The sequence below is a fragment of the Chrysemys picta genome, chromosome 3 (genome assembly GCF_011386835.1).
Source record: "Chrysemys picta bellii isolate R12L10 chromosome 3, ASM1138683v2, whole genome shotgun sequence".
Taxonomy (NCBI): Eukaryota; Metazoa; Chordata; order Testudines; family Emydidae; genus Chrysemys; species Chrysemys picta.
This window is the reverse complement of record NC_088793.1, coordinates 126,201,583-126,328,369: the sequence shown is the minus strand read 5'-3', so window position 1 is coordinate 126,328,369 and position 126,787 is coordinate 126,201,583. Positions and strand designations below refer to the sequence as shown.

At 44.3% G+C, this 126,787-nt stretch overlaps 4 protein-coding genes across 5 annotated transcripts; 3 read left to right on the top strand and 1 right to left on the bottom strand.

The window, feature by feature from the left end:
- The first annotated feature begins 1,075 nt into the window (after positions 1-1,075).
- UNC93A (unc-93 homolog A) lies at positions 1,076-34,574 on the top strand. Its single transcript, XM_024112108.3, has 9 exons — positions 1,076-3,479; positions 9,213-9,418; positions 11,830-12,011; positions 15,011-15,240; positions 19,979-20,110; positions 24,288-24,505; positions 27,026-27,161; positions 28,966-29,097; positions 34,009-34,574. The coding sequence occupies exons 2-9, from the start codon at positions 9,332-9,334 to the stop codon at positions 34,272-34,274; spliced, it is 1,383 nt and encodes a 460-aa protein (XP_023967876.2). The 5' UTR covers positions 1,076-3,479; positions 9,213-9,331; the 3' UTR covers positions 34,275-34,574.
- Positions 34,575-38,824: 4,250 nt separating this feature from the next.
- Positions 38,825-47,282, top strand: TTLL2 (tubulin tyrosine ligase like 2). Its single transcript, XM_024114542.3, has 2 exons — positions 38,825-39,077; positions 45,266-47,282. Exon 2 carries the CDS (start codon positions 45,283-45,285, stop codon positions 46,948-46,950), a length of 1,668 nt encoding a protein of 555 aa, XP_023970310.2. The 5' UTR covers positions 38,825-39,077; positions 45,266-45,282; the 3' UTR covers positions 46,951-47,282.
- Positions 47,283-50,388: 3,106 nt separating this feature from the next.
- On the bottom strand, positions 50,389-119,723 carry LOC101949683 (centromere protein J-like). 2 transcript variants are annotated; one of them, XM_065588921.1, is made up of 22 exons: positions 118,966-119,722; positions 117,359-117,430; positions 116,364-116,436; positions 110,241-110,697; positions 106,348-106,444; positions 95,345-95,590; positions 94,200-94,295; positions 92,747-92,888; positions 87,086-87,185; positions 80,070-81,525; positions 75,749-75,875; positions 70,604-70,769; positions 63,942-64,157; positions 62,674-62,820; positions 60,357-60,503; positions 59,919-60,033; positions 59,518-59,624; positions 58,248-58,403; positions 55,890-55,994; positions 54,177-54,261; positions 53,725-53,845; positions 50,389-52,098 (listed from the first exon to the last, which is right to left on the bottom strand). In XM_065588921.1, exons 2-22 carry the CDS (start codon positions 117,360-117,362, stop codon positions 51,909-51,911), a joined length of 4,353 nt encoding a protein of 1,450 aa, XP_065444993.1. In that variant the 5' UTR covers positions 117,363-117,430; positions 118,966-119,722; the 3' UTR covers positions 50,389-51,908. The 2 variants fall into 2 exon arrangements, with proteins under 2 accessions (XP_065444993.1, XP_065444994.1); XM_065588922.1 differs by lacking the exons at positions 50,389-52,098; positions 53,725-53,845; positions 54,177-54,261 and having other exon boundaries at positions 55,887-55,994; positions 58,231-58,403; positions 63,921-64,157; positions 118,966-119,723.
- GPR31 (G protein-coupled receptor 31) lies at positions 101,281-102,830 on the top strand. Its single transcript, XM_005303971.3, has one exon. It carries the CDS (start codon positions 101,309-101,311, stop codon positions 102,326-102,328), a length of 1,020 nt encoding a protein of 339 aa, XP_005304028.2. The 5' UTR covers positions 101,281-101,308; the 3' UTR covers positions 102,329-102,830.
- Positions 119,724-126,787: the final 7,064 nt, after the last annotated feature.

Here is a 126,787-nt window from a genome sequence, read left to right as displayed (position 1 = left end):
CTAACACGGCTACCCCTCTGAAACTTAATACAGTAAGCTCTCCCAAAGAGATCACACAAAATTGCCATATCTGTCACACCCTGAGCTTCCAGAAACATGATACAGTGTTAAAACGTGTATACATGGGGTATTTCAGAGGTGTCATTGAATGACTGAGGGACTGGGAATGGAATGTAGAGTGTTTCACCTTTTAAAACCTCAGTTTATTAGGCTGAGGATTACTGAAAATCATTACAATCCTGAAATTATTTGGTGATTTATGTGAGATGCATTGTAGGCCTTTCTGACTGGACAAGTGACTATGTCACACATACACAAAACACCACCAGAGTTGACACTAATTACTTACCACTATTTCCTGACATTGCAGTGCAATGGTCTAGGTAAAGTGAGCTAAAGTCTTGTTTGGGTTTTCTACTGACAAACTCACCATTACAACTGGCAGCCTCAGCAGACACCAAGAAAAGAACGGGCCTGGAGAACTAATTACCTACTAACCCCCGAGTTGGATCATCCAGAGTCAGTGGACATGCTTTTCTACTTGGGCATGAAAATTGGGATGTACTTGTAATGTCCCCAGGGACCATTACTTGACTTTAAGCCCTTAGAACGCTTTCTAATCGCCAAATGTATACCATCTGGAAACAGTATTCTGAGCGCTGGAAAGAAGACTGCAATGGGCACTTGCCCAACAGCTAGGCTGACCAGACAGCAAATGTGAAAAATCGGGACAGGGGTGGGGGGTAATAGGAGCCTATATAAGAAAAAGACCCAAAAATCGGGACTGTCCCTATAAAATCGGGACATCTGGTCACCCTACCAACAGCAGCAGGAAAGCTCAGCAGCTGAGAAACTGGTCTCCAATCACCCAGTACTGTTTCCTGTGGCTGGGTAAACTGCATTGCAGTGTTTTGACCATTCAAAACTAGATATGCAAGAAAGAATCAATTTAAAAATTGATCTCAAGATTCTGCTTTCTTTGGGAAATATGGATTGCTATTATTTTTCATGATCAGCAAGGGATGAGGTTATGTGGGGGTGGCTTCATAAATATTATTTTGTTTTACTAACTCAGGGCATACACCAGGAGCTGACATGACTACGGGAAGGTTTCAAACAGAGAAGGAAGAGGAAACAGTTTTGCAATTCTAATGAGCACACTGGGACTGTTTGCTTTTAGATCTGGGTGAGATTAGAACTACACAGGAATGTTTGCCAGCCTCACAGCACAGAGGGGGAAATCAGGACTGATTCAGATGAACAGGCTGTAAATTGCTGCCATTGCAGTGACAGACTCCAGTGACTCCTTTTGAGAGGTCTGTCATCAATATTGAAATTGCAATTCACAGCAAGCCTCCTGAAAGGTAATTCAATTGAACAAATGGCTAAGGGCTAGAGTCTGACTAGCTTGTGAACATAGCATGTGTGTGTTGGGATGAGCAAGGAGCTTCCTCCCATTATGCAGCATATGTAAGGCCAGCCACCACTACAGTCCCTGCACTTAGGTGCTTTGCACCTTGCAGTTACTTACGCCTCTGCAAGGTGGGTATAATGATTTTGTTGAACTCTTCCATGGGGGAAAAAAACAAAAATGAAACATTTTTTGACCAGCTCTAATCATAACTCTTTTTTTTCTGCAATGTACAATTTACCCTACAGGAGCCCTTTTATTGCACCTCAGGCATATACCACTTTTTTTTTCTTTCTGTTTTTGTTTCACTAGTTTGCATTCTAAGAGTCCGATTCTGCAACCCTCTCTCACATTCAGTAGCACCTGCTCCCACTGACCTCAGTGGGCCTGCTCACATGAGCAAGTGCTAGCTACAGAGCATAAACTAGGCTTGTAGCAGGAGGGTCAGAGTCTCTACTGCCTCGCACTTTGCATGGTCATTTGCACCCGTCAAAGCGGGTATGAAATGCTTCCCGAATAGCACTCCCCTTGCACTGGTGTAAATGACCACACTGGGGACAAGGCAGTGGCGAATCAGAACCTCAAGCTCTTAACAGGCACTCATCACCAAGAACACTGGGAGACCGAGAGGTTTCTGTACATTACAACAGTGGTTCTTGGCCTTTTCCATCCCATGATCCTAATAAAAACATGTTTCAGGCTCCCCCCTCTCCTATTTAGCTATAAAGACAGGTGGGGGGAGAGTTGTGACCCCTTGAGGCTTGTTTGTGGCTCTTCTGGGGATCACAAAACCCAGCTTGAGAATCTGTGTGTTATAGCATCTTTTGTGTTAGTTTGGTAATGGGCATTGCTGACATGGGTATGTGCCTGGCAAACTATCTATGGCGTTTATATGATTCACCCATCACTGTTGTGTCTGAGTGCCTCACAATTTTTAATCCCTGTGAAGTAGAGAAATTCGATTATTCCCATTTTACAGATAGGGAACTCAGTCACGGATAGGGAAAGCGGCTTGCCCACAGGTGCACTGGAATTCTGAGATGTAGTAGTGAATTGAACTCAGAGGTGCTAAACTAGGACATTAACTGCTGGACCATACTTACTGTCCAATTGGAATAGGCAAGATGTTGCAAGCTTAGGGACCGCATGGAAGGGGGCTTAGAGATGAGTGCAGGAGGAGTAGTGAAGCTGGTTTCAATAGCACAGAGAGGGGAGGAGTAGTAAGAAGTGATGGCAGAGATGTAGGCATGGTGGAGTCGTACATGGCTCTGCAGATAAGAGAAGAAAATTAAACTTCAAAGCAAAGATGCCCGGATACCACTAGAGGGATCCAAGAGGAGAGTGAGTCATGAGTGCACCAGTAATTTTGAGGCGTGATCATATGAGATGTTAACAAGCAGTTGAGTGAATTTCCTGAGTTGCCAACAAGTGGCGACTGAGTTTTGCAGAGCAGCCGTGGTACAAGCCTCTGTTGTTCACAAACAGGAACTGCCTGCTCCTTTCATTAGAAAAGGTCCATATCACAACAGCGGCATGTACTTTTTCTTAGCAGTGCTCGGTCCTGCTGAGTCAGAGTCACCTTGTATGCAGCCAAGCAAAAGCCAGTAAAACGGGCATTAATAAAGTTGTTCTGAGCCACGCAAAAGAGCAGAGGTAATGCAGATGTGAACTGCTCAGAGGCAGGATATTTTTAGAAGATAAGACATGGATGGGCTGAAGGCTTAGCAGAAGAGAGCTACTGCAGGTAGAGAAGTGAATGCAATACGCATACTAGAGAAACAGACTACTTCATATTTGGGGAGCTCCCCGCTGAGTTTAATGTCCTACTGGATCTGTGACACAAAGATTAAGTCTGGCACCCTGACTGAGCAAGCAGGAAATGCTTCTTTGTCCTGGCTCTTTGGGATTCAGGGGAGGAGCCCTACTGTGTGAGAGCACCCTGCCCCAAGCCAGTCCCAGCCTCTACTACAGGACCAGCACAGGTTAACTGAACAACTGGACTCAGCAGAGGTGGCAGCTGCTGTGAGCCTCGTGCAAGTAAGGACCACACAGCCCCATGGACGTGCAGGTAAGAAACCATAGCTGAGACTCCCGTCTGCAGTCACTCTGCTCTGTTTCTAGCTAGGCACCTCTCCCCATCCCAGCTCACTCTGAGTGCAGAGCAGGGGAAGTTTCTCCTCTTCCCACCTTCGGGGATAGGTAAAGGGAGCAGAGTGGTGTGGACATGGACAGTGTGGGAGGGAAGGCAGAGGGGGACCTTGGTGAGGGCAAGGCAGAACATCAAGGAATGAAGAAAGAGGAGCGTGGCAGGATGTGCAAGGGAATTGCAGGAGGGGAGCCTGAGAGGCAGAAACTGGGCTGGGGACTTGGGGAAGAGGAGCTGTGGAGGAGAAAGCAGAGAGATGAAGGATAAAGACAAGGGGGGCTGGAGAGATGGGACTGGGGAGAGGCAGAGCAAGGCGGGATGATAGGATACATCAAGGGGCAAAGAGGGGGAATGAAAAGCAAGTGGGTGTCATAGAAGGAAGATAGAGAGGGGGACACCACAGGATAAGATTTAGACAGACCTAAGGGTAGAGGGATACTGGATGTGGCAAAGGGGTTATAGACACCTTGGAAGAGTGAACAGAAGTGGGATAGCTATTGGTAGGTTGTGGAGAGGAGAATGGATGGTGTTTGACGGGACAGGAAGTAGAGACTGGATTTGTGGGTAGAGGAGAAGCTACATACCTGCTAGGAAATGGGCAGGTTCAACCTACCATATTTCACCACACTTGACTGAGCTTAGAAAACAGTGAAGCACCACAGCAGGCATGTGAGACAGAACCAGGTGACCAGGCTTTCACAATGATACAAGAACATATTTTGTAAACAGCCTGGACTGAGCAACCTGGATTTTAACTGGACGCTTATTCTACTGAGCAGATTAATTGGATATTGGATTGGGGGCTGTATGATTCCAGAAATTTCAGGGTGAAGACCACAATATATTATACTGGAGATGTAGACTCCTTCCCATCGGGGTGCGGAGTGGGGAAGATGTTTAAGGTAGAGAGAGTGGTTGCTTTAAGACAGTACTGGCTTGGGAACCCTTTTATTTTGGTTACAGGCCATGCTGCCCTGTATTGGTTACATACCGTGAAAGAGTCTAATCTCCAGATCATCCATCACTACTTGAGGCTCCGGCCTTATGTTTTCCATGTACGACACCGACCTGGGAGGCAGCATGGGAAGGGTTAACTTCCTTTCTCAGGACACTAATACTGCTGCAATCTTTAGAGAGTGAATCACAGGTCACATTCGGAGAGGATGAGTGTGTGAGGTGTTTCTGGCCTTTCACAGAGAAGAACTTTTTCTGGTCTGACAGCACCCTACCCCCAGGTTGGTCACTGGAAAGAAACCCCAGCATCCATCCCTCTAATATAATGAGGCTAGCATGGGTTATATAGGGTTACCATATTTAGTGCCTCCGAAAGGAGGACACTCCACAGGGCCCTGGCCCCGCCCCCAGCCCCGCCCACGCCCACGCCCCAACTCCGCCCCCTCCCCAAAGTCTCCGCCCCCTCCCCTGCTTCCCGCGAACATTTGAGTCGCGGGAAGCCTGAAGCAGGTAAGGGTGTGTGTAGGGGGAGGAGGCGCGGCCCAGGCTGGCCCCCCCGGCGTTTCCAGCTTGGGTCGGGGCCCCGGGCCCGGCCGAGCACCCCCGGCCCGCCCAGCACTGCCGGTCCCCGGCCCGGCCCCCGGGCCCCCGGCCGAGCACTCCCGGCCCCCCACCGCCGGTCCCCAGCCCGGCCCCCGGCACCGCCGGCCCGTCCCCCGAGCCCCCGGCCCGTCCCGGCACCGCCAGCCCGTCCCCCGAGCCCCCGGCCCGTCCCGGCCTGGCACCGCCGGCCTGTCCCCCGAGCCCCCGGCCCCGCCCGGCCTGGCACCGCCGGCCCGGCCCCCGAGCCCCCGGCCCCGCTCCGGCCCCGCTCCGATTTTCCCGGACATGTCCGGCTTTTTGGGATTTCCCCCCAGACGGGGATTTGGAGCCCAAAAAGCCGGACATGTCCGGGAAAATCCGGACGTATGGTAACCCTAGGTTATACAAGGGGAGTTTGTTAGACAAGTGGGCCTCGTTAACTTGCCAATTTGGGGCATGCAACTTCCTGACTTTGTCTGTGGGGGAAGCTCAGAGAACAGTCAGCCCACAAGAAAGGGCGGCTCTAAACCAAGTAACTGGGAAGGGGGTCTCCCTCCACAGTGACCTATAAGTTTCTTTTTTTTTTAAATTGCTGCTGTTAAAGACAATCCTGGGCCTGCATTCTAGTCCATGTGTGACACTCCAGCTGTGGAAAGGGGCTGGTAGGGTTACCATACATCCTCTTTTTCCCGGACATGTCCGGCTTTTCGGCACTCAAACCCCCGTCTGGGGGGAATTGCCAAAAAGCCGAACATGTCCGGGAAAATGGCCGCTCTGCTCTTCCCCTGACTCTTCGGCTCTGTTCAAGAGCCGAGCTGCCCGAGTGCTATGGGCTTCAGGCAGCCCCCTTGCCTCCGGACCCCAGCTGCCGGCCGGGCACTTCCCCTACCGGGCTCCGGCGGCGCAGGGTCCGGAGGCATGGGGGCTGCCCGAAGCCGGTAGTGCTGGGGCAGCTCGGCTCTTAAACAGAGCCAAAGAGTCAGGGGAGGAGCAGAGCCTCCAGCCGCGGTGGCTCTGCTCCTCCCCGACTCTTCAGCTCTGTTTAAGAGCCGAGCGCTACGGGCTTTGGGCAGCCCCCATACCTCCGGACCCTGCACCGCCGGAGCCTGGGAGGGGAAGTGCCCAGCCGGGGGCGCAGGGTCCGGAGGCATGGGGGCTGCCCGAAGCCGGTAGCACTCGGGCAGCTCGGCTCTTAAACAGAGTCGAAGAGTCAGGGGAGGAGCAGAGCCTCCGGCCCCGGCGGCTCTGCTCCTCCGCGACTCTTCGGCTCTGTTTAAGAGCCAAGTGCTACAGGCTTTGGGCAGCCCCCATACCTCCGGACCCTGCGCCGCCGGAGCCCAGGAGGGGAAGTGCCCGGCTGGGGGCGCAAGGTCCGGAGGCAAGGGGGCTGCCCGAAGCCCAAGCGCTACCGGCTTCACGGTTTGCCGGGCAGCCTCCAGACCCTGCGCCCCCGGCTGGGCGCTTCCCCTCCCGGGCTCCAGCTGTGCTGGGGAAGCGCCGGCCGGGGGCGCAGGGTCTGGGGGCTGCCCGGCAAACCGTGAAGCCAGTAGCGCTCGGGCAGCCCTTTCTGCGTGGCTGGGAGTAGGAGGGGGCGGAGTTAGGGCGGGGAAGGGCCGGAGTTGGGGCAGGGCTGGGGGTGGGGAAATGGGCGGGGCCAGGGCCCGTGGAGGGTCCTCTTTTTTTATTTATTAGATATGGTGACCCTAGGGGCTGGAAAACAGCCAGATGTCTCCAGCTGGCGTGTAAAGTTGGCATCGCTATCTTCTGTCATCCCCTCTCCCCCCATAGCCTGATTCCAGCGTGGGGAACAATCTGGGGGGAAAGCATGGCCAGATGTCAGTGTGCTCTGGCAACCCCCAGTAAGTGATCAGCACCTTGGGGGCCAGCAGCAGCCAGGGATAGTTTCGAGCAGCTCTTGGGCTGCTGTAAACTATGCTGGTGCCAGAAGCAGGGAGTGGATGACGGGATGGATCACTCAGTGACTGCCTGTTCTGCTCATTCCCTCTGAAGTGCTTGGTATTGGTCACTGTTGGAAACCAGGCTAGATAGCTGGACCATTGGTCTGACCCAGTATGGCTGTTCTTATGACCCAGGATCAGGGAGCCACAAAATGCTATTCATCCCTCCCTCAGCTGCATCCATTGGCTAGTGGGCATAGCCAGAGATCAAAGCGAATAAAGTAACAGCCAGCCTGTGGCCTGAGGTAGAGGGGTCTAGGGTGGATCTTCTGTTTTTGTTGGGTTTATTCAACGAAAGCCTAAAATGAACAGCTACCCTAGTAAAAGGTGGATGGCTAGAGGGAGGGGTGAACACTTGGGGAAAAAAATCAGCCAGAAGGTCTGTTGTGATTTAAGAGACGCCAGGGCTCAGTGATAGTCACCTCAGAGAACAGACATTCCTTACTGTGGGATGGAGTCATTCATTTAATAGGTCCATTCCATCTCCAGTTTCAGTGAGCCCTCCATGTGAGAGCTTTTAGCTAGGAGTGTGTCGATCCCCTGCTTGAGAACTGAGATTGCACACACGTTGGGCTCAGATCTCAAGACTCACTTAATCTTAGATAAACTGACAGAAGGAATGAAAGGGGTGTCAGGCTGATACACAGCAGGCCCACTGGAGACGCTCACAGCTTGGTACAAAATGAAGAGCATCTCAACCTTATCAGATTTCATCGGTAAAGAGTCTGCACATTCCTTTGGAGAGACTCATTAGAAGGCAGATAATCCAAAGGTCTGGACAGGGACATCGAGCAGGCCAAAATGTCTCTCAGATCAATCAAAAAAACAAAGGGCCCAAAAATGCTTTCCCGGAACAGGTGTTGCTGGCGGGAAAGATTGTGTGTTGGCTCTCAACTGACAATCTCTCCAATTGTGCTTTTAAAAAAGAGTGGCATGTTAAAAACTATTTTAAAAAAGCTTCCCTATCTGAGTGACTACCAACACGGTGAAGTATTACAAAACAAAGGATTTTGAAAATTTAACGTGCCTCTCACTGTTGCATGTGTGCTCTGTTTATTCTTGCATCAGAGTGGGCTGTGAAGCATTTCATTTTTGTTTAAAGTCAGTATCACTGTCATGTTCTTATGCACCAGTTTCAGTTCAGCACTGGTTTGGGTTACAAACACTACAGGAGAAGGCTAGGTATGTAACTACCAATATTTGCACCTCCAAAACAAAGGCTGGGTTGAGGCTCAGCTGAAAATTAGACTCCATGTATGTGTGCCAAGTCTGATAGTCCTTAACATGAAGAGACAGTATTTCACTGTCTATTTAGAAAGTCTTGCATTTATTTATAAACATGCTATTCACAAAGGGATATTAAGAACTTCTTCACTCTTACTTGGGGTTGGAAGAATATTTTTCTTCTGCATTTACTTGAATTATAAAACAAGAACTAAAAATATCAGAAACTGGACAGACGTTCCTCAAAAACAGGAGCTAGCTTTGACTTCTTGGTATGTTACAATATATTCAGCCTTTTTCGTGTTTTCTTTGTTTTGGTCTTGAATGAGTGTGTGTATGGGAAGCAACACTGTGCCATCTAGTAGCTGGTAGAATGATTCCCAGCTGTGTATTCCCAAATTCCACTGGGTTTGCTGGGGGTAGGGTATCTTCCATTAGACAAACAGGCAACAAACTTGTTTTTGTGTGCTATATCTTTGTAAAGATTGTGAAACCCTCTAAGTAATAGTCTCACATTACCTAGTCACATAAACAGCCTAGTCACATAAACAGTCTGGTTTGTTTGTCTGGTTTGCAACCTTAGTTAAGGAACAGACCTGATATAGATTTCCAAGCAACCTTTTAATCTTTGCCCTTTAAGATTGAGCTGTAATTGTATTCCAGCTATGCATTTAACTATCTGCATTCTTCTGTGCCAGGAACAGAAAGAAGCCACATATTATGCAAATGAAATATGAAATTTTGCCTCATTCTTACAAGTGATTTGTAAACTTGAATATAAAGTACAGAGATCTAATGGAAGCTGATAAGTCCTAATTATTATTGCTTCACAGCAACTGAATGAGTAACAGGTTCATATGGAGTTTTCAGTATCAGAGAAAGTAAAGTTCACTGGCTGACACACACCACAACTGTCTAACAATTCTTTCTACTACAGATGCAGTGAGAAGTTGATCCTTACCAACAAGCAGACCTTGTTTTTCTCTCCCTAAGCACCAGCTGGGCCACTTGGATCACCACCTTTAACTGTCAAGCCTTTATCTTCTATGAACCAACATGGAAAGCAATCTTAAGAATGTTCTTGTCATTTCTTTTGGATTTTTACTTCTATTTACTGCTTATGGAGGGCTGCAGAGTCTGCAGGTAAATGTAGCTAGTTTCATTAGTTGCTATGATATCCATTCCTATAGTTGTATCAGTCCAGTCAAGGGGTGTGAAACATAATCTTTTCTTGGTATCTTTGAAGAACACGTGCTTTTCTGGTGTGGGTTGAGATATCAGTCTGGCAAAAGATGATGTGTTTTACCCAAGTTCCAGAGCTTCTGTTAAGAATTTTATCTGTGTAATGCAATGGAAGGGCTCAGAAAGAGAAGGGATTTTTAAGAGCAGAAATAGTTCTAGAAATGCCTAGACGTAAGTTGGCCAGGAAAAGGTGACATGCTATCTTGTTTGCAGACTTGTGCAATGCCAAAAGCAGGATGTACCCTTCCTGCCATACGATCTTAAACTGTGATCTTGTCAGATCTCAAATCAAATTTTGGAATAAAAGGCTGTCTCGAAAAACCCAGAATGCTGCAAGTAGGGATGTTGGTAATTCAGGATGTGGTTCTCTTCTTTCTGTGGCCCCCTCTTGATGAAGAAAAAGGGTGCATTTTTCAATCATGTAAACTTAATATGATTGCAAAGTCCTGTTAATACGCAGTCGAATACATTTGAAGCCTGGTTGACTGGTTGCATTGTAGCCTAGCAGGAACCTTTAAAGAATTTCTTTTTCATCTCATGATGTTTAAACCGATCTCATGATTTTTTGTGTTCTGACTAATAATATTTAAATGCTTGGAGCTGGCAATACTTTAAATAAGAATCCCCCTCTGATTTGCAAGCCAATCTGCATGTCTATTGAACAATGAGTTCCTTACATCTGCACAATGGCAGCCATGGAAGGGAAGTGGCAGAAGCTAATATTGCTTCAGGCAGCATTACTCCCACTGGGATTTCCGAACTGCTCTCAGAACCAGCCAGGGATTATGGGCAGCTGGTCTTCAGCTCCAACTTTGAGGTCCAAACCCTGCAGAGCCAGTTCCTCCACTGGTGGAGAAGCTGCTGGAGGCTCAGATGAAGGATGAGACGAGGCCATGGAGATGGTACCCTGCACCCACTCTGAAAGATCTTAACTAGAATGGGTCAAAAAAATGGCAACGCTCTAGTTTTATGTCAAAATTCAGTTTCATCTAAATTAAAACTTTTTGCAGAAAAATGTTGCTTTCAACAATGTTTTTCAGTGGGAAAAAGCTGAAACCAATCATTTTGACTTTCTCATTTCAACTTTGTATTATAGTTTAATATTAAAAATATAAAAGTCAAAACAAATCAAAACGAGAAACTAGAAACAACATATTTTTACCTTATTGAAATGACACATTTCGATGCTCCCAAATCAAACCTTTTTGGAATTGTTGTTTTGTGGGAAACTTCAAAATTTTGATTCTTTTCATTCGGATTGGGAACTTTTTTTGTGTGGGTGTGTGAAATGTCAGAATTTCCCATGGAATGGAAATTCCAGTTTCTGACCATCTCTAATTTTAACTCCTTGTGCTCATGGAAGTAGAGAGCATGATCTGACCAAGGTTCTTATTTATTAATATGACTGTAGCACCTAGGAGCCCTAGTCATCGACCAGAACCCCAAAGGTTTAGGTGCTGTGTTTAGCTACTAAACAGGAAGCACATTTTTGCACTTTACTAATTACTCTATATACATCCAAGAGCTGTAGCCAGCCACTGAAAAGCACCCATCTCTAGAGTGGAGAGCAGCGGACAACCAGTTACCCACCATGCAACATGTCATAATAGTGATGGGTAGGGAGGAGACAATTTTGGTCAAGGTGACCGCATTCTACAAAAAAATGCCCCGGGACTTACATGGGCACACACAACTTCAATTTTTAAGGTATCCTTTGAAATAACCTTCCACAGGGTAAATTGTCTGGAACTCAGATCTACCTAGGAAGGGCCAACTAGACCATGCTGGAATTTGAACCTTTGGGTCTAAGAAGTTTTCAAACCTTGTGCTTAAAGTACTAAGGCATTGCCTCAGGCAAAAATCCCCTTGGGATTATGAATCAAGAGACTTTCTTTTCAAAGTAAACAAGAAAGAGAGAGAGAAAGAAAACAGATTTTCCTTAAATCTCATTGCTCTAAAAATCAAAATGCGTTGGTTGCAAACCAAAATCCTGGATCTGAACCCCACTCTGCATCCCAAATGTTTAGCCAATTCACAATCCAAACCTGAATCGGATCAAAATTTTGAAAGTGGTCCCTATCTTTGATGGCTTAAACCAAAATCCTGGAACTTGGATGGGTAGGGGACGTTAAAATACAGATCCAACTTCTGGCTTCATCCTATCTCTGGCCAAAGCCAGTTTTGAGTATTCCCTTCCCCACTCTCCATTTTCCATCCTTACCCTTGTGGCTTTGGAAGCACTGATATTTCAGCTACCATATCTCCCCTTCTCACATGGTAAATTCTGGGTCAACTTGTTTTTGTCTCCACAGAGCAGTCTCCACTCTGAAGAAGGTCTTGGCGTTGCCTCACTAAGTGTTATCTATGCAGCTCTCATCCTATCTTCCATGTTTCTCCCTCCAATCCTCATTAAGAAGCTGGGCTGCAAATGGACCATTGCAGGCTCCATGTGCTGCTACATCGCATACTCCTTGGGCAACTTCTATGCCAGCTGGTACTAATGGCCTTTTATACTGTTCTGCCAGAGTTTAACTAGTGAAACCCCATTCATTACATCTGGGTTAGATATGCAGAGGGGAATTTTTCCTCCTCAGAGGGTTATCAGTGTTTGGAATTTCCTGCCCCCACTGGAACTGCCAGGACCAACCAAATGGACAACTACTTGGGCAGAGTCGTCCCTTGGGTAGGGCGAATCAAGGCGACCACCCCGGGTCCCGCACTTTAGGGGGCCCTGCGCTTCGATAAAATCATGAGGAGGCAGGTGGGGAGGTGAGGTCGTCGGGCGGGTGAGCGGGGTGAGGAGGTGAATGGGGAGGCAAGCAGCAGTCAGGCAGGGGAGTGAGGAGGAGCCCCCCTACCAAAACCTTCCCCTCCTCCCCAATGCCTCCTGTCTGCCAGTGGGCCCTGCTGATCAGCACCTCCCCCTCCCTCTCAGCGCCTACCGCCTGCCATGGATCAGATGTTTCGGAGCATCAGGAGGCATTGCGGGGGGTAGGGGAGAGGAGCGAGGCCACAGCATGCTCAGGGGAGGGGGCGAAACTGGGCAGGGAAGAGGCAGGGCAGGGGTGGAGGGGGGGTGGGAAGAAGCAGGATGGGGGTGGGGCCTCAGGGGAAGAGGAAGAGTGAGGGCGGGGCCTAGGAGGAAGCGGGGAGGAGCACCCCCCAGCAGATTAGAAACTCGGGGCCTATGTCCCGGGCCCCTCAGCCCCCTAGGGATGGCCCTGTACTTGGGCACCAATGGTATCTTGGGGTATAAACAGAATTAGAAGTTTAACAATGGTGAGATTCTTGCTCACATATAGAGGTTTAACTAATGGGGGTCAGGAAAGAATTTCTCCCCTGAACCTGTTGTCAAGGCTGTAGGGTAGGGAAGATTTGCCTTATTTTGAAGCAGTCAGCAGCAAACATCCTTTAGGCTCAGGTGGGTACATGCCACATGATTAATTTACTGTCACTGCAGCAGTAGGAATGGCAAGGCATTGGTGAACACTAGTCTAGCCAATCGTCTTCTATGCTTCATTTAGAGATGGGCTGAAGCTGCAAAGTTTGGATGTGGATCCAAACTTTCCCATAGTTTGGGGGTGTTCAAATCTGGGGTTTGACTCATTTTAGAGCTAGTCATGAAGTTCAGATCCAAACCAAACTTCCCTAGATCAGTTTTTTTGGTTCTTGTCCATTTCTATATTTCAGTCAATAGCTTCTCATTAGAACAAAACAGCTAAACACATACAGCTTTTTGGACCAGTGTAAGAGAAGAAAAGCCATAGCAGAGTAAATAGATAGCCTACAACATACCATTTAAGCTGTACTTGTATATGTCCATCACTCTTGTAGCCTAGGTGATCATAAGGTTCTCCTCCATCAGTAAACACTGTTCTGTGCCAACTAAAACCAAGCTGAGGCCAGAAAATGGGGCTTCTAAGGACAGAATTTTGGATATTTGTAGCACTAAAGATGTGGGGAGAAACCAGCTGACCTAGTGGTCTGATATGCAGTATTTATTTCCGCCAGAGTCCATCTTAGACATTACATTAACAAAATCCCCAGGAATTTCCCCAAATGTGAGTCCTCAAAACTGTTAACCCATCTGCAGAAAAAGAAATAGTGCCCCAACTCCATCCACTTTATGCTTTAACATTTCAGTTGTCTGCATAAATCACCATTTGTTTCAATTGAGGATGGACACCCTTGTTTTGCCTCATTCCTATCCTGCCTTAGTACTATGGATTAGAAAGTACACCACTCCCCTGAACTTTACTGGTTCATGTTCTTCCTAAGGGAGGTTGCAAGAGGCTATCCCAGAGAAGAAAGGACTATGTCTAGCCCAGAATGAAAAAAGGATTAAAAACAAATAGAATATGAGAAAAGAGCAGACTGTGAGACTGTAAAATTCTAACTAAAAAATAGAACTGAATGCAGACCATCCATTTGAGCCACTTTACTTTTGGGGTTTTTCTTCTATCCAAATGCATAGCACAGACTTCCCTTTAGCTACAAAAATGTTTCCTTTAAGTTGATTTTCCCTTTAACATTTTTTTCAAAAAATATTTAGGACAAGACTGCAGCTTTAATCCAATGCTTCGGGGGGGGGGGGGGGGGGGGGCTGGGGTATTGTGGAACTGGGCAGCCCCTGCTAGACCCTTTTTCAAGCTGTAGCACCTTTCATGCCAAACCCAGTTCCACTTGTCATTGGGTAGGGGACGTGAAGCTGGAGGGGAAGGCTACTTGTTTTGTACCCCTCCAGTCCACTTTACATCCATCCAGGGTAGGCACAAGCTAGTCCTTAGACTTACAGAAGGAAAGGGTTCATGAACTAAGACCACTTGTATGAACTGCACAAGTCCCCCCAATCCCAAAATATAGTTGGCATCGTTCTCAGATTTCACGAGGTTCAGTCATTCCTAGTTTAAATTCATTGGAGCAGATTTGTCCCTGCAGTAACTCCACTGATTTACACAAAAGTTGAATATGTTTGGGTCATGGGTAATGGAGTCTGGGGGAGGCTAAACCTCCCCAAACCTACAATTAATGCTCCCTGCCACTGGCCCAGGGCCAGGGTGTGGCAGAGCTCAGAGCTTCTCTGGGTGGCTCAGGCTCAGGGCTCGGCCCCAGCTGGCTGGCTGGGGCTCAGGGCTTCTCCAGACTGCTCTGGGCAGAAGCAAGCCGGTGGGAGTGGGGTAGCAGGCTAGCCAGGGTTCAGGGCTGCTCCAAGCACTAGCCAGGGTTCAAGTCTGTGCTGGTGGGCCAGCTGGGGCAAAAGAATAGGAGTGGTATCAGGGCCTCAGGCACAAGAGGCAGGGCAGGGAGCTAGCCTCCCCAAACAGGGGATGCACACACTGCCCATGGTTTAGGTGTATTGTGATATCTGAGGCTCTGGGAATAATTTGGCTTATGTATTTTATTTATGGAATGCAGTGTTCAGTGATCTGCCTTGGAGGGCAGATAGATGGACAAACAGATAAAATATATGCTAAATAAAGTATTCTTTGGCAGGTACACGCTAATCCCTACCTCCATAATCCTGGGACTTGGGGGAGCCCCTCTCTGGTCTGCTAAATGCACCTATCTCACAATAGCTGGCAATTTGTATGCCCAAAAGGCAGGGAAAATTGGAAGAGATGTCATCAATCAGTATTTTGGGCTCTTCTTTCTCATATTCCAGTCTTCTGGAGTCTGGGGAAATCTTATTTCATCTTTGATATTTGGCCAGACTACCACCACAGGTAATATATATATATATATATATGTATATTTAAAGACCTAAAGTATAATATTTATTTCTTGTACCCTTCCATCATGCCCGGTTTCTTAAAGAAAAGATTTATTGCTTTAAAGTTTATTTTTTTAAAACTTGGTTAAAAAAGTCAGGCAGAATAATGCAGAAGCAAGTTCATGGATGATTTGGGGTGAAAAGTCAAATGTGTTTTACATTTTTAAAAATGCAAGTTTAATTACTGATAATAATTGAACTGATTTTGAGGTTACTTAGATTTAATGCTTAAACTAAGTGCCAGAGAGAGGCAGAACTGTCTACTGTCTAGAACATGGGACTGGGAGCCAGGACTCCTGTGTTCTAATCCACACTCGGACAGTGAATTACCATATAGTTTGGACAAGTCACTTAACTTCTCTGCCTCAGTTTCCCATTTTTAAAATGGGGATAACAAGAGTTAACAAGAATGTTGTATTTGGTCAACATCTTGAAGATGGGAAGTATTATAATGTATCATTATCACATTAATCTTGCTGCTTCATTCAAAGGTCGGTATATAATGGAAATGGGAGATTATTGAGTGGAAAGAAGTTACAGACATCACTGGATCAAGCAGGAAAAATTGCTTCTTTTAAAGGAGGTTTTTGTCTCCAAGAGTTCAGAGTTCAACTAGAAATTGGGTTTAACCTTATATATTCAGGAAGCTCACATCAGGTTTTATTAACAGTATAAGGCCTGGTCCCCACTTAGTCCGGACTTCGGACTAAGGTACGCAAATTCAGCTACGTTAATAACGTAGCTGAATTCGAAGTACCTTAGTCCGAACTTACCGCGGTCCAGACGCGACTGGAAGTCTCCCCCCGTCAACGCCGCGTACTCCTCTCGGCGAGCTGGAGTACCGGCGCCGACTGTGAGCACTTCCGGGATCGATCCCAGAACATCGATGGCGTGCCGCCGGACCAGCCGGTAAGTGAAGACTAGGCCCTAGTCTAAAAATATTGTCCAATCTGTTGCACCTGTTTTATGCCAGCGCAGCTCTTGAAGTCAGTGAAGTTACCCTGGCTCAGACTTGTATAACAGAGTGGAGAATTTGGTCCCCTGGGTATGAATCTCTACTCCAGTCCTTTGCCCCTGAGCAAGGTGGATATAACACACCACCATATCAGAATAGTGAGTGGCAACACAAGGTGCAAGGCAAGGGAGAATCAGGTGCAGTCTCACTAGTCTTGAACTGTATTGTGGCTCACGGAGATACAGCAGATCCACGTTGAGGAGGTTCCTTCACTCTTACATGTAGGTTTGCATGTCTCCCTTAAAATGCTGAGGCCATCTCTGTGGGCCTCCGCTTGTATTTCAGTGATTGGCTCCTTTGGATTTTAGTGAATGCTCTACTTGTGAAGGGGGCTAACTTAGCAGCTCTCACGTATGAAGCTTTGTTTATCTAAACAGTGACAACATGGGCAGAACCAGTATAAGCTTCCCCCCACTGCATCACCAATGAGCCTCAGCCTTGAAGTGGAGGGACCTTCTATACAGCGGAGATTGAACTCCAGTCTCCAGCTAATTCAGTTCTTAGCCTCTCTTTGGACACTACCAACAAGGGCGTACTTGTACTTTTCAGCACCAACATTTGTTTTTGTTGTAGCAAGATGGAAAAAAACGTAAAATGTGCTCATTTGGAATAAAACCTTTACAAAATGCAGACCTCCTTCCCACACACACACACTTATAAACTGGGCCAAACCCATCACAATAGCTAGCCATCCCCATGAAGGCAGGACACCCCTGATTTTAATGGGAGACCTTGTAAGAATGAGATGCTCCCGAAATATCGAGGGGCTGGCAGGACATGCTGCTTGGCTGCATCACGAGGGAACGACACAGGAGATAAAATTGTAAAGGCAATAGCCACATATAAAATGCAACATTCATTTTCCTCTCCCCTTCCTACTAGCACCACTTTGGGCTTGATTTTCAGAGGTGCTGAGCACCTATTGACCTCAGTTAGAGCTGTGGGTCCTCAGCATTGCTGGAAACCAGGCCTCATACTACTTAAGTGCCCTGTGTCACCACGAGGATATTGCACGTGAGAAGAAAGAGCACCAGGTTTTGCTTTACATAGTTGAAAACTTAATCACGTTCTTGATTTATTTTTCACTCCTGAGCCTCAGGACTGCTGTACATTATACTTTGCTCCCAGGGGCCTTTGCAGAAGCTGAGAATAGCCAGAGTGCAGTGTCAGGCGGTGATGTAAAACTGCTGAGGCAGGTCTCTGTCATCTGGAGAATCCCTTTATACCAGGGTTATTCCCCAGGGGCCATTTACACTCTGTTTAAGCTTCCAGTATGACATAAAGACTCTGGGACAAAATGAAGTGTTCACCCTTGTTTATTTAACACACTTCTGGAATACAATTGTTTTCCTGAAGTTCCACTGGTCCAAAGCTATGCAAATGTGGCCACTGGCCACGGCAAGGTGATCACTTTATCCACCTTGTTAATTTTTACCTCGGGGCATGTCTACATTACTGCCTACGTCGATATAAATTATGACTCTCAGGGATGTGAAAAAGTTTCCCCAGTCCCAAGCAACACAAGTTTTGCACTGTCCACACCATTGCTATGTCGGCCAGAAACACTCTCCCACTGACATAGCTTCTGCATCTCGCATCGGTGCAGCTGCGCCAATGCAGTGCTGTAGTGTAGACTTGCCCTCAGGATAAGATGACCAGACAGCAACTGTGAAAAAACAGGACGGGGGTGGGGAGTATAGGCACCTATATAAGAAAAAGTCCCCCAAAACGGGACTGCCCCTTTAAAAAAAGGACATCTGGTCACCCTACCTCAGAGTAAACTTGATTTGTGTATGTGGTCAATAAACAGCTTGTGCACGTGGTTGTTTAGACTAAAAGCTGTGATGAAAACAAACCAACTGCAATTAATGTTTAAAATAACCATACAATAGACCTAATTAAGTAAGGAATCAACCTAGATAAACTTTATTCCCACTTATTCATGAACGGACACACTTTGCAATGAAAGCTGTTGAATTCATTTTAAGGTTCTCTCTTTTCCTCCTAGCATGCCCCGGCCTATTCAGGTTCACAATTCTGATGACTATTTTGCATTCATACAATGAGTAACGAGTGGAATGAGTAATGAGTAACAGGAGGGAATTAGCATGGTGTGACCATGCTACAGAGGGATTGGGGGGGGGGGGGGGAAGAGGGGTACTGTCATATGCTCGGCATAGGATTTAGACGATTAAACAAAGCAAAGCCATGTGGAGTTGCTTTCGTTTCAAATATATTCGCAAATAACAATAAAACCAGGAAGAACTGGTTCTTTGCAGGGATGGATTATGGATAAATGTCACCTAGATCAATCAAAAATGAGTGTCTCAGAACTGTCCTCCCAGACAGAGTGCTACTGGAATGTGAAATTCTATTAGGGAGCAGAGTAAAGAAGGATGCTGCTCAGAAAAACACAACAACCAGGGCCTGTGTTTCCTCTTCAGAAGCGTTAAGAGCAACCAGAAATGTTAGATCATTCTTTAATATTATTTCTTCAGTGCCATTCATCCAGAAAGATCCCAACATTATTTTTTTACAAACTAATTATTAAATACTTTGATCTTTTTCATCCATAGATGTCAAAGTACTCTGTAATGAATGGTAAACATCATTAGCTCCATTTTACCAACTGGAAAACTAAGAAAAGTGACTAATTAAAGTTACATAGCTAGCGAGCTTCACTGGTGGGACCAGAACTCAAGTTGCTTGGGCTCTAGTTTGGTAACTTTGTCTACTGTCCTCCTTACTACAACAAACATGTATAGAAACTAACCTGCAATGGATCCCAACTGAAGAATTCAGATCTAGAACTGGATTTTGTACACCCCCAAGTTAGGGCTATTCCAAACAAGGGGTTTTGGTTTGACCTAGGATAACAAATTGGGCCCATTTGAAAAATCTGAGATCCAGATACTTATTTGAACTTCAAACACTCACAAAGTGAGGATGACCTCAGATCTGTGATTACTGATTTAGGACCATTTCTACAGATAACCACTTATTCAGTACTCTAACTGGCGCTACTGTTGCACTGGAAATACACACTATGAGGTGGGAGGACCAGTTTGGACAAACTAAGAACCTTACCTATCCAACCTTTACCCAGAACTTGCACTGATTTTTTTTTTTTTTTTTTGGTGGTTCAGAAAAGCTCATTTAACTTGCATTTCATTTTCATGGATGTGCTAAAGTGCAATATCTCAAGGAAAGCAATTCCTGTGGTTTCTGTGACCCAGATGGAAATCTGCTAGGGAAGCGTTTTCTTCAGATTTCCAGCCCAGCTTTGCAGACCCAAGTAATTCAAACAAGGCTTCAATAAAAAGTAAAAAAAAACCTTTTGAGTGCTGAACTGAACCATCAACCTTTTTGAAGTTTACTCTGGGTGACTTCAGGCCTTGGAAGCATGCCCCTCCCGCACAGGGCTTATTGATAAAGAGTGGCATGAACCAAAACCCCAGCTAAGAACAGTCCCAAACTTTGGAGCAGCACAACTCAGGATTCAAACTCTGTAGCTGGTCCTTTCTTTATAAATGGGTAAACTAGAATATTGCTGAATTTTGGGGAAGTTTGGATCTATGATCAGCCTGTGTTACTTGGCTTCATTTCTACTTACTGCCTTGAACTGTGCTTATCTGACCTCCCTCATGTTCTGCCTTTGTTTTCATTGTTACTGAAGTAGCGGAAGTCTCAGCAGAAGACCTGATGTGCTGTGGAGCATATGACTGCATGACAAATGCTACAACTAACACCACTGCATCGAGTGGGCCAACCAAGACCTTAATCTATATCCTGTTGGGTGTCTACACTGGTATGTGCTTCTAGCGGTCTCAACCAAACATCACTTACAGGGAAACTAGATGCAAATGAAATAAAAAATGAGCTTGCAGAGTATGTTTCCAGCTTCCTCCTCCAATCTGAGCTGACAAAAAGGAAAGCCCCTTTCTCCTGAGCTGCAACCAGTTTCCTTCTGAGAAGCCCAAGCTGCTTTGTGCAACTCTGTGTTCCTTTAGTCCTTAAAGGAGCAGGACATCCTTTATATTTACATTTGTACTTAGAATGAAAATTACAATTAAGGTAGAGTTTAGAGATTTAGGCACACACAATCCTCTCCTGCTTGGACCAGTCTTTACTTTGGCTAAGGAAAGCCCCATAGAATATGGCTTTCTTCAACCAATGTCCAAAAGAAAGGTTTAAAATGTGGCTCACTTCAGACAACCCCCACAGAGGAACCCCCAGCCTCTTCCTAGAGAGCCTGTCAGAAACTGAGTAGTGGATGGTCTGGGGTAGAGGTTGGAGCAGCAGCAGTCAAGCCTAGTGGTTGCCAGAATCAAGAACGGGGTTGAAACAAGACTAAAGCAGAAGTGGGGACAAGGACAGGCTGGGGCTGGGACTGTAACAGAACAGGAGCAAGCAGAGACTGGGGCAGGAGCAGAGTGTCAGTGCCACCAAGCGGCAGGTGATACTCCCAGTGGGGTAGCAATGTTGAACAAACTGAAGTAGCTGCTCTCAGTGGGTCCCTGGATTTGGGGTCACCTGGTGAGATCTGCACCTGTGGATTGGCTGAGCCCTGGTTGATGACATGGAGGCTCTGAGAGCACTCATCAGGTTCAAAAATGACTCATTACAGTTCCTACCTCCCTGAATCTTACGCCAGATTCAGCTTCAACCCCAAACAGAACGTCTGTCTTCTCGGATGTGCCTAAACTAGGATAAAAGGAGTTTTCTTAAGTGTTCACTCACTTATTTTAAAACCTAGGGATGTGGTAGACTCTTCATCACTTGAAGTCTTTAAATTAAGACTGGATGTCTTCCTAAAAGACAAGCTGTAGCTCGGACACAAGCTATGGGCTTGATGCAGAAGTTATTGCATGGAGTTCATTGGCCTGTCTTCTGCAGGAGGTCAGAGTAAGTCAATAATACAAATAAATCATAGTAAATAATAGTGGTTCCTTTTGGAAAAATCTATTAAAACCCTAGTGTAGACAGAGCAAGTTGTATCTTGAAGTGAATCCTAGGAGAGAACCTATAAAATACAATTTGTCCTGTCTACACTAGGGTTTTGAAATAGTTAAAACAGGTTAGCTAACATTAAATAAATCCTTTTAACATAGTCTAGATACACCCCAGCTGTGCTTAGAGGACATAATTCCTTATAGCTGGTCCAGCCCCACAACACTCAGGGATAGGCATAAATTATTCTTCCTCTAGGCAGAGGGAGAGAATTAACAGCTTCCATTCTACCCTCTGGAATAGACCCTATTGCAGCACCACTATGATACCAGTACATTGGTATTGTATGCACTACCCCCTCTCCCACCCCCACACTGGATGGAGTATGTGAAAGCTGCTCATAGGTTCCTTCCACTGGCCAAGCTAGTGGAGTAGAGTTGGGCCCAGAGCTGGTACAGTTGTCAAGTGACTATTTTGTCTGTCTACATGTGGCCAAAAGCCCATTATAAGGAATAAAGAGTGCACTACAGCCTGCCCACCTTAGTGTGGCTGCATTTTGCCAATGTAGTGTTTTCCTAGATCTGAAGTCAGGATCTAGCTGTTGACAAGGGGAAAAGGATAAGGCAGCACAACATCCTCTGCTCTGAGGAAACACATGAACAGAGTTAGGTATCTCTTTTCATACCCTCTTTTCCCCTCAGTGTGCACTTGTAAATTAGGACTAATGCAGCCAATGAAACAACTTTAATTGGAATCCAGTCCTCAAGACAAAGAACGCTCATGTCACTCAGAGACATTTTACAGCAGTGAGTAAAGCTTATAATGCAGCTGACTCCAAACTGGGTAGATAAAAATCTTCCCCTCTGGTTAAAGGGGAGAGGTTTTTGACAGCCACATATGTCACCTTTCACCTTTTGACATGGTTTTATGTTTTCTACCGATATATGCAATTTCTGTGTGGAGATATAACACTAAATGTGTAATACACCAATGGAAGGGAGTGTGTCATCTGGCAAAACTCCTCAAATCTGCCATGCTTAATTAATGGGAAAAAGGAGGAAGTAAAAAGGAACCCCCCCACACACACACACCCTCCACCTCATCTGGAGTATGTTGGAGCTGCTACCTTTCTGCAGAGTGTGAGTTTGGGTTGTGAGTTTGAACTCTAAATCTGATTACTAATGTGTGCTCCCCTAAGCTTTGCTCATACAAAATGAATGTAATCCTGCCTTCCACTGACCTCACTCCAACAGTCTCAATTTCTCTTTCACTCTTAATAAGAGATATTATTTTCCTACCTTGAGGGAAACCAAATATCTGAATATTTCATTCATAGACATATTTTAAATGTCTCTTCAGTTTAGTAGATGACTATATACACCTCTACCTCGATATAACACTGTCCTCAGGAGCCAAAAAAATCTTAACGCGTTATAGGTGAAACCGCGTTATATCGAACTTGCTTTGATCCACCTGAGTGTGCAGCCCTGCCCACCCCCCTCTCCCCCCGGAGCACTGTTTTACCACATTATATCTGAATTTGTGTTATATCGGGTCGCGTTATATCGGGGTAGAGGTGTACTTGGCAGTTCTTGGCTGGAGAGAAGGATAAATAGCTAGGCTATCTTGTAGAGTTTTGGGGGTTATTTTGAAAACCAGAGTGTGGACTTCTCTGTTTATATTTATAAGCCTCACAACTGCTAATCTCTTGCAATTGCTCTCAGTTCACTATAGGAATTTATAGACTATTTATCCTGCAAATGTCCCTTGATTTTTCATGCACTCCTCACTTCCCTGCAATAAGTCCATAACACTGCTATAAACCCTAACTGAATTAAAAATAACTCACATCACTAATGGCTACACTCCAGCGGTCACAGAACACCTGTAATCGCTTCATGAGAACATTAATATTAACACTGTCTTAAGGGGATGTACCTAAGAAGCAAGTTTAGTGGTTTTGTGCAATTTATGGTAAGCCTGCCCCTGCATTGGGAGGAGATATGAAAAGCACAAAGCATCTGGCTCTGAGTTAATGGATAGGCAGATGCACACATACAACTACAGTGTTACAGTGATGCATGGATGCGCAGCATGTTAAACATGCAGTGGGCCTGATTCTCCTCTCACTTTATAACTCCATTTACTTCAATGGAGTGATGCCTGCTTTACACCAGTGTAGTAAAAAAGATAGTCAGGCCCTGAGTTTTTAATCAAGGAAACGATCACCTGCTGCTGCTTCAGACATCCTGGGCCAAAATTCTGTTCTAATTTATACTAATGCAGTCCTGTTGACTTCAGTGGAATGACACTATAGTGACAGGATAATTTGGCCCTATATATATATGATCATCTGCGCTGACTGTCAATGTGCTCCGTTACTTGTAGTTTTTATATTAGTGTACAGCCACATAATTGATCTATCAAGCTATATGCAGTTGCCTCCGATCATTGTTCATGTCCCATACATTCACTACTGTTATAGGCAAGTCAGCTCCCACCACTGTTTTGAGATGACAATCAAAAAGGAATCTGTAGCAGGATCCAGGAAAATAAAAGTTAAAATTCTACCTGTGGCCTGATATTTATTTGTTTCAAGTATTTTGGGGAAGACTGTTACTCACCATGAATATCTTGGCATTGGACGTGGATGTAACCTAGTTGAGCTAGGAGCTGCTGATAGATGCAAAGGGAACTCTTTCATGCTAGCCTCCCTACGACCTCCGATATGACTTGGAAGAGTGAGAGATTGTTCTGATGTAATGGTGCAGCTGACTTTGCGGCTGTCATAACATGTATGTCACACCTCAGCTGAGGGAATTTTGTGAAGTGCACAGTGGCATATTGCGGACTGGACCTTAGATCAGGCATTTTTAATTAGATAGTAATGGCCACAAGGCTGTATTTAAATCAGTCTTTCAGCCACCAAAACATGTGACCCAGAACTAAGCACTAAGTCTGAATAATAATAAACCAACTGGCTGTCATTCTCTTGGCTTCCCTCCTGGTTTCATGCATTTGTTTTGTTTTTGCAGGTAGTGGTGTGATAGCTGTGCTGCTGATTGCTCTATTTCTGGATCAAATCAAAGCCAACCAAGCAGAGAGTGAGACAGAAAAGATGCAGACACAGTCCTTTTGGTCCACATTCCTAGCAACTTTCCAGCATCTTAAAGATAAGCGACAGTGTCTCCTAATCCCTCTGACAATGTACAGTGGGTTTGAACAGGCATTCCTTGCTGGTGACTATACAAAGGTGGGACTGAATGTTCCTAGTTATACCCGATCTCTTTATAATTTACCTCTGCTTAATACTATTTCATCTACCAGATAATTACTCAGAGTAAAATGATATATATTCAGTGGCAGGGGACATTCTTGGCAAGGCTAAATTACTGCCTAATACTATTTGAATTAACTCTGACTGAGCTCTTCAAATACAAGTGGCTGGCAGTAACCAAATCAAAGCAAAAAAAAAAAAAATCTGGAAAGAAATTATTTTGAGTTTACAGCAAAAGTTTTTTTAAAAATTTCCTTAGAATTAGGTATAATATTGGTATTTGTTCAGTAATGAATACATTATTGATCATTAAAATGTTATTGACTTTTTAAGTATTGCATAGACATTTTGGTTCCATTTTTGTTTAAGACTATTAAACTATTAGTTCTATTAAGTTGTCTAAAATTATATTGCACATTTCTTTTCCAGGTCTATAAATCAATGGCAGTTTTAAAAAGGCAGAAGTCAGTGCTATTACAGGAGTCAGCATAAAATTGGAAGAAAAATTAGAAACTTCTAAAATAAGATTTGCAAATACAGGACACTGAGCAATTGCTGATTAGCTCATCCTGAGTTCTGGAACAGGTCCAAAAATATCGCTAGTTCAAATACAAGTTTTTTCTTCTTTAACACTATCATGCCACCTTGTCATTCTTCAGGCTTCCTTTTGTCTTGGCTCATGCTTTTCACATTTTTGTCATAGTCACTAGTACAATAAGTTTCAGAAAACTCCAGACCTTCTCAGGGGATGCCATGCCACCCTTACTTCTGAGCTGCTGCTGGCATCAGCACTGCCTTCAGAGCTGGGCTCCTAGCCAGCAGCTACCGCTCTCTAGCCGCCCAGCTCTGAAGGCAGAGTGTAGAGTGGCGGCTGCTGGCCAGGCACCCAGCTCTGAAGGCAGTGTTGCCATCAGCAGCAGAGCAGAAATAAGGGTGGCATGGCTTGGTATTTCCTATATACTTAAATGGCTCTGTTTGAATCAATGCCTTACTGTTTTTAATATTTAGTGAGCGTTGCATGTTGATTTTTTTATTGGTATATGTACTTGTGTAGCAGGCGGGGGGCATAAACTACTAGACAAAGAAGGAGGGCATGAGCAAATACATTTGAGAACCACTGGTATAGGGAGACTAAGTTAGGGATGTGAAGTTAAATCCCCCTGTTGAATCCTACTGAATGGCTTGATGGCTGATCTGTAAGCTGGCTGGCTACAAAACATTATCTAGCTACTTGTTCAAAACCAGACAGCCTGAAGTGATAAGGAAGAGTCAGAACCACCCCTCCTCACATGCATTCTCAAAAAATCAGCACAAAACAGACTTACTCCTCAGCTGTATATTCCGAAAGTCTCCCAGGAATCCGAAATAGGGAAGGAGATGAACATCTTTTTAGACTGCTCAACTGAAACTGTAGTGTTCAAGCACCATGCACAACCAGGGAGGGAGGATGTACCCATTACTAATCCATTCCCTTTCTGGGGGTGCTCTTTTATGGAGATTAGAGTTCAAATCCCAATCCCAGCCAAGGAAGGGTAGAGAGTTATTGTGCCACTATGTAGCAAGAAGGTGTAGTGACCAGATGGCCTAGTGGTCAGCTCATGGTCTTACAGTTTCTACTGGTCTAGTCATCCTGGCTGTGGCCTCAATCACCCCCTCATGCTCCAATTGCTCCCCCCAAAGCTCAGTCACTACAAAGGACGGGGGAGCAAGGTAGGGGGACCTGGGCCCACCTATTCCACCAGATACCAACACAGAGCACTAGCAGTTCTCTCAAAGTGTCCAGCCCAGTTACTGAGCTACCCCAAATTATATTACCCCCAGGTCACTTCCTACCAGTCTGGAGCTCCTCAGTTTGGAACAGGGTCACTGGCTTAGCAGACTCTCCTCAGTCTCTCAGTGTCCTGTTCAGTCAGTCAATCTCTCTCCCTTATGGCTTTCAACTCCCAAAGAGGGAGGGGGGAGCCCAAGTCCCTGCTGCTAGCGCAGCCTTCACAAAGCTGTTGTCATTCCTTGAACAGCTCTCAGCATCAACCTTGCTTCCTGGTGCCAGCTCATTCTCACCTTCTCCTGGGCTACCAGTGTCCCTTTAAACTGTTCCTCCACTGGGAACATGCCTTGCACCTGTTGAGGGGCAGGACCAGTATTGTCTACTCCCTGCCCTGGTTCAGCATGGGGCCTGTAGACCCCATCACACACTACCATGGGGGCTGATCTGAAGGGGAAATAGGGCTCCAAATGCAGCCCCTGTTCCTTTAAAAGAAATGCTGCTACTGTGGTGCAGGTCTCACTGGGAACTGGGATGGGAATGTTGCTGGAGGCCAGATACAGCAGCATTCCAGAGACTTGACAGTGGAGATACATAACTGTGCTTTATTGATCATGTCTACACTGTATGAATATTCACCAGCTCTGAGAATAAGACCCTCTGACTTTGGCCACAAAGGCGAGTAGTTGTCTGTGAATAATAATGCCGTGTGTCTGTTCTCTTTTCTTTAGGCATATGTGACCTGTGCCCTGGGGATACATTTTGTTGGTTATGTGATGATCTCCTTTTCAGCTGCAAATTCGTTCTGCTCTCTGTTCTTTGGAAAGATTTCCCAGTTTACTGGCAGAAAAGCCCTATTTGCATTAGGTATGTAAAGACTGCTTGGAGGACCAATTATCTCATCGGGTAAGACAAATCCTGTGCTCCCTTCCCAGAGCATGGGGCAGGGGGCATCATGCTATAGGTTACCAGTTAGAAGGAGATATACCTGGAGGCAAACTCTTCATTCATTAGAGGAGCTGGGGAAGAGAGGAGCTGCAATTAAGCGGCATATTCAAGTCATTCCATTGACTCATTTCAGCATGTCTCCATTGTTGACAGGCTCAGCTCACCCTGCTTTTGGTGATACTATGTACTCAGGCTGAGCTGTTAGTTCTTTGGAGCTAATGTGACTGATGCCAGATGGCCCAATAAGGAGAGACAAAATCCTGATCCTGTTGAATTCCATTGCAATATTGCTATTTGCTTCAACGAGATCTGAATTTACCAATAGCTCTGTCAGGACCAAACTCCTTGCCTACTTTTGGTTAAAAAACACAGTGAGTAATGAGCTAACATATTAGCTTGGTCCTTGGGGAGGAAATGTGAACTTGGGGCTACTGGCAGTAGCTGCAGGATATGTTTTGAACATTAGTCCTGTGTCCTAATTGCCACCCATTTTGTAGGACAGAAAAAAATGAAAATAAAAGCAAGAGAGAGAACTATCTCAGTGTGCCAGTTTAGAATGAATGACGTGCTGCATATGGACAAGAAGTGTGTTGGGTACTATGAGGAGAAGAGACTTATGTGATGGATATATTTAAGGGCTCCTTTCAGTGGACATTGAAAAAAGGTGGTTCCAATAAATAATTTACCAGGGCAGAAAAATATCAAGGCAAGTGTTTCATTTTCAGCTGAGTATCTGAAAATGAGATTTCTGTGCCATTTGAAGAAAGTTTATTACAATGAATTGTCCTGAATTCCATAGCATGGTTCCCTTTATTAATAGAAACCACATTGCTTGATTCCACATGCATTGCCCTAGAAATTTTCCCTAAGGTAGCTTTAAAGCTAGAGACAAGAGATTTAGAGTTCTTAATATAGAACCTCAGAACTTTGCAGGTTCTAGTTCAGTTTTTGCCATACATATTTTTGCTCTTTGTGTATTCCTCCCTCTTGGTGACTCATTTTATTTTAAGGAAAACAAAGAAGTTACAGTCTTTATAAACATGTGATTCAAAGCCACCGCCCACCCACCCCTCTTTCCACTGATTTCAGTGGGTTTTGAATCAGGACCTTGGAGCATGAGATCAAAATGCAGTGACTCACTAACATTCTCCATCTAAGCAGAAAAATAAAATGGCAGCCACCCCTTCAACAGGCAACCTAGATGATCTTAATGGTTCCTTAAAAAAACAAAAATCTATATTTAAAGACAGAATATGGAAAACAGAATGAAACATCCTTTCAGTTATCTACCAGTAGACACATACATCACATTAGGATTCAAAGTCTTCTGGGGTCCCCTATGCCTACTCAGTGGTACATTGGCTTGACTATTCCCATTGGTAGGTCTTAACCTGTGGGTTAATATCTACATTAGCTCAGAATTCCTCTCTATTTAGGACATGGCCTGGGATGACTATGTGAACACTCTCTTGGTCATCAGTTAATATTGTACCAACTGTTTTATTGTACAATATTAACTGATGACCAAGAGAGTATTGCAGTGTCTTCATGTAACTTTAAACTGATGAGTACAAATGTTGGAACCTTCCTGGTTCACTGACCTTATTTTACTCAATAGAGTTTGAAGAAGTCTTGCAATAGACGCTGAAACACTGTATATCTAATATGAAATTTCCAGTTTATAACAGTAATTATGTTTTCTCCTCCTCTCCTAAACATACAGCTACAATTACAAACCTTGCCTGTATAATAGCACTATTGCTGTGGAAACCTCACCCAAACCAACTTGCTGTATTCTTCATATTCCCTGCTCTTTGGGGCCTAGCTGATGCCATCTGGCAGACGCAAACCAATGGTAAGTCCCAGCGACAGCTAACCGAGCCTCACTGAGATATAGTATTCTGTATGTTTTTTATTTACATGCAGTCTGTTTTACTGTACATGGGCATAAAACATGGTGATGGGTTTAAGACGGGCTTCAGAAAATATGCTTACCCTCCTTTCAGTCAGAAAAACACTCAGGAATGAGAAACTAATTAAAATGCTTATCAGCCTGGCCAAAATGGAGGAAGGGGACATCCTTGAACAAGGTAATGGATGATCAAACTATATCTTTGAAATGCTCATTAAATTCCAGAAAGAAAATCAAAATTCAGAGGTAATTAAGTTAATAACCAGGTTGTGATATAGAGCTATCATTGTAGACATGGCCTGTATATACTGACATCTGAGATAAACAGTTGATGCAAATGTTCTCAAAACTCCAAATATTAATATATTTCAATACCTCACTTTGCTGAGAATAAAGGAAGTTCTTCTTTTTAAAGACGGGGGCACACACAACCTAAAGATTAAAAACAGGACAAATCAAGAAAGAGTCATGCACTATGGTGGCCTGAGGGACTGCCTTTGAACACATAAAGTCTAACAACCACCAACCTTAGTCTTCCTAACTGAATATCCCAACCTGTGCTGGCAAGATTTTCCATAGCCTGCCACAAGCAAGACACAGTTTAAGTGCTGTAACGAGGCACACCCACCTCTCGTGAGCACCCCCTTGGCTGAGTGCATGTGCCAGAGCCTGCACTCTCTCTCTCAGGGCTAGTCTACAGCGCTTTAACGTGGCTTGTGTGATCACTGCAGAGCGCTGGGAGAGAGCTCTCCCAGCACTCTAAAAAAAACACCTCCACGAGGGGCATAGCTACCGGTGCAGTGTCTACACTGGCGCTTTACAGTGCTGAAACTTGCTGCGCCCAGGGGTGTGTTTTTCACACTCCTGAGCGAGGAAGTTGCAGCACTGTAGAGTGCCAGTGTAGACAAGCCCTTAGTTTGTCCTTGCTCTGGGATAGTGCCCCAAGGTTCCCTCCCTGGTGACAATGTCTTCACCCTCTTCTTGGGCCTTCTGGCTGCAGCTGTCCAACTGGGACTCTATAGTTCAGTTGCCTCTCTAGGGTGCCTCAATGTCCAGGCTACTTCCCCCCAGAGGCTAATGGGTTGTGCGGGGGACCCGTGCCCACTCACTACTCCAGGTCACAGCCTAGGAACCCTGTAGATAGCAGCCGTCTGCTATATCCCTTTATCTATGTCGCATGGCTTCTCTAATTCCCTGGGCCACTTCCCTGCAGCCCCCCCATCTTCACCCTTACCTCAGGGCCTTGTCCTAATGGAGTCCCAGCAACCAGCTCAGAGCGCCTTCTTGCTTTGCCTGGCTTCTGGCCGCAGTGCCCTGTCTAGGATTCTGTAGGTCAGTCGGTCAGCCAGCCACACTACTACAGCTCCAGCAAGGAACTCAATTCTCTCTGGCCCTGCAGCTCTTCTTATACTAGGCTGCTGGCCCTGATTGGTGGTGTCCCACATAGCCGCTCTAGGCAGTTTGGAGGACCCTCTCCACTGCCCTTTTCTGGGGCGGGGTGTGGCAGGGCCTCAGAGGGTCTGGTATACCCCATCACAAGTGCTCTCCTATCTTATCATGTGTTTCTTTTCTCTCCATTTCTTAATCTTTTTTAACTGCAACTATAATTCAGATCTGGTTATTAACATAGCATTACAGGTGCTGGCTGACTCTCTCGAGGGTGAGATGGGGGGAGTATGACATGGCCAGCCTACCAGGTTCTATGTCAGATTGTATAGCTGGGCGTCCCTTCCCCTGTAATGCTTCAGCTTCCCTCTGGTTGGTTGGGTAGTTTGGATCAATTTACCTTCTGGCTAAATCAAAATGCTCTACCCTTTCATGGTCCCAAATAGGCCAAAGGAAACAAAACACAGTCCCTTTGCCCTGCTCAGGCTATAATCCTCTTCCCAAGATCCATGGTCTTCCCCTTAGATAGAGGGGAGTGAAAGGTGAGGCTTCCTCTAACCACTCTGGAAGAACCCCCTCTCCCTGTGGACCCCTAAATGAGAGCAGGTGCACACACCAGGCTACAAGCCCACACCTCTTCTCTCATGCCAGGCCACATCCTTCTCCTGCATCCAGCACAAGCCTAATCACCCCACCTCTCATATCCAGGTTCACTTGCTGAGGTAAGGCTGATATCAATAGTTATTTGTCCTCCCTGGATTAAACAGTTCATTCATCTCCTGCCTGGAACAATATACTGATCCATGGGGGTCCTGCCTATTGGGCTCACCTTTCCCAGGCTTCTTCCCCAGCTCTCTTAACCATGCAGCAGTTCTTGTTTCATCCCCAGGCTCTCTTCTTCCTGAGGAACAGGCCCTGTCTTTTATCCTTCTTCCCTCTTTCCCAGCAAGCCTTGCGCTCCGCAACTTGCTCCTTCTGGATAGCACATCCTTCAGAATGCCTGGCCTTAAAGGGACCATGGCCCACTAACAGGAGGCTTGGGCTGTATCTCCCTTAAAAGTGGCGGCACATCCTTACAGCGGAGAGAAAGAAAAAAACAGGGGGGAAGTGCCCAAGGTCATAGAAGGAGGTTGAGGAGGGATGGCAGTTCCTAACCATAGAGTAGTCACTGACAACGGATGGTTTTTCATATTGGTGTAGAGTGAGTGATTGTGGCTAATGTGTCTTGTGGTGCAGCAGCATGGTTACCCACTGTTATGAACTGTTCCCTAGTACAGGTGTCACCTTTTTTTAGGGTGACCAGATGTCCCGATTTTATAGGGGCAATCCCGATTTTGGGGTCTTTTTCTTATATAGGCTCCTATTACCCCCACCCCCACCCCCCTGTCCCGATTTTTCACATGTGCTGTCTGGTCACCCTACCTTCTTTCCTAAGTTCCTGGAAGGTCATTCAACCAAGTTCACATTTAGTGTTTGACCAGGAAGCACAATAAGTGTTCTTCATACATGTACAACCCCCCTATATCTTTTCTTCTTATCTTTAGCTGTGCTGCAGGACAAAATAATATCACTACAGCACAATACTTTGCATCTTTACACAGTCACATAGCATCACTGATGATAACATTACCCCTTTGTGGAGAGATGCAATGTTATTACATCATAATGCTGCATCACACCATGGGATCTCCAGTATTATATGAGTCTGTTCAGGAGTCCTATATGGGTCTGATTCTCCTCTCACCTACATCAGTTTTGCACAGGTATGACACCACTACCTTCACTGGAATTACTCCTGATTTACAGCAGTGTGAGTCAAGATTCATGCCTTTTACAATAAAAGTTTAAAGGACAAATCTTGCATTTCTTACTCTGGCAAACCCCCATTGAAGTCCATTGGGATCTTAGATTAAAGGTTGAGAAAAACTGAGTAAGACCACTAGGTTGTGGTGCACAATTAGGACTTATGAGATCATCAGAGAAGATTTACTTTGATCTGGTATGGATATGTACCCTAATACTGATCAAGGGTTCCCCCTAGAGGATATTAATTAGAACTGAATGAATCCTTTCACCTATTTCCTTATATATATATATATTCTAATGTTTTTGAGTGGCTGGGTGGTTATGTGTGTCCCTAGTTATTTTGAATGGAATCTGTTCCATTTTAGTGTGAGCAGTACCCACTCTTATCTAAACTGAACACAGCTGCCACAGGCCTTCCTGCTAATAATTGCAGTTCTTCAATAACAATTGTGTACAGGACAACCAAGTAGAGGGTAGCAAAATAAAATTCTTTCCAGCCTTGCGTGCCTGCTTAGAAATGATATGAATCAGTCTGGAAAGGTGATAGAACTGGAGCTCACATTATTTTCAGCAGCCCTGGTTTGTGCCCATTCCTAATCGTAATTAGGGGGAAAGGAGTTAAGGGAAACGCTTGAAAAATGAGGTTGGGGCTTATGCTTCTAAAAGCAAGGGGCTGTTTCTGGCAGCTGGAATCAGGCATCGCACCAAGGAAGCACAGCGCTGCTGGGGCATTTCAGACCTGACCTACCAATTTGTGCCAAAAGTTTTATGCTATGGACAAACGTTTGGTTAGGGCCTGGGATGAGACACCAGACTCATGTTCCTGTGTGACTTATGCTCAGCTATTAGCACATGTTCAACCCAGAAGTTAGAGTTACAGGTCCAGATTTACAAAGGGACATAGTCCCAGACCCTCAGAGCTATTCAGGCAGCTCACGTCCATTAATCTATCAATTAGGTGCCTAATTACCTTTAAGGATCTGGCCTTAGGCATTGCCATGCTGAGTGTTGCAACACTTAACTTTTAGGTGCCTAGAAAATCATTGGAATCCACAAATTTTGGGTTAGGCATCTAGGCTCCCTATACAATGAATAGGGAGATATAGGCACCTGAGAATGGGATCCACAAAAGCCAGCATGCTAGGAGGGGCCTACACTAGTCAATGGAAGATGCCAGAAAGAGGAGTGTGTCCTAAGCCCACCTCATTGATCTTACACTGAAACACTACGGGACAGATAAATACCTAGATCAAGCTTCTCATTCTACTCCTCATCCTACTTCCTCACTGCATCTAGCACTGTCCTCATCTCCCTTCTTCTGTTCTCATCACTTTATGTAAGAGCCTTTTGCTTCATGGCTCTTGGTGTCTAGAATAAACTTCCTGCCATCTCATTTCAATCTTCAACAGAAAACATCCTTTCTTCCTTGCCTATAGCTGTCTCCCCCACCTTCCCAACTAGGATATATTCACCAAGTTATATGTATTATTTAACTTCTTATAACACTATGGGATACAGTTTGCATGACAGAGAAGAATAAAATACAAGCTTGTATTTTCCTGTGATTTGACCTTTACAGGGAAGGAAATATAGCTGCTGTTGTAGGAAATATAGAATGTGTTCAGACTTACCATCACAAAGATCATCTCTCTTTCTTTGCAGCACTCTATGGAGTTTTATTTGAGAAGCACAAAGAGGCAGCCTTTGCTAATTATCGACTCTGGGAGTCATTGGGATTTGTCATCGCCTTTGGATACAGCACCTTCTTACATGTTTATGTCAAACTGTACATCGTAATGGCTGTGCTGGTGGTGGCTATAGTGATGTATGGGGCACTTGAATACCTGGAAGCAAAGGACTTGCCTGGAACACCTACCACTGTGAAGGAGGAAATAACAGGATCTGTAGTCCAGCAAACACGCCTTTAAACCCAACAGGATCAGAGCGGTGGAAACAAAGAATGCTGGGCAGCTCAGCACAATGATTTCTTTAAGGGAGATTCAAAGTGTTCAGTCAGATTTTAGAAGAATATAAAGGAACTGTTTTCCCGGTCAGGCTAATATAAAGAAATAGGAATAAATCTCCTTTCATACCTCTGGTTTTTAAAAGATTATCTGACTTTGTCATTTCACTCAAACTCTTACTAATAATGACCAACTATTTTTTTAAAAATTGTATTGGATTTTTGTTTACAAATAAAATTTTATTAAACAAGATAAAAAACCTTTTATTAATGTAGGATAGTTTTTGTACCTAAGTATTAGATAAATAGATAGGATACAAAAGGGTCTGATCCAGTGGTGCAAAAGTCAATGGGCATAGAGCGTGCTCAGCCTTTTTCAGGGGGCACTCCTCACCTCATGCGAGTGGACCCCCTATTTATAACTACCTCATCATAACATCTACTCCCATGAACACAAACCCAAATTACTGCAGTTCCTTCCCACCTAGTTTTAATGCAAGGCTGCTCCATTGCTTGTAGCTTGTGCAGAATGCCGCACTGTGTGCCTAAGAGTATCTGTCATCATATTATTGCCATCCTCCATTAGAATTTCTTTTGTTTTACACTTGCTCTCTGTAACTACAGAGAACGTGTGGTTGGCCTGGTTCGTGTTTAAAACCTTAATGGTGTAGGCCCTGGTTCTACAATATTTAAGAATTCTATCTGAGCTGTCTTCATGTGTATTTGCACTCTGCAAAATCCACTCCACCATGTCTTAGGAGAGCAGACAATTGTGTCTGTGCCACTGTGGTTCTTGCATCCTGGTACTCATGCCTTCCTATTGTTCCTTTCTTCACCTCCTCCCTCACCACTTTAAAACACCCCCCACTCAAAATGTCGGTCATCAACATTTCTAAAAAATCATAACCATAGTCACCTTGTCCCTCCGCTATGTACCAGGCAGGGTTTTCCCAACCCCACTTCCTTTTTGTTTGGAATTTTATTACATTGTTGGGGTTATTTTGTGCATCATGAAATTATTGAACAGTGTCCCCAGCACCTTGGCGGCTGGGTACTGTCCAAAATCAATTATTATTAGTAGTAGTAGTAACAGCAGCAGGACAGAAATAATCCTGTTTGTAAAGCTAACAAAATGTAAGAGAAGAAAAGTCGAAGACAATGACTGCCAATCGTCAGGATTAGCACCACACCTGGAAACAAATGACATGTAAGATAAATTATGTCATACCATAAAAGCTAACATTTAAGACTAATAGGTTCAATTATTAACTGCACCATGAGAGTGAGGCATTAATGAAATAAAAACAAATGTGGATGTAACAAGAAGATAGAAAGATATAATCAGATTAATGTGGGAACCTGCCCCCCCAAAGTATTCCTTTTTACAATTTTGTTCTCACACCACTTTCCTTCCTCAAATAGTATTTTCTAGTACCAGGATTCCTGTCCAAATTTCATCCATGTTGTGTCTAGCGTTTCATATTATACCTTTCTTTAACTTCTAGTTTATAATTAAGTATAATTCATTATGTCTAGAAAAAACAACAACAAACAAAAACAGGCGAGCTCCTTTACAGCTCTGCCTCCCTGATGGCTCTGTCAATTCTGAAAAAAGGCTTGTCATTAATCACTCTGTTTGTTATATGTGTGACTAAACTATTATAGCAGTGGAATCCTCAGGAATGTTCACCATACATTCAGTGATTACAGATGGACTTTCAATAACATCTAGTTTACCTCCTGACTCCTTTACCGTTCTGTTGCATATTCTTAACACGTGTTCATAGAATCATAGAATATTAGGGTTGGAAGGGACCTCAGGAGGTCATCTAGTCTAACCCCCTGCTCAAAGCAGGACCAATCCCCAACTAAATCATCCCAGCCAGGGCTTTGTCAAGCCTGATCTTAAAAACCTCCAAGGAAGGAGATTCCACCACCTCCCTAGGTAATCCATTCCAGTGCTTCACCACAAATCCTAGTGAAAAAGTTTTTTCTAATATCCAACCTAAACCTCCCCCGCTGCAACTTGAGACCATTACTCCTTGTTCTGTCATCTGGTACCACTGAGAACAGTCTAGATCAGGGATCAGCAACCTTTGGCATGCAGCTCGCCAGGGTTAGCACCCTGGCGGGCCAGGCTGGTTTGTTTACTTGCCACATCTGCAGGTTCGGCCGATTGCGGCTCCCACTGGCCGCAGTTCGCCGCTCCAGGCCAATGGGGGCTACGGGAAGCAGCTCTGGCCGAGGGATGTGCTGGCCGCCGCTTCCCACCGAGCACTCTCCCGTTGACTCCTGTACTCCAGCACCACGAGAGGTACAGGCAGAATTGACGGGGGAGCAGCAACAGTCGACTTACCAGGGTGAAGACACCACGGTAAGTCGATCTAAGTATGTCGACTTCAGCTACATTATTCACGTAGCTGAAGTTGCGTAACTTAGATCAATTCCCCCCTCCTCCCCCCCAGTGTAGACTAGGGCTTAGTGTCCTTCAGCCCAATGTCCATTTGTGTGCATGCAACTTTGCATCTGTTGATACAGCAGGTTTTTTCTATCACCATACTATCAAAATACTTTCAGTTACCTCCTCTCCTTCCTTCCAAAACTATTTGGCTATTTTTCATGCTGTGGACATGTCAAGCAATGACACCACAATGGCTTGCCACAGACACCATAGATTCCAACTGAAGGTACAACGGATGAAGCAGGCAGTATGCAACAAAATGCTGCTGGTATCGGGGAATCTCAGCACACAGGCTAGGCAGAGTCAGAACTGGAAGGATGGTCTTGTGGGTCAGGCACTGGACTGGAGATTTGTGTTAGTGGCTCTGTCACAGACTTCCAATGTGACGTGGGCAAGTCACATAATATCTCAGTGCCTCAGCTCCACCTCTGTAAAATGGGGATAATTACATCTCTGCCCCACAGGTGTATTGTGAGGGTAAGTTCAGATAGTATGGCAATGGGAGCCATAAAAATACCCAGCTAGCCAGTTAACTTGAGATGCCTTAGTCAGGGCAGAGTGAGGTGAAGCATACGATAGCCTCATATGCGAATAACACGGCTGAGCTGTCTGGCAGAGACAACTATCAAACTTGATCTATTCAGCCTGAACTTTTCAATTAGGCCGTGGATGAGCAGGCCCCATAAGTGAGTTAGAACTGTGGTGATTTAATATAAAGTTAATAAACCAAGCCTGTGCTATAGAACGACTCACAACATCAAAATATTGGTAGGGAGTTGAGCCAGGGAGGCCTCTGTGCTCCAGAGGGAAAACAAAGTGACGGTTGGTGTCACTGTGGCATGAAGCTTCTGGCCTTCCAGAGGAACATTACACAAGCCTTGCTTTGGTTGACTGGGTAGTAAGCAGGCAAATCATGTTTGGATGGAATGAACTGAACCAGAGGCAGGACTCACTTGGAATCGCCATCCCCTCTCACCTCACGCTTGGCTGTGGCCAATCTATTATAATGCCACCAGCAACAACTGTGTTCACCCCAGTAGCTTCTATCACTGACTCCACCTGTATGAGGTTAATGAGTGCCCATTCTGGTAGCATGCTGAGCAATCCCAATATGTACACACTGCAGGCTTGAAGGTACTGGAAAGATAACCACCAATCACTTGGACAGCAAACAGTTTATAAGCAGACTGCCACTAAATGCTGTGCATGATAGATGTTTATACCAGACAAATATTATACAGGGTCACAGCTTTGCAAGGTGCTGAGCACCCCCTGCAAGCTGCTGAGTACCTCCTGTCAGATGCCGAGTTCCCTCAGTTCCCAGGCCCTGGCTGAGAAGACACTGAAATGCGGAGCGAGGGAGTGGAACTGAATTAGTTGGAGGAGGGAAGCAGAGAATAGATGATGGAGACGAGGGAAGTTACCAGTTTTTCTCCCTCTGGGACCTGGTCTCACACTTTGTGATCCTGTTTTCCTAGTTTGGTGCAGCTGAGATAAAAGTTTGATATGGAAGTTGGGAGCACTGATGAGAGCCCTGGCCCAAGCAGCAGCCACTGGGGCGTGGGGGGGGGGGGGGAGGAGAGGAGAGGAGGCAGAAGGTGGGGCATCCTACTTTACCACCTGATTTTCTAAATTAAACTGAATATCATTAATATTAATCATTGTCTACATACATCCAGTGACTGCAGTAAGAGTCCTACCCATAAAAACAAAAGCCCATTGCTGCGCCACATGAAACCACAAAAGAGAATAAATTAAAACCACCATAAGCTAAAGTTTGATATTACTAAACCAAGGCTTTCAATGACTCCTATGGGAGTTTTGCCTGAGCAAGGCCAGCTGGGCTCAGTTTTGACACTGCAAGGCTGGCTGGCTTTGGCTCATGGAGATTAAAGAAGAGAAAGAGGAACTATAGGCTGGTGACAGAAGTTGAAAGGACTCAATAAAACACTTTGCCTACTTCCATGATGCTGTCACTCTTTGCCTTTGTATACAGGATTGCTGCTTTGTGTTGCTAGGCAACAATACTTCAACCCTCTTGGCCTGCCCTTGGAGACATCCAGGCAAGAAAAACCAATCAGACAGCTGTAGCTGCTGAATCAGGCAGCCTGCAAATCCCCCTTTGGCGTTTGTGAGCATAAAGAAGGGGTTTCCTTATGTTCGTATTTGAAAATTCAAGTGCATGTTGATGTTTGCTGATTCTCTACCTAGAGCCTGGAGTGTCCTGGCCAGCATGCATTGTTGATTAGGACAATTACCATACAGAGAATGCACCTGTCCAGAAGTGTAGATGTACCAGCGGGAGAGGTACGTGCACATTTTGAATTGATGAGTACAGTCATGTGTGTGTTAAGCACTTTCTAGTCCTTGGCCTTTCTTGTGAAAGAAGGAATTTATACAGGAAAAAAAATATCCTGTGAAAAGGATTTCATTCCCAGCTGATGATGGAGGACACACAACAGGGGTTGAGAGCATAAGGGTTAGCAGCCTTCTTTGTTTCATACCAGATTCACAGAGATGTAATGATTTGTAAGATGCTGAATTCAACTGCATTTCAACTGGCAGAGTAAGAAAAGGGAAGTTTTTTTGTAAGTCTCTCTCGACTATCCTCAATAGTAGCGTTTTTAAATAAGAACAAGGTGCCAATAAATAAATATTTAGTATGCACCTGTCCAATACATCTTTTGTCCATTGTACAATGGCTTTTACAATATTAATTCCAACATAATGCAGCTATGGCTAGATTTGATGCCACGAAAACTCTTTTGTGCAAAGAAAATCAGTTATCTGAGCTAGCTTGTATGCCTCCTTGGAAGATATGCTTTAGTCAAACACAAGTTATTGGTACCAATATGGGGTAACAGGGTCAAATTTGATAGCCTGTGATATACAGGATGTCAGACTACTAGATGATCTGATGATCCCTTCTGGTCTTGAAATCTACGAGCCAGGAGAGCAGGGTGAATAATGGATTTTTTGATTCATTGGCAATTTCAAAAAGTTGAAAAAATTCATTTTGGGTCACCCCAAAATAAAATAATTAAAAAAAAACGGGCAAATTGAGAAGTAAAAAGAAAAACATTGTTTGAGTCAAATGAAACATTTCATTTTGACCAAGCCAAAACAAGTTATTTCGATTTTGACCATTTTAAAATGTTTTAGAATTTTAAAAATAAAATTAAAGAAAATTTTGAAACAAAATCATTTCAAATTCAAATGTTCAATTTCAAAAGTGAACTTTTAAAACTGGACACCTGTACAGTAGTGGTCATTGCAATATCATCAGCATACAGTTATTTGTTACGGAGACACTGTAGCACAAGTATTTTTTATTTAAAATACAAGGAAATACATTAGCCTCTCAGGTTTCAGAGTAACAGCCGTGTTAGTCTGTATCCGCAAAAAGAAGAACAGGAGTACTTGTGGCACCTTAGAGACTAACAAATTTATTAGAGCATAAGCTTTCGTGGACTACAGCCCACTTCTTCGGATGCATATAGAATATATGTTCCATTCTATATGCATCCGAAGAAGTGGGCTGTAGTCCACGAAAGCTTATGCTCTAATAAATTTGTTAGTCTCTAAGGTGCCACAAGTACTCCTGTTCTTCTTTTTATTAGCCTCTCAGATACCACTGTGTGAGAACTGTGGGCAGATGTTAACTTTTAATGGAAACTACTGCAAGTGCACTGTGCAACAATGATTGCAAATAGGTGGAGCTTAAAATTATTATATTTTCATAATTTGCAAAAGAAAATTGAGCAACTCAGGCAAATTCATCTGAATGAAAGGATATTTGTACAGTGATTCACACATTTATAGGGAAAAAAGTAGTCAAATCTGTGTTCATGCATTTAGCTGATCACTAGATGATAGTTCTCCTCCGGTGGTGCTTAAATTGTGTTCCTTATATCTGAAATCTTTTTACTGTCTTTGCACTCCATATACCCTAGATACTGAGTTTCCAAGGAATTTGGTGTTGATATTTGTTATGTCTATGCTTGCAAAACACTTGTCTTTCCAGTCAACTTCCCTCTGAGTGTAAATGGCAAGAAAGGTTTTCCATTGACACAACCTGACATGAGTAAACCACTGTCAACAGCTTTATTGTTTAGGTATTGTTAGCAGCCAATAATGAGTAATTTACAATGTGTTAGTTAAGACTCCTTGGTGGCAGCATTTACTGTGCTCAGTAGTCATATAATATGGTGCCTTTCAATGAAGGGTTGCTAATAGCACTACTGATCAGTGCATAACACACACACACAACTAACTGCAACATTTAAACTATGACTCAGAGCTGTCAAGCTTGGTCAATTCAGTTAAATGTTATTTGGAATTTAGTATTCCTTGTCAGGGGAGCTGAGTCAGAGCCTAGAAAATTTGCAGCACGAATGTTTCTTTGCAGGGCTTTTTAAATGGATGATTAATATGTATCTACAAAGGCGATTTTATAAGAGAGAGTGGAACTTTAGGGAAGAAGATGGAGGCAAGGACAATAACTAACATGTACTTACATCACTGGGGGCTGCCATGGCAATTTGTGTTCTACCCCAGCAGTGTCCACCACACTCCTGGGACCTTAAAAAGAATAGAAAATAGACATTGGTGGGCTGCTTTCCCATATACCCAAGTAAATCTACTGGGTGCTTTAGTACCCACATGGTTCCCCTCAATCCTATCTCCCAAGAGTGGTACATCCCCTGTGGACTCTGCCTTATGTGTAGGAGAGAGATAGGGAGGAGGAATTCCTGAGTCACCTGAAGAGGCTCAGAGGGGTGTCCTCAATCCAAACCTGGGCCTGGCTGACTTCCATCTCTGGCTCAAACACAAGAGAGAAGGAAGTTATAAATTCAGCTGCAAAACAACAGAAAAATATTCATTTATTTATTAACTACTTTGTTTTACTATAAATAGTGTTGAGTAACAGATTAGAAATCATGAAATGAAGAAATTCAGCCCCAGTTCATGGGTCCTCAATAGTTTCTGCTCCCACTGGACAGAGATTCTCCTTGTCCTCTTTCAACAGGGATCACACTATTCTTCACCTTCCCGCCACTTCCCACCCAGTCCTTCCCGCTTGTACACAGCCATTTCTCTACCACCTACAGGTGGTGCCATAGGAGAAACCAGGCCTTCCCTCTATGCAGGGTCCAGCCTTTGGGTCCTCCCATGACACAGCTGTCTGACTCAAACACTAACTGTGCTGCTTCACTGCTTCCCGGGGCCACTTCCTATGATGTCTGTCTCTTGTTAGGCCCTTCTCCTCAGCCTCTTGCCATCAATCCTCTGCTGAAACCCTCCTGGGTTTTGGTCCTAGTTCCCTGTCAGGGGCACCACCTCCAGTCTCGGTTCAGATGCCTGGTCACTGGAGGGCACCACTGCTATCTCCAGATCTCTCCCAGCCACTGCCCTGCCTGTCAGCTTTCTCCCTTGACTGAACAGCACAATCTGCCTTTGAACCTGGCTCCTTCTTCCCAGCAGGCCTGGCTCCAGTCCCACAGTCTGGGTGGCAAGTCAAACCTAGATGGGAGCTGGTCCTGAGTTCTTCCTAAAGTCCTAACTTGTCCTGTGCACATGGCACCACTGAAGATAGCACCAGACCATTCATACCTGTTTCAAGTTGCAACAATGAAATTCTCTAAGGTAGACAAGGGTTAAAGCTCACAAAAGAAAGATACTTAATGTGATGAGCCGACAGCGCCAGTTGACAACAGCACAAGGCTCAGGTAACCAATACATATACACCGGATAAGAGTGTCACTGAATACTGGAAGAGGGTGGGAAATGGTTTTCCCATCCTGCAAGAAATTTTTGAGGTTTTGAAATTTTTTCACATCCTGAATCGGGAAAAAAAGTCAAAATCTTGAATATTTTGGTGGACTGAAAAATCTGAAAAAAAATTCAAATCAGGTCAATTGAAACATTTCATTTCAACTGTGCCTTTTCTTTTCAATTGAAAAACAGAACTTTTCAACAATTTAGATTTTTTTTTTCAAAAATATTTCAAAGCAGGAAATTTGTCAAACCAACCACTTTTGGCGAAAAGTTTCAGTTTTGACAAAGTGCCATTTCCCCATAAATACTCTATCACAGGAAAGGAGGAGCGAGGGAATGCTGTGAGGTGTGACATGCATCCTAGGTTTCTATGGCGATTTAGAATGTATGGAATTTACATTCTGGGGATCGTTTCAAAAGTTGGGAGTTTAAACCTCAGGAGAAAAGATTCTCAACCTTAAAAAATACACCAAGATGTCGGTCTGAAAACAGGTTGAGCAGAGGATTGACCACTGTATAGCTGATGTGCATGTCTTGGGAAATGTCAGACCTGTGCAGACACTAAGGCTTTGTCTACACTGGCAAGTGAACGACAAAACTTTTGTCGTTCAGAGGTGTTAAAAAAACACCGCCCCGAAAGACAAAAGTTTTGTCGAGGAAAAGCGCCGGTGTGAACAGTGCTTTGTCAGCAGGAGGGCTCACCTGCCGACAAAGCTACCGCCACTCATTGGGGGTGGAAGTTTTTTGTCAGCAGGAGAGAGATCTCCCGCCAACAAACAGTGGCTACACTGTGCACCTTTTTAGTGGCACGGCTGTAGTGGCATGGCTGTGTCGCTAAAAGCGGCATAGTGTAGACAAAGCCTCAGAGTTGTGATTAGGAAAATTCCTTTCTTCTTTTATTTTCTAATGTTGTTACATTCCAAGAGTAAAATTTAATGTCCGTCTCTGGAGGCCCCATCCTGGGGGATTTCAGAGTGTGGAGTGGTAAAATAAGTAAATTCATGCTGATCTTAAGGGCATGGATTTCAATGGCAGACATGATGCCTTGTAGAATTGCTCTCCCCCTAACTGCAGTCTCTCCTCCTTTCTAGATGTAGAGGAGCTTCTGCAGCAGGTTTGGGGGAAGGGCAGAGCACTGCCCCAGAAGCAGCAATACCCCCTAAGGCATATATCGACTGGGATTTTGTGCCCTCCACAGACAACAGGGGCAACAGAGCCTTCAAGTTGTACCCCATTTCTTTATATTTAGAATTAATTGGGGGTGTGTGGTGTGGTGGGAGGGTGGGAAGGGAGTGTCTTATTTAAAAGTTAATAGTTCTGTGTTAAAGCTGCTAATTTCCCCAGGAAACTAGAAGAATTAAAATGCATTTCCAACTCAAAGGAGCTGGCATGCACCATCTGCTGTGCATATTCTGAAATGGTGCATCATTTAGAGTTTACATTAATTCCTATAGGAGATTATTTACAAACCCCAGGGAGTATTAACTCCTCTGCAGTTGGGCAATGGGGAGAAGGAACACTATATGGAGCTCTTCAGGAAGGAGGAAAAGCTTCACTGGTAACAGCAAAGTATTAGGTAGACCAGCCAGATGATACCAGGACTTTAGGCTGAGATCCAAAGCCCACTGAAGCCAATAGAGTCTTTCCATTAACTTCACTGGGCTTTGGATCAGGTCCTAAGATCTTGTCTACAGTGGGGTTTTCCTCAGAAAAGGGTTTGATAACATGGTGGTAAAATGTCTGATCCTTGTCTACAAGGCAACTGTTGGGAATTATGGGTCCTAAATTACTAGTGTAGACCACTAGCGTAGCTAGTGGGGTGCAGGGGAAGCAGCCGCTTCCCCCGCCTTTCCAAAAGCGGCTGGAGGAGCGAAGGGGGACGCAGGCTGGCGGCCTGGCAGCCGCGGCCGGGCCGGAGAGGAGCAAGGGGGGACCCAGGCTGGCGGCCCGCAGCGCGGCCCGGCAGCCGCAGCCGTGGCCGGGCCGGAGGAGTGAGGGGGGATGCAGGCTGGCGGCCCGGCAGCCGCGGCCAGGCCGGAGGAGCGAGGGGGGGCCCAGGCTTGAGGCCTGCAGCGTGGCCGGCAGCCATGGAGGGGCAGCAGGCGCGGCATGGCGGCCGGAGGAGCGAGAGGGGGGGCTATGGGGGTAGCACGGGAGGGCCAGAGGAGCCATGGAGGGGGAGGGTCAGTGCGGCCGGAGGAGCCGCCAAGGGGGCGTGGCCAGAGGAAGAGCCAAGGGGGACGCCTTTTTTGTCTTTGCTCCCCCTCCTCTTAAAAGCTGGCTATGCCACTGGTGTAGACAAGGTCTAATAGGGGAAGTTATGATCATTGGACTGAACAATGACATTGTAAAATAATAGATATCTGTGAATTACAAAAGCGCAAGCCCAATACTGCTAAGATTGGCCACTTTAAATTAAAAAGCAAAGCAAACGGAAATATATGGACATTCAGTTTGATAGAGACAGCCATGTTTCATGCTGCCTTAAAGTTTTCTGAAACCAGTATTGTACATGAGGCTCGTACAATTGCTCCTTCAGCAGTAAATAAAGCTTTGGACTCCATTTTTCATTTGCAATTTGCACATTCATGGCAGAAAGAACCATGGGAGAGAGAGGCTTGGGGTGTGCCGAGATGTATATGATGTGTTTCAGCTCAATTCGTGACAATCATTTATTTATTTATTTGTTTATTTCCCTCCTGATAATTCTTTTTCAGAAAATAAGGCCCACACAATGGCATATGACCATGATGCAGAAGACATCCTGAAGCCTCTGGTCTTCCGTCTCCACGAGAGCGTTCCTGAAGCAGTCCGTGAGGTCTTACTGGAACGTGGTTGGAGTGAATTTGATGAACAAGAGCAAGATGAAGCAGACTGGAATCTGTACTGGCAGAACTCCCCTTTCCGTATGACTGACCACCGAAGCATTAAACCATGGCAGAGGCTCAACCACTATCCAGAAACAGTGAGGATCACAAGGAAAGACTATCTGGCAAGGCATCTGAAACGCATGAAGGGAATTTATGGACCATCTCTTTATGAGTTTAGTCCAGTGGCATTCATCATGCCTAATGACTATGTCAAGTTTATAGCAGAATACACCAAGGAGAGACAGTCACAGGGCAAAAAGCCAAGCTATTGGATTTGCAAGCCTGTGGATTTGTCTCGTGGAAGGGGCATACTCATTTTCCAGGACATTAAAGACTTTGTATATGATTGCATGGTCATTGTGCAGAAGTACATTAGTAACCCTTTGCTTATTTCTGGGTACAAATGGGATCTCCGCCTCTATGTCTGTGTCACCAGTTTTTGCCCCCTTACCATTTACACTTACGAAGAAGGGCTGGTGAGGTTTGCCACTGAAAAGTTTGACCTCGGTTCTCTGGACAATGTCTATGCCCATCTGACAAACACCAGCATCAATAAATTTGGCGCCTCGTACAAAAAAAATAAAGAAGGGATCGGCCGTGGCTGCAAATGGACGTTCAGCAAATTCCGATCTTACCTACGCAACCATGAGGTGGACGACCTGCTTCTGTGGCGGAGAATAAACAACATCGTAATGCTGACCCTGCTTGCTATAACCCCTTCTGTTCCATTGACGTCCAATTGCTTTGAGCTCTTTGGGTTCGACATTCTGATCGATGACACATTCAAACCATGGCTTTTAGAGGTAAACTACAGCCCAGCCTTGCGCCTAGACTGTTCCATTGACACAACAGTGAAAAAAAGACTTCTTCATGATATCATTGAATTGCTAAATTATAAGCAAACTGACACCTTGAGAGAAAACAACGGGCCTGGCACTAAAGCTTCATATGCTGGTAGGACACATATCCCCTTGACGACACAGGGTGAAAATGCAACAGATGACGCTCCCAATTTCCTTGCTTCTAGGCAAGAGAGTGAATGCACTGCCACTTCTGCAGTGCAGTCTCTCTTGGAGGTTGCAGGAGGTTCGTTTAAGAAGGAGGCCATAGTGATGGGGAAAATGGCCAGAACATATCCAAGGAAAACACTAACCTCACAGCTCCGGGAAAGGATGAACAGGCCGAAAACATCTTCGCAATCAAAGGCGGCATCTAAAAGCAAACAGCTGCCAGGAGCTAGACACCCTGCACATGCATCTGTCCAAGTCACCCATTGGTTGCCTACCACTGAGTTATGTAACTACAAATTAACTATTCCTCCATATTTTCTCTCCACTAAAGACAGAAGGCCCTTCCCTCGAGTAGGTGATTTTGTCCTTATATTTCCTTTCAACGATGCTGCGCTTGAAGCCTCCAGAAATGGAATAGATGTAAAAAGCATCATACAAGAAATACACAAGTTAATGAACAAACAGTTGCCCCCAGGACAGCAGAAAGTAAAGAAGAGAAAAGATTATTTAACTTTTAGATAACTCAGTGAATGTTAGGATATAAGCTGCCACACAATGAAAGAGGAAGACAATAACCAGATCTGAATGGTGCTATTGACACATCTTAGCTGGTGGTTTAGTTTGAAGATGGTGGGTATGTGCAGAAATCATCTCTGAAATAAGGATCTTGCAAAACCACACACAATTTGAAAATGTCTCTTGTAATTTAACAATGACACTAGGAAATTATTTTTTTAAATAAAAGGATGAATTGCATAATTAATTTATACAGTATTCTTCTGCCTGTGAAATAGTCCCAAAATGAAAATATAAAGTTGTATATTCTTTCAAAAGTTTTAAAAATCTCAATCTTTGCTTTTGTTTATGAGTCATTTATTAAGTCCTACCCTTCGTTGCCAATAGCTTTTCTTTTCCTGCCTGGGAGGCTTTATAACTATAAAATGTTGGTTAGTTTACCCCCTGAAGCGTGCAACTTGGATATCCATGTCCCATAGTTTACAGTGTTATTAATGGTCATAAAACTATCAAGTCTCTTTAAGAATTCAGTACACAATCTCATACACTGAGCTTTTGGGCAGTCACAGCTGCAAACTGACTACATGTTGTGTGAAGAAATACCATCCAAATAGAATTAGGTTCATTTTATTGAAAAATGGGTTTCTGCAGAAATTCTTATAAAATGTAATTTCAGAAATATCCTACATGCTGTTCCAGACTGGTTTTCAAACCCACTTCTCAAATACTAAACAAAGAATCCCCAACAGTCTTTGTGAGGTAGAAAATATTATAATTAAGTCTCCCACGGCAATAGAGGAATTTAATATTGGAGCTGCGATGAGATCGCCAAGTGCCATTTTTGGATCACCAGATAAAATCTCTCTCCCAGACACAATACATTATATATCTGCTGGGGCCTTACTAATGTTAAACAGTTACTCAGTTTTGTTATGCCATAATTATGCAGCCTTACATCAGACTGCTGGTTTAACACTTTTTGTGCAATAAACTGAGTAGGGAGAACCCCCCCCCCCCCAACAATGAATTGAAACATTTGAGCTCCTTGTGCATCTCTACTGCCACCAACTGTCCATCTGGCAGTAACTGCATCTGCTTGATCTACAGAAGTACATTCTCATTTTGTTCCAAACATTAGGCAAAATTCGAACTGCTGTGGCATCTAAGTCTGATGCCAGAAAATCTGTGGGTAACAAAGAATTGAGGTGTTGCAACTGTATTCTATCTCCCTACAAAGTCACCCCTTACAGCTTCTATAAGAAGAATCACAGAGGGATGTTTTGGGGCTGGATTGTTCTGTGTGTTTAGGGTTGGTAAGACTCTGATCCTGCAAATGGAGTATGCAGCCACACTGATACAGGTTATCTGTGCTCTTAGAAGGAATCATCTGTGGCAGGGAAAGGCCATTGTCAGTCGGAATACAGGGCAGAGGGGTTTTGCAGCATGAAGGATTAGAGAAGAGAGGGGTGTGAGGAAGAGGTAGGGAGCTGTCTTTTTGTATTAAGAATAACCAAATCAGGGGTCATTTTTACTATGTTTTGATTTCCATTGAAGGTGTTCTGGTTACGGCATGAGCTACATAGCTCTTGTTATTTATGCCATCACCTTCTCCCTCTCTCTGAGAGAAAACTAGTCTTGTGCTATTTATTTTGATGGTTCCTTTGCTTTTATACTATTCAGCATCTCCTGAAGCTTGCTTTCTAGCACCCCAGGTCAGACAAAACAACAAAATTACCATTAAATATTCGTTCCTACTCTCACCCCAAATGGTTATACTATGGGCAATTGCAGCTGTAAAGGGTTCTACTAGCTAGGCTCTGGTTTGCCACTACCCCAGGCAGTATGGTGCCAGGCTCCTGGGAGAGCTAGCAAAATGATTTGGGGTGTGGTATCATTAACATGCACGGGACATGCAGCTCTAAATCCATCAGACCCAGATGGTGCAGTGTCCACTTTCCTAGTGGCTGGCCAGGACAGGGACTTAGAGCGAGTTGCCTGAGACTCAGTCTAGACAAGACATAGGTGATATTAGTGGGTTGGAACCTGGGGATACAACAGAAGTAGTTCCTGCCCTGTGCCTGAAAGAGATTTTGCTTATCTTTTCTTCAAGATGTTTGCAATTTGGGGGTGCTACTGGTGCAGCTTTTGGCCCAGAGAACCTTTTTTACCTGCATATGGTAAGTAGTGCTCAAATTATGGGGAAAAAATAGGGGGTGGCTTTAATGTAAACAGTAGTGAGAAGTAAGGGGGAGTCATAAGACAGAAGTGAGGTAACCACTAAAAGTAGTATGGGGGCCTGCCCCTCCCTCCCCAGCCCCACCATAATTCAAGCACAGCTGGTAAGACATTTGTGACATTTTATTTTGGATCAAGAGCCTGCCAAGGAAATACCATACTTTTGTGACTTTTATTGGGATTACTACAATGTATTTTTCATCTACATGAGCCTATACATGAAGGCCATGTGGAAGTTTTGGTAGTGGACAAGGCAACTATATAACTATTAGATGGATATTACTCAGAGGAAATATTTTACACCAGTTTTTTATTGACTTTACTGTTCTCACTTTTACTTCTGGGTCCAATTCAAGGTGCTGACTTCGATCTGTAAAGCCCTACAGTACATAGTTTAGATTAGAACCTGGTTACTTGAGAAGTTGCCTCTCCTCGTGTACCACAGTGTAAATGTCTTTATGTCACTTACAGAGTATACTATTACCCATGGCACATTTAAATAAGAACAATCATATAACAGTACAATGCCTCCAGCATCTAATAGGAGCCAACACAAACGACACCCTCAGAGAAAGCCTAGGTAAACAAACCTTACAATGTGCCCTTAAAGGCAACTGATTCAGGCTGTCAGATCTCTCCACTGTGAATGCTCTGCAGCCCTTCTTATATGGGCCTGCCCAGCCCTGATTGACTGCTTCTCGCAGCCCTTCTCTGATTGGCTGCTTCCCACACAGGCTAACCCCCTTAGAGCCCAGTGTGGGGCAGGCACCCCATAACAGGATTATAATTAATGGTGCAAACAAGCAGATTTCTAGATACTTAATCATGATTTAAGGATAAAAATGACAAGCAAAAACCACCAAACATTTCCTCAATACCCGTAAATAAGCACAAATCAGCTGCTTCATTGATGATCAGTAAACTTTTTAAAAAACAGTATTCTTAGGAATAAGCTTGATGTTTCTCATTTGCAGATGCAAACGCCATGTCTATTTTCCTAACCTGACTGAATGCAATTTTCAATGACAGCTTTGCTGTGATGGCTATTTGGGACAAACCACTTAGCCTCATTTCAGCCTTTATGTAGCAGCAAGATGTATTACCCTGTAACAAAGGACATGGAATAGAGATCTTTTTGGATTTCTTAAATAAGCTGCCTTTCGCAAGCTATGTAGAAATGAATTAAAGATTATGATAGTGAAAAGCACACAATTCTAAATAGTTTATTTTACACATAGGGAGTAAAAGGAATAAAACTACAACTATGTTATCACACCTGAATCACATTAAAAAGTATTCATTATCAAATGCTTAGAAAAGAGTAATTACATTTATACACACTGTCATCTGTGATCAATATTAATGGGAAATAACTTGTTTCATACACTTTCTGTCTAGTCAGACTACATTTTCCAGACTGCACAGTAATTTGAATGCAAATTTGTTTGTATTCTGAGCTGCAAGAAACAAAACAGAAAAATGAACAATTGCATAATCTTGCAATTATTTTACACTTGCATGTGAGGAAAGAATAAAGGTAGATTGCTAGGAGTCTGCAGGACTTTACACATGTATTTTGGGTGCTGGAGTCAAAAGAAATTAAATAATGCTAGAGAGAGAGAGACAGAGACAATCAACAAGAAATATTTTTAAAATTAAAGACTTCGGTCCAGATCTTCATGGAGTGTAAATCAACATGGCTCTATTGAAGTCTGAGGAGCTGGACCGTGGTCTTTAGATTTTTACTTAATAAACTGCGTTCACATTAATGATTTTGTTTAATGCAGCATGTCTGGGTGGATCTATCATGCTGAATAATAAAAACAATATTTTTTACATTTATATGGTGTCTTTCCAAAGGATCTCAAAGTGCCTTACAGCTATGGGGTATACATACAACACCATTGAAATGCAGGCACTTCTGGGGTAGACAGAGGAGCCAACTAGCACCCGAGTAAGGGGAAGGGAAATTTTGGGCAAGGTCATCAGGCAAACACCTGGTGGAAAGGAAAGTACTATGGGTTGGTTATAGGGTGACCAAATGTCCCATTTTTAAAGGGACAGTCCCGATTTTTGGGACTTTTTCTTATATAGGCACCTATTACCCTCCACCCCCTGTCCCGTTTTTTCACAGTTGCTATCTGGTCACCCTAGTTGGTTAATGTCTATTCAGGGCAGACGTGAGTGCAGTTTTAGAAGCCTCATTCAAGAAACACCCACCCAGAAAGCTGTAGTTTAACTAAAATTCAGTGAATGCAAGTAAAATTCAATCCTACATATCTACTTGGAATGTGAACTTATGGTCCACGTGACAAAGTGGACCATATCATATCATATGCTTATCATATCTAGGCATATCATATGCTTAGTCTCCTAGTCCATCCCCTTCTTCCTTACACCCAGTGGGAAGAAGTGAAATGTTCTTCACACTGCAATTTCTGGTTTTCCTTGAGACACGTGGCATTCATTTATGATTTTAGAGAACACAACTTGTTATGAGCCTGATCCTTAATTGACTTTGAGAGGAGTTGTGGGTGCTCAGCGCCACTCACAGTCAGGCCCTAATTCTTTCAAGGAACAGAAAGGCAGGCAAAGGGAAAAGGAACAAAACACATCAGACTTGTGCACTTCCAGGGGATACAGATATCTACACTATAAAATAATAACCAATCTCAACCAGAAACTGGCTTGAACAACCTACATACAACACTGCGCCTAGAGCGGATGAATCACTTCTTATTGAGGATGATGTTGCCCTCTTCGTCTTTGATTCGAACCCGTCCAGAGGAATACTTTGTTTCCTGTTGGCCACTGGAGTACACAGTCTTTATAGTGCCATCGGGGTACTCCCTCCTCTTGAACTGTGACGTGTGAATCTCCTTCTGCCCATTACTGAACATCACCATTTTATCGCCGTTCCTGAAAAAAATGACAATCGATAAAGTATTCAGCCATGTACAAAAACCCAGATTCCCCATGGGTGTATAGTACATCCTGACCAGGAGTGGTGAAAGCTCCCTAAAATGGGGGGGGGGAGGCGGGACTGGCATCCGAACCGTGGCCCTGCCCCTCCATGCCACCCTTCCCCCCTTGAGGCCATGCCCCCATGCCACCCCTTCTCCCTGAGCCTCCACCCTCACACCACTCCTTCCCCTGAGGCCCTGCTCCTGCACCGCCTCTTCCCACCAAGACACCCCCCCGCACTCACTCCTCTCCATCTCCTCCCCCTGTTGCTTGGTCTTATGGTTGGTAAAAAGTGATGGGGCCATGACCCCCTGGTCACCCCTGTTCTGGCTCCCCTGATCCTGACAGACTCCAGCAGTGGAAAATACACTGTGGGGAGGCTGCTACAGTATAATAGATAGCTGCAGAAACCAATGCTGAGGGCCAGGGCTGCCTCCAAAATGGCCAGCACTGAACAGAGAAGGGGTGTGGATATACTGAATCAACACATTCCAAGAGCTGCTTCCAACAGTGGGGCTTTGATGGAGTCCCATCCATAACTTAAAACTGCTCCCTGCAGGTGAAAGCAACAAGGGAGGTGAAGCTGCAATTATGCTGCGTGAAATGAATCCTCCCTATGGCGGATAGGCCCAGGCTGGTGCAAGGACACACGATTGACATCTCCTTGTGTTCACATGGGTGAAAGAAGCCCTAATGTTATATATGCTGCTGCAGGAGACGGACAGGGTGCACAGGAATGCATCACTGAGACTGAATGTTCTTATGAATATATCTTATGAATATATATAACACCTCAGATGGAAGCTTTCCCCTCCAAGTTTCAGCACAGCTCTGATCTTCAACCACCCAAACGTAACAGTGTTTACAGAAGAACTGCGGTTCTCAGCAGTTCTCACAATGTGGTCTTCATCACAGAGATGTGTCAGTATGTAAACTTAACTCAAATAATAATGAACAACATAATCTGCACTTACAGAGCACTCTTCATCCAAGAATCTTAAAGCACTTTACAAACACTGGTTCTCACAATGCCCCTGTGATGTATGTGGTAGTAAGTATTATTATTACTCATTTTTCGCTGAGGCACAGGGAGGTGTCACTTGCAATGACTTGCCCAAGGAGAGAGAGTCAGCCACAGAGGTAAGTATAGAGGCCAGGAGTCCAGATCTTCAGTCCCCTGCTCTATGCACTAACCCAGTGCACATGACCCTCTGGTGCCTTGCCCCTTGCGTAACAAGTCATTACAGCTGAACAAAGTGAGTGTAAAGTGCTACTAAATCAAATCACACCCACTATATCCAGCTGCAAATGACTATACAAGATGCAAGGCCGTGAAGAATCATCCCCAATGCTTCGCTCTGGTAAAAGCTTTCCTCCAGTCGTACTCCAAATCCTGTCACTTTTTAATTCTTCTGAAACCTCCGAACAAATCGGTATGTACTGAAAACAAAACAACCCTCTCGTTTGTAAAAATGAACCTTGTAAGACACAAACTAAAGCTGTAACCTTCAGCCCTCCCACCAGGAGAGCCGGTATACATCTGCTCAGTACCCCAGTCACGTCACCTCACAGGATACTTACTTTTCTATTTTTACTACTGTACCATCTGGAAAAACCGTTTCCTCAAGCCCACCATCATAGAAGCGTTTCACTGTCTGATCTGGGAACACAATTTCTTTGGTGCCATCTGGGTGGTGTTTTTCTGTAGAAAACAATATTTTTAAAGTCTATTTAGAAACTCCATCATGTTGGTTTATATGAAACTACAGCATGTTCTTTCACAAGACATAGGGATGAGGAATGAACTTTATAGACGATAACCTATTAAAAATGGTAAAGAATAAATAATGATAAGCATCGAAACGGTGCTTTTACATCTGTAGATCTCAAAGCAAATATCGATTATCCACGTTTTATAGATGGGGAATCCAAGGGACAGAGTGGTGACGTGAAAAGTCCCAGTCTCCCAGAGTTAGAGTCAGGCAATTTTTTATAAGAAGATACTCCTGCACAAATTATGAGCTACCACATACCTATCTGATTGTTAGGGAACTGCAGCACCTCCAAGCCATTTGGATAAGTGGTATGGGTTGTCTGTGCATCTGCATAATAATAAATCTGCAAGGACAGTGAAGAGTTTGTATTTTGTTTCTAATATTTTAATAATGGGATAAAGTTATAACAACGTTTTTAAAAATCTCTCACTGGTCATCAGGTTGCATTGATTTACATAACACAATCCATTCAGTGAAATCCCAGTGGAGGAGGCGCTCAGAAGAGCTGTGCCTTAACTCTACCATATGGCGCCAGTGTCATAAGCCATTCCTCATGGGAAAGGAAAGTCATGAACAGGAGAGAGGAGGAATACAAAAAGGAAGGGAGGAGGAAGAGAGGAAACTAGGGCTTCCCAAAACAGGCATTGTAATGAATACTTGGGACAATATTTTTATTTAAATGCAATTGTATTCAAAGATGCCTGGATAATAACTGAAAATTGTTATGAAGAACACTTTAGCAAGAAGTATTGCTACTAAGAGGTCCACGTGTGTTAGGGTGGGTGTTAATGTCTCGCTCCACCTTTAATGCCATAACACCTCTCTATCCCATTTCTCTAGCCCCCGCAAACAAGCCCAGAACAACTCTTGATTTTACCCTGTTTCCCCGAAAATAAGACAGTGTCTTATATTAATTTTTGCTCCCAAAGATGCGCTAGGTCTTATTTTCAGGGGATGTCTTATTTTTCAATGAAGAAGAATACGGTACACATCGGTGGATGCCTTATTATCGGGGAGGTCTTATTATCGGGGGGATGCCTTATATTACAACGAGAGGCAAAACTGTAAGTAGGCCTTATTTTCGGAGGATGTCTTATTTTCGGGGAAACAGGGTATGAGCTGAAAGAAGTGGTGAAAATGCCTAATCTTTTCATGATTGTTTTCCTTTCCAGATGCAGAACTACAGGTCCTGCATTTGCTACTTCTGTGAGAAGGAAGTATGAGAGGTAGAGGCTGTCAGAGCCCATCTCAATAACAACCGTGAAGAGTTGGTGGTCTCTGGCCAGTCCCCACCAGCCAGACAGTATCTACATCACATAAACTCCCATTAAAACAACCGTCATTAATTGACACCCTCATTGGTAGCATTTGCAGAGAGGTCTAGAACTGAATGGACATGAGGAATGAACTAATGTCTCATGCCTTAAGCCCTGGTCGATGCCAGAAAACTGACCCATAGCTGACAATGGGTCCCCCCTAAATTAGTGCTGAAAACAGTTTAATGGGACAAGACAGTTTGTAGCAATGTTACACAAGAGTTGGCGGAAGCCTGGGTGCAAGTCTCAACCGCACTTCCTATAATGGTATTGGAAAGAGGGCTGCCCAATCCATGCAAGCAGATAAACACCACACCTAGGTAGCACTTTTTCATCTGTAGATGGTAGGTGTCATTATCTCCAGTTTACAAATGGGGTAACTGAAGCACACAGGATAAGTGACTTGCCAAAGGTCACACGGTGAATCAGTGGTGGAGCTGGGAATAGAATCCAGGTGTCTGGATTCCAAGCTCGTTAGTTGAATCAAATTTCCCATAACATATGGTGTGATCTTTACATTTTTGCTTTCCTGTGGAGAAGGGAAACTTCACTTACAAAACGTTCTCTAGAGCCTGTGTAACGGTAATTCATAGCCATATCAGGGATCCTATTGATCCCCCTTTTTCTACCCTTACATCTGCGTAAGGTCCCTTACCTTGCCATCTGCATACTCTATTTTTTCTCGGACCTCCTCATCACTCTTTTTGCTTTCTTCATATAGTGAAGATCTTCTGGATAATGTTGATTTTGGAGGAGAAGTCTGTGGAAACATTATAGTCCCTGTTATATTGTTACATGAACATAGAGTTTTGCTAATATTTTTGCTAATCTTAATCAACTCTGCCAAAAATATGGTAATTAGAAGAGCATTACTATGGGAGACAAGCACTGCACAGAAGGGTGAGACACAGGGCCCTCTTCTCATTTACATGGAGGCCCCTTCAAGCTGCTCTGGCTTAAAATGGGCTCAAGTTATATTTACACCCACAGTGTAAAGGGCCCTCAATGTAAGTGAGAATCAGGCCCACAGTGTCCAGACCCATCCTGAACCAATATTAGCTACAGTCAGGGAGTGTGTGTGTTTTGTTTTGGAGGCAGAAATCCAGTGGAACACAAAGTCTTTCTCCTGGCAGGATAGTAACCCATTCAGGTGAGCAACACAAGAGGGAAACAGTAAGCTGCAGACAGTTTAGGGTGTGAGAGTGAGCCAGCACCCCAAATCACCAGCCCTATCTGGGACCCTGGGCCTCTCAGTTTCAGCTGGCAAGGGGGTTACAAGAATATCCTGATCTGATGTGTTCTGGTTCACCAAAGAATATCATATGAGGTCTTAAATGAAAGCCAGGGTCACACTGGTCATTGATACCACTGTGAAATGTATGTACAGATACTACAAAGGAGTTACATATCTATGCTAAAAATATGTTCTTAAATTCTGTATTACAGCAGAGGTGGAGAAACAGGTTTCCTGTCAGAAAAAAAGGTATTTATTCACCTGTTTCTCTGTTGCATGTAAATTAAGCATCATAAGCTAACACAATGGAGGCATATTTACATATGAAGTCAACAGGGAGACGTGAAATCAACAGGAAAGAGCACACAGGAAAAGCAAGCGATGGTTATCCCATCTCAGAGTACAGACAATGAACTTTGGGGATATAGGTAGAAGGCAAAAGTTAGTAACCTGCACCTAGGAAGCAAACAGGTAGTGCGTTTACATTCATGAAAACGGGATCTTAATCAGCCTTGGTTGAAATCACTGCAAAAGGCTTTGGGCGAGATAAACTAGACAGGAGGTTAACCTAATAGTTAAGTTTAGTCTCTAGGAAGCAAGTCAAGATTTTGTTTTATATATCACCCTTTTGTTCCGTTATCCTTACTCACTATCTCTTGAACCTTTGATAATAAACTTATTGTTGTTCTCACTATACATAAAACTCAGTGCTGGGGTATTAAACAAGGTGCTGATCCTGAGCTGAATCATACAAGCTGGTAAGTATGCTGTTCCCCTGGGGACTGCAGCCCTGGTATTTCTGTGAGTGTTCAGTGGAGAAGGGGCCAGATGCTACAGGGCAAATGCTTCAAAGGGGTTCAGGGACTGGGGTGCACCTATTGTTAAGCTGCAAGGCAAAGGAAGGGCGGGCACAGCCCAGAGGAGAGGGTTTGGGTGGCTAACAGGCTGGAGGTATCAGGTTGCTGACAGCCAGTTAAGCACAAGGAAGTCTCCCTCTCACTAGAGACAGGGTGGGGGGGGGTAACAAGGTGACCCACAATCCTGGGGACCCCGAACACTGTCACAGCATTCCAGAAGCTGTCCACCCTCTCTGAAGTTCCTTAGCAATGCCTCTTCCCTCCCTGCCAAGATAAGGGCCTCCCTGACCTTTTGCATTATTCATGCTTCCTCAGTGGTATTTTCACCAGTGGTTCCCCTTCTCTCTGAATTTAACTGTCTTCCATTCCCCATTTCTTCCAAATCCAGATTTCCTAACAGTGGCCCAAAACACTTTCGGGTTTTCTCTGCTGCCTGCCGATGTATGCCAAGATATCTCCAAAGGGTCAGAGTGCTGCTTTTGCAGCAAAGCCTTCTGGGGCACATTAGCAATGTCAGGCAGTGACAGAAAACACACACTCTGAGGAGCTCTGAAGACAACTGTGGCAACTAAACTGTAGTTAAAAAATATTTAGTTTTGCTTAAGCTTTGCACTGGAGCTAAGAGCAGCCCCAAGTCTTGCAGAGAAAATAATCCCTCTTCCTACCCCCACAAGGTCATATGCATTTTCATCAGGCAACAGAAGGCAAGGCCTTTCAGGAGCTTGAACTAATATTAACCCATGAAAGAAATGTGATATAGTCTAGTGATTAGGAAAGAAGGCTGAAATGGAGGGTTCTGTTTTCCCTGGCGTATTTTATTTTGCTTGGATTCACGAAACAACATTTCAGCACATGGTTGCATGGCTGGAGCTACGGGTGTTGAAGATCAATACGTGAGCCAGTACCTATAATTAGCTCAAACCTTTGCTTCAGCATCCAGTAATGCATAAAAACTTTCTGCTGGTGTTTTTCTGCCACTTGGGATTATGCTGTTTCTCCTGGAGAGTGTCACAGAGGCTGTTTGATCCCAAGGTTTAAGTGATTTTTGAGTCCTTTTAAGGCACAGACTCTCTTTCTCCTGTGTCAAGATGAAAATATTAAGTTGCAACATAAACCTCCTTAAAACAAATCGTTATAAAGGACTCTTTTCACAGAGAAACATACCATAGGATTTGTAATAGGGTTACCATATTTAAAAAATAAAAAAAGAGGACACTCCACGGGGCCCTGGCCACGCCCCTTTCCCACCCGCCCCTGCCCCAACTCCGCCCATTCCCCACCCAACTCCGCCCATTGCCCGCCCCTTCCCCAAAGTCCCCGCCCTAACTCTGCCCCCTCCCCTGAGTGCCCCGCATTCCCCCTCCTCCCTCCCAGCCGCGCAAAAAGGGCTGCCTGAGCGCTACCGGCTTCACGGTTTGCCGGGCAGCCTCCAGACCCTGCGCCCCCGGCCGGCGCTTCCCCAGCGCAGCTGGAGCCCGGGAGGGGAAGCGCCCAGCCGGGGGCACAGGGTCTGGAGGCTCCCCGGCAAACTGTGAAGCTGGTAGCGCTCGGGCTTCGGGCAGCCCCCTTGCCTCCGGACCCTGCGCCCCCGGCCGGGCACTTCCCCTCCCGGGCTCCGGCTGCTGTGCTCCTCCCCTGACTCTTCGGCTTTGTTTAAGAGCCGAGCTGCCCAAGCGCTACCGGCTTCGGGCAGCCCCCAAGCCCCTGGACCCTGTGCCCCCAGAGCCCGGGAGGGCAAGTGCCCAGCCAGCGGCTCAGGGTCCAGAGGCAAGGGGACTGCCCGAAGCCGGTAGCACTCAGGCAGCTCGGCTTTTAAACAGAGCAGAAGAGTCAAGGTTGGGAGCACAGCAGCCGCGGGAGGGGAAGTGCCCGGCCGGCGGTATTTTTCCTGGCCATGTTCGGCTTTTTGGCAATTCCCCCCGGACGGGGGTTTGATTACCAAAAAGCCAGACATGTCTGGGAAAAACCGGATGTATTGTAACCCTAATTTGTAAGATGTCACTATATCGTTTTAAGTACAGTCAGCACCAACAGATGGGAGGGAAAATGAAGCAGACTGAATATTGGCCCCACTGAAGACAATGGTAATTTTGCCAATGACTGAAATGGGACTAGGGTTTAGCTCAGTGTCTGTGAAAGCTGAAGTATAAATCTTGCTGGATGATTAAATATTTCTCTATGTATAAATATACCTGTGTTTCCTCATTGTTATTGCAGGATTCAGAGCTACAAACATCATCGTTCTGGTTGCGAAAGAGGACTGTGTCCTCTGAACTACCTGAGGTGGATGAAAATCTGCCTACAGGGTGTGGAAAGAAAAACAGATTCAAAAGGTCAGTGCAGGCCTAGGAAAGTGCCCAGTCATACAACTGCCACGGTGTTGTTTCAGAGTCCATTTTAAAAATGCTGACTTTCAGATTCATGCAACACATATTGCAGCAATAATATCATTCTTGTTGACAGCAACACTTGGTGCTGCCTCCTCCTGGAGCAAAAGAAAGAAGCCGTACACTCACCTGCAGACCATTGCTGGCAGGTGGAAAGTTCCCACAAATTGTAGCCATAGAAATGTAGGGCTTGCAGGAAATCTTACCTTTTATGTAAGACGATGAGTTGGTTTCCTTAGACACAGTCAAGTGTGAGACGGGAAGTACAGGTGACTTCCTGCCATAGGTTCTTTGTTCATTAAGAGATGATTGATGCATAACCTAAAACAAAATGAAGAGTTTTAGACAAATATACAGTCCTACCATCTCTGTAACTTGGCAATTCTCAGTGTATGAATGGTCACATGTGAACTTCTCCTGGGCTGTCAAGAAATGAAGCTTGTACCATAAATAAATTTGTTTCTATTTAACTGTCTACCTCTCCCCCAACATAAGCGTATTGCTTGTCATCTTAGATGTAAACTCTTTGGGGCGGCACATGTCATAATGGATCCATGATCCCAACCAGCGCCTCTGAGCAATATCATAATATAAACAGTAAATAATCATAACAATCAAAATAGTCTGCACTATTAACTGGTTACCTTCTCTGGCTCAAAGGGTGTTAATCTTCCCTGATGGGGTGTTCTCCTGCCAGTGGGTGTTGTACTTCTGCTATGAAAGTGATTAGATGGTGTCTTTTCTCTGGGTTCCCTAGTTACTGATTTCAAAGACTCAGTCCTTTGCACTGCCTGAAATGCATTCAATATTTTTGCATTAAGTATACACTGTCATGTTAAAAAAATCACACTGAAGTCATTCTGTAAAAGTAACAAAAATAATTTGCTTATTTCAAAAATGTTAGAATTTTTTTTAAATTTCCTTTTCACTATTTTTGCTGTTTGTTTACTTTTCATGTTTCTCTCTCTGCTTGGAAAATGGAAGTGGACAACCCACTTTCACTTTTGTTTCTAAGCAGTTTCATTTTCTGGTTCTTGTAAAGCTGGAACAACCCTGCGAAAGGTTGCAATCACAGCAGCAGGATGTTCACATATTAAGCACTTATAGATTCATAGAGTGAAATCTGGCCCTACTGAAGTTAATGGCAAAACTCTCATTGACATCACTGAGGCCAAGATTTAACTCACAGTTTTTAAGGCCAGATGGAACCATAACAATTGCCTTGGGTAAAATTTTCAAAAGCCCTTATGTGACTTTGGAGCCTAAGCCTCATTTTTAAAAATGGCATAGGCATTCAGGAGCTAAAGTCCCACTGACTTTCAGTGTGACTCAGAGGCAGTGCTAGTCCATTGGGGGCCCTAAGCAGAAATATTTTGCCCCCCCAACACATAATAAAAAGCAAATGGGGGTCCCCCTGAGCTGCTCGCGCCCTAAGCAATTGCTTAGTCTGCTTATGCCTTGCACCAGCTCTGATGTGACTTAGTCTCTTTTGAAAATGGGATTTAGGCTCCCAAGTCTCTTAGGTGCTTCTGAAAATTGTATCCCTAATCTGACCTCATACGTAACACAGACCATATAATTTCACCCAGTAATTCCACATCAGCTCATAGCTTCTAGTTGAACTAGAGCATATTGTTTAGAAAGACATCCAGTCTTGAGGACAAACATCCAATCTAGGCCACCCCATTCAAAAGTGGGGCAATGACAACCTAATAGTTCACACACAATATAAATGTTGCCCCTTTGTGTCTGTGCACATTACACAATACAGTCTTTATTCACCTGATCACATTTTACTTCACAAATAATACAGTATAGAATTTTAAGGGTTTTTTCCTAAAATCTTCCTGCCATCTCTATTCATGTTGCACAGTAACCTCATTTCACAAGTAACTGCTTTTTACATGTTTTTAAATTCCAAGTTACTTCAGTGACTGGGCAGGCAAATGTGGTAATTGCTGCAGCTACTGTGGGAAGTAGCTTCCACATGTCCCTGGATGTTAGAACATATTTGTGTCATGAGATCATTAACTGCAGAGACAGGAGGAATCTCAGTTCATCTGACCGACAAGGCACAGATGTAGACTAGGTGTAAAAAAAAGGCAGGGGAAAGATTATTATTCGGGATGTTCAAATGGAGACAAAATAAAAAGTTACAACTTGAAGCCAGGAGGAGGAAAATTCTAACTAGATATTTAGGAAAAAGTTCTTAAAAGTGAGATGCATCAGACAATGGCGTAATCCAGCCACAGAAGAGCAGTCAAAGGGCTATCAATATGAGCCCAGTGCTGCACTCATTATGGTCAAATGGGAGTTTTGCCATTGATTTGACTGGAAGTAGGATTAGGTCTTATGTGCACTAAAGAGAAATTGGGTTTCACACTTTGGGCCAAATTCTGTGTGGTCTCTTTCGTAATTACACAACGCCTGAAACAGTGAAAATACTGGATTTCAGCTTTGCAGAGACAAGGCTGCAGAGAGCCCATGAAAGGAGACTTCACAGCCTCCCGTGTGCCGTGGTGCAATTCTCTAGTGTGTCTCTCTCTTCAGAACCAAAGAGCCGGGGAGGGTTGGGGGAAGGGGAGGCTGGAAGAGTGGGTGGGGCAAGGCTACTGGATCCTCTCACACTGTGCAAATTCAAGGGCCAAAACCATGCATTGGGGCAGGGGCACAGTACACTGTGATAACTACAAATAGGCAATTCAGTTAGGCTTAAAATAGGAGACAGATGATTGTCTCACACCATTATGGAGTTAGGAAGAGTGCAAGGAAAACTTTACTACCGCACGTTCTTAGTGCTGAGTCACAACACGGGGCTATGTAGAAAAGGTGACCCCATGTATCTGGACACTTTCATTTACATACATTTTGGTCCCAGAAATCATTCTCTAAAATAAGTCTCATGTTTTTAAACTGTGGAAATGTGACTGTTTGCAATAAGGACCCGAGTTTTATCCATACTTTCATATTCACATCTCTGGGGGGGTGTTTCTCCACTGGAGTTTTCCTCCCCACCGGAGCGGTGTTGCGACTCTTATGGCTACTTCGCAATGGCCTGTCTTCTAGGTTAGCCAGAGACGATGTCCCTCTCAAAATAGCTTCTGAAACCTAATGGAGAATTTATGATAAACAAAGCAATGGTTTATCCATCACATCTAATAGAACCAGTCACGTCATCTTGTACCTGGTGAAAAAACTCACACCAAACCTTCACATTTTCTGAGGTAACAAGGCAATATGTACACAGGTAGCTACTATTCAGTCAGCTAGACCACAGGGGGGTGGAGGGAGCAGGTGGCACCAGTTTTCTCCCAAGCGAGATCAATACAGAATGGAAATCCCTCACTATTAGGTGCCTGGAGTTGGAAAATGTAATGGCTCTGACAGGAGATAAAAAAGAATCACCCTAAGTTTATACACAAAAGACTAGATACCCCATCTGGCTGAGTTATGCTCCTCTGAGCCTGGGGCTAGCCAGAGACAAGGTGGTCCCCAGCATAAGTTACAGCAGCCTCAGGGTCATGTCCCCTATACAGTGCCCTTATGCCAGCTGAGGATTCTCCAGCCCAGAGGGAATCTTCAGAGGCTGAAGGCCCAGGCTTTATGGCTCTTCTGCACCACCAGAGCAGGCCAAAGCAGGTGGAGTGGGGGCCAGAATCTAGACAAAAATGTCCAGCGTATTTTGCGTTCTCTAGCTCTTGGTTTGATTGGGATTGTTATACAGTTTTGTTCCGTACTGGTGTCCTTTATGTTGCATACAGCACAGCTGGAATCATTTTTCTGTGTGACCTTCACTATGCATTAAAAAAGGGTCATCAGAAGTAACAGGCAGATTCCAGTCAAGTTAAATTTGAATTTGGGATTATATTGTCCAAAGGAGCCTAAGGGAGTTAGGGGCTTCATTCTCATTAATGCTATATTAAAATATATAAAGATTATTTACCATTTCCCTTGCTTTATCAAGTGAAATTGGTGGTTCCAGGCACCTTGTAAAGAAGAATGTAGTTACTGTCACTTATAAAGGGAAGGATGGCCCAGCGGTTAGGGTACTAGCCTGGGACTGGTTATTTCCCTGAGAATAATTGGCTGAGAGAGAGAGAGAGAGAGAGAGTATGCTCGTGCACTCCTGATTCTGAAGAAATCTTAAAACTTTGAATTGCTCTGACACTGGTATACCAGACACTTCCACTGCTCACACAATCACCTACAGACAATAGATCCCTCAGTACCGGGGTTTCTGATTTTCTGCTTATGAAATCCACAGCTCTAGATTTCTTTTCTGCTTCCAGCCTCTGATGCTCTGACACTCTGAGCTCATCTCGAAGCTCCAGGTTCTGTTTGGTCAGCATCTCAATCTGATGTTTTAGCTTGCCATGGGCAGCATGCCAGTAGGACTCATTTCTCCTGAACTCCTCCTGGAGCCCTGCAATCTGCTGTTTTAACATCTGTTATTAGGGAAAGGCACAGAACGTTAGTGCACCATTCCAGACGAGGCAAGCACAGCTCATGCATTTGGAAAGACACATGAAATCTGTTGTTTTGCTTAAAGCTTTATTGAAACTTTTCATTATGACATAAACACACACAAAACAAAATCACACCAGATCTACCAAAATACACAGCAATAAATAAAACAAACAAACAAACAAACAAACAGAAATCCATGTTGCAGAAGAGCCAAAGAAAAGGAGCCTAAGAAAAAGGAATAGGTATTAGCCCCCTACAGTATTTAAGGTGTACTGACAAGCATCTACAGCAGTGAGATATTAAGCCAAAAGGGATAATTTTCAGAACTGCTGAACATCCACTATAAATGAAGTCAGTGGAAGTTGCTGGTGATCAATACCTTTCAAAATCAGGATCTAACATTCCAACCATCATGGAGCATCTCACTGTGTTTGCATTAAAAAAAAAAAGATGTTCTTTAAGCGGCTTGGACTGATGGAACAATTTGACCGATTCAGGTTCTGATCCTAATGAGTCTAGAACATCCACAACTCTTGCTGACGTCAGTGACAACTCAGGCATGGATGTCTTTCAAAAAGACATGTTGTAGCTCAAACAGAAGTTATGGGCTTGATGCAGAGATTAGTAGATGAGGTTCTTGGGCCTGTGTGATGCAGGAGGTCAACCTAAATGATCATAATGGTCCCTTCTGATCTTAAAATAAAAATCTATGAATCTATGGACACTGGCCAACCCATTTTAGAAATATATTTAAGCGTACGTTTCCTTAGACATGCCCTGCCCCTTTATTAATCCTGCACCTTTAAATGCAAAGGAGTGGATGTGCAAAGATCTCGAGTCTTTCCTTTGCTCAGGGAGAACTACACCTAATGCTTAATTGTAATCTGTCATTTTGACAGATAGGGAGGAACTGGCTGAGAACTTGAAAGTGGAAGGCATCTTGGGTGAAAGTGATCACGAAATGATAGAGTTCATGATTCTAAGGAATGGTAGGAGGGAGAACAGCAAAATAAAGACAATGGATTTCAAGAAGGCAGACTTTAGCAAACTCAGGGAGTTGGTAGGTAAGATCCCATGGGATACAAGTCTAAGGGGAAAAACAATAGAAGACAGTTGGCAGTTTTTCAAAGAGACATTATTAAGGGCACAAGAGTAAACTATCCCATTGCATAGGAAAGATAGGAAGTATGGCAAGAGATCACCCCGGCTTAACCAGGAGATCTTCAATGATCTAAAAATAAAAGAAGAGTCCTACAAAAAGTGGAAACTAGGTCAAATTACAAAGGATGAATATAAACAAATAACACAAGTATGTAGGGACAAAATTAGAAAGGCCAAGGCACAAAACGAAATCAAACTAGCTGGAGACATAAAGGGTAACAAGAAAATATTCTATAAATACATTAGAAGGAAGAGAAAGACCAAGGACAGGGTAGGCCTGTTACTCAATGAGTAACATAGTGAATGCCAGTGAAAATGAGGTAGGATCAGAGGCTAAAATAGGGAAAGAACAATTTAAAATTACTTGGACAAATTAGATGTTCTCAAGTCACCGGCGCCTAATGAAATGCATCCTAGAATACTCAAGGAGCTATTAGCGATTATTTTTGAAAAGTCATGGAAGACAGGAGAGATTCCAGAAGACTGGAAAAGGGCAAATATAGTGCCAATCTATAAAAAGGGAAATAAGGACAACCCAGGGAATTACAGACCAGTCATCTTAACTTCTGTACCCAGAAAGATAATGGAGAGAATAATTAAGCAATCAATTTGCAAACAGCTAGAAGATAATAAGGTGATAAGTAACAGTCAGCATGGATTTGTAAAAAACAAATTGTGTCAAACCAACCTGATAGCTTTCTTTGACAAGCCTTGTGGATGGGGGGGAAGTGGTAGACATGGTATATCTTGACTTTAGTAAAGCTTTTGATATTGTCTCACACGACCATCTCATAAACGAATTAGGGAAATGCAACCTAGATGGAGCTACTATAAGGTGGGTGCAAAACTGTTTGGAAAACCATTCCCAGAGAGTAGTTATCAGTGGTTCATCAGTGGTTCATAGTCATGCTGGAAGGGCATAATGAGTGGGGTCCCACAAGGATCAGTTCTGGGTCTGGTTCTGTTCAAAATCTTCATGAATGATAGATAATGGCATAGAGAGTACACTTATAAAGTTTGCGGACGATACCAAGCTGGGAGGGGTTGCAAGTGCTTTGGAGGATAGGATTATAATTCAAAATGATCTGGACAAACTGGAGAAATGGTCTGATGTAAATAGGATGAAATTCAATAAGGACAAATGCAAAGTACTCCACTTAGGAAGGAACAATCAGTTGCACACATACAAAATGGGAAATGACTGCCTAGGAAGGAGTACTGTGGAAAAGGATCTGGGGGTTATAGTGGACCACAAACTAAACATAAGTCAACAGTGTAACATTGTTGCAAAAAAAAGCAAACATCGTTCTGAGATGTATTAGCAGGAGTATTGTAAGCAAGACACGAGAAGCAATTCTTCCATTCTACTCCACGCTGATTAGGCCTCAACTGGAGTATTGTGTCCAGTTCTGGGTGCCACATTTCAGGAAGGATGTGAACAAATTGGAGAGAGTCCACAGAAGAGCAACACAAATGATTAAAGGTCTAGAAAACGTGACCTATGAGGGAAGATTGAAAAAATTGGGTTTGTTTAGTCTGGAAAAGAGAAGACTGAGAAGGAACATGATAACAGTTTTCAAGTATGTAAAAGTATGTACAAGGAGGAGGAAGAAAAATTGTTTTTCTTAACCTCTGAGGATAGGACATGAAGCAATGGGCTTAAATTGCAGCAAGGGAGGTTTAGGTTGGACGTTACGAAAAACTTCCTAACTGACAGGGTGGTTAAGAACTGGAATAAATTGCCTAGGGAGGTTGTGGAGTCTCCATCATTGGAGATTTTGAACCCTGCAAACCCCAACCCCTAACACTAGCAAAGGCAGTGAGGAAAAGCAGCAGTTTTCCCATCCTCCCTCTCCCGTCTCTTCATCCTCTCCCTCCTTCTTCCTTCCTTCAAGCACATAATTCTTTCTTCTTCTGCAACTTCACCATGAATAGTGCATTGTGGGGTAGCGGAATTGTGATTTACCTCTTAATCTGCCAGATGTGGGACATGCCTCCAAACTGAGGTGGACACAAGAAAGCTATTTATTTATATATTTATGCACCCACCATTATGGCACTGGGGGCACTTGATGTACATTGACAGGCTTGATCCTGCACAAGGGCAGGTGTGTATTGTTGCGTGTTAAAAGCAGAAGGTGAAAAGTGATGAGCAAGCAAAGACAGCGGGGGTACCCAATCTTGCAAGGATGAATGATGTGCACCTGCTACATTATTAATGTAAGGCATTTGACTTAATCTTGCATGCAGTGTTGTTGCGGCCATGTTGGTCCCAGGATAGCAGTGAGACGAGATGGGTGAGGTAATATCTTTTATAGAGAAGTTGGACAATCTTGAAAAGTCGGTCCAATAAAAGGTATTACCTCATCCACCTTGTGTCTCTTGATCCTCTTGATTTAGCACCACTATAGAGGGGCATTCGGGATGGGGGATTACCGTATCCGAGGTAGAAACAAAACTTGAACGCCTTAATGGGGCTAAGTCGGGAGGACCGGACGATCTACATCCGAGAATATTGAAGGAATTGGCGCGGGAAATAGCAGGCCCGTTAGCGATAATATTTAATGAATCTGTAAACTCGGGGGTGGTCCCGTTAGACTGGAGAATAGCTAATGTGGTTCCTATTTTCAAGAAAGGGAAAAAAAGTGATCCGGGTAACTACAGGCCTGTTAGTCTAACATCTGTAGTGTGCAAGGTGTTAGAGAAAATTCTGAAAGAGAAACTAGTTGAGGACCTGGAGGGTAGTGGCAATTGCGATAAATTAAAACATGGTTTTACGAAGGGCAGATCGTGCCAAACGAATCTGATCTCCTTCTTTGAGAAAGTAACGGATTTATTAGATAAGGGAAATGCGGTGGACCTAATATACCTGGATTTCAGTAAAGCGTTTGATACTGTACCCCATGAGGAATTATTGGTTAAACTGAAAAACATGGGGATCGATATGAAAATCCAGAAGTGGATAAGGAATTGGTTACTGGGGAGAATGCAGCGGGTTGTATTAAAGGGTGAACTGTCAGGTTGGAGGGAGGTTACTAGTGGAGTGCCTCAAGGTTCGGTTTTGGGACCGATTTTATTTAATCTATTTATAACTGACCTCAGAACCGATTGCAGGAGTGGGCTGATAAAATTTGCGGATGATACGAAGGTGGGAGGCGTTGTAAATTCGGAGGAGGACAGGGATATCCTGCAGGGAGACTTGAATGAGCTTGTGAATTGGAGTATCAGAAATAAGATGAAATTTAATAGTGAAAAGTGTAAGGTGATGCATTTGGGGATGACTAATAACAATTTTAGTTACAAGATGGGGACGCATTGGTTAGAAGTAACGGAAGAGGAGAAGGACCTAGGGGTTCTTGTAGACCGCAGGATGACTATGAGTCGACAATGTGACGTGGCGGTGAAAAAAACCAATGCTGTCTTGGGATGCATTAGGCGAGGTATATCTAGTAGGGATAAGGAGGTCCTGCTTCCGTTGTACAAGGCGCTGGTGAGACCTCATTTGGAGTACTGTGTGCAGTTCTGGTCTCCCATGTTTAAAAAAGATGAACTCAAACTGGAACGGGTGCAGAGAAGGGCCACTAGGATGATCAGAGGAATGGAAAAGCTGTCGTACGAAAGGAGACTAGAGGAGCTTGGGTTGTTTAGTCTGACAAAGCGAAGGCTGAGAGGGGATATGATTGCTATCTTTAAATATATTAGAGGGATTAATACAAGGGAGGGAGAAGAATTATTCCAGCTTAGTACTAACGTGGATACCAGAACGAATGGATACAAACTGGCCGTGGGGAAGTTCAGACTTGAAATTAGACGAAGGTTTCTGACCGTCAGAGGGGTGAAATATTGGAACGGCCTACCGAGGGAAACGGTGGGGGCGACGGACCTGTCTGGTTTTAGGATAAAGTTAGATAAGTTTATGGAGGGAATGGTTTAATGGTAAAACATAGTAGTCAAGGAAAGCCAAGCAATGGTGGGTAAATAGTATAATGGCTAACGGGGTCGGGCTGGAGACTCTTGCCTATATGCTCGGGGTCTTACTGATCGCCACATTTGGGGTCGGGAAGGAATTTTCCTCCAGGGCAGATTGGCTGAGCCTCTGGAGGTTTTTCGCCTTCCTCCGCAGCATGGGGCAGGGATCTCTAGCAGGAGGGTCTCTGCCGATTGAAGTCACTAAAAACAGGATTGGGGACTTCAACAGCAGAGTCCAGGGAAGGGGTAGGGACGGTTTTATGGCCTGCAGCATGCAGGGGGTCAGACCAGATGATCATAATGGTCCCTTCTGACCTTAAAGTCTATGAGTCTATGAGTCTATGATCCTGCACGACTTTGTAATTTAAAAATTAGCACTATATAAAATCAATGTAGCCCATATTAAATGGATTAAAAATTGATTCATTGATAGATCTCAAAAAGCAATTGTAAATGGGGAATCATCATCCAGTGAGGTGTTTGTAGTGGATTCCCACTGGGATTTGGAGTGGTAAATAATGATAGGAACAGGTCAGTTATAGAGAGTGATCTTAGCAAGCTGAGCTCATTTGAACAACATGTATTTTAATTGAGTCAAATGCAAAGTCATACATTTAGAAACAAAGAATGTAGGTCATAGTTCCAAGATAATGGACTGTATCCTGGAATGCACTGGCAAAGAAAAGGACTTGGTAGATAGCCAATTAAACATTAGATCCCAGTGCAGTGCAGTGCTGTAGCTAAAAGGGCAAACGTGATTCTTGGATGTATAAGGAGGGGAATATCAAGTAGGAATAGGCAGCTGGTATTATCTCTGTGTATGGGATTGATGAGACCATTACTGAAATGCTGTATCAGTTCTGGAGTCCACATTTCAAAGAGGATATTGAAAAATTGAAAAGGATTCAGAAAAGATCCACAAGAATGATTTGAGGTCTGGAAATCATGTTTTATTGGGAGAGACTTAACTCAGTCTACTTAGTATATCCAAGAGGAGTTTAAGAGATGAATTGATTATGGTCTGCAAATACTTACATAGGGAAGTTATTTCTAAATCTAGCAGAAAAAGGCATAATGCAATCCAGTGACTGGAAACAGAAGCAAGACAAATTCAGACTGGAAATAAGTTGTAGATTTTTAACAGTGATGGCAATTCACCATTGGAACAAGTTATCTCAAAGCATGGTGGATTCTCCATCACTTGAGGAGCAATTCTCATATCCATTCTAGGATGGACTACAAACTGATCTTTAAAATCACATTTTCTTTTTCCCCTTCTTTAAACACTACTTACTTGTATTTCTTCTGATTTGACTTCCTCCCTAGTGACTCTAGCTGCTGTTGCGTACTTCTTAAATTCAACCTTTTCTTTCTGCGGTGTGTGAATGCGGTCTGTCTTATATTCTTCTAAGCAATTAAGTTCTTGAGACTTGCTGGTCTCAAGCTGATCCATTCGTGTTCTGTTCAAAAGGTAAATTTGGGGATTATGAAGCTGATGTAAAGAATGTAGGTTGAATCCTGTCTTTGGATGAGTATCCAGGATTCCCAGATTTAGGGCTTGATTTTCAGAGGTCTCGGGCATTCACAGCAGACACTGAAGTCAAGGGGAGCAATAGGTACTCAGCACTTCTGAAAAAATCAGGTCCTTAATCACTGAGCGTCTCAGGTGAGTGTTTGAAGATAGAGTTTGTCCTTTTGAGCAAATGGAAGGCAATTCCCATTGGGATTTTCTTCCCAGCCAGCTCTATAGCCATGAATTTTATAGGCTTTCAAACACATTTTCTTAAGCCATGAAGGGATAAATTATGGCAGCCAGTGTCAGGCCAGGACATTTTTAGTAAGGCATGCAATGATTCAATTCTAAACTTGAATGCCTTAGGTAGTCCAATCTTTTTAGCGATGTTGCACAATATGGTGTCCTTTATGCAGCATGACCATGCCCCTGGTGACTGTGAGTTCACACTGTACAGAAGACACCAGACAGAATCATCCTACAGGCCAGATCTGGCCTATGAGCCACCAGTTGGATCATGTTTTTTAATTTTGGGGTATGCAGTGCATGCGTTGCATACCTAGACAGCACACCATTGATCGCAGCCCAGAGCAGTTGTGCTTGAAAAGAGAGAGAGAGCACAGGTGGCTCCTTCCCCACACATACCCATGCAGGGTGCAAGGTTGGAGGCTGAGCTTCCGGAAGCCCTAGCTTCCCCAGAGTGAGAATGGCCATAGACCTTATGTACCAGTTAGTGGATAGGGAGCTGTTGGGAATTCTTGCTAGAGGTATGGGGCAAGTCCAAGTGCCCAATGTACAATCTTAGCACCTAGGAGACATTTTGCCATTCCAATCCTAAAGCCTCTAGATGCCAGCACTGGGGGAGTGCATGTTTTCCCCCACAAGAGCTCCAGGCTGTAAGTTCTTAATAGAGCCCAGAATCAGGGCCAGCTCCAGGCACCAGCGTAGGAAGCAGGTGCTTGGGGCGGCCAATTCAAAGGGATTGCACTCTGGGGCGGCATGTCCACGTCTTCGGCAGCAATTCAGCGGCAGGCCCCTCATTCCCTCTCTTCCTCTTTGGGCTGACGCCGAATTGCCGCCGAAGAGGAAGAGAGGGAGGACCCGCCACCGAACTGCCGCCGAAGAAGCGGCGCGATTTAGCTGCCGCCAAAGTGCTGCCGCTTGTCTTTTTTTTTTTTTTTCCCACTTGGGGCGGCAGAAAAGCTGGAGCCAGCCCTGCCCTATTTGTATGAACTGAAATCAGTGTTTGGCCAAAATGCTTACCCCATTTTTTGAATATTATTATTATATCATTTGTTAGCCTCATAGGCAGGCACATGAGGTGGCAGTGAGGTGGTTAAGAGCATTCACCTCACTAACTGAGCCTGTCACTGCAGAGTGTTCTCTAATGTACAAAATGGAAACTAACACTGACATTAAGAGACACACAGGCCCCCTCCTCCTCCTGCCCAAAGGAAGGTGCCACTGCAGGAGAGACCTTTACAGTTTATTCATTTGGATTTCATTCATTCGTTCCTTTTTTTAAAAATGAGCCCTTACGGTATTCTGGGTTCATGAACATTAAAAGTAATACATCTCCCCAATAACCAATTAACTCCTCACCCCAACATCTAGTAGGAGTAATAAATAAAACACCGCTACTTATGCCCATTTTCTTCATGCCCTTGTGAGAACCGATGTGTTACTCAGAAAGTCAACAAAGTAGGACCACAGCAGGAAGCAATTCTAAAGTGGAGGGTCTTTCACTGCAAATGCCCTACTTTCATAGCTAGACCAGTGAGCAATCAGTTCCAGCACCTCAACTGATTTCATCTGCTGCAGAATCACCCAAAGAGACCAGACATGTTTCAGTTAGGGTTGACCCCAACCTTTTAGGGGCCTTATACAATTGATTAAAACCAAAGCCTTGAATTGCACATGGAAGTGAATTGGCGGCCAGTGCACATCACAGGTGTAAAGTGTTCCCTGCAGAAAACACTGCCTACAAAGCAGACCTCCATGTTCCATGCAAACTGAAGTTCTCATGAGTTTAGAATTTGGAGCAGAGAATTTTCAGCTGTAGCCCCATGTAAAGCACATTGCAACGACCCAATTGTGAACTGACAAAGACCCTGGTGATGGAAGCAAAATCCACAGCCAAGAGAAAACCTTCTAGCTAAACGGAGGGAAAAAGCACCCATGATTGCTGTTGCTACCTGGACATCCAGAAGCTGCTGTAGATCCACCAAGAACTGCAGGATATATGTAACAAATGGCAGAAAACTCCCCAGAAATAATCTTCACCAAATCTCCTTACAGCTTCCCACAGCCAACAGCAATTACCTCAGTTCGGTCTGGGTGGAGTCTCAGTCTACTAGCTCTCATCTCCACCCCGGTCTCCGTTAGGCACTGTGTATATGCCAAATTCTAAACTCAGAGAATGTTCACCCTCCAGTCTGCACTCCTCATGCCTGCAGAGGCCTAAGGAAAAAAATGTGTTTGGAAACCAGAGAATGGATAGAAGCCTGGACAGGTCCAGGCATGCCAGCTGACTCTCTCAATAGGGCTCTTATTGCTTCAACCAGGCAAAAAAGTCAACATGGAATAACTGAAGAGCTCTATCACTGTGGTTACCAGCCAGGGCTCCTGATGTGCTCATTAGTTTAAAAATACAGAGCCAGATCCTGAGCTGGTGTAAATAGGGTGACCAGAGGGCAAGTGTGAAAAATCGGGACAGGGGTGGGGGGTAATAGGAGCCTATATAAGAAAAAGACGCCAACATCGGGACTGTCCCTATAAAATCGGGACATCTAGTCACCCTAGGTGTAAATCATTGTGAGGTCATTGACGTCAATGGAGCTAAGCGAGTTTACCCCAGCTGAGGATTTGGCCCACAAACTGGAAAGAGGAAATGAAAAGGTCTACACTACACAGCATGCCATCTATGGATTTGTGGATAACCATCTTTGTGAAAATGGTAGAGGCAACTAAAGCGAACTCCACCAAAACACTGTCAACAACACTCTTTTTAGGACCAACACTATTATTAGATGCCAAAGAACTATACTCAGTAAGACAAACCCACCAGAGGGCACCATCTATCTAGAGGAGCAGAGTACAGTGCTGTCTGGGAAAGTATTGCATTAACTCTGCATGAGAAACATCACTTAGCAGCTGAAGGTAACACCAGTACATAACTTTGGAAAAACTGCAGCCTACTTTATTTTACTGCTTTTTTAGATGTTAAACATAAACAGCCCAAACCGACAAGCTCTCACACATGGAACTCCTATTGCAGTCCATTGGAGATCAGCCTGCAGGATGCTTGTGGTATCATACCCAGAAAAATATCTTTAATGAAGCAATTTATAAGAAATGCAAAATATTTTGGGCAAGGATAGCTAAGGAAAACTATAGCACATTGTAATGCTGAAAGGACCTGATCCTAAGCTCTTTGAAATCAATGGGAGTGAACATATAAAAGTGTAAACCTATGGTTTGGTTTGGGGCGTGTTCAGTTTGCAACATGTATTCAATTTTTTTAAAGGAATGCAAAAAAAAAATCGAAATCAAGAAATTACTCTTACTTTACATAAGAAAAAAAAATTCTCATACCGAGTAAGAAATAGAATGAACACAGTAATACCAAAAAAAGGCGTTCGTATTACAATAGATATATGGTGAGCAGGGCCAGCTCTGACTTTTTTGCCACCCCAAGCAACAACAACAACAAAAAAAACAGGGTGCAGGGCGGCCGGACCTGGAGGCAAAGCCAAAACAAAAAAACAAAAAAAAAACCAAGTGCAGGGCAGCTGGACCCAGAGGCAAAGAAAAAGAAAAAGAAAAACAAAAACCCTGGGTGCAGGACAGCCGGACCCAGAGGCAAAGCAAAAAACCCCCCAAAACCCTGGGTGCAGGGTGGCTGGACCCAGAAGCAAAGCAAAAAAAAAACAAAAACAGGGAGCAAGACGGCCGGACCTGGAGGCAAAGCAAAAAAACCCAAAACCCCAGGGCGCAGGGCTGCCGGACCCACAGGCAAAGCAAAAAAATTAAAAGTAAAAAAAAAAAATAGGGCAGCCGTGCCGCCCTACGATTGGACGGAATGCCGCCCCTTAGAATCTGCCGCCCCAAGCACGAGCTTGCTTGGCTGATGCCTGGAGCCGGCCCTCATGGTGAGTGTAGGTTCTAACAGCTTGCAGACACTTAAAAAAAAAAATCACACTGGGTTTGAATTTAACCATGCTATGATTTTATTACAGGCACCCCAATGGCTACCGAATACCTACAGCTGAGATGGTTCCCTCTATTCCAAACCCCTGTTTTCAATCATCATTTTCTTCAAAATATTACGTTTTGGACGGAAAATTTTCCTGCTTGATCTCAACCGAGGAGAAAATTGTTTGAATTTTGCAAACAAACATTTTACAGCTAAGCAATTTTTCAGATGCTTTATTGCACTTAGATTATTTACAAATCAGCTCTTTTGAAACTTCAAGCTTGGTACATCCGTAGTTCCAAACACATCCTTTGCCTGGTTTGGACAGATACCACTGTATAAAGGTGAGTAAATCTAAATGTGACATAGGATGATAACCAGGTTGGGCCTGATCTTCTGAGATGGGAGTGCCCCCAGCTCACAGTGACTTCACTGTGACTTGAGGATGCTCAGCAACTTGTACAGATCATTCAGCATTTCACAAGATCAAGCCCTAAAACTAGTCATCTGGCCACAGTTTTCAAATCTGTGTGCCTCTAGTTAGTCAGCTACATCCATATTTGGACATCCACATAAATGGCCTGCTTTTCAGAGCATCCACAGCTCCCACTGAAATGAGGCCACTTATGTAGGATTTAACAACCTAGCTTTAGGAATCCAAGACTGAAAATATTGGCCGAAGTGCGTGTTCAGCTAGATTTGTTTTGCATACCACGGGATGGTTTACGTACCTGAGAAAATGCCTTGCTTTCTCTTGTTCTTCTTTCATCCTCGCTAGAAGAGGGGTTTCTCCATGATATACACCAACTTCCTTTTCCAATTCCTCTAACTTGTCAGTAAGCCTTCTCTGAGCTGCTTCTATGAAGACAATCATGTTAGTACATATAACTTACTGTGTATTCATTACAATAGTGCACGTATTTAACTACAGTAGAATTGCACAGACCAAGAAAATGTAAATTTCTTTGACATTAACATCTTGGGACCCAATCCTGAAACTATTCACTATACAGCAGTGGCTCTCAAACTTTTTTACTGGTGACCCCTTTCACACAGCAAGCCTCTGAGTGCGGACCCCCCCCCCTTATAAATTAAAAACACTTTTTTATATATCTAACACCATTATAAATGCTGGAGGCAAAGTGGAGTTTGGGGTGGAGGTTGACAGCTCATGACCCCCCATGTAATAACCTTGCGACTCCCTGAGGGGTTCCGACCCCCAGTTTGAGAATCCCTGCTATACAGCATAATGCTTACTAGTGCAAATTAAGCACTACACCTGGCAGTAAGTGTGATGGATTGGGGGTTATGTCTGGGCCAAGGTATAAATTCCATTTTGGTTTTTGTTAATGCCACGCTGTATTTCAACCTCCATTTTGAATGTAACTTTTGAAGTGGCTTTGAGTATCCATTTTGTAGCAGGAACTTGACAGCTAGTGAAAAGTCTGTGTCTGAGGAAGTGTGACAGAGCAATCAAGGGCTATCAACACTAAATGGCTCTACTCCAGTGGAACAATTATTATTATTAATTATTTGTATTATTGTAGCTTCTCTACCAGCAGGATCACTGGCATTGAACGACTCTCTGCCCAGACATTCCTTGTATAAGAAATTCCTTCACTAAGCCTGTGTTTCCTTGCTTTCCTGCCATGTTGTCCCCAAAGTGTGTAACTACAAAAACCAGAGCTCCCATAGCCAAGAATGGAACAAAGGAGGGGGATGTGTATGAGCAACAAGGGGCTCAGGCACTGGTTCCTGGGCCCAGGCAATCAGACTGTGAGGTCCCACTGCCCAAGAAGAGGGTCAGACATGGATCTGCAACTGGGAATGTGCCTGAGCTAGAAACAGTGGCTATCCACTACTCATATCCAGATCCTGTGTATTAGTATGTGGGATTCAGTGATTGGATCCAATTACTACAGACTAGAGTCCATCCAGAGAGTGGGACTGGACCAGGTTGTGACAGTATTTGCAGGATCAGGCTCTTGGTTACTGTAAATCCAATTGGAATTCACCCCCGTTAAGTACAATGTGCTGCACCAAAAAATTTCTAATTCAGAACAGAGGAGCCTCTCAGAACTTTCACCTGGACATCAAACCGATCCAGAGGGGAAAGGAGACTGAACATGGCAGAAGCACAGTAATAAATAAATAGATAATTAACTTCCACTCAACCCCAGAAAATAAGTAACTAAATTGCATGGGCATGTGGTATTTTTATAATTTTAGGAATTGCAGCCCTGGGCTTCCAGGAGTCCAATGAACCAGAAACCACAGGGCAGGCTCTTTTTCTGCCACTGTAGTTCCAAGTATTGTCCTTATCGCTCAAATGGAAATAGAAAAATCCCTCCTGAAAACCCACTTCCTCTGCAAGACTCTCCCCACATTAAGAAGAAATGTAAGAGGATCAAATAAAATATAAGATTAAATCGAGTTTGTAATAGGGTTACCATATTTGAACATTCAAAAAAGAGGACACTCCACGGGGCCGGGGGGGGGGGAGGAAGCGGGGGTTAACCTTTGCTGTTGCAGTGCCCTCCCGGATGTTTTTAGATATTTAAATAGGGTTACCATACGTCCGTATTTTCCCGGGAGGAATTTTTAAAATTGAAAAATTCCTCCCGGATGGCGATTTAAGAACCAAAAAGCCTGACATGTCCAGGAAAATACGGACGTATGGTAACCCTACCTAAAGTTCTTTTTTAAAAAGATGGGCCTGAACTAGAAATGAGCTCCGTTTCACATGTGTGGGTCCCAGCTGCTCCCTGCCCCTCTCATTGAAGCAGGTGTGCAGGGTTACTGCCCTGGGAACTGCAGGGCAGCAGTGGACATGGGGCCAGCTGCAGACAGGGGCATGGGGCAGGGCTAGCTGGAGGCAGGGGGTGTGAGGCTGGCTGCGGGCAGGGCAAGAGGTGTGTAGCTGGCTGGAAACGGGGTGTGGGGTTGGCTGGAGGCAGGGGAGTGCGGGATTGGCTGGAGACGGGGGGTGTGGGGCTGGCTGGAGGCAGGGCAGGGGCTGACTGGAGGTAGGGGCTGGCTGCAGGCATGGGGTGCGGGGCTGGCTGGAGGCAGGGGCTGGCTGTGGGCAGGGGGTGTGGGGCTGGCTGGGGGCAGGGGGTGCGGCAGGGGCTGGCTGCGGGCAGGGTGTCGGGCACTCGCGGGGAGAGCGGCTCGGGGCAGCAGGGCACGGAGCAGCCTGAGCCGAGCAGCAGGACTCAGCCCAGGCCAGCAAAGCAGCCAGGGACCCGCCAGGCAGCAGCAGCAGCGGGAGCCCCAAGGCCAGGCCCAGCAGCAGCAGCGGTAGCCCCAGGGCCAGGGGAGCAGCACAGCAACAGGGCCCGTGCCCAGGGCCAGGCGGCGGCCACATGACTCCCGCTCCCACAGCGCCACGCCCCCGGCCGGTGTGGGGCCAGAAGAGGAATGACATCACTTCCTGGCTGGCCAGAGCCCATCAAAGCCGCAGCGCCCCCTCACACAGCGGGGTGAAGCGGGTTACACATTTAGCCGGGGCTGGGCGAGCATCCCAGACACACAGCTCCTACAGGTAACTCTAGGCTTACCATGCCTCCCTATTTTCCTGGACATGTTCGGCTTTTTGGAAATTTCTCCCGGACAGCGATTTGAGAACCAAAAAGCCGGACATGTCCGGGAAAATACAGGCGTATGGTAACCCTAGTTTGTAAGGTAACTATCCCCTCTGGTTCTTCCAATGCATCCTGCTTTTTCTTGTGGGCTGAATGTCTCCTATACTGTAAACTCTTCAGGGCAGAGGCTGTCTTAATGTCTGTGTCTTGCACAGTGCCAAGCACATTTGCCTGTGCTTAATAGCAATACGAATTAATTACAAAATGAGAGATACGATGTTGGCATCTGAGCACATGGCCGGGAACCAGGATATAACAGGCATAACTTCACTGACGATTCACCAGGGATGAATTTGAACCCCGCAGCTTTAATCCCAGATCTCAAACCAGCTCCCATTCTGGCCTTGTACATGACACTTAAACTCTCTCTCAGTTTCTCCATCCCTAAAATGGCAGCAACTCAACTTTGGTGACAACTCTGGGTGCGGTGAGGATGAATTAACAATTTGTAAAGTGCTGTGAAGATGTGAAGCATTATGAGGGCTAAGCAACCACACCTACACATCCACACCGAAACAGTATTAAATTATATACAATTAGTAGTGGGTGGGCTCAGTCCAGCTTCTAGTGCACAGTTGCTCTCCTCATGAAACCAGTTACAAGTGGCACTGATAGACGTCCTTGTTGGCAGTCTCTGCAAAGAGGCCAAGACTGGAACGGGCATATAGACTGAACTATCCCCTCAGCCCTAGCGGGAGCTTGGTTTTTCTAGGTCAGGGCTGAGGAATGTTGGCATGGTGGTTGGCATGGCATGGGATGGTGCATGCACTAATGGAGCATGTGTAGAACAGAGATGCAAGTATGGCAGTACGGTCTGGTACGCCGTACCAGTAAGATATTTATAGCCGGTACTCCATATCGGAAAGACAAAGGAGCACAACGTGGAGCTGCTGGGTGGCCATACACCCGCAGCTCCTCCGGCATGGCTGTACCACCTCCAACCCTGCCCCCAGCCCTTCCATGCAGCTGCATCTTCTTTCTGGGGTCTGTACAGCAGCCCTGCCAGAGGACAGGGCTGGGGGCAGTACAGCCCGCTGGAGGAGCTGCCAGGTGGCCCCATGTTCTGCTCTTTCGCCTGTGGTTCCGGAGAGCCCTGTGGTTCAGAAGTCTCCGGCGCAGCGGGAAGAGGACAGAGGCCTGCCCCCCCAGGTAACGTGGGTTGGATCATGGGGAGGGGAGAGCACCGGGAGAGCATGGGGCCCTGGGCTAGGGGTGGGGCAGGGAGAAGTCACGTGGGGTGTCATGTGCCCCCCCCCTTTAGCTGGTGCCTCCCCTTTGTGTCCCTCCCATGAGTGCAGCGTACTGGTACGAAATGAATTTTACTTTCACCACTGGTGTAGAATCATTATAAACCAAGAAAAATTCAACTTCTACTGACATGGGGAAAGAAGTTTTACTTAGCCCTTACCTAGCGTACCCAGAACTGGTTTTCTTTGTGCCCTCTCCTCTGCAAGGGTTTCTTTACTTTTGAACGCAGGGAATAGGCTGGCCACCAGATCACATGTGGAGGGTGATGACTGCAGATCTACATTTTTAACATCCCCAACATTACTCTCACTCCTTGGCTCAAGCTCTCTTCCACCTCTCGCAGATCTCGGGGACCGAAAGGGAGACTTTCGAAGAGAAGAGCAAGCCTTGTTTCCTTTCAGCCTGGCAACCCTGTTACCAGACTCACTGCTGCTTGTGCTGAGGGAGAGATCCTGCTTGCCTTTTATCTCTTGAGCACCCAGTTTCTTTGGAGGTGGCTTGGTGTGCTTTTTCAGGGCCAGCTCTTCTGCTCCACTGGGCTCATCAGTAGCATAATCAGCATCAGAGAGATCCAAATTTTTGTCTGTGCGACCTGCTTTCTGAGGCATGTGCGTTGTGGGAGACTGAGTGCAGTAAGATTTGGGGTCATCCTCACTGTCAGTGGATGTGCAGCCTGACCCACTAGACAAAGGTTGAGCATTCAACCTGTTGGCAGCACTTCTATTGCTTTGCCACTCTTGCTGGTGGCTGACAGATGTGATATTCTTTTTCCTGTCCATGCCTTGAGTTGATTTGTGGGTAACTTTCATTATTCTGTCATTAACCATCTTAAACCCAGTGATGGTTCCTCTTTGGGTCTCTGGGCTTTTGCTCACACTGTAATCTTCATTGTGGCAACTGCTAATTCCTTTCACATCTGGTGTGAATTTGAGGCTTGTGCTCCAATCCATCTGCTTGGTTTGGCTTCCTTCTAAATTCTGAAGCTTAGCACCTTCTTGAAGGATTTCCAAGGGCTTTTCTGCTCTCTGAGTTAGATTACCCCTCACACGCTGATCCACAATATCTAGGTCCTTTTGAACTGTAGACTCCATGGAACTTTTGTCTGCTTTGTCTGAATGTCCTAGAGAATCAGTACTTTGAGCTTTATTTTTCTCACCTATTTGTAGCTTCATTTCAGTAATTTGTTCCTGACACTGCTGCAGGAGTTCAGCCCAGTTCATCTGCAGTGGTACAGCAGGATCCTCCTTTGCACACTCTTCTCCACCACCTCCTTCTCCTCTTTCTTCTGGGCATTGCTCAGGATCTCTTGCCTTACTGTCAACCTGAGCCTTTATTTCACTCATGGAGACAGTGCAATTTGTATTCTTCTCATTAGAGAGCAACACCGTGGGGCTGCTGGCCCGTCGATGTAAACGATTTAAATGTTTCCCCAGCTGTAATTTTCCTGCATCCTGTTGGCGAGGCAAAGAGAAGAGATTCTGGCAATCGAAGCTAACTCTTCTGGGATGTTTGGCTTGTTCTTTCACAAGGTTCTCTTTATTTTTTTCCAGCCTTGCAATGCCTTCTCCACGTTTCAGGAAAGATTTCCGAGGGGTCACTTTAGCCTCAAAGAAGTTCTGCAAATACCAAAAATTATGTTTAAATTATGAGACATTCTTCAAAAATGGAGAGAGAAATCAGATCCCATTAGGCAGAAGCCATAATAATAAAAACAATTTCTTTGTTGTATGCCACATTTCTCTATTTTCCTTTATATCAAAACTTTTTAAAAACACACAATGCTAGTTTTCCAGCATTTATACTGCTCAAGTCACAAAGCACAAAATAAATGTTCACAGGGAGGAATATTATACTGAGATAATGTTCAAACAGTATTATTTGAGTTAATCATTTTTTAGAAAGTCCTAAAAACCCTTCCAGAGTATTTGGTTAACGTAAGTTAAAATTCACTTCTGAAACGCCCAGATATTTTTTGTAACCCTGTTAATTCAGTCCTTGTGCACAGCTATCTTAGAATTTTTATTTCCATGTGATCAAAGTGTTTTCCTATTTCTGCTTTCATAACAATGAAATAGTTTCAATATCTCATATGAAAGGTATAAAAAATGTTAAAAAGTCATTCAATGATCACTTTGTGGCTAAGGCCCTGCATTTCTTTTTAAAAAAAATAAAAATTACAGAAAAATATATAAATTAACCTGCAAATATCTGCCTTCATGATTCTGTGCTCTCTGCAACAGGTGATGACATCAAAGCTAGCAAAAAATCATGTCCTCTTTTTCTAAGCTCAGGTATATGGACAAATTAACAAACTGCCGGCAGTATAACTGAAAACAGAACCTGACCCACAGTCACTGCACTAAAGAGTTTAGTGATGACATCAGATGTTGCCAATAAACTCAGATTCTGGCAAGCAAATGATTCTCACTGTTTCTCATAATTTAACAACTGCACTGAAATACATTTTGAGTCTGCGCTTAAATCCAAAATCTGCTCAGATTATTCACAAAAGCAGTCCCGTTGATTTAGTCCATGTTCTGTTAGGGCAACGTTCATCCCTGTGCAGATGGACAGGACCAGACCTTTCTGTATCACTTAAGTCCCACTAAAATTCTATTTTGAGGCCTCCGGTGGTGCTTAGGTCAAGTGATGGCCCTTTTGCACTGGGGGGAAAGAGGATCTTAAACAGGATTTTGTGCTGTATTTTTTTAAAGCCGGGTCAGTTTACTTTTAAAACACATCTTGAATTACTATACTCTGGGGAAATACAGAGTGATAATGGGTGGAATTTTCAAAAGTAACTAAATCACTTACGAGCACAGGTCCCACTGAAAGTCAATGGGACTTGTGTTCCTAAGTAATTTTGGAACTTTTGAAAATCCCTCTCAACATGCACAGAATTGAAAGACAGGAAACAAATAAAGGATATCATAGAAGGCAGAATGATAGACGAATGTAATGAATATAACTATGCATTACATACCAAATAATTCACTACTTCATTTTATTATTACATTTCCATGTAGAAAGAAATACTAAGATTTCCCAGAATTTCAGATTAAAGTGAACCATGGATGCCTGCTATTGTGCTGATGTGATCTGGCAAAAGCCTCCCAAAAATTCTGAGAGATGTTAGAATTCTCCTTTATTTAATTTCAGGCCAGTGAAATTTATTAACGTAAACACCTTTGCTTTTATGTCATATGGACAGCACTAAACGGTGTAGTGAAAAGGTTTATGGTATTAAGTAGTTTGAGTTCTATAAATCTAGATAATCTTTAAAAAAAAAAGTTTTCTTACGTTACTTGTATTTTTATAGTAGTACCTGAATTGATTGAGGAATGTATACTGTATACTGTATCACCTTGAAGTTTCCAAATGTTATTCTATTCTGGTTTAGTGATATAGAGTACAACGTTCTGGTTTGTGGTGATTATTTTGTCAATTTTGGAATGCTTACTGATAGATAAATTAATAGATAATATTTAAGAGGAGAAAATAGTTGTTTTAATAATCTGTTTATAAGGATAATTTTCCTTGAATTATATTAAAGTTGACCTTTTTCTGAAATCTCACACACCCAGGGATGAATTCCCAGCAAGTGGTCTCAGATTTTTTCTTCACTTGAGTTTTAATTATATTTATTTGAACTGGAAAACCTAGCTGTAAACAATAGGTCAGCACTTGACAGTTTGCATAGTTGAAAATTACCAGGCTAAGGAGCCTTCTGATTAGAGCGGGTCAGGAATTTTGAGCAGGGAGAGAGAGGAGATTTTGTTGTTGTTGAAAAAATGCCAATTTGTTGAAACCAAAACTTTTCACAGGAAGTAGTTGGATTCCATGCATTTTTCAATTCAAAAAATTTTTGTTTAAAAAAAAGATGTTGATATTTTCAAAATAAAAGATTTCTTGTTTTCTGGTTCAAAACAATTTTTGCACAGAAATTTACGCTAATTAGAGTAAAAAAAAGTAAAATAAAATAAAAATGGTCAAAATCAAAATGACAGGTTTTGATTGACCCAAACAGAATTTATTTTCAATTCATAAACATTTTTGAGAGTCCAACTTTCTGTCCTGATTCAGACTGGGGAAAAAATGTTGCAATCTTGAAAACTGTCATTGGACAGGAGAACCATTTCCTGCCCAGCTCTTCTTCTGATGCTTAACCAACCCTGTGAGAGATTTATAAGAACCTTCTAGATTCTGTATTGTGCTTATCACTAAACTAAGATAGTTTACTCTTTCTGTTAACCTCATGTCACATCTGTTCTAATGTGCATTATTGTTCAGATATCTGAATTGAACAAGAACTACACATGACACCATAAAAACTTTCAAACCCAAAATGTGTCCTTTAAGCGCTAAAAAGGCCATACACCCTCCATGCCACAGAAGACCCAAAGCTTGACAGAAACAATATGTTATGATGGGAAGCAAGAAGCAGAAAGCAGAAGCCTCCACATCCCTGTGTGCTGTGGAAGCAAGACTAGGGTTGTTTGTGGGTAGACAGCAGAATGGTGGCATGGACAATAGATCTTCAGACTGCACTGATCCACTGGACCACAAAACTGTGTGTGTACACAAGGAAAGAGATGCTGTACAGCAAGCTACAGCTGTTACTACGGCCCATACACTGTACCAGCAGCTATGGCCTGAGTGAAAAGGTGACTCATACCCACTTCCAGCTCAGAGGAGGGAGAAATTCATCCTCCTTTACCTGTGCTTTGCACCCCAAGAGAGAGAGGAGTGAGGTCCAGTGGACTGAGTCTTGGACTAAGAGCCAGAAACGTCTGCGTTCTGGCTGTGATATTGATTTCCGCAGTGACCTTGGTCAGCCGCTTACCTTCTCTATCTGATTGTCCCAATTTGTAATACACTTAACTCACAAGAGTACTATATGGATCAATTAATATTTTTAAAGTTATCTGGGGGTGGAAACTACCACACAAAACCTAGAGAAACAAGACGAGTGAGGTAATATTCTTAACTGGACCAACTTCTGTTGATGAGAGAGACAAGCTTTCACGCTACCTGAAGAAGAGCTCTGTGTAGCCCGAAAGCTTGTCTCTCTCATCAATAGAAGTTGGTCCAATAAAAGATATTACCTCACCCACCTTGCCTCTCTAATACCCTGGGACCGACATGGCTACAACTACACTGCAAATGCAAAAGTAAAGAATTTTTATTTTTAGGCGTCCTCGGTGCCTGCAGGGAAGTCTTATCCACGTCATTGCTATGAGTGAGAGCTGTCATGTGGCTCCAGACAGGCTATGGCCCTAAGTGCTCTATTATTCAGAAAGCACAGTGGCTTCACCCAGTGCAAAGGTTCACACATGATAATACAAGCAAAGGATTCAATAAGAAACCTAACTGGGCCACCAGAAGCCTAATCTATAGTACTGGCTTTAGGTGACTGCAAATGAATCATAGCTAGCCCCCAGAGAGGATATGAGAACTACCAGCAGCAGCTGTGGGGCTTCTCCTTTAGCTCAAGTGGTAGAGGCCTGTGTGTTTGGAGTTAAAAGAAAGGGGTCTGGTTCAACTCCTTAGATTTATGTATTTTCTGTAACAATTTTTTCTGATGTCCACACTTATTAATCATATTACACTAGGCTAACAGTTTCAAACTTGAATGCCTAAAGTTAAAGTACTTAAATCCATAATGAGGCACCTATATTAGTAGTCTGATTTCAGTTGTTGAGGCGCTGGGCTTCTGACTGACTTTGGATTTTTCAGCGTCTCTGAAAATCAGCCACTAATTTAGGTGCCTATATATGGATTTAAGTGCCTAATTTTAGGCACCCAAGTTGGAAAATTTTGGCCCTAATTTCTACTACTATTTCACATTTTATTCAGTAGCACTTACATACTAGCTATCCCTTATGCAAATGGAAGTACTAAATGACTCGCAACAACTTATTTCCTTCTGTGTTATCTCTAGTGTTACTAAATATGGTACTGGAAAAAAGAAGAACAGCCCCTAAGGATGAGATAAGTTTGCCTGCAGCTAAGGCAAGTATGACTGTTTTGTGTAATATCATATAGAAAGGAAGATAATGTATCAGTTTGAGTTTGTGCGTTACTTTGTTGGTGGACAAAGAGGAAACAGGAATCGATTGCTCTGGGTTTCCAAACGTTTGATACTGAATTGTATGTCTTCCAGGTCAGTAAATATAGCAAGGTGGCAGAGCTGGTAGACAGGATTGAAGATAAAATGCAGGTCTCAGTCACCCCAATTTCAAGTGGACAAAAGCCACTGCTACATTTGACACTAAGGGCCAGATTTTCAAGAGTGCTCAGCACCCAGTGGCTCCCGTTGTGACACTCATCCAGTGTGCTGAGCGCTGTTGAAAATCTGGCTCCATCCACATTGTACCCTTGCTGTCAGTCTCAGCATAAAGGACTTAACGAGCCTTGGAAAATGATGTGTCTTCTCACCCCCATTCCCACATAGCTCATCCAGAACAGATTTGGAGTTCAATGTCAATAAGGCATGTGAGAAGTCTGGACTGTTAGTGTCCAAGATATACCTGTTCTGTGAATTATTTGAAGATCTGTCTTCAGGGCAGCCAAATCAGAACATGTCACCAGGATTAAGGGTTTGATGCTGCCCAAGGTGCTGGCCCCAGTTCAGCAAAGCACTTAAGCACATGCTGCTCTTTAAGCATGTGAGCAATCTCACTGATTAAGCACATGGGATTACTCATGTGCTTAATTTGCAGGATTGGGACCAGCATGCTCAGCACTGGGCAGAATGCAGCACTAAATTCACATTAGAAAAGACAAAAAGCAGAGGGACATGATTATCAAACACCACCAGTTTTAGGATAGGGAACGGTGACCAATGGAATAACAGAGCCATCCTGAGATTTAATTTAGTTTAAATAAACTGGAGGAGGCTAGAATATAGGCCATGAAGTACCTAGATGAGTAGGATACTGTGAATATTAAACAGCCCACAAAATGTCAGCAATATCATAGGCAAACAGTGCATTTCTGGGGACACAACTTTAATTTGTGGAACCTCGTCTAGGCCCCTCTAGCATTATTAACAGGTGAGGGGAGAAATTCACCCTTGTGCAAAGAGCCAGAACAAGGCCCATGTACCACTTAAGCCCATAGGGACTTGTAGAAACAAGCTGAACAGTTTCATCAATACAGCCAATAACACAGTACCTGCTGGTGGTTTTCTGTTATTTGAGAATCTACTTTAAGTTGTTCTTCAACAAATTCTTCAAAAGTCTTCTGTCTTACACCAATTCCTGGTCTGATTGGTCTAGGCAAAGAATAAGATGGCATCAAATGTAATGACTTCCCAGCTATTTTTGTTTATAATTGTAGTACAGCTGACCTCTACTTCCGATTTCAAAGGTAATCTGCATTTTTTAAAAAGGGGAGGTGACAGAACAATGAATGGGGCATAACCTGGCACCTATTAGGGCCAGGACATAGGAACCCATGCCTAGTGCGTGAAGCCAGGGTCAAAAGCCAGGAACCAGAACCGAGGGTTAGAGCTGGAGTCAGGAAAGGGAGCAGGACAGGTCTGGAGTAAGGTCTGTCATAACAGTCAACCAGTGATCCACCTCGTAGAAGAGACAGCTTCCTGGAACTCTCTCCATGCTTAAATAGTGCTCCTCCTGGACCAATCAGAGGTCACAGGGATACTGCTAACTGAGGCGTCCATGGATGGCAGTTCCTGTGGTGCCTAGTCTCCCATGGTTTACAGTGCATTGATCATGGCTCTACCATAGCTGCCAGAGAGTGGCAGGGCAGCATTGGTCATCTGGAGCCCTACAAACCAGGGTTCTGGCCCTCTGGATCCTTACAGGACCCACCTTTCACTTTGAAAATATCCTGTGTGAGCCTGAATATATATTTTACAGCCAGAGAGATAGCAAATTTCTCCTAAACACTGGGAAATGGAAAATACCTAAAGGAAAAATAAATCTCAAAAGCAGGACTATTTTCCAACCCTGCACAGCCTGCTTATTCCAAGCACTTGTCCCAGACCCGCACCAGCTCCAGCACAGAATAACTCAGTGAGAGGGAGAAGTCTGAAATACTTGGTGAAAAAAAGCGACATTTCACAGCATGCCCTTACTTTGTCAGAGGAGAAAAAATGTCTGTAATGCATTGGAAGGCCAAATGGAAGTCTCTGAATAACAGACCAGGGTAGTGAAGCAGAGGTAAACCTTTCAGTATTATACTGGGGATGTATCTAAAAGCTTATTTAAAAGGTCTCTGAAGTCTCAGGGAAAGCAAATCTTGAAAACATCATAAGATGTGAAAATACAAGCATGCCTAGAGACACATATGGAAATATTTTTGGAGGGTCTTCTTAATTTGCTTTAGAAAAGCATCTCAGTATTTATCATTACTTCCTCCTTCCGGGTGGATGATCCTTGCTTGCTGATGACATTATTGCCTGATCTGGAGCTCTCTGAAGCTCAATGAAGAGTAAAATTATGGCTATAATTGTTGCTAATGCTCAAGAGATGTCTTGAGGTACCAGGTGACTTTTTAAGCATAGGCTTAATCACTTAAGGAAGCTAAGGACTGCATTTTCAAAGGGCCTCAAGCGGGCTTTCACTTGTTTGCATGAAACTTTGCACTTGCAGACACCATTTCAAGCACTAATTCCCGTGTGTGAAAGTTGATACATTCTAACACGTATGCAAGAATGGGTTTTGCACTTGTACATGCTACCACCTGTGTGTGCAGGTGCTAGTGCTCGAAAAGCGTGTGTGCAGGTGTTTGTATATGCAAAAATGGAGGGTGCTTTTGCAAAAATTAGCCCTAGTCTTCTTGCCCACAGGGGTCAGCTTTTTTCTTCCTTGTTTCCTGCTGCCCTGCTTCTTTGTAAACTATGCATAGTTGCTAATATTTAAAAGTTGTTTCTGGAATAATTAGGGTTGCCCCAGGGAAGGAGGAGTGAGTGAAAGAAAGTGTGCGTGAGAAGTATCTGTGTATGTAGTGTGCATCTCAGTGTTGCCAATATTGGTATTTTTTCTTAAAGCTTCAGCTCCAGGAGTCCTCTGATTTTGTGAGAATCTCAGCTCTCATTTTTAAAAAAACCAGTTTTCTAGCCCTCAAGACTGCAGAGAAGAGGTGGAAGATTTGAACCCGAAATTCAGAAGGCAAATGAAAGAACCCCAAAATTATCATTTTAAAAATCTCATTCTGGGGTGTGCGAGGCTGACTCATTATTATTATTTTTAAACACTTGTGGTTGGCAATCCTGAATCTTGGGGAATTCTAGGTTATTTAATATGAATGTTTCCCTGTGACAAGGTGTAAGGGTGCTTTGACACGAAAGGGGTTATCTGGGTCCTCACTATCGCATAGCTGAGCTAGGCAAGATTATGCAAGAAAAGAGGAAGCTACTGCAAAGGAGGCTGTTGTAGGGGGAAGGGTGCATCCTGTTCCCTTTCTCTTTAGTTACATAAAATTTTATATAGGCAAAACCCATGTGTGACAGTCTTTTAGATGGCATTAAATATGGTCTTAGCTGTCCTTTGTGGGGAGGAAAAGAGAAAAGGTTGGTTGAGATGATCTTGAGCAGTTCTTGTAGTTGAAGTTGGGAGAAACAGTAACAGGAAACTTGGAAATGGCGGAGATGCTTAATGACTTCTTTGTTTCGGTCTTCACCGAGAAGTCTGAAAGAATGCCTAACATAGTCAATGCTAATGGGAAGGGGGTAGGTTTAGCAGATAAAATACAAAAAGAACAAGTTAAAAATCACTTAGAAAAGTTAGATGCCTGCAAGTCACCAGGGCCTGATGAAATGCATCCTAGAATACTCAAGGAGCTAATAGAGGAGGTATCTGAGCCTCTAGCTATTATCTTTGGAAAATCATGGGAGACGGGAGAGATTCCAGAAGACTGGAAAAGGGCAAATATAGTGCCCATCTATAAAAAGGGAAATAAAAACAACCCAGGAAACTACAGACCAGTTAGTTTAACTTCTGTGCCAGGGAAGATAATGGAGCAAGTAATTAAGGAAATCATCTGCAAACACTTGGAAGGTGGTAAGATGATAGGGAACAGCCAGCATGGATTTGTGAAGAACAAATCATGTCAAACCAATCTGATAGCTTTTTTTGATAGGATAACGAGCCTTGTGGATAAGGGTGAAGCTGTGGATGTGGTATACCTAGACTTTAGTAAGGCATTTGATACGGTCTTGCATGATATTCTTATCGTTAAACTAGGCAAATACAATTTAGATGGGGCTACTATAAGGTGGGTGCATAACTGGCTGGATAACCGTACTCAGAGAGTTGTAATTAATGGTTCCCAATCCTGCTGGAAAGGCATAACGAGTGGGGTACCGCAGGGGTCTGTTTTGGGACCGGCGCTGTTCAATATCTTCATCAACGACTTAGATATTGGCATAGAAAGTACGCTTATTAAGTTTGCGGATGATACCAAACTGGGAGGGATTGCAACTGCTTTGGAGGACAGGGTCATAATTCAAAATGATCTGGACAAATTGGAGAAATGGGCTGAGGTAAACAGGATGAAGTTTAACAAAGACAAATGCAAAGTGCTCCACCTAGGAAGGAAAAATCAGTTTCACACATACAGAATGGGAAGAGACTGTCTAGGAAGGAGTACAGCAGAAAGGGATCTAGGGGTTATAGTGGACCACAAGCTAAATATGAGTCAACAGTGTGATGCTGTTGCAAAAAAAGCAAACATGATTCTGGGATGTATTAACAGGTGTGTTGTGAGCAAGGCACGAGAAGTCATTCTTCCGCTCTACTCTGCTCTGGTTAGGCCTCAGCTGGAGTATTGTGTCCAGTTCTGGGCACCGCATTTTAAAAAAGATGTGGAGAAATTGGAAAGGGTCCAGAGAAGAGCAACAAGAATGATTAAAGGTCTTGAGAACATGACCTATGAAGGAAGGCTGAAAGAATTGGGTTTGTTTAGTTTGGAAAAGAGAAGACTGAGAGGGGACATGATAGCAGTTTTCAGGTATTTAAAAGGGTGTCATAAGGAGGAGGGAGAAAACTTGTTCACCTTAGCCTCTTAGGATAGAACCAGAAGCAATGGGTTTAAACTGCAGCAAGGGAGATCTAGGTTGGACATTAGGAAAAAGTTCCTAACTGTCAGGGTGGTTAAACACTGGAATAAATTGCCTAGGGAGGTTGTGGAATCTCCATCTCTGGAGATATTTAAGAGTAGGTTAGATAAATGTCTATCAGGGATGGTCTAGACAGTATTTGGTCCTGCCATGCGGGCAGGGGACTGGACTCGATGACCTCTCGAGGTCTCTTCCAGTCCTAGAATCTATGAATCTATATGAATAAGTCTAGTCCAGTTTCCTTTAAGGCAAAACAAGGCAAAAGCACATGAAAGGGGTGAGAAAGGAACAGTAAAGATAGGAAATGCAGCTTCTGCCTCTGGGGCTGATTTTCACTTACAACCTTGCTGCTAGAGAAACACAGGCCCAGCACAGTAAGATCAGCCACTCGAACACCTGGCAAACTTTTACCAGCATCAGGTGTTTAACTGTGCTTTTAGCTGTCCTTCACAGCAGTGTAACAAAAGGTGGAGCTGTCCCGGCTGGCCAGTCTTATTAGGTAAAAGGCAAAAGGAGAGAGATAGGAAAGAGGAGAAATAAGGGAGGGTGGCGGGAAGTAAGTAAGTAAGACATTCGGGAGGGGGTGACAGCAGGTTCACATCCCAAGTGTTGGTCAGGATTTAGCCAAAGCCAGTGGAAGCAGCAATGCCATCTGGTTCCCTCTCTTTAACTGGGTCTGGTGAGGATGTCTTTGCAGATGAGAATGACAAAGGCCCAGCAGTGTCATGGTGGGTCCTGGGATCCCTAGATCTGACAGGGCGGCAACCCCAATGGTAGAGCTTGCTTCTTACAACCCAGGTATCCCATTGTTCCTTTCAGTGATGCTCAGATGGGCAATATCAGACAATGGGTGACAATTATCATTATCCAATCAAAACACATGTTGGTGATTTCAACTGCAAACATTTCCTTCCATTTCTAGAATCATTCAGCTCAGTCATGCCAGCCAGTGACTTTAGCTTTAAAGACCCTTTATCCCAGTTCTTTAATGTAAACAGTCCAATTTGTACCAGTCTTGGTCTCCATCTTTTACTTTTACAATCAATTGTATATAATAGGCTAAATTGGACTTTGATTACCTGGGCAACTTAGAAAACAAAGCTCTCTGTACAACAGTCCTCTCCTCTCCCAGCTGTCCTAAACTGAAAAGGCCTCTCGGGGGGTTATTACCCAGTAGTTTGTGCTGATCTGTTCTGGTATGTTTGGAAACCCTGTGAAAGGGATATGAAGAGGCCCATCACTGGGACTTTATTTTCTTTCTCTGGCTGGTTAGCCTGCACACCCACTTACACCGGTGTGCTCAGGGCGTCTGGCCCCCTCCCAGCACACCTCCTCCATTTGACTTTTTTTCTAGGAGGTGACTGAATGTTGTCATCGGTGTTTCTGCTCTGGAGCTGGCAGCCCTATCAAGGAGCCATGGATCTGTCCCACCTTCACCCATGCACACAAGCTAATCTCATAATAGGGAAAGGAGCTTTGTCTGTGATACCCATTGATATGCTAGCATTTGCAATTTACTGTATGCAGGGGCGCTGGAACAATTTTTATAGTGGAGGTGCTGAGAGCCATTGAACCAAACTGTAAACCCTGTATTTAGAAACTACTTCAAGCCAGGGGGTGTGGCAGCACCCCAAGCATCCTTAGTTCCAGCACCTAGGACTTTATGTGTATAAAAGTGAGGAAAACTAGTAACTGTTCACTGACAGTTTTATCTGTGTCATTGTAAATGACAAACTAAACCCTTTCCTCACCTGTCTTCCAGGTTTCTAGTCCTTGCGTCCATCCTTATGCCAAAAGGGGAAAGGGGAATCTGTTCATCAGTTTGCTCTCCCTCTTCTTCTTTAATGGCAGGCAGAGTATTAGGACAAGCCTCTTCCTTTAGTGGGCTTTCATCTAAACAGCAGTAAGGAGGGACATAAGAAGAAAGACTTGACATTTTTCAAGTTTTCTATAACTTCTAAGATTTTTTAATGTTTGAAAATGCTTCCTGGAATATTTTAAACTTAACTAGACAGAAGAATGAGACTCACAAAAGACCACAAGAATCTCTAATCCCTAAATCTAATGATTACAAAGAAGGAAAGTGAAAATGAATTCATTTATGCCCGTTCAATGTATAAAACTGAAATTAACTGGCTAGTAAGTGTATTGCACAGCATTGCTATCTGCTGGATAGAATTAAACCTGCTCACGTGTGTCTGTTTATGTCGCCTACTAAATGGATACAAAAAGAGCTGCATGTCATTTTTGTAATAGGAGGTTTTGTCACAAAAATGTGCCAACCCCTCACACTCTCCAAACTGAACCAACTGGCAAGACTCACTACAACTGGTAGGTTGTCACTTTGATAAAAGCCTAATACTAGTGTCAACCAATGGAGAACTACTTCTTTAGTTCAAATCACAGAATTCTGTGGTCTGGGAGCAGAAGAGCCTATGTTTGATCCTTCATGTTTCACAAATATGACATTGCTGGCAACTCGTGTCCACTCTTTGCAGCACAAATACAGCAAGCGCTACTGAAGCCCTGTGGAGACATCTTGATTTTCCCCTCCAACAGACATCCCAACCCCCAATGCCAAGCCAAGCTACTCCAGCTTTGCACAGGGGAGAGTATTTTGCTCCTAGAGAAAAAGCATCTGCAAGTGTTTAATAGAGGTTAACAACTAGTTTCATTTAGCTTGAATGACCTAATGTAGGTGATTTACCAAGAATCAGATTCACCAGGAACTGGTGCAGAGAGATGTAAGTTACTCCTCCTTGGGATCAGCTGTAGTTTAGTTTATGGCTGGCACACTCCAGAGGAAGTAAACAGAGCAATGCTAATTTATGCCAGATGGAGATACAGCCCAAATTGTTTAAGTGGCATGTTCAAGGTCACACAGCAAGTTAAGTAGCAGAACTGGAACTAGAACCAAGCTCTCCTGGCTTCCAAGCCTGTGTCCGATGCACTGAGCCATGCTGTGTCCCTTGCCTTTCTATAGTGCCTGCCTAACTCTGCAAACAGTGCCAAGATGAGCTCTCTGATATATGAGTTGCTCTAGCTCTAAAATTTTCAAACTAAGAGGAAGAATAATATGCATAATGCGCAGTGTACTGGAGAAAGAAAATACTCTTCATAACCCCTCCCAAAACACACTTAGCATGTTTCCTCTTTCTCTTACAGGAACTCAATACATTGCTCAGATCTGTTCCTGTAATTCACCTTTGCTGGCTGTGATTTCCTCTTCTTGAGCATCTTGTCTGGAAAGTTTTCTTGTGGGGCTTCCAGCACTTTGAGATAATGACTCGATCTCTTTCCCTATAGTCAGAGAAACACCTTTTTTTTTTTTTTAGTTTATATACATTTTGACACTTGTTGTTAGTTTTCAAGTCTAGGGCCTAACAAAACACACCCATCGTAATTTCGACTAGGCCCCAGTTCAGCGAAGTACTTAAGCATATGCCTAACCAGTCATGTTTAAAGTCAGGCACTGGCTTAAATACCCTGCTGAATGGGTCCCTTGGTGTCTCCCACTGTAAAAGGAAACCATACCATTGTCTGTAGCTGGTCTTGATATGCAATAAACTTAAAGGAAGCTAGGACAAAGGTCTGATTTACATTTTCTCCCCTTGGCATTTAATTGCCTTCACCATTTGCACTTTTTTGCATCCCTTCCATAATAAATTCTCCCTGCTTTACCCTGGTTTCTCATTTCTTGTTCTTGCTATCACTTTCTTTGACCACTTTGGCTTTGCTTCCTTCTCACTCCTCATTTTCTTATAAAGCAGTTTCTCAACTACCAGTCTGTGGACTGGCACCAGTCCCTGAGATCTCCCTGAAGTTTAGGAAGGCAGCAAGCCAGTCTCTGTTATCAAAAAGGTTGAGAAATACTGTTGAGGATGAGTACAGCACAGTGTGATACGGGGGGAAAAAAGCCAGACTGGAGCTTCCATCCCAGTCCTTTTAAGGCAGGACCACGTGCCTCTGTGAAAACACAGAGAGTGCTAACACAGAGACTTCCTCCTTAGCTAAGCAGATGCATCTATCACCTTTGGAAACCATATCACTTAGTTCCTTCTTATCGTCTCTCCCCTGGAAACCACCATGTTCCCTACACTCTATGACTCAACTTTTTTATTTTAGTCTAACATTTATTTCTGTTCCATCCACATCAAGAAGCCTCTGATTACTTGGTTAGCACTGGAAATAGCATGGCCACCATCTCCAACTAGTGGGGAAATGAGTTTAAAACTTTATTTCAAAGCTTTTAAAACAAAAAAATCATCAAAAATCATATAGATTTTAGCTTTCATGATTTGCACAATGTCCTTGGGTGCAGATTTCCAGTGCCTTGGTTAATTCCCCACCTGGACTTGGAGGTTGCAGGTGCTCCCCTAAGGTTTCTGAGCAGCTATTGTTGGGTGAGGACGCTGGGGAACGTCTCTGAAGGGAAGTCTGCGTTATTGATGGACTGGTTTGTAAATGTCCGTGGTTCTGGACTGGTGAAGAGTTTTCCAAAGGGAGCTGGACAGGAAACAAAGTGGCAGGAAATCTTGGAACTGTTGGCACCATGGCAACGAGCTGGGAAGGGGTGCCGGGATAGACTGAAAAGCCTGTGATAACAAACAAAGGAGAAAGGTCAGTCTGGTATAGAACCAGTTCTGACCCAGAATACTCCTGCTAAACAGGCATTGTACTAAAATACTCATTTTTTCATGTTTACCGGTGTTTACATGTTCAGTCAAAATGCTAAAATATTCAATCTTGTTATAAGATTTATTTTTAATGTTTAAACCAGGCCTACCACAACCACCAGTTACAGGCCCATAATTATTAAACACCACATAGATCAGAGAATAACTCAGCTGACACATTGTCATTTAAAGGGTCCTCACAAAGTACCCCCAAGCAAAGAAAATCAGGTGCCCTCCATCTCTTCTAGGCCAGCTCGTCAGGCAAAAACGTGACTAAACAGAAAGGCCTTGCAGTGGCTCCCAAAGGGGAACTAAGGCATTCTCAGTGCAGTGATGGAAGTGAGGGGGCCTTCCCAAAGAGCACCCAGACACCAGAAATACAGAGTAGGGACTGTCAGTATGAACACTTCTAGTGTCAGGGTAGAGCACCTGGAGAGAAGAGGTTTCTAGACATTCTAGATATAACTTTAATACCGCTCTGAAATATTTAATTTTGAAGGGACTATGCCTCCTAATGAGATACATCAAATAATAAATTAAATCTATTCCATACTGGCTAGCAGCTCCAACTAGATGACTAGGCCAATCTCATCTTTCCTTGCTGGGCCCCACTGAATACTGGACTTGAACTCAAGCTTCTGAATTGTTAGGAGGTTTTACCTGCAATGCTGTCCTCTGCCACCAGGGACTATAGCTCTAACTACTAGACAGAGTCCCTGTGCCAGGAACCTAGCTCCCTGTTCTTTGCCTCTCTGATTGCACAGCAGGGAAACAAAGGAGCAGCAGCTAACAAGGAGGCAGAGAAAGCAAGCAAGCAGAGGCACCAGGTCAAACCTGACTTGTTTTGTAGATCTCTTGGAGATTTAAAATTCATGCCCAGTATGAAGACAGCATACGACAGACCATCACTAGGGGGGTGCGAGGCCCTGGATGGAGGTGACGAATCCATCACTTCCGGGACCGACTGCTCCGGCCAATCGCACCGGCCCGAGGGCCCCCCCAAAGCGCGAGGCCCAGAGCAGTCACCCCAATTTGCCATACCCAAGGGACAGCTCTGACTGCAGAATTAGGGCTGCTAACTTTCTAATCGCACAAAACCAAACACCCTTGCCCTGCCCCTGCCCCGAGGCTCTGCCTCTACCCTGCCCTTTCTCTGAGACCCTGTCCCTGCTTGCACCATCCCCGCTCTCTCCGTTGTTCACTCTCCCCCACCCTCAATACTTTCACCGGGTTGGGGTGCGGGAGGGGGGCGAGGGCTCCTACTGGGGGTGCCGGCTCTGGGGTGGGACCAGGGAGGAGGGGTTTGGGGTGCGGGAGAGGACTCCAGGCTGGGGCAGGGGGTTGGGGAGTGGGGTGTATCGGCTCTGGGTTGGGAGTGCGGGCTCCAGGTGAGGCTAGAAATGAGGGGTTCAGGGTGTGGGAGATGGCTCCAGGCTGGGGCAGAAGGTTAGGGTGCGGGAGGGGGTGGGGGTTTGGGGTTCCAGCGGCACTTACCATGGCTCCCAGGAAGCGGCTTCCAGGTCCCTGCAGCCCCTAGATGCATGGGTGGCCAGGGAGCCTCCATGCACTGCCCTCGCGTCTGCAGGTGCTGCCCCCGCAGCTCCCATTGGTCGCGGTTCCTGGCCAATGGGAACTGCGGAGACGGCACTGGGGGAGGGAGCAGCGCACAGAGCCTCCCTGGCCGCCCATGAGTCTAGGGGCTGCAGGAACCTGGCAGACGCTTCCAGGAGCCGTGTGGAGCTAGGGCAGGCAGGGAGCCTGCCTTAGCCCTGGGCCTCCACTGCACCATCGACCCGACTTTTAATGGCCCAGTCGGCGGTGCCAACTGGAGCCACCAGCGTCCCTTTTCGACCAGGTGTTCCGGTCAAAAACCAGACGCCTGGCAACTCTATGCAGAATGTATCTGGTCTATAGGGTAAAAGGTCTATCATGCTGTCCCAATTGTGTCATTTGTGCACCAATGGAATCATCAATAATTGGTCATGAGACTGAAAAAAAAATGTCTTTTAATATAAAGATAATATATGACATTATGTTAGCTAAGGAGAGGGGTTAAGACCTTCATCTTACAGGCAATGGCTAGAACTGCCTGTTACCCTCAGAGTCTGGTCCTGCCCCATCTGATTCAGCACACTAGTAATCCCCCAGAGTAAATTGCATTTCACATACGATGTAAAGCTAAGTTCCAACCACCCTGAGATTTTTGGCTCACATACACTGATTTCCATATGGAGAATGTTCTTAACAGATGGCTTGGCCTGGCCACACAGACAGCTGCATGCTCTTTGCTCAGACCGTGCTCTGAAAGTCATGACTTAGAATCATAGAAGATTAGGGTGGGAAGAGACCTCAGGAGGTCATCTAGTCCAACCCCCTGCTCAAAGCAGGACCAACCTCAACTAAATCATCACAGTCAGGGCTTTGTCAAGCCGAGCCTTAAAAACCTCTTAAGGATGGAGATTCCACCACCTCCCTAGGTAACCCATTCCAGTGCTTCACCACCCTCCTAGTGAAATAGTGTTTCCTAATATCCAACCTAGACCTCCCCCACTGCAACTTGAGACCATTGCTTCTTGTTCTGTCATCTGCCACCACTGAAAACAGCCGAGCTCCATCCTCTTTGGAACCCCCCTTCAGGTAGTTGAAGGCAGCTATCAAATCCCCCCTCACTCTTCTCTTCTGCAGACTAAATAACCCCAGTTCCCTCAGCCTCTCCTTGTAAGTAATTCGCCCTAACCCCCTGATCATTTTCATTGCCCTCCAATTTGTCCACATCCTTTCTGTAGTGGGGGGCCCAAAACTGGACACAATACTCCAGATGTGGCCTCACCAGTGCCAAATAGAGGGGAATAATCACTTCCCTCAATCTGCTGGCAATGCTCCTACTAATGCAGCCCAATATGCCATTAGCCTTCTTGGCAACAAGGGCACACTGCTGACTCATATCCAGCTTCTCATTCACTGTACTCCCCAGGTCCTTTTCTGCAGAATTGCTGCTTAGCCAGTCGGTCCCCAGACTGTAGCAGTGCATGGGACTCTGCACTTGTCCTTGTTGAACCTCATCAGATTTCTTTTGGCCCAATCCTCCAATTTGTCTAGGTCACTCTGGACCCTATCCCTACCCCCCAGCGTATCTACCTCTCCCCCCAGCTTAGTGTCATCCGCGAACTTGCTGAGGGTGCAATCCATCCCATCGTCCAGATAATTAATAAAAATGTTGAACAAAACTGGCCTCAGGTCCGATCCCTGGGGCACTCCTCTTGATACTGGCTGCCAACTAGACATCGAGCCATTGATCACTATCCGTTGCGCCTGACAATCTAGCCAGCTTTCTTTCCACCTTCTAGTCCATTCATCCAATCCATACTTTTTTAACTTGCTGGCAAAAATACTGAGGACTTGCCTTCCTCGTAGACAGATGCAGTGCATCTTCCTCTAAACTGCAACTTCTCAGATTCCTTCTCTCTTCTCTGTCATTACCGAAACCTCAGCTAGCTGCCTACTGCAGCCACTGGCACTTAGAATCAGAGAAGATCAGGGTTGGAAGAGACCTCAGGAGGTCATCTAGTCCAACCCCCTGCTCAAAGCAGGAACACCACCAACTAAATTCTTCTTCACCTCATCCATCTGTCTCTTCTATGCTGTTGCACCCCTCACAAACCATTCCTGACAGCTACACTTAACTCCTGTGCACACTCCCAACTTGGAGCCTTCTTCTTCCACACTTGGAGCAGACTCTCAGAAGAGGGACACTGCTCACCTACGGCACCTCATGTGGGTATTGTGAGGCATGGGGACAGATTCTGCCCCCCAAAACAGCCCTTTTAAGCAACTGCAACAGCATGAAAGGTCTGCAATACCCCTCTAAGAAATTATCCCAGCACAGGGCCAAGAGCCCTTCACCACCCTCACACACATCCCTGGCGTAGGGGCATGGCTAGGAGCAGATCAGGAGTGGGGATGGGTAGAGCACTTTGTGCTCCAGTTACTCTAGGCTGCAGCAAAGCCCACAGCAAAGGCCACCCTGGGGCTTCTCTAACTTGTACCTGGGGCTGCACCAGCCCCTGGAGCACCCCAGAATTAGGGAAGACACCTCTGCATCTCCCCACCTGTTCTACATTTTCCAGGAATTCACAGCTTTTCCCTTGGATTTCTGGGTGGCTCCTGTTAGTCTTTAAGGTGCCACCAGACTCCTTGTTGTTTTTGTAGATACAGACTAACACGGCTACCCCTTGATACTGGGTGGCTCCTGGATTCCTAGATAGGCGCTCGCCAATCACAGGCTCCTTCTGCAAACAGCCAGGGAAAGAGCGCAACTGGCGTTTGGCTGACTCTCTCCCTGTGAAGCACCAATCAAGTGTGCTTCCCACTGCTACCCTCTGAAGGGCTTGGAGAAAGCAGTCAGTCCTGTGGAGAAAGCTGAGCAATTCTAGGAGAAGAAGCATAGCTTCCAACTTTCCCTGGGGGTGCTCAACCCTCACTCAACCCTAGGCCCCACCCCCACTGCACCCCTTGCCCCAGTCCCCCACCCCTGCCCCACATCTTCCCACCACTGCTCTGCCCCCATCCTGCCTCTTCCCACCCAGTCCCACCTCTCTCCTGAGCAAGCCCCATTCCTGCTTCTTCCCCTCCCTCCCAGCGCCTTCTGCACGCCATGGAACAGCTGATCCGCGACGGGCAGGAGGCACTGGGAGGGAAGGGAAGGAGTTGATTGGCAAGGCTGCTGGCGGACGGGAGGTGCTGGGGGGAGGGGAGCTTGGCCCTGGAGTTCCCACAGAGTCAGTGCCTATGAGGAGAAGGGTACTGAAGAAAAAACCACAACAGATAGTCTGGCTGTGTGTGTGTGTGTGTATATATACACAGAGAGAAAAGAGTCAGAGAGAGAAGAAATGTCATTTGGGTTAAAAAAAAAATGTTCAATGACTTTCAGTTCCAGAAACTGGAGTCATTTTAAGCACACTGGGGAAGAAATCATGTGACATTATGTTACTGCATTTCCAGTATATTCTCTGGGAACAGCAATGTAATTAGTGTCACTTAATCCAGTGCTAGTGACTCGTTAGTAACGAGACTTGAAGTACCATTGTTCAGACACGCAGAAACATGTCACCCCCCTCTTTTATTAGCTGCATAGAAGTGGTAGACATTAAAATGGAATCATCTCTCTTATTGGGATACTGATTTTCTCAATAAATCGCCATATTTTCTTTTCCCTAAAAAGGATGGCAATATAATAGTGACATGTTTGTACCATGGAAGACTAAATAACACTTAACACTTTTCTGGGGTTTTACATCTGTAAAGCATAAATAGAGCCAGATCAAGGAGCTAAGCATCCTCAACTCACATTGTTTCACTGGGAGTTGAATGCTCAGTGCTTCACAGGAGGTGCAGATTCAGGCCAAGATTTCATGTCCAGGAAACCATTCTGTGTGTGGTTTTGTGTACACACATCTATACGTATGTATAAATATACATACATACGTAGTACACTTTACAGTTTATTTAATGATTCTTAATAGTGTTTACTTTTGACCTCCTGATGCTGATGGTATACTTCCTTTTCTGAGAAATGCAGAAGTAATTACAGTATTAGGAGGAAAAGAAACCCTTTTTTTTGGGGCTTTAAAGTGTAACATGATCCAGAGGGGTTTCAGTTTTTCAGTCCTTTTGAGGAGCCAGCAGAAAATGACAAGTTCTAACTGCTCTGTTTACAATGAGCCTGTGGAAATAGCCATGCACGTCCTACTAATTTTGGAATTTGGGCTGGGACTCACAAGCAATGCTATTGCTTTTTGGACGTTCTACTTCCGTTTGAAAATTTGGAAGTCACACGCTGTCTACTTGCTCAACCTGGTTATTGCAGACGTCTTGCTGAACATTTGCCTGCCATTTCGACTGGTGCTTGCTTTCAGGTTTAGCATTATAGAGACATGGAATTATAGAGAGCGACTCTGTTCAGTAATACTCTTCGCACTCTCTCTTTCCCAAGCTGTCTCCATCGCATTTCTCACTGCTGTGGCTCTGGATCGCTATTTCCGGGTGGTCCACCCTAACAATAAAACCAGCTCGCTCACAGCCAGGAATGCTAAAGTCATTGCTTGCTTGGTTTGGCTTTTAGCAATTGCATTGACTGTTGAGATCCTGGTTGCTCCTCGACCCATAAACTCCACTGAGTGCCGCAGTTTCACCCTACAAGGAGAAGCCAACTTCTACAGCATCTGGCATGTCATCGTATTCTTTTTGGAGTTTCTCATTCCCTTTGGCCTCATTTTGTTTTGCACAGTTGGCATCATCAGGAAGCTGAAGCAGAGCCCCCGTGATTTGAGCAGTCAACCTAAGCTGCGGAAAGCTATGTTGTTAGTGATTGCAGTAGTGGTGGTGTTCGGAATTTGCTTCCTGCCTAGCGTGTTGGGCAGAGTGCTTGTGTATATTCTCCAAAGCTTTGAAAGTTGTGCAGCTTTTCGTTTTGCTGTGAATGTATTTGATGTTACTATCTGCTGGACCTATCTCAACAGTGCTTTGGACCCCATCGTGTACTGCTTCTCAAGTCCGACTTTTCGAAGTTCCTATAGAAAGATCTTTAATTCTCTAAGGGTGAGAAGAAATGAAGTGGAACCCCAGAGCTTGGACATTTCCAAAGATTCTGAAAGTTGAAGCCATTGGAAAGATTCTGATAATCTCTAATGTATATGTCAGGTTGGAAAGGAAACTCCCCCCCCCATTACCAAATGAAGGGTCTGTCAGAACTCAGCCGTTCTAAATCCTTTCATTCCATTGGGCTGGAATTCTAATTAAACAAGTCAAAAACCTAGATGTAACGTTAGGTGATGTATATCAGGGTAGCTCCATTGACTTAAGTGGAGATATGCCAATTTATGCCAGCAGAGGATCTGATTATTTCTTTTTACAAAATCTACAGTCTAAGGTCCCCGATCTTGCAAACTCCTACTGACTCCAGTGGAAGTAGGGGATGCTGTCTTAAATCAGTTTAAAATTGTGATATATACAAAAGCCAAATAGTTTCTCCAACCCTTGAAATTATTTTCTTATACTTAGCTGTACCTAATATAAAGATTAACATGAATGAAGCTTTACAAGCAGTTGTTCCTTATATGTTGACTGAAACTTGAATTTAGATTATAAATAATTCTGTCCAAACTTGCCATGTTCTGTTTCTTCATGTACATGTGAGGCACTATTGTAAAAATAAAACAGGGATAGAGCAGGGGTGGGCAAACTACGGCCCGCGAGCTGTCTTAAGCTGGTCCGCAAACTCCCGCTGGGGAGCGAGGTCTGGGGCTTGCCCCACTCCAGTGTTCCAGCCGGGGCGCTGGGTTGGGGCCCACACTCCAGCGCTCTGGCTGGGGTGCAGGGTTGGGGCTGCAGCACATAGCTCCTGGAAGCAGCCGCATGGCCCTGCTCCAGCTCCTACCCGCTCCAATGGGAGCTGCAGGGGCAGTGCCTGCGGATGGGGCAGCGTACAGAGCTGCCTGGCCGTACCTCCGCGTAGGAGCTGGAGAAGGGACGTGCCACTGCTTCTGGGAGCTGCTTGAGGTAAGCACTGCTCAGAGCCTGTACCCATGAGCCTCTCCTCATGCCCCAACCCCCTGCCCCAGCCTTGATCCCCCTCCCACTCTCCAAACCCCTTGATCCCAACCCAGAGCACCATCCTACACCCCAAACCTCTCATCCCCAGCCCCCACCCCAGAGCCCGCACTCCCAGCTGGAACTGCACCCCTTCCTGTACCCCTGCCCCAATCCTGATCCCCCTCCTGCCCTCTGAACCACTCGGTCCCAGTCCAGAGCACCCTCCTACACCCCAAACTCCTCATCCCCATCCAAGAGCCCACCCCCAACCAGAGCCTTCACCCCCTCCTGCACCCCAACCCCAATTTTGTGAGCATTCATGGCCCACCATACAATTTCTATTCCCGGATGTGGCAGTCAGGCCAAAAAGTTTGCCCACCACAGGGATAGAGGGACTTAATTGTCTTTTGTCAAGAATGTTTCCTATACATAGTACAGCAGGAGTGGGGGAAGTGAAACTGAAAAAGATTTACACCTTTGATTGCAAAATGCTCCCTCTGTGAACCAATGAAGCTTTGCAATTCACTCATTCTATTATCTGGTGGAACAATATCTTGGGTCTAGTGAGAAATGCAGAGGTGTGGACCATATTTTACCAAGAATCATTATGAATTGCACATATTATTTCCTGACGGTCTAATTTTTAAGTCAAGTTTTTATTTCTTTACCAATCATTATTTCTGCATTATAGAAATATAAAAAGATAGCAGTGTGAAGGTCCATTTAACACCCAGTCCCCTACAATCACAGAAGATGGACCATGCAAGAGACACCCATAACATCCTTAAGGATCATCGGTCGCTGCTGAATGCTCTAACCAAGACCTATGCAGTGTCGTTATAGCTGTTTCGGTACCAGGATATTTGAGAGACAAGGTGGGTGAGGTAATATCTTTTACTGGACCATTCAAGAGCTCTGTTGATTCCATGATTTTTAGTGATTAACAGAGTTATGACCCTGGATTTATGGATTATTACAAATCTATAATCCACTAACCCCCTTTTTGTCCTATGACTGCAAAGGTGTTAACAGGCCACTCTACCTTGATTGGTCCCTTAGAATATGAGCTAGCTACTTATGCTAACCAATCTGTTCCACCTTGTATTGAGCTGTAACGCTCTCAGTATCTTTCCCAGAGCTGAAGAAGAGCTCTGTGTGGCTTGAAAGCTTGTCTCTCTCACCAACAGAAGTTGGTCCAATAAAAGATATTACCTCACCTTAGCCAAGACCTGCTTGACTCAAGTCTGAGTCAGGGCATGCAGGTTGTCCATTGGAATCTAGGTTTCCCTCCATCTCTCTCTCTCTCTCTCTCTCTCTCTCTCTCTCTCTCTCTCTCACACACACACACACACACACACACACACACACACACACACACACACACACACACACACACACACACACACACACACACACACACACACACACACACACACACACAGAGTGAAAAACCAGTTCTGAGCTATACAAGAGTAAAAAAGTATCAAATGTTGAGTTATATTTTCCACCAGAACTCAGGGATTTAAAGAGTCAAAACCTGTTTGTTCCAGCACTTCCCCACTACCAAAGCCACCACATTGCAGTCTGAAGCTAGTCCCATAATTTTACACCCTGACATCCCTACTCAAAAACACACCATGGTAACCCACAGATGCGCAAAGAATTATGTACTGCTTCATACTATACTATATATGAGGGACACAAATGGAACATGATTTTCTTTACAATGACTGCACTGCCTGTATTTTTTGCGAAGGGAAGGAGGTGGGGGAAGATGGAAGGACATGCATGCCTGGTGTTGGAAAAAGCCTGTGTCACTAAAAGCATGGAGAAATCATTTAACAGCAGTTTAACCACATAAAATATGACCCTGTCCAAAATTAGTGACATTTGCATCGTAAGTGCTGGTTGAACAGTTTAAAGCTACTTGTGAGCTCTGCAATCCTAAGCATTTTGCCAAACCTATTCAGAATTGTGATAGAAGACCTTTTCTAAGGGATGCAGGTGATCCATGATTACAACATTGCAGGAATCATTGTTCATGGGTTCTTGATGAACTAGAGTTTAGCCTAGCATACGTTATGGCATGTCCCACAGCTGCAGACCACCAGCAGTGGAAAGTTTGTCCTCAAGGCATCTCAGCAGCACAAGATACTTGCAATCCCCAAATTGGGTAATGTAGCCCAGAAAGTGGAGAGGGGAGGCCAGGATGCCAGAGCAATGTACAGATGTACATACCGCAGGCAACGTCTGCCAGTGGGGCACTGTGGAGCCCTGTCCAAAGGAAAAAACTGTTCCCCCCTGGTGGAACACCTCCAGGAGGGAACCAATTCAAAGATCCTTTGGCTTTTCTGTGCCTCATTCTCTACTTCCCCCTGCTTGCACTCATGCAGAGGGACCCTGCAAAACCAGACTCGGTGCAGTGGGTGAAGTTCCCAGCTGGTCCCTCACATATCCAGTCTCAATTGCACTGTGGAACCACACCCATTCCAAAGTTGGGAGGGGGGCAAGGAAATCCCTGCAGAGGATGGATTCTCCTTTTCTTATCTGCTATGCTGATGACATTTTCTGGCACTGCTACCATTAAGGAGGAAGCTGTTCCGGAAGTTATATTATAATCTTGTATTGTGGGGAAGAGACTGAATTACCAGCACTAGAAGCCCTGTCTGCTGAATCCCTTCCCTTCCCCTTCTCATCTAGTTTTGATATAATGAGAAAGAAGATATTTTAGGTTTTAGCAGTGCCTCCCACTACACTAAAATTTATTACAACACTAATGAATTTTAATCTAAACTTTAGTCGACACACGTACATGAATGTCTGTTAGTATTAAACAGAAATGCACTTTTACACATGAAATGTCTGTAGGAAATACTTAAAGTCAAAGAAAAGTTTTCTGGAGTTACCATTTTTGTGGTGTGAATAAAATATTTTAGTACAACTCTCAGATGAAGATCCTTCTACTTCCTCCGACCAACCCCATATCATAGCTTGAATTTATTCTGGGAACTACAGCATTTCATTGTAGGAATGTGAACAGCTGCCACGTACAGTACTGAGTTCTTAGGAGGAAATCCCGGTAGTACCTGGGTTATAGTATGTGATGATTTTCTGTTGTTCAGTTACCAGCCTTTGCAGCTGCTCCATCTGTTCCATCATCACAATTTCCTGCTGCCCTGGGCTCTGTAAATAGCACCAACAAAATGAATTAAAATATGCTCATCTCTCCCTTTTAACAGGAAGGAATCTTTCTTTTCGGAGTCTAGTTTTGAGGTGTTTGGTTTTTTTAAAAGGTGATTCCATTGTTTTATTCCAATAAAAAGAGAGTGTATTTGTATTTAAATATTTTTTTGCAGATATAATGCTCAAAGAAAACAGCAGTGTGATAGGTTAGAGCCTTGCAGCGGGATTGGGAGCCCATGGGTCCTGCAGGACTCGCTGGCATAATTCTGGGAGCAGATAAACTGTACTTTATTGAGGGAGGGATTGGGTGGGCAAAAAAAAAGCAACAACCAAAAAAAAAAAACCAGACCGCAGTAATTTGTGGCTAAACACTAGATCTCTCATCAGTTTGTCATAAATAGAATTTCAGCAATGAAAAGCAAGTTTTTCTTTTTTTTAAATAAAGGTTTTAATACTTAAATTTAAATGAGGGATAGAAAGAGATTTCATGTCCATTATAACAGGAGTTGAAGTATTTTTACATGGTTTAAGCAAGATTTTTTTTATTCTTTGAATGGTAAAAATTGTGTCTGAATTCCGCATATATATATCCACATATATATATCTGCATATAAAAAAAATCAAAAAATGGTCAGTTTATATATACATGTATACATATATATAAACTGACCATTTTTTAATTTTTTTTAGTGACGCGGGGGAATTTGTCTTTCTTGCGGGATTTGTGGGATCTAAGGGTTTTGCGAGTGGGAGTGGGATAAAAATGCAAGCAACTATGTGGGACCCGGTGGGAGTTGGTATTGCAGGGCAGGATGGGAGCCAAGATTTTAAAAATAGTCCTGCACACGGCTCTGTGCTAGGGTATCAGAATCAGGAAGTGAAACTGACCATTTTTTCACTGTCCAACTTGAGTGAAATTCTAAATGTAAATTAACCACACAAATGATGAAAAGTAGAGTTTTTAAATTCTTTCACTTGCAATAGTCTATGATACTGTTAGTAACGTATATGGAAAAAAAATTAAACACAATTTTAATCTTGACAGTATTTCCCAAGCTTTGATGTCTTATTGCAGTTTTTACAATCAAATCACACATAGTTAAAAACATATTCAAGAGTGAATTATTTCATAGTGTTATTCAGTATTATTGCTGGTAGAAAAATACACACGTTTAAAAAACAATGAAATTTTTCCAGAACATTTTTCTTTGAAAATTTAGACCACTCTATAAGCCAGTCAAAAAGCAGTAAAACATTTCTGCAAAACAATTTCCTTGAAATTTCAAGTGTTTTAAACATTTCAACCAGCTCTATTAGAATAAGCTATATCAGTAGAGTGAAACACATTTGCTGGCAGATTTCTGAGCTATATCAATAATTCATGACCTGATTTGCAGAGGTACTGAGCACATACAACTCTCACAAAAGCCAATGGGATTTGTAGGTGTCTCCGTAAACCTGGGTTCTATTCTCAGCTCTGCCGCTGACCTGCTGAGTGACATTGGCCAAGTCACTTCATTTCTCTGTCCCATTTGCCCTTCTATTTAGACTCTGAGCTGGTCAGGGCAGAGACTGTCTCTTACTACATATATGCATAATGCTTAGCACAATAAGGCTGTGATTCACTTAGGGCATCTAAGTGCCATAGTAAGATAGATAGATAGCCATGTTCCACTCTTTCCACATGCTGAAAATGCCTTACCTGCTTGGCACTCTGTGAATTTGGGCTGGGTGGGGGTCATAGAAGAAGAGAGAGAACAGGTAGAAAGGAGAGATTTAAGAGTGCCCCTAAAATTTCAGGACTTTCAGCACTCTACAGCTGTTAGTGTCACAGTCATAGGCACTTCAAGCATTAAACTATTACGGAATAGAACAGGTCAGGCGCTATCCTTCTATCCCCAACACAACTCCCTACCTCCATAGAACTCCTGGTCCAGAGAAACAGAGACCCAAATCTGCCCCAAATTAAAATGCTGTTACTAAACTGCCCACTGCTCCTTCTAGTCAGTCTCTCCTTCTTTCTCTCTCCTTCACTCGTGCACTCCCCATTCACCTTGTTTGTCTCCTTCCAATCTCTCCCCTTCTGCTTTTTGGCTGTTCCCCTCACTGCCCTGCTTCCTCTGTCCTCTCTGTTGAACAAAACCTCCAGCCCCTAGCAGTGCAGGAATGAGTTAAGCCTTGCGGAATGGAGAGGGAATAGCTCATAACCTAGCAGAGAAAAAGCAATATTCTAGTCTTTGTGGCACCTTAGAGACTAACAAATTTATTTGGGCATAAGCTTTCGTGGGTTCTAGCCCACGAAAGCTTATGCCCAAATAAATTTGTTAGTCTCTAAGGTGCCACAAGGACTCCTCGTTGTTCTTGCTGATACAGACTAACCTGGCTACCACTCTGAAACCTGATTCTAGTCTTTGTGCATAACCCCTAGCCTCCCTCCATTACACCACCCCTTCAATTTGTCCTCCTTGCCTTTCATCTTTGCTTAGACTGCAAACTCTTTGGGGTAGGGGCCATGTCTTCTTTACATTCTGTGAAGGCCTAACTCATTTCAGGAATTAAACAAACAGTAATAATGTGACTGTATTATTTCTGCATCTGGTATTTCCCTAGCAGCCTGGCTGAGAGCATTATCTTCATTCTCCTGCTGCCCCTTCTGGCCTCTCTGGGGAAGCACCATACACAGAAGCCACTCAAACATGTTCTTTCTCTGTAGGAGTCTCTAGCAAAAGCATTTCAGAAAGTCAGAGGCAAGGGCCTACAGGAAAATCTAGGATCTCCAGGACCCTATGCCAGATTTTAACTGCCTGACAATAAACTGAAGATAAGTTTACACCTCACAGAAAATGTTGCAGACCATCTACACGGCAACCTAATCTTAAATAACTAAGCCCCAGCAAACTCCATTTTCCTGCTAGACATAGTCTTCAAGTAGGGCCTTGTTCACAATAGCACTTTTCCCAACATTGGTCTATTACCAGGCATTTCCCAGGTGTGGCAGTAGTAAAATAAAGTCTGTGCCTCGTCAACACCACTGCTTCTGTCATTGCTATCTCTAGTTGCGCTGCACAATGGTGGGAAAAGTGCTGAAGATTCCCAGTGTAGACGTACCCTACATTTCAGATAAGCTGTTGCCTATTATAGGTGGTGTCCATAGTGCAGTTTTATTTGGTAGTTAGAAACCCAGTGCAGCAGGCTGCTTTGGTGCAGGAAACAGTGCAGAGCTACTCTTGTCCAGCTGTCTGTCTGCCCCTAAAAGAAGAAAAAAGAGAAAAGGGACAGTCAAAAGGGAAGAGAAGGAGGTGTCGGAGAAAAACAGAGGAAAAAGACACAAAAGTTGAGAAAAGAAAAAAGGCATAGGAAGAAGACAGAGAATAGTGATCACTGAAAAAAACAAAACGCCCAACTTTGGTTTTCCATATCATTGTCACATACATGATATTGTGCTACCAAAGTCTGGAATTCTTCCTAAAGGAGGGAAGTGGAGAGGAATAAACATCAAAATGACAGGAACAAGGGGTGAACAAACTGATTTGTTCTTAGAAAAAGGAATTTGCTACTACAAAGTATCATAACAAAGCAGCATTTTATTGCCTTGATGGCTTTAAAACAGCATAATCAGACACAGGGTCACACTCCACATCCTGGCATTGCCACTAAAGCCTCTCCGTTGCAGACACAAAAATTAGCAGACCTGTTCCTTCTTAGGACAATGCATTAGATGTTATTTGTGCAGTCTTCAAAAACCGGGCGTGATCATACTCCATTGAAATGCAACGAATGCTTAAAGCAAACCCACCTGTTCCATGTTTCTGTAGCATGCGGGTTCCTGACTTATCTGAGGAGCAGGAGCAGCAGCAACAGGACTGAGTGTTTCCAAGTCACTACTTTTACTGCCCTGGACAATTCCAGTCTGAGTTATGCTGGATGCCAACAAATGAGGAAAAAGAGCAGAGCTGGCCAAATAATTGAGTTGTTTTGCATCCTGAAAAGCTTGGCCATGGAACCTGTTATCTGATGAGCTGCCATTACTGCCCATCATACTGCTGTCAGCTGAGTAGCAGAAAGGTGTAAACTGCTCATTGAATGAGCCATTTGTGCTGTTTATCTGGCCCGGGGGCAAAAAGCACATGGCCTTCTCAGTGATTTTGCTAGGAGATGGCACCAGTCTTGCTGGATCATTGGCAGTCCACTCAGCCATATGGTCTTCATCTTTGAGAGTATCTGCTTCCATATCCCGCTTTCTGAACTCCAACCTATGGACATACAGTGAATGCAGTTGAAAATAAACATGCAGTGCTAAAGCGATGGCCCGAGTGGATCCTACCGACTGCCTCCATTTTTTTTTAAATCCCAGAGCTTTTTTTCAGGCTGAAGGCAAAGGATCTTCCATCCATAATAACTGTCAAAATATAATATTATGCACTCAGGAAACACGCAATAAAACAAAAACAAAATCCCACATTTCTACCACTTGGAGTGTCCTGCCTGCCAACTGCTCACTATTAAGTTCTAAAGTGTCACACAGATGGGAAGCAGATATAAAGATATATTGCAAAAAATATACTTTTCAACACCAAAAACATCCTTCAGAAGTGAGCTGACTAGTCCCTTAGCTTCACCGTAAGCCTTTAGGATCAGAAAAATCTGCTTAGTGGCCAAACACCACAGAAGAAACATAGAGAACAGAAGATGATTATGCAAAAAATGCACTACTGAAAAATTGACAGGTTTAGGTTACTCAGAAGAAAGTTTAGTTATAAAAGGAAGGGGAAAATACACTCATGACTTACAGCCCATTCTCTTTGATTCATGTGATTAAGAAGATTAGGGCATCTGAAAGCTGTGGGACAAAAAAAAGCACATTTCCCTGTTTTAAACTTTCTTAACCTCTCAGTCCTCCTCTCTGAGAGAATGGCTGGCTGCTCCATTTTCTACATAGTTGATTTTTTAAAGTATTTCATCAGTTGAACTTAGTGGGGTCTTCCAGGTATATTTTAATTAGATTCACAGGCAGTTTCCTGCCTTCTATGAAATGCAATATAGGCTCTCCAATAGATTAAGCTCTGGGATAATTAATGACTTTTTCTCCTGACTTTAATTTAAGTGGTTTGAATAAGATGTACAGACCCATTTTATCTTGATCAGTTATTATTATTAGTTAAGCACTGAGATGTGCTTGGTGCTGGTACAATACCTAAAATACGGTCTCTGCTTCTAACAGCTTGCAATTGGTATCTCACTGTTGTTTGCATTAGATGTGTAATTTTATTCATGTGAGTAGCTGCATTGAGTTCAATGGGACATGTGATTTGAGTAAAGTTAGGTCTAAGTGCTTGCAGGCTAGAAGAGAAGACAGTGAGAAGACAAGATGTCCTGGGAAATGAGAGGTGGGAATAATGAACAATTTGAAAAAAATTAAACTAAGATATTAATTAGTCAAAGTTTAACACCTTCTTCCTTGTTTGAAATGCAGGCTTCCAGTTTCAGAAGGTGTCTGGAATACAAAAATTTAAATTACTATAGTATCAGAGGGGTAGCCATGTTAGTCTGGATCTGGAAAAAGCAACAGAGGGTGCTGTTGCACCTTTAAGACTAACAGATGTAATGGAGCATAAGCTTTTGTGGGTGAATGACCATTTCGTCAGACCCATGCGTCTGACGAAGTGGGCATGCACCCATGAAAGCTTATGCTCCAATACATCTGTTAGTCTTAAAGGTGCCACAGGACCCTCTGTTGCTAAATTACAATAGAAACTCAAAAATCTTAGTACATCAGAGTACCCATAACATTTCATATATCAGTATGTTATGTGAATGTACAGGGTGTATCACAGATAGTGTACAGGGTTTGCTGTTGCCAGGGCTAGCACTAGTCTTTCATCTCCAGAGAGCTGGGTTCCAATCCTGGATAAGTCCAGAAATAAATGTGAGTTTGGTGGTCTCATCTTGGTGCCTACAGGACAAGCATTTGCACTGCATGACTGGCAATTTCTATTTAAATACAGCATGGCAGGGTGGCTTGTGCAGAGTCTGTCAGCACCAAGGAGTCCATCCTCCTCTGAGGGCACACACATAATTCCAATTTATGTTTCTGGGAGTCAGTCGCACCCCAGGGGAGGCAACTTCAGTTACCAGAGTCCTTGAAAAATCAAGTTAAAAGGTTATGTTGGTTAAAAGGTATGTATAGTGAATATCGGGCTAAGAATCCAAAAGCCAACACAACAGAATGCAGAATGAAGAGACAGAAGAAAAAGAAAACCAAGACAGAAGTAAAACCCGATCATTAAAATTATCTGGCAGACATGAAAGTGAAAACATTAGCATAGTAAATAATATTTTATCTTAATTTTTAAGCAGAGTAGACTTCTCTTATTTGAATAATTGCAAGAATATAATATTCAGCATTGAACTACTAAACCTACATATTGTATGTTAAAAGACTAGTACTAACAAACTTTATACATTAGAATCCTGTTCCAGGAATTAATATTTCTATTAGTTCTGAGCCCTAGAGAAGGTACATTTTGTAGATTACTTTGTACTACTTTTACTTGGAGTGTGGTTTTATCGTAAGGGTTTTCTTTTAATATCCCCTCCTGGCCTCCTTTAAGCTTTCCTTGTGAGCTAGTGCAGTTGACAAGCATGGAGCTGTAGTAATAAAATTATTGTACGTGCCAAACACCAAACAATCCATCACTCTGATGTGATTAGTGATTTGGGCTGCTGAGAATGAAGCACAATGAATATTTTCAGGCACTTTGGACATGACATTACATGCTGTTGCTTCCAGTCTGCCAGATTTGATCATGCATAACATAAGCTTAATTCCTTGAATGCCATATATTAATCTCACTCAAGGCCCCAGCCAATTCTATTGGCTGTCACTGGTTAGAAATGGAAGAGCCTTGACCTTCTCTTTTCTTCCTCTCCTGAGATCCTCAGTGTTGGGAGAATTCATGATCGCTGATCCAGTGTTTCCAGATCCACTTATTATAATTAGTACCACTTGCCTCGCTCCGGATCTGGACGCCAAAGTCGGAGTGAGGACAAGAGTATCAGTTATAAGTAGGCTTGGCAGAATTTGATTTTTTTTTTAAATAATTTTGACCAATAATATTGACTTTTATTGTTAAATATTTTATTCTATTTTTATCAATTTAAATAGTCACAGATGCACAAAATTATGGGCTTTAAGTTTATTTTTATCTATTTAAATTTTCATTGTTGTGGGAAGTTATGGAGGGGTAGGAGGGTACGGGAAGGTCAGACAATAATTATTAATGAAGTAGATGTTGAGATTCAAAAAGTTGCACTTTATAATGGTTAAACACAAACTGTCAACATCACATGTTTAGATATACAAAGTAAATACCTTTACATCAAACCCTAATAAGTTCTCAAGCAGCCTTTTTCTTATTTTGCCCATCTGTATTTTCGATTATTGTCAATGGAAATATTTTTTCAACAGTATGTGTGTGTACTGTGAAATCGATGTTTACTGACATTTACCCAATAAAAATCTAATCCTTCCAAGTCTAGTTATAAGACGGGGGTGAACTGGACTGAAGATATTCAGAGCTGGTATATACTAAAAGTTAGATTGATCCAGCCACCTTGCTCAGGGATGTGAAAAATCTATCCCCCTGAGCAACGTAGTTAAGCGGATCTAAACCCTGGTGTAGACAATGCTAGGTTGACGGAGAAATTCTTGAGGAGGTGGATTAATTACAGCAATGGGAGAACCCCTCCTGGCTGCTGAGATAGTGTCTACACTGAAGTGCTACAACAGCACAACTGCAGCCATCAACTACAAAACCCTCAGCTACAAACACGCTGACTGGAGGAGATATCCACTATCAGCAGGCACTTAATTAAGAAGCTTAAGTAGCAACTCACATTTGCCTCTTCAGAAATCCAAGACCAATAAGATAGATGTCTGTCAACGTGGGGGTTTTCTGTAATACCCATCACGGTACTATCTAGGTGCTCCCCTGGTAAATTAAATGTGCCTGGAGAAATATTCTACTCTTCTCCTTTCTCTCAAATAAAAAAGCATTGTTTGAGGAATGATATTATAGGTGTGGCTGGTAGCACCACCGGTTACTAAATTAGCCTGACATTTCTATTATAAGCAACTGAAAACAGGTTCTTATAATGTTGCCAAACTGGAAATCTTTGGGTTGAAATGTCCCATGCTGGATGTCTGCTTATAGTTGAATTTTTTTGGAAATGTTCAGCCAAAACAGTTCAGTCATTTCCAAGAATGAGATTAGGAAATAATCTGTTGTTTTGCCCATGTTAAAACATTTCTGACAACCTTTTCTTTGAAAAGCGTTGGCTTGTCCATGCTTTGAAGTGGGGGCTTGTAATTTTTGGAAGGTGGGTGGCCTTTGTTTCAGAGATGCATCTTTTGCTATTCCTGTGAAAATCCACCCAAATTTGGCCAAGTTATAAACCTTTGAAAACTCTCAGTTTGCACATGCTCAGTAGAGACTTCTTAGATTTAGAAGTTAAAATCTCCAACACATCTGTGAGCAATGAGCATGCTCTACCCCCTCACAGCTCCTAGTGCTGACCAGACCGTGCATGCACCATTCTCACAGGGCAACTGAGCATGCTCCAGCCCCTCACAGTTCTTATATTAGACCAGACTACACATGCACCATCCCCACAGAATGAGCATGCTCCCTCCATACTAGGGATACAGGCACTAGTGTGCGTCTGGGCACCAGAACTGAGAGCAAAAAGCCAGTCTCTCCTGTGCTCCCAATTACCCCCCTGCTGGCACCCAGGCAGCCCAGACGGGTACTTGAACACAGTGTGGACAAGAGCCAGAGATTGGAATTTGGAGGAGGAGGCTGAGAGGCAGGGGCGGCTCTAGCTTTTTTGCCGCTCCAAGCACGGCAGGCAGGCTGCCTTCGGCGGCGTGCCTGCGGGAGGTCTCCTGTCCCACGGATTCGGTGGCATGCCTGCATGAGGTCTGCTGGTCCCGCGGCTTCGGTGTACCGGACGCCGAATTGCCACCGAATCTGCGGGACCGGTGGATCTCCCGCAGGCAAGCCGCCGAAGGCTGCCTGACTGCCACCCTCGCAGGGACCAGCAGGGCGCCCCCCGCGGCTTGCTGCCCCAGGTACGCACTTGGAGAGCTGGTGCCTGGAGCCACCGCTGCTGAGAGGAGTAGAGTGGGGCAAGAAGCTGGGGAAGGCAGGGATACAGAGTGGATGAGAAGCCTGGCGAGGGATACTGGGACCCAATGGGGATAGGACACAGGAGAAGTGGAGAGGATGACAGGAAACCAGGGGAAGAGAGAGGCAGATTGGGGCATAGGGAGGAAACTGGGACTGGCTGAGCAAGGAGACTGGAGACAAGGAACCAGGGTGGTGGTAGTGGGACTGGGAATTTTTTTAATTTTTTTTTATTTAATTTTTAATTAATGGAGATATCCCATCTCCTAGAACTGGAAGGGACCTTGAAAGGTCATTGAGTCCAGCCCCCTGCCTTCACTAGCAGGACCAAGTACTGATTTTGCCCCAGATCCCCAAGTGGCCCCCTCAAGGATTGAACTCACAACCCTGGGTTTAGCAGGCCAGTGCTCAAACCACTTGGCTGGGCAAAACTAGGAAAAGTACCTGCTGAGAGACTGGGACTGAAAGGGGATATTGGAACAGATAGTCCTGAGAGGTAAGACTAGGACTTTCTAGCAAGGATACTAAGAATAGGATAAGCAGTCTGAGAAGCAGAGACTGGAAATAGGACAAAGAGCCAGGGTGGGGAAGAGACAGGACTGAGGCAGGGATAGGGTGGAGGGCTTGAGATAGAAGGGGTCAAGCGTGGGCGGAAATGGACAGAAGAATCTGTGCCCACTACAGAACACACCCTTACAGAGCTTGGAATGGAACTGAAGATTCCTGAGTCTCACCATTCGTCTGTTGCCTGCCAATATCTTGAAACACACCGGCAAAGCGATCCACTCTCCTCTAGTGCGGCTCTACCTAGAGGATGACAACATACTACTTCTACCAGTTACTCCACTAACTCAAGTGACAGAGGTCTGTGTGGTGGATCTCAAGGTTCCAGTGCTGCTGATGACCTATGGGGCGGTCAATATAATGCCCGATTAGGAATTTATGTTTTTTTCAGTTTGCTTTTCTAAAAAACTAAGAAATTATACCCCCCCAAAAAAACAACGTGAAAAAACATTATTAGGTTGCAAAAATTAGTAAATGCCAGGTTGCTTGTGCAATCTTAATTTGTTCCCCTTGTGTGTATGTGTTATAATACAGCCTTTATCCATCCAAGTGATCATCACATACTATTTTTCCCACAGGACCCTGTTTCATTCAGTACACAAGCTAGATGGTGCTCTGGAGGTGAATCAGTGTTGTGCAGTGGAGGAGACTCTTGTCTGTAGAACACTGCTTCACTTGTTGCAGAAGTGGGAAGGTGTGTACTTAATGTGGTTCTGGGACATGGCGGCCTTACTGCTCAGAGCTAAAGGCCCTTCCCCTCAGTTGAGGGAGAGGGGGCCAGCAAACCTAGGCCACAAGTAACAGTGAGGGACAACAAATGTAAAACCCAGGGATGGGAGTGAAGATCATAGGTGAAAATCAAGTAACCAGAAGGGGACACTCAGCAAAGAACCCCCGATAGCACCCACTGCTCCTCAAAGGCATTTAAGGAGTTACTGGATACTACCCAGAGGAACTCTGCTCAGAGGCATGACCGAACAAAAGAACAGAAATAGGCCCTGCAGTCACCTAGCACCACTCGCATCCAGCTTCCTCCTCTTGGGGTGATGGACGGCTACTGGTCAGGCTCAGACTACAACCCCCTCGCCTAGCTCTTCTGGGGGTGACTCTCAAAAATAATAATACAATTCTGCTTTGATACCAGTGGAGTAAAAAGATGACATACCCATGTGTGTACAAGTCCCTCTGTGTTCAGATACACCTGAAGTCTTGTGAACTTGGTAACAAATTTCTTTACCTATTTTTTAAATAATTAAAATAACAGATTAGAACTGTAATCAGAATTTTAAATCAGTTCCTTGATTTCCAGTTCCAGTAAAAACAATTTTCATTAAAATGTAGGGTAATACATTGCTTTTTTCCCCTTGTGAGATAAAAACAAAATCTTTGCAGTCAAAATTTTTTTTTCTTGCCTCTCTCCTAGGATTGCTGGGATATATACATCTTCAGAAAATAGCTACTTATGTAAACTAATTGAAAGTTCCTGATACATCATTTCACTGTAGGCTAGTTATGCTTTGATATGAAAATTAGGGATTGGAGAGGTGGGGAGCATTTATGCCCAATCCTACAATTAGTGCTGTGTGGGTGGACACCTACTGAAGTAAATGGGACTCTGTACATGCAAAGAGCCAACTACATGGACTTGATTGCAGGTTCAGGGCTATGTATTGTAGCAGATGCTTCCTTAACTGCTTTTATGGATTTTAAATTAGCAATTGTTTTCTGTACATTGATTTTTTAATTTGTGCAGTATGTTTGCGTCAATGGTCTGCTGATTTTATAGGAATTAATATGTTTATTTCAGCAAAGGAATGTCTGACCAGACAGCCTAATTAAATTGTCCATCACCACCCAGGCTGTCTTCCTGAGAGCTCCAATGCAGAGTTGATAGAACTCACTGCTGTAAATTAATCTGAGAGCAAACATTCATTTACAAAAATTATTTCCAGTCCTGGAGCCCGATCCTGTAATCCCTTACTGATGGATATGGGCCCATTCTTCTGTATGTTTTAAAATGGAGCAAACCCCTTTCTGTAAGTGGCAGCAAGGAAGGATTCCCCTGCAGCCCAGGCTCATGCCGCATCACCCACAGATCTCTTGATGCTAATGAGAAGGGGTGATCCCAGCAGGTTGCATGCATCCCACGGGAACTTAGGTGGGAGCCCCCGTCCCGAAATGAATAGAGCTCCCCATTCAGCGCTCTTAGACTTTTCTCCTATCCTCGTGTTCAGAGCGTGCAGAAGCAATGCTTGGGGGGGGCAGATGGGGTCATGTGCACCCCTGATTTCTGCCAGGGTTAATATCCACTGGAGACACCTGACTCACCCCAGGGCACTGAGCAGAGGCTGAGGGCGAGCTGCTGTATGAGACTCACGCCAACTTCTCCCCTCCTCACGGACACCTGGGCTCAGCAAAACGGCTGCAGAGCTTCCCCTGGGCAGGCAGGGCTCTTAGCAGTGGGGCGTCGGGCTCCCTCGACACGCTGCAGCGCTTACACCTGCTCTGGGCGTCATCCCCAGTGCCTCTCCCCCACCCCACCTCACCTCCCCACCCCAGCACACAGCTGCCGGCTGGCTCTAGCCCTCAGTGCCGTGTCTGCCCCCCTCCCCCCAGTACACAGCGGGCTCTGAGCTTTTACTGACAGCGTCTACAGCTCCTCCCCCGCCGGTGCTGGGCTCTCCGCGTTGCGCAACAGCCCCTCCCCGCCTGCCTACCCCAGAAAGCCTCCCGGGAGCAGCAGCTCTCTCCCCCAGCCACCGGCTTCCTTACCTGGACCCTGGCTGCAACAGCCTTTCCCTTGAGTCCTAAAGCCTGACGCGTCTCCTGCTGCCAAGGAGGGAGTTTCCAAGCTTGCAGGCCCACTGAGCTGTAACCTCAGCAGTGGCTCTTTCCGAGCAGCCTCCACCTGCTACTACCTACTGTCGTAAAACGGGCGATCAGCAGTCCCTCTCTCTGGAGGACGCTGCATTATACAGCCAGGATCTTGACCTTGTGCCCGTCCCACTCTCTGCAGTCCCGGGGCCCCGCGGGGAGCGAGAGCCCCTCGCCCTGCTGGGGAGCTGCCAAGCCCTGCAGCAGCCTGGAGCCGTTGAGCTGCGGCGGTAGCTACAGCAACTGTAAACAGCAAGTGCGGCCCCAGGCAAGGGAAGCGTTGTCCCGTCTCTCGGTCCCGGCCTCCCGTGGCCCTTCAGTGAGAGCCCGCCCTGGGGAAGGTGGGTCAGGAACTCACCAGCCGGATGGGAGCGGGGGAGCTGCCCAGGGGAGCACCCCAGCAGCCGCCTCCTTGCACACCGGCCTCACGTGTCTCCAGAGGCGCTGCCCAGAGCCCCTGGAAGAAGGTGCACAATGCAGGGCACCGATCCCTGCTGGCGGCAGCAGCGCAAACACCGAGGCGGAGCATCTCACTGCCCTTGGTAACAGCTGTTCAGCCCTACAGCCTTTCACCTCTCCACGCCAGTGAGTGAGTGGAGGGGGCTGCGAGACAGGGGATGCTGGCTAGCTAGACGCAGTTTAATAGGCTAAAAACCGAAGGCCAGTTTGCTCTGGGTGCACATTGAAGACCCATGAAAGTACTCATAAGAGGCAGAGGTCCATGTGTCAGCTAAATTTTCCCTTCTTGTAGTGCACTGTGAGCTTTATGAACCACTTTGAACCAGAGTTCCTGATGATTAAGGATACCATTTGGTCATGGTAGGCATGGACTCCCTGACTTTACCAGACCTCTGTGATGTTTTCGGCTTCAGCTGTCATCCACTGGAGCCACGTCCCATTCCCCATGCTGGGGCCTGCTGCCCTGGCCTCTTAGAAGTCAGAGGACAGGGGAGTGCTTCTCGGGCATGCATGGGGCAGGAACTGATTGGGGGGGGGCAGTGACAGACAATCTGTCTAGTCCCTTCTTGTGATCCACTGGTGGGTCAGGACTCACTATTTGGGAATTACTACTCTACGGAATGTTCACCTAAAAATAATGATGTCATTTGCAGTAATGTACTCAGCTAGCAAAAATACTGATTAATCATTTGAATATTATATATTTTAAAATTTTAAATTGAATGTAAACCAATGTCAAAATTGTCTTTGTACTTTCAGGAAGAACTTCTCTCTCCTAGCCAATAAAAGTTTTAATGCAGATTCATAGTGAATGTTATTTGCTGACAATCTGAATTGTAATTGGTGCTAAATCCCCACTAGCAATAATTTTACAAAATTCACTTAGAAGCAGTGAAAATTATTTTGATATTTGTTAAAACAGTCAGTCTGCATCAAATACAAGTACACACATTCTGGTTTGAATCCTCAGCCAGGGTAAATCAGGGTAGCTCCATTGACTTCAGTGGAACCACAATGATTTACACCAGCTGAATATATGGTCCTTATTCTTGTTATTTATCATTAAAAGTGCATTTTAAAGTCTCTAAACATCTCTGGTCTGAATACATATCCTCAGCAATCCTGGAGAGCCTCTTAGATGGCCCACCATTCAGTGACACTTAGAAATTAGACTGTAATAGCAACAAGAACTGAAAGATGAAGAATATTGTATCTCCACCATCCAGCAGGGTCATGATAAAAAATACATGGCCAGACACACAAAATCCTAGTTCTGTATGCACAGTAAGTTGATGCCACTGGAGACTGTAGTTAATCTAAAATGTTGTCCTACACTTCCACAGATTTACGCTGTCCATATGTGATTTCTTAACAAGTGTTTGTGTTGTACTTTTTTTTTCTTGCTGCTACAGATTCTGGTACTTTTTTAGCATGATTTGTTCAATGGTTTCTAACACAGTAACAACTACCAAATTTGGTGCAATAGTCTAGTTGTCATAACTTATTTTAATTTTAGCACAATTATGTTTCTTTAGTGCCTGCTGTTTAGTATACACTGGAGTGCTTGAACTGCATGTGGTTTACCTTGGCAGTTCTAATGAAGCCTGATGCCCCAATGCCATGGGAGATTTTTGTTTTAGAAATTGCTCACTCAGGTTGATCTAAAGCTGTCACAGTGAAAAACCTCCTCATCAAGCTTCACCTTTCCTCACTCGTAACCTTCTGCATAGAAAAAGTATTCCTCTATGAAATGCAGTGCAAGATAACTATCTTCGAATACTGCCAGTTAAATCATTGTTCTCACTTGCATACCACATGGCAAATGCTGTGGTGGTCACCAAAGATCACATTTATCAAGTGAATATTAATTGTTCATAGTTTTGTGGGGAATAATATTTAACCAAATGCTAAACATTTTTGAAAAGTATACACAATTTAGAGGCATTTTACTGCAAAAACTTCCCCTTTGGACATGTTGGGCCATTACATTGATGGAAAACTAGAGTAACTCCATCAATGTATTAATATTTCTCAGCTACAGCACTGGTTGTTATGTAAATCCTCCGCTCAAATGCAATTGTAAGATCTGTAACTTGTATGATTAAGTTCTGCAACCTTTTTGCAGATTTTGTAACTTCAGTTATTGTTAGCATAGCCTTTTAAGTTTTGTAACCTTTGCAAGCTCTGTAACCTTTTAAAGTTACCACTTGTATGAACTTCCAAGCTTTGTAATATCCCATCCCTCAGAGAGAGTGTGAACGAGGGAGCGTATGTGGGACTGGGCAGAGAGGAGCTGCAAGGAGAAAGGAGCCCGGAGACAGGTGTGTCTGATATAATCTGCCCTGAGAAGGCAATCACAAAGTGCTGTAAAGAGAAGAAGAACCTGGTATGCATGAAAGGAACTGGCCTGGGAATGCTTCTCGGTGACGGACACAGAAGGGAAACTGAGTGTACGTGACAGGAGCTGCCCAGTTCCAGAAAAAGGAAGCAGCCATGCACACAAGCAGCTGCCGCTCCTTGACCTGCTCAGCAGCCTGGATTCATGACCGCCGGCGGACACACCAGATCTCCCCCGCTTCGGCTTCTCAGTCTCCATGCTGTCTCCGGTAACTCTCCGCCTGTGTAAGTGTGTGGGTGCATGAGGGTATGAATGCGGTGAATGTGCGCGTGTATGAATAAGCTCCATCTCTTTTCTATCTGACCCAACAGCGGCATCGTAATAAAACTAATACAAGTGTGACCCTGGGTTGGTTTTTAGGGGAACAGAGGTAACTCTGGTATTTCAGGGCTGTACCAGATGCTGTGTTTTAAAATGGAGTGGAAGCTGCCAGTACCACCTGGCCTGCAGTGCTGGTGGCCAGATTTTCCCCCCAAAGCTTCTAAATTCTGATTCCAGGTTTCTAATTTGCCTAGAGAATTTAAGAGTGAATGAGCATAAGGCAGGAGCAGAGAGGGAATTAGAAGCATCAGAGGAAGGGGTAGATAGAAGAGTTGTAGTGGCAGAGATAGCTGCCATGCTCCAATCTGTCTTGCTTCATATAGCTCCTCATAGCTGGGGCTGATGCTGAGCCACTGAAGTGGGGACCACAGCCTGGTGGGCAATTCCCTTTAAGCAACTGGACTGCCTATCTACAGATTTTTATGCTCCTTTTGCAGCCAGCTATAGGACCCACTCAGAGAGCAATAGCAGGGAGGAAAAATGAGGAACAACGGGAAAGGGAAGATCAACAAATGAAGATAAGTCATTATGAGACCAGTGGGGGCTGTGAATGGGTAATAAGGGTAAGTTGTACCCAATTTTGTCCCTAAAATGAAGGGAATGCATATTTGTTTTGTGGTTTTCCCATCTTAGGGGAGCAGTTGATTTCTCCTGCACTGTTTCTAAAATATGAAGATACTAGAATCTTGTCTGTAAGCAAAAGGAGGCACTATAGTGATGGTAAAATGTTTCTCTCCTATGTGCAGTTTTTATCTCCCCACTATAGTTATCTTATACTTACCTGTCTCTTTCCCCTTGCCTACTGTCACTTCCTCATGTCTATCTGCATTTCCTTGCTTGTTACTGTTCCCATTTAATTTGTCTGAGGTGCTGATCAGTCACATTGAAACAACTCAGCTTGAGGCAGCAGAAACTACACTGGAGGAGAAAGTGCTATTTCATTTGGATTACACAAAGCTTCTCTCTAACAAAGAATGCTAAATTCAGTTTAATAGACTAGAGAGGAGCAGGAACAGAATGAAAAAGCAGATCACAAATAAGAACATCCTACTAAAGCTAGATGGGGGTCGCAATCCACAAAGGACTTGAACACCTAAACCCACGACTTAGGCACCACTGCACTCCACAAAACTCCTGCTGAAACTTGTAGGTGCCTAAACTCATGCAGTGCATATGTTTTCAGGTTAAAAGTTCCCTCAGCACCTAAGTTTCTTCCTCTGGGCATGTACACAGGAGAAAGGGAATGTCAGCAAATTAAGATAAAGAGAAAAGTCATCATGAGACAAGTGGGGTCTGAGAATGGGGAACAAATGCGGTGTCCCCAATTCTGTCCCTAAAATGGAGAATATGGAGGGAATGCATATTTGTTTTGTAGTTTTCCCATCTTAGGGCAGTTGATTTCTCCTGCATTGTTCCTAAAACACTCTGATACTGGATTCTTGTGGATTCCAGGACTGCAGGACCACTGCAGAGATAGGTGCCCAAATTCAGGCTGAGGGAGGCACCTATCTCTGTGAGGGCAGCAGGGTTTAGGATACAGCCCTCTCCTGGGCATCTCCCACTGCCTACTTTAGGCAGCTCCCCACCTAATAGGCTGGCTTTTGCAGACTACATTCTAAGGCACCCATCTCTCCCCATTCATTGTATAGGGAGCCTAGGCACTTTAAAAATGGTTACCTTTCTTTCTGTAACTGTTGATCTTCGAGATGTGTTGTACATGTCCATTCCACTGTAGATGCATGCACACCTTGTGCAGTTGAAGAACTCTTTCTCTCAGCAGTACCATCAGGGCAGCTTGAGTGCCCTCTGTTGCCACACATTACTGCATGCCAATTTAAAAGGGCAGAAGCACCCTTTACCCCCCTCAGTTCCTTCTTGCCAGATAGACTGCAATAGAGAAGGGAAGGAGGGAGGGTCATGGAATTGACACATGCAACAAATCTCAAAGAACAACAGTTACAGAAAGGTAGGTAACTGTTTTTTCTTCTTCAAGTGATTGCACATGTCCACTCCACTGTAGCAGATTAATATGGAGGTGGGCTCTGAGTCCACCTGAACAGTGATTGAAGAACAATCTGTCAAAAAGTGGCATAATTCCTGAACTGTTGGGAAATGGTATAATAAGCAGCAAAATTGTGAACTGATTATCAGGTTGCTGCCTTACAAATGGCATGAATAGGAGAACTTTTGATCAGGAAGCTGCTGATGCTTGTGTTCTAGTCGAATGCGCCAATACTGTTGCGAGCGGCATGACATTAGCTAATTGGTAGCAAAACCGAATGCAAGAGCAAATCTAGAAGGAAATCCTCTGAGTGAAAACTGGTTTGCCCCTCACTGTGTCGGCAATTGTGGCAAATAACTGCACTGAGGATCAAAATAGTCTGATGTGGTCCAAATGGAAGGGCAATACCCTCCTCACATACAACAAATGAAGCCTCTGCTTATCTGTATGCATAAGGCTTTTGGAAGAACATTGGCAAATAAATTGCTTGGGTCACATGGAAATTAGAAACCACCTTTGTCAAGAATTTTGGGTGAGGGCATAGATAAACTTTAACCTTATGGAAAACCATGTAAGGAGGTTCTGAGACCAGGGCTCTCAGTTTGCCCACTCACCTTGCTAAGGTTATTTCAACCATAAAGAAGATGGAGTAGGGAGCAAATCACAAGAGGTTCAAAGGGAGCCCCCATGTGGATCTTTATTTTTTTCAGGTATTTGTTTAACTCTCTTAGATATAAAATAGGTCTAAGATGGCCTTCTGCTTTGGGAATACAAAATAGTGGGAACTAAAATATTTCCCTCTGAGGAACAGAGGACCTTCTTCTATTGCTCCCACTAGGAAAGACTGGATTTCCTGCTGAGGAATGGTCTTGTGAGGGTGGTCCCCAAAGAGGAATAGGGAAGTGTTTAGAAAAACTGGACATGCACAAGTCCATGGGTCTGAATCTAATGCATCTGAGGGTGCTGAGGGAGTTGGCTGATGTGATTGCAGAGCCATTGGCCATTATCTTTGAAAACTTGTGGCCATTGGGGGAGGTCCTAGATGATTGGAAAAAGGCAAATATAATGCCCATCTTTAAAAAAGGGAAGAAGGAAAATCCGGGGAACCAAACACCGGTCAGCCTCACCTCAGTCCCTGGAAAAATCATGGAGCAGGTCCTCAAGGAATCCATTTTGAAGCACTTGGAGGAGAGGAAGTGATCAGGAACAGTCAACATGGATTCACCAAAGGCAAGTCATGCCTGACCAATCTGATTGCCTTCTATGATGAGATAACTGGCTCTGTGGATATGGGGAAAGCAGTGGATGTGATATACCTTGACTTTAGCAAAGCTTTTGATATGGTCTCCCACAGCATCCTTGCCAGCAAGTTGAAAAAGTATGGATTGGATGAATGGACTATAAGGTGGATAGAAAGCTGGCTAGATCATCGGGCTCTACGGGTAGTGATCAGCGGCTAAATGTCTAGCTGGCTGCCAGTATCAAGCAGAGTGCCCCAGGGGTCAGTCCTGGGGCTGGTTTTATTCAACATCTTCATTAATGATATGCATGATGGGCTGGATTGCACCCTTAGCAAGTTTGTAGATGACACTAAGCTGCAGGGAGAGGTAGATATGCTGGAGGGTAGGGATAGGGTCCAGAGTGACCTAGACAAATTGGAGGATTGGGCCAAAAGAAATCTGAGGTTTAACAAGGACAAGTGCAGAATCCGGCACTTAGGACCGAAGAATTCCATGCCCTGCTACAGGCTGGGGACCGATTAACTAAGCAGCAGTTCTGCAGAAAAGGACCTAGGGATTACAGTGGATGAGAAGCTGGATATGAGTCAACAGTATGTCCTTGTTGCCAAGAAGGCTAATGGCATATTGGGCTGTATTAGTAGGAGCATTGCCAGCAGATTGAGGGAAGTGATTATTCCCCTCTATTCGGCACTGGAGAGACCACATCTGGAGTACTGCGTCCAGTTTTGGACCCCCCCCCCACTACAGAAAAGACAAATTGGAAAGTCCAGCGGAGGGCAACGAAAATTATTAGGGGTCTGAGGCAAATGATTTATGAGGAGAGGCTGAGGGAACTGGGCTTATGTAGTCTGCAGAAGAGAAGAGTGAGGGGGGATTTGATAGCAGTCTTCAATGACCTGAAGCGGGGTTCCAAAGAGGATAGAGCTAGGCTGTTCTCAGTGATGGCAGATGACAGAACAAGAAGCAATGGTCTCAAGTTGTAGTGGGGGAGGTCTAGGTTGGATATTAGGAAAAACTATTTCACCAGGAGGTTGGTGAAGCACTGGAATTGCTTACTTAGGGAGGTTGTGGAATCTCCATCATTAGAGGTTTTTGATGACTGGCTTGACAAAGCCCTGACTGGGATGATTTAGTTGAGGTTGGTCCTGCTTTGAGCCGGGGGCTGGACTAGCTGACCTCCAGAGGTCTCTTCCCACCCTAATCTTCTATGATTCTATGATAAGTGGCGTGGAAATGGGGAGTAGAAACAAACTGAAGGGAATATCCCAAATCCATCTTGCTTAGGACCCAAGCATGGAG

Coding starts and splice junctions, on each gene's coding strand:
- UNC93A (XM_024112108.3), top strand. CDS start 9,332: ATGGAAAGCAATCTTAAGAATGTTCTTGTCATTTCTTTTGGATTTTTA. Junction 12,012..15,010: donor GGCAACTTCTATGCCAGCTG/GTACTAATGGCC, acceptor ATTCTTTGGCAG/GTACACGCTAATCCCTACCT. Junction 15,241..19,978: donor TGGCCAGACTACCACCACAG/GTAATATATATA, acceptor TTGTTACTGAAG/TAGCGGAAGTCTCAGCAGAA.
- TTLL2 (XM_024114542.3), top strand. CDS start 45,283: ATGGCATATGACCATGATGCAGAAGACATCCTGAAGCCTCTGGTCTTC.
- GPR31 (XM_005303971.3), top strand. CDS start 101,309: ATGATCCAGAGGGGTTTCAGTTTTTCAGTCCTTTTGAGGAGCCAGCAG.
- LOC101949683 (XM_065588921.1), bottom strand. Junction 95,591..106,347: donor CATCACATACTATAACCCAG/GTACTACCGGGA, acceptor TTGTTATCACAG/GCTTTTCAGTCTATCCCGGC. Junction 64,158..70,603: donor TCAAATCAGAAGAAATACAA/GTAAGTAGTGTT, acceptor CCCTAATAACAG/ATGTTAAAACAGCAGATTGC.